Source organism: Miscanthus floridulus, chromosome 8, assembly GCF_019320115.1.
Source record: "Miscanthus floridulus cultivar M001 chromosome 8, ASM1932011v1, whole genome shotgun sequence".
NCBI lineage: Eukaryota > Viridiplantae > Streptophyta > Magnoliopsida > Poales > Poaceae > Miscanthus > Miscanthus floridulus.
Genome location: NC_089587.1, coordinates 63496163 through 63639392, shown reverse-complemented (window position 1 = coordinate 63639392; position 143230 = coordinate 63496163). Strand labels below are relative to the sequence as shown.

General features: G+C 50.1%; 2 protein-coding genes, 2 long non-coding RNA genes and 2 pseudogenes across 4 annotated transcripts; 5 read left to right on the top strand and 1 right to left on the bottom strand.

Moving 5' to 3' along the window:
* Nucleotides 1–26866: 26866 nt before the first annotated feature.
* On the top strand, nucleotides 26867–30455 carry LOC136469220 (uncharacterized). Its single transcript, XM_066467506.1, has 6 exons — nucleotides 26867–26961; nucleotides 27205–27553; nucleotides 27639–28261; nucleotides 28344–29199; nucleotides 29445–29634; nucleotides 29776–30455. Exons 1-6 carry the CDS (start codon nucleotides 26867–26869, stop codon nucleotides 30453–30455), a joined length of 2793 nt encoding a protein of 930 aa, XP_066323603.1.
* Nucleotides 30456–40684: 10229 nt separating this feature from the next.
* LOC136472328 (uncharacterized) lies at nucleotides 40685–42634 on the bottom strand. The gene is made up of 3 exons (XR_010762316.1): nucleotides 42429–42634; nucleotides 42204–42303; nucleotides 40685–40838 (listed from the first exon to the last, which is right to left on the bottom strand). It is a non-coding gene; the product is annotated as an uncharacterized lncRNA (long non-coding RNA).
* Nucleotides 40690–47928, top strand: LOC136472325 ((E)-beta-caryophyllene synthase-like; annotated as a pseudogene).
* A 1795-nt stretch (nucleotides 47929–49723) lies between these two features.
* LOC136472326 ((E)-beta-caryophyllene synthase-like) lies at nucleotides 49724–118817 on the top strand (annotated as a pseudogene).
* LOC136472327 (uncharacterized) lies at nucleotides 77296–87278 on the top strand. Its single transcript, XR_010762315.1, has 3 exons — nucleotides 77296–77434; nucleotides 77655–77789; nucleotides 87180–87278. It is a non-coding gene; the product is annotated as an uncharacterized lncRNA (long non-coding RNA).
* A 2307-nt stretch (nucleotides 118818–121124) lies between the features above and the next one.
* On the top strand, nucleotides 121125–123600 carry LOC136472324 ((E)-beta-caryophyllene synthase-like). The gene is made up of 7 exons (XM_066470048.1): nucleotides 121125–121241; nucleotides 121412–121676; nucleotides 121872–122241; nucleotides 122357–122575; nucleotides 122692–122827; nucleotides 122911–123162; nucleotides 123319–123600. Exons 1-7 carry the CDS (start codon nucleotides 121125–121127, stop codon nucleotides 123598–123600), a joined length of 1641 nt encoding a protein of 546 aa, XP_066326145.1.
* The last annotated feature ends 19630 nt before the right edge of the window (nucleotides 123601–143230 follow it).

Below are 143230 nucleotides of genomic sequence, written 5' to 3'. Positions count from 1 at the left end.
GTAATGTGTGCTCGGCGACCTCCCGTGGTATGCCTGGCATGTCAGAAGGTTTCCATGCGAAGACATCACGATTGGCACATAGAAAGTCCACGAGCTCGCATTCCTATTTGGCCAGGAGCTTGGCCCCGATCCACACCATCTTGATTGGGTTGGTGGGGTCGATCCCCACCGCCTTAGTTTCCTTGAGTGGGTGGAAGGCAGTCGAGGAGGTTGGCTTGTTGTAGTCCAGGACTGCTGGAGTCGATGAATTTCCAAGCTGAGGGAGCTCAACTGAGTTGATGACGGTAGTAACATGCTCGTAATGCTCGTGGTCGCACGTGTAGGCGTGCGAAAAGGTACTACCCACAGTGATGACGTCGTTTGGTCTCGACATCTTCAACTTGAGGTAGATGTAGTTGGGGATCACCATGAACTTGGCGTAGCATGGTCGCCCCAAGATGGTGTGGTAGGACCCTAGGAAGTCCACCACCTCGAAGGTGAGGACCTCTGAGCGGAAGTTGGCTCGATCACCAAACGTGACAGGCAGGTCGATCTACCCGAGCGGGTATGCCTATGTCCCTGGGATCACGCCGTGGAAGGGAGAGCTCACTGGGTGGAGCTCCGACCGGGGGGATGTGCATGGCGTCGAGGGTGTCGACATAGAGGATGTTGAGACCGCTGCCTCCGTCCATCAGCACCTTGGTGAGGCGCTTCTTGCAGATAATGGGGTCGATGACGAGCGGGTAGCGACCCGGTCTGGCGACATGGGAAGGATGATCCCTCTGATCAAAAGTGATCGAAGATTCTGACCAGCTAAGGAAAGAGGGGATGGCCATTTCAGCGACGCATGCCTCTCTATAGCGCACATTGTGCTGGCGCTTGGAGCAGATGGCATCGGATCCCCCAAAGATCATGATGCACTCCTTGGGGTCAGGAAAACCATCAACATCCTTGCCTGTCGCGCCTCCTTTCTTGGTCGCTGCCTCCTTGCCCTTTCCTTCCTTCGGCCCGCCAACCTGCCGTAGAAAGCACTTGAGGAGTTCGTAGTCCTTTGTAGAGGTGCTTGACAAGGTAGGCATGGTTGGTGCATGGGCTCTCCAATATCTTGTCGAAGTGGTTGGGCTAACCCTGTTGGGGCTACTTGCCCGCACAATCGATCACGGCGACCAAAGCGGAGTTGGCCGGTCGGCGCCGATCCTTCTTGTTTCTTTTGCCCCTTTGCATGGAGGGGCCCTCGTCTTGGTCCTCGCGCTTGGCCTTGCCCTTGTCCCAGCCTCCGCTAAAGACCGCTCTGACTCGTTTGGCTGATGTCATCCGCGTCAATGACATCAGGAAGGGAGTTGCATCGTTTTGAGAACCTACGGATGTAATCCCGTAGGGACTTGTCGGGCTCCTACTGGTAGCTCTTGAGGTCATAGGAATTCCCAGGGTGGACATACGTCCCCTGGAAATTTCCGATGAAGATTCTCTTGAGATTCGCCCAGTCACGGTTGCTGTCAGGCTGGAGGAATTCGAGCCATGCTCGAACATGCTCCCCCACGAAGATGGGGAGGTATTGAATGATGAAGTGGTCATCATCCACTCCTCTGGCTTGGCAGGTGAGTCAGAAGTCTTCGAGCCATATATCGGGATTCGTTTCCCTGGTATATTTGGCTATGTTGGTAGGTGGTGAAAAGCGTTGTGGGAATGACGCTTTCTGGATGCGACGGCCAAAGGCCCATGGTCCCAGGCCGTCCGGGCTAGGACTCCGATCGTCTGGTCGGCAACCATGCCTAAGGTGCGTTTCCCTGCTCCCCCCGATGGTTCGGTCGAGGGCCGTGCTGCCTACTCTCACCGTCCCTTGATGGACGTCATCATCACGCCGGGCTTGACGCCGATTGTTGATGATGCTACGAGCATCACGGTTTAGCCCGAGCCGTTCGCGCACAGGTGGTCGGTGTGGAGCGGCATCGGGTCAGGCCGTGGTGCAGCTGTGGCCTCCTATTCCACGCCGGCGACTGTAGTGGTGAGCGGATAGAGCGATTCGACTAGTCCGCCCCCATTCCCCCGGTAGGGAAAGAGGCCGTGGGATGGTGTCGTGACGTGGAGCTCTCCACCTGTTGAACGGCGGCGGTTTCCACCAGTGCCCGGAGGTTTCGATGGATCGCCTGCTCCTAGGGATCGATAGGCTCGGGAAGGCCGCGTAGAAGCATCGCTGCAGCGGCGATGTTCTAGCCAGCCCGGGCGAACTGTGGGGGATCGTTTCCTTCGTCCATGATGTTGCGCTGGACCTGACGGGCATGACCCCAAGTGCCGCTCGTCGTGTTACGCGCGTGTGGCATAGCGTGCTGCGCCGAGCGCGCTAGCACAGGTGGCAGTTGGCTCTGCCGCCTTTGTCACAACTCTTCGCCGTGCTCCTGCGCACAAGCGAGGGCCTCCGCACAAGGGTCCAGAGGGGTGAGAGTTTGTAGGGACTCTGCTACCACTGGCGGCTATCCCGAAGCGTCCACCATAGCGCATTCCTAGGATAGAGGGCGGCTAGGTGCCACGACGTCGCTGATGCTGGAGCTGTCGCATTCAACCTCATCATCCATGAGCTCATGGAAAGAGGTGGGAGCGTAGCCCGCCATCCCCATGAATTCGGATGTGAGAGGGGGAGGCGTCAGCATCTTTCGGAGACCCCGAGCGTACGCGTCCGCGGGGGACGTGAGGCCATAGGGGAACCGGTCGCATGGCGATTGCGGTGGGGACAACAGGGTCCCTCCAAAGAGTCGGTGGAAGATATTCAATAGCATGTATAGAACAATATGTACATTACTCACAGTGGGGTTTGAGCCCAACGTGGGCTCGGAGCGAAACGCAGGTGTCTCGTTGTTGGGTCGCCGGGTGGCCCAGAGCCGACGAAGGGCGCTCCTCCTCCGATGGGCGCCGGGACAAGTGCCTCCTCCCGAAGGCGAAGCACGCCGAGCTGGTCGGTGACGAAGTCCAGGCTTCCAAAGAGGAAGGTCTGGGACGGCTCGAAGATGGGAGGAACCCACATCCCAACAGGTCAGAGCGTGGGAAACTCCAGCGAGCTGAAGCGAATCGTATCGCTTGAGCCCGTTATGACGAAGATGGCGGAAAGGTGGGCCATCCAATGACCAAAAGCGTGAACGTACGGCGTTCTCCCCACGGACGGCGCCAACTGTCGGTGCGAAAAGTGACCAACAAGTAAATATTTGTAGTTTTGCCGTACGTTGTGATCGGGTGTGGCCTAGCACTCAATGACACATGGTTTATACTGGTTCAGGCAACGTGCCCTACGTCCATTTTCAGTCGGTCGGTGACTTTATTCCTGAGCCCAGGTGCTCGAAGTTTGCAGTGGGCTTACAAATGAGTGGGAATGAGAAGGGGGGTGTTAAAGGTCCGGTCAGGCTCCGAACCGAAGGGCCAAGAGTGACGGGAGCTCCAACGTGCGCTAAGTATTGGAACGTATGCGCTGTGTAGCTTTAGAGTTCTAAAGCTATAGAACTGTTTGAGTGCTCAGAATGTCTAAGCTAAGCGGAGAAAGAGTCGGAATGACCCTCCTTTTTGGAGAGAGTGCATCCCCTTTTATAGGTGATTGGACGGCCTTACAAGTTAGGAGAGAGAGAGAGAGAGAGTGTGTGTGTGCTTTCTAATCTTGTTGCCCACGCCGTCGGGTACAAGACAGTTTGTCGGCGCCCACAATACTGTTGACGCCCAGATGCATGTGGTAGGCTCGATCGCGTTCTTCTGGTATGTCAAATGTCGGCGCCTACCATACTGTAGGACAAATATCGACGCCCACAATACTGTTCGTGTTCTGACATGTTGGAAAGGTTGCAAAGCACCCTTCTGGCATGGCCTGGCGGTACTGTCCTGCAGGTGTGCAGGGTACGGTCCTCGGTATTGCAGTTGACTTGAGCGTCTTGCTTTATCTGCTCCGCCTGACTCTTGGATCCTTACCGAACGGGCGTCCCAGGTCGGTCGTTCCCAGTCGGCTCCGACCGCGCCGGTCGGAGAAGAGCCGTAAGCAGAGGTTCGGTGTATTCCCGGTCGGAAAAAGCGGGTCGGAGTCGGAAGCGAGCGTCGTCCCCTCCTTGGCTAGGCCTTCCGGTCGGAGACTGGATCGCTTTTCTGGCCTGTCGTTAGGTATCTGGGCCGGCCCAGGAGTCGCGCGTCGTCGTAATGTTGTCTGCTGGGCCGAGTTTTTGCTGGAAAGCGGGCCTATCGGGGACCCTGGGTTTATGAACCCGACAATAGGAGAAAGAGTGTGTTTTGCATCCGGGGAGCCGGGCTCGGTGTTGGGCAGAGTAAATCAAACATGAGCTGTTGCAGTTGGGCGCAGGGCCACCCAGCGCTCTATATCAAACAGGCCCTAAAAAATTCCAGCATGAAGTGGGGCACCATCCTGGGTTGAGCACCTGGCTATGCCAACCTCTGATCTGCTGCCGCCCGCCATGCCGGTGTCGATCTAGGGTTAGGAGGCACCGCCATCCACCTTCAATGGGAGACTGTGCGAGCGTCCGAGAGGCTTCTCTAATTGCCTGCGTATGTATTTGGAGAGGGGCATTCTCGTCTTTTTACAAGTAGCCCCACGTGATAGTTCACGGTAGAGGATGCCCAAATGGACAGTAGTGTCAGTTAGGTAACAAAAAATGGAAGAGGTGTCAGAAAGGGAAGATTTGAACTTTGAGTGACAAATAGGGACAACAAGAATTTTTTCTAGGGACTTTTTCTCATTTTTTTATTACACTTGCAACAGAGCAACTTGATCCGTTACATACTTATTATATACTGTATAGAATTATCATTTATCTTTATATTTTAGCCATCAGCATGTTGTTGGATCGCATGCAGTACACATATGTAAATGGCTCCACGTCGATTGCCATCGGCAGCCGCAGTGGTCGTCATCCCCGCAGGATGGCCATATTCCTGGTGTGGGTGCAGCAGCACATGGGGACGCGAAGAAAAAGCTTACAGTGGAAACTGATGAGCTTGGAGTCGAATTCGTCTTTGCATTTGCGCTCGCACGCGGCGTCCTCGCATCTCGGACGTTGCTGCCAGCAACTCTCCTCCGTCGTATCACTACCACCTAATAAAAGTCAATTAGTCAGCATAGACGTATACGCGTATATATAGTGTGGTTAATAATTGTACGTATAACCAATCTAATTGAACAATGAACGGAAGAAATTATACTATATATATATATATATATATATATATATATATATATATATATATATATATATATATATATATATATATATATATATATATATATATATATATATATATATATATATATATAGCTTTTCTCTAAATTAAAATAAAGTAGCTTCATTTTATTCGTGTGTACATACATACGTACCTGCTGCCCAGGTGGTTGTCATGAGGTTGCAAGACATTACCACGAGAAGGATAATGCAGATAGCAGTAGATGTCGAGTGCACGGCGGCCCTCATCGTGTCAACAAACATTAGCAAGTCTTCTGTTTCAAGGGTTCATATGCATGGGCAAGAGCTAGCTTGTCCTCGTCTATTTTATTTATATGTAACCAAATTGCTTGCTTAAATGCGACATAAATGCAGGCGTATCTCACAGCCCAGATTCGATATCCTCGATCACTCTCCTACACGCAAAGAGTAAATGTGCTGGTATCCAATTCGATCGTATATGACTCCACATTCTGTATATGGTCGGCTACTTTACTTAATACTATAGGATACCCCCGTTTAGTCCAGGTTCTAGGCTTTAGTCCCGGCTGTTTTTGGCTCCGGACTAAAGACCGGATTAGTTCTGGTTGGAGCAACCCACCGTGACTAAAGTCCTCTGTCCAACGGCTAGAGGCGTAGCTTTTGCAGGAGGGGTAGGAGGGGACCTTTAGTCCCAGCTCGTGGCTCAAACCGGGACTAAAGGTCGCTCTTCAGTACTGGTTGGAGCTACCAGCCGTGACTAAACCTTTAATCCTGGTTGGTGACTCCAACAGGGACTAAAACTCTACCTGTAGTCCTGGTTTATAACACAAACCAGGACTATATGTCCCGGGATATATACTTTCTTTTTCCTCCCCCAGCTCAAACTATTTCAAGCTCTCTGCCTGCTCTCTGTTCTTGCTCGTGGAAGAAGTTCATGCTTGCAGGATTGGTGAAGACTTCATTCTTCCATCCATTCTTCGGTTCTGAAGGTTACCAACTTCATCCTCCCATGTTTCATCACTAGCATGGCTCATTTCGTGGTCTAGAAATAGAGAAATTTGTGGTTTTTTAGATTGGGAATGATGATGGATTTTTTTTATTTTTATACCATTTAAGCTCGAAATCACTTGATAGTTTGAATATGAAGATGAAGGAAGTTTATAGTAGTTCATCAAAACTATTATGCACCTTTCATTGCCTCATTTCATGGTCTAGAAATAGAGAAATTTTTTATTTTCTAGATTGGGAATAATGGTGGATATTTTTTATTTATATACCATTTGAGCTCAAAATCACTTGATAATTTGCATGTGTAGATGAAGGAATCTTATAGTAGCTCATCAAAACTAGTATTCACCTTTCATTGCCTCATTTCATGGTTTAGAAATAGATAAATAAAAGGTTTTTTTAGTATATAGCTCATTTAATTTCATGGTTGGCAAAATGAGAAATTTATAGTAGTTGATGAAAATGAGTATAGAGAGTCGTAGATGGCGACTACTTCCAGGTCCTCGTCATCGCATGGGGTCCCTAGCGACTGAGGTTGGACCTCCCTCTCATTGTGTGCGGCAAGTGTGGGCAGAAGACTGTGAGAGAGTACAGGGTGAAGAAGAAGGGTCCCAACTAAGGGCGCATCTTCTATACGTGTCCGGATCGCGAAGTGAGTAATTTTTTTTATCATGTTTTGTTATGCTTTGTAGCCATTTTTTGTGATGATTTTGATTAAAGTTCTTGATTTGTTGTTGTAATTTCAGTGGGATAGTACTGGATCATGTGACGGTTGGTACTGGGAGGAAGAGTATGTTGAGCACGTCCAAAAATCTCTTGCAAAGGTGACTGAGGCAACTGATGAGAGTGCACCTTTGTATGATGAGGCAGTGAACCAGCAGAAGAATGATCTGTCTGTTTTAGTTGGAATTGGTCGCGAAATTCTTATTCTGCTGAAGTGCATTGTAGGTTTAGTTTGTTTAGTGCTATTTGGAATTGTCTACATTGTATCAAGGCTTTAATAAATTAATGTTCGAGAGTATGTGAAACAGCTGTGTGGTATAGGATATTAATTAATCTTGTTGATTGATGGATATTTTGGATCTTTTAATTAACTACTAATCATGCATGTTGTATAATATGGGTTATTACAAGTTTTTGATGTGATGTACATCATGTAATGTAGATGAACCGGCAATGGATGTACAACATGGATTGCCGCTCCCTAGAGTTCATTAGGGGCATGCGTGAATTCATAAATGTGGCCAAGGCAAACATGCGAATGGTTTCATGTGCTACCCATGTGTTCAATGTAAGAATGAGAATGATTATTCTTGCTCAAGGGTCCTACACGAACACCTATTTACATCGGGTTTCATGCCAAACTATATTTGTTAGACTAAGCATGAAGAAAGAGGTGTTATAATGGAAGAAGATGAAGAAGAAGAAGAAGAAGGGGATGATAACAACATTATTATTCGTGGTTTTGCTAAATACGGTGCCTTTGATGATACTGCAATGGGGGAAGCTGAAGAAGAGGTAGCGACAGAAGATGAGCCCGCTGATGATCTTGGTCAGGCCATCCGTAATGCACAAAGAGAATGCGAAAGTAAAAAGGAGAAGATCAAGTTCGAGCGTATGCTAGAGGATCACAAGAAATTGCTATACCCAACATGCGAAGAGGGGCAAAAATTTTTGGGTACCACACTTGAATTGCTGCAATGGAAGGCAAAGAATGGTGTATCCAACAAGGGATTTGGGGAGTTACTGACTATCGCAAAGAAGATGCTTTCGAAGACAAACGAATTGCCCTCCACTACATATGCAACAAAACAGGTTGTCTGCCCTCTGGGATTAGAAATACAGAAGGTACATGCGTGTCCTAATGACTGCATCCTCTACCGTGGTGAGTACGAGAATTTGGATGCATGCCCGGTATACCATGCATGGCGGTATAAGATCAAGCGAGATGACCCTGATGATGTTGAGGGCGACGGTGAATGTCCCAGGAAGAGAATCTCTGCCAAGGTGATGTGGTATGCTCCTATAATACCATGCTTGACACGTTTGTTCAGAAACAAAGAGCATGCAAAGTTGCTACGATGGCACAAAGAAGACCGTAAGGTAGATGATATATTGAGACACCCTGCTGATGGGTCCTAGTGGAGAGCAATCGATAGAGAATTCTCGAAGTTTGTAGATGATGCAAGAAACTTAAGGTTTGCTTTAAGTACGGATGGCATGAATCTTTTCGGGGAGCAGAGCAGTAGTCATAGCACTTGGCCTGTTACTCTATATATCTACAACCTTCCTCCATGGATGTACATGAAGCGAAAGTTCATTATGATGCCAGTGCTCATCCAAGGCCCAAAGCAACCTAGAAATAATATTGATGTGTACCTGAGGCCATTAGTTGAGGAACTTCTACGTTTGTGGAGCAGCGCAGATGTATGTGTGTGGGATGAGTACAAACAGGAACACTTTGACCTGCGAGCATTGTTGTTCGTAAAATCAATGATTGGCCTGCTCTTAGTAATCTTTTTGGATAGTCAAACAAGGGATATAATGCATGCACGCACTGTTTTCATGATATAGAAGGTATATTTTTGAAAAAATATCGAAAGGTCATGTACATGGGCCATCGTCGATTTCTTCCATTGAATCATGCCCTAAGAAAGAGAGGGAAGCATTTTAAAGGTAAGGCAGAGCGCCAAACAAGATGTATTCAATATGGTCAAGGATGTACAAGTAGTCTTTAGAAATGGACCTGGCAGCCAACCTGTTCTGAATGATGCTAACGGACACACACACACATGTGGAAGAAGAAGTCCATATTTTGGGAGCTACCCTACTAGCAAGTCGTAGAGGTCCACAGCGCGATCGACATGATGCACCTGACGAAGAATCTTTGTGCGAACCTGCTTGGCTTCATGGGTGTGTATGGGAAGTCTAAGGACACACTGGAAGGAAGACAGGACCTATAGTGTATGAAAGAATGAGAGAACCTGCATCTAGAAAAGGTAGATGATGGATGCCAGTGCTTAAGTTTTGCCAGCTACACTCTTAGCAAAGAAGAGAAGGAAAGCATGTTTGAATGCCTAAACATCATCAAGGTCCCATCTAGCTTCTCCTCGAATGTAAAGGAGATAATAAATGTGTGAGAGAAGAAATTTCTAAACTTAAAGTCTCATGACTGCCACGTGCTTATGATGCAATTGCTTCCGATTACATTGAGAGGGATTCTATCTCCAAATGTATGATTAGCCACCGTGAAACTATGTGCATTCCTCAATGCAATTTCTCAGAAGGCAATCAATCTAGCGCATCTAGCAAAGCTATAGAACGACGTGGTCCAATGTCTTGTCAGCTTTGAGTTGGTGTTCCCACCATCCTTCTTTAATATTATGACGCACCTCCTAGTTCACTTTATCAAAGAGATTAGTATTCTCGGTCCTATATTCCTACACAACATGTTCCCCTTTGAGAGGTTCATGGGAGTCCTAAAAATATATGTTCACAACTATGCTCGACCAGAAGGAAGCATCATCAAGGGCTACGGAATAGAGGAGGTCATTGAATTCTGCGTTGATTTTATTCCTGACCTCGACTCGATTGGTGTTCCTGAATCACGGCATGAGGGGAGACTAAGTGGAAAGGACACACTAGGGAAGAAAGCATATATTGTCAAGGAGGATGATTATTTCTGTAAAGCACACTATACAGTTCTGCAAAACTCCTCCTTGATGGATCTGTATATCGAGGTACGCAAGACATTGTACGTGGCGAATTCCCGGGGAGGACTGAAGCCTAGATTACGCGTCGGCACATGAAAACTTTCAGCGGTTGGTTGCAAAAATGATGTCAGGGTGACGAGAGTCTGGATGAGCAATTGTACTTATTGTCTAGGGAACCATCTTGGCATATCCTGACATTCAAAGGGTACGAGATAAATAGCAATGCATTTTACACGATAGCCCAGGATAAAAGGAGCACCAACCAAAACATTGGTGTCCGCATAGATGCCACAGACCCAAATGGGAATAAAGAAACATATTATGGCCGTATAGAGGAGATATGAGAACTAGACTATGGACCTTATTTTAAGGTCCCTTTGTTTCGGTGCCAATGGGTAAAGGTGACCGGAGGTGGGGTAATAGTGGACCATCAGTACAGAATGACAACAGTGGACCTCAACAATCTTGGGTATAGAGACGAACCATTCGTCTTAGGCAAGGATGTGAATCAGGTGTTCTATTGAAGGACATGTCTACCAAGCCGAAGAAAGGGGAAAACAACAACAATGACTCAGACAATGAGCCAAAACACCACATAGTTCTTTCAGGGAAAAGAAACATCGTGGGAATCGAGGACAGGTCTGACATGTTAGAAGATTATGAAAAGAATGACGGAATTCCGCCCTTCATAGTAAACAGTGACCCAAGCACCTTGCTAAATAATGAGGACACTCCATGGTTACAACGTGATCATAGCCAAGGCACATATGTCAAGACGAAGTTCATTGATGTTCCCGCTTGATATGGTGATGTATTAGACCTATTATGTAATAATTGTGACTTCAAATTTTTTGTCATGTTTTCATATTTTCTACGGTTTAAATGAATTTTCTACTTCATGGTGGATTTCCTGTGGAGAATGTGTGATGAAAAACTAAATGATCAGCGTTAATAAGATATGAAAACTAATTTCCTATTGAAAAGCAATAGTTTTTATGATTTTAATTAAGTAGTCATTTTTGCATGGTGGAAATTGTGATTATTATTTACACTATGTTAAATATTTATATGGTAAAACAAAAGAGTTTAGGTTATAAATTTTTCTTGTGTACAATAATGCAAAACCAGGTCCAGGATTTTTTTTGTAATTTTTTGGCTAATATTTTATTTACTAGGCAATTAACAACTCTCTGCATATTTATATAAAAGAAATATATAAAAAGGAAAAACTTTTGGATACTGTCGGGAAGCCAAACTGCATACCACCTTTACTCTCGGGTGGATCAACCAACCGCGACTAAAGATGGGTTGTATTTTCGTGGCCCACCAAAATTCTCTTTACTCCCGGACCGTGGCTGCACCCAGGACTAAAGGTTAGACCTTTAGTCCCGGTTCTAGCCATCACTTGGGACTAAAGGACCTTTAGTCCCGGGCTGAGGCTTCACCCGGGACTAAAGGTCTCTGCTATATATCGCCTCCTCTCTTCTCCCCTCCATCATATCGTCTTCTTCGCCAGAGAGCCACCGCGCCACAGCTGCTCGATCATCATCGCCTCCAGCACTGCCTCCACGTGCGCGCACCTCTATCATCGTCTCCACCGGTGGCCCAGCTCATGCCTCTCTCGTTCGTGCGCGACGCCTAGATCCAGATCCACCACCGTCGTCCTTGCCCTCGCCCAGATCTGATTTGGATCCACTGCTGTCATCGATCCTCGTCCTCGTCATCACCGGCTCAACGTGCTTGCCTCCAGCACCACCTCTCGTCACATGCGCACTTCATCCTCGGCTCCACACGCGTCATCCTCATCACCCCGCCAGCGCCCTTGGTCGTCCTCGCCGCCAGAGCGCACGTCGTCTTCGTTTGCAACATCTTCGATCGAGCACTGGCCTCATCACCCCGTCGGCGCCCTCATGCGCACCTCGGCCCCGCCATGCTCGATCGTGCTCGCCGTCCTCGTCCCTCGTCATGCTCGTCGGAGGAACTCTGCCCCGTTTGTGCATGTGAGCAATTGCAACAGTGTGTGCATATGTGGTGTGTGTATGAGTGTGTGTGTGATGTGTGTGCATATTATTTTTTCGGCATAGAAAAATATAGAAAAAATAGATAGATTTTATTTGTAGACAAAATAGAAAAAATGTAGTAGTTACTTTAATATATATATATAGAAAAAATGTTGAGTGCTATGAATTGTAGAAAAAAATATAGTAGTGTACTACAATATATAGTTGTAGAAATATATTTGAATCTTCCTCACAATTAAAGAGATAGTTTTATTAGTGCTATGAATTTTTTGGTATATAAATCTGAATTTTGATATATTGACATTATTAGTGTGACATGAATTTTGATATATTTTGACATTAACCCGGCTGAGCTCAGCTCCAAACCCTAACCCGGCCGAGCTCCGCTCCAATCCCTAACCCGGTCGAGCTCCGCTCCAAACCCTAACGAAGACGTAAATAATAACCCTAAATTCTATATAGTTATATATATTTGAATTTTATTCTTCATAATTAATGTGACATGAATCCGCTCCAGACCCTAACCAAGGCGCAAACCCTAACTAGATCGAGCTCGGCGTAAATAATAACCCCTGAAGGCTATATATAGTTATTTAAGTTTAAGCCACTGACTCGCTACATTTGCATATGCATGACCAGTGTATGGTTTTCATTTATATATAGTTGTGGTAATTAAGATGGCCGAGCCGTAAGACGACTACGACCAGAATGAGGCCATGATAAACATTATCAATGCCGGCACTCAATATGGCCCCAACAACCAGAACGAGGCAGATCCGGAGTTTGATGACGGCTCTCAATACTTACTGAATTTTGAAGATGAGCAAGAAAATCCTGTGCAAGAAAATGCTAGCAAGGTATATTTGTTAATAATCTTGCATCTCTTATATATATGAAATTAAATATAGTTCCAATAATTCCTATATATATATTACTGAATCTTTGTGTTTCTACGTATGTAGCCCTCTGGATTGACGATGTCGATGAAAAGTAGTAAAAGTGTACGAGGCCCGACAAAACCGTTGGAGGGCCACTACATAGTCACAAAAAGTCGATCCTAATACCGGCGAACCGCTCCAGCCAAAAAACAATGCAAAGAAGTTTGTAAACCACTGTGGGGTTCTTGTTAGGGATAGGGTCCCGATCAGCGTCCGTGAGTGGAAACAGAAGAAGGATGATCCTCTGATCAGTTTTGTCTCTGAGCGAGAGAAGGACCTTCTTTAGGATTCAGTCACTACACATTTCAATCTACTAGCAGGTGAAGATTTAAGAAAACTAGTTAAAAGTCAGGCTCTCAAGAAGATGGCCACACAATTGCAGACCTAGAATAAGAAGTTGTACAATGAATTTGTCAAGAAGAATCTGACTCCAGATTTAAGTCAAAATAGCCCGTACAAAAAGTTGAGGGACAACTGGCCTAAATTTATGAGGTACAAGACCTTAGAAGAGGGTGAGGAATGGGTGAGAAGGAACCAACAGAATGCACGACGGAAGGTATACCATCATAAAACGGGATCAGGTGGCTAAAGGAGTGTCATTCCAAAGTGGGTGAGGATCCATCCATTATCACTCGAATGGCCCGAACGTTCCAAGAATTGATTTTTCGCGCATGGGGATCACTGGACCCATAGACCGAGGAGCCGGTTATTGGTGGGGAAATCAGAAGAGCAGCACAAAAACTTATCGATATTGTAGATCCTTCTGCTGGTGGCACCTTTGTGCCCTACCGACAGAAGGATGAGCTGACATACGCCCTCTAGACTCCTGAACACCCTGGGTGAATGCGAGGCAAATGGTTGATTTTGTGGCGGCATGGCTTCCCTAAGGACGCCGCTGCCTACAGATGCCGACAGCGAAGGAAGGATGAGGAGGCAGAGCGAATTTGCAGGTTAGAGGAGGCGGTGCTTCAATTGCGGGAGCGAGAACTAAACATGGAAGCGAGAATGCAAGAGGAAATCAAACGGTAAGTGGCACTACAGTTGAGTAGCCAGAGGTAGTCATCAACATCAGAACATGCAGTCAACATTAGCCCCCCTCAACTAAGAAGCAGTTGCGCTTCCACTGAGTTCCCAGATCAATATGACACATTGTAGAACTTCCTTGTGGATGACATTACCGTGCCTTTGACGTCATGTGAGCTGCACATTCCCTTGGGGAATACCGGTGCCACAGTCTTGGTGGCGCATGATATTGTTTCTCCTGTGGTCCTTGACAAGACACCAACAATCCATGGGAATCCAATTCCACCTGGCTATTATAGCGTCTCGGTGGATAGAGTTATCAAAGACTATAGGGAAGTGCCTCTTGACTTTTCTAGAGCTAATGGGGAGAAGACCATAGGACAAGGAGAGCATTCATTCATTTTATGGCGCAAGCGCTATATCATTATTCCCGATGCGGCGGCTAGGGTACCGTCGCCTCCTCCTCAACTACCTCATGATAGGTGTGGATGAAAGTGAACAAAATAGTTTTTCAATAATTAATCATTCTCAATTATTGACTTCTCGCGTAATAACCATTTACTCCCAATCATTTTTGTACTCACAGGTTTCCCAACCTGAGTCCACTTCCATCCCATGATGATCATTAGAGTGCTCTAGACGATGATGATGCGTTCCATGGCACGGCTGCATCTCCATCTCCATCTCCTCCAAGATGGTCTCCCCCTTCTCCGCCTCCCGCGCCACAGAGCTAGAAGATGCCCCCGCCCCCGGTGAAGTCCTCGGTGAAGAAGAAAGCCAGCCGTCGTAAAACAAAGCCCCCTCCGGAGAAGCTACCTTACGAGAAGTCTGAAGAGGAATCAAAAGCGACGGCATAAAAAGATTTGGATAACTAGCAAAAAAAGTTTAGAAGAATCAAAAGCAAGGAGGTTGGAACTTCAGAAAAACCCGCCAAAGCCGCACTACATAGCTCAACGAGAACTAAGGAAAAAAATCAATGAGCGTGAGAAAAAGCAGCGTGATGCACGTAAGCCCTCACCATTATCGAACTATGAACGCTATCTCCACAAGTCATATAAGGCGTCACTGAAAGCGAAGAGAGCAGGGAAAGATGTTGCACAACTCAGACAACAATCTAAGCAATCTATTGACCCGCTAGTTGTTGAGGGTGATTTCATAAACGTAAAAGGCGGTCCAATAAATTAGGAGGCACTGGAAGACTTCATGGCCATGACAGGTCTCATAGCTGAACAACTCATGGGGGGAGCATCGATACCAACAGGCGACTATGATATTTACCAGACCTATGTGTATGGCCAGAGTCTTGTCAACCCTAAGTACTACTCATCATTGGGTACGCAGATGTTCTTGTTGAACAAGTGGTACTTAAAAGTGACCGAGAATGACGAAGCAGCATGGCTTGTTGCTAGAGTGAGACCAGAGCATTACTTGGGCTATGACGTTGTACATATTGAGTTCAATGAATTACACCAACTATCAAACCGGGATGCTCTACACAAATCTCTCGTCAGCTGTTGGTGTCTGGAAGTGATTCTTTCTACAATTGAATTGAAGTAACTTGCATGTTAGTTCGTTGTTCATATATAGTTATCCTCACACTATATATATTCTTTTGTACTATATATATGCAGATATAAGATGATGAAACTAAAGAAAAAAGATATGATTGATGTTGGTTTCATTTATTCGAATCGCGTATTCAAGGACAGGGTTACTCCATATGATAGATGGCGACCTCAAGTGGAGAAGCTTCTGTTTAGGTTCTTAGATAAGAACACTAACAAGACACTGATACTCTTCCCATACGACTTCAAGTGAGTGTGAATGTCGTGTGCCAATTTTATTTTGCTTACTCCATGTTGACTTTAGTTAATGAGTTGTGTCTGCGTATAGACAAGTAGCTTTCACTGGATACTACTGGTCATCGATATGACCAGAAGTCGTGTAAAAATCTTTAACTCAGTGACAAGACCTCGGGCAGATTACTAAGAAATCCTCGATATACTCCGGTGGTAATTTCGGTCTCGTACAGACTGTATACTCTCTTATGCCATTTTAATGATATAACTCTATTTATTTATTTTGTTGAGTAGTGCTAGGAAAATATTCGCTGAGAAACACCATTATGGTAATTGGGAAGTGCCTCTGCATATAGTCCAATACCCAGTAAGTACTAGTTAGGTCACCGCATCTTTATTTAGTTCAATTCATTATTAACATGCTTCATTGGTTGATGATGAATCTTTTTCTCGTAAAGTGGTGTCTGCAGCAGGGATCGGAGAACAACTTATGTGGATACTGCAAGTTCCTTATGGAGTACTCAAGGAGAACAAGAGAAGAGATCCTCGAAGTACGTAAAAAATATACATAATTTATTTATTATCATTATGTTGATATATACAATATATATATATATATATATATATATATATATATATATATATTCATAATTTTGCTTTCATTCGAATTGAAGATTGAATGGAGGAAGCAAAAGGTACTGCGATGTGAACAGATCAAAGCAATTCAAGAGGCATTGTTAGAATTTCTTATGGAACAGGTCATAGATCCCAAGGGCGCGTACTACTATGACCCTTAAGAATTCATACCTAGTAGCCAAACGACGGAAGATTAGGGTTGAAAGAAATCCAAGGACCTGAGTACAAGGCTTTTGTGACTTTATTATGTACATATTCCATGCATGTACAACCTCTTGTATACATATAGTTTCATACATTTTAGTGTGTTATTTATGTATAATGCTCGAACGGAACCTTATATGTACGTATATATATGGATGTATATTAGCAGCGTAGAATTCGTATATGAAAAGCTAATCGAAACAAAAAAAATGAATTAAAAAGAAACCATAAAATGAAAAGGGAAAAATGGAAAAAAAAAACTTTAGTACCGATTGGAATCACTCACTGGGACTAAATGTGTCATCCCCGGTGTAATGTCTGGCAGGTCATTTAGTCCCGGCTGGTAATAGCAACCGGGACTAAAGGTTTACTTTCAGTCCCAGTTGTCAGAACCGGGATCGTAATCTCGGTTAGAAAACCGGGACTAAAGGAGGTTTCCCAATCGGAACTGATGCTCAGTCGTGCACTAGTGAGTCATGTGAAACACTCGTTGAGCCGTGTATTGGACCTAGAACTGAAGACAGCTCACTGTTGGTTCCAACATACCAGGCAGTGATGGGCAAGAAGAGATTCCGGATCGTGCATGTGTCCACGCCATTGCCTGCAACACTACCACAGAACCATGGATCGCTACCAGGTCTAAACCCGCCAACACTGCTAGAATCAGATTCGATACACGGCAATCGGTAGTGGTGAGGCTTTCTAATCACTACCTGTTCTAGACCTGACAGTGATAAGATTATATCACTATTGGGTCTTGCCCTTTAACCTGCATTAATAGGATGAACATCCCTGCCGGGTCATATGCCTCCCCCCAGCAGTGACAGGATGAACGTCATTGCTAGGTCGAGCCTGTACCCGTCAGTGATTCGATGAGTATAACTGCCGGGTGATGAGGTATGTACCTAACATTGCGTGTATCGTACTCACTACTGGTTTAACCTGGTAGTGGCCTTTGTTTCTTTTTTTTTTGGTTCATATTCATTATTGGTTAATGTCTAACATTTTTAATGCACCACACACACATATCGTACTGACTACTGGCTTAATGCATCACACACACATACTATTACGTTGATGTATCTTCTATTTCAGGTTCAGTTTGGTTGGGTTCTAGTGTTGAGGGTGGTCATTGTTCCTTTCTTTCTTTTTCTTTTGTTCTTTTGCTTATTTCTTTCAGGTCACTTACCACTGTCTCAGTGGTCTGTAATCTGTGCTAGGGATCTTTCGTAGCTGTGTCGTGTAACTCTCTCCTGTTTAGTGTCGTGTAATTCTCTCCTGTTTAATGAACACTACTACAAAATTAAGCTTCATTGTCGGCTCATCACTGTGAGTTTCTTACAAACCAACAGTGATGTACCTGTCTGTTGGCACATCCCTGCCAGTTTGTGGCTAAAACTGACAATGATAAGACCAACCTACAGTGATATTAGGGTCATCACTTCCGGTTCATATCACTACCGGTTTTAGACAAGACCCGCAGTGGTATTGGGTTGCTGGTTCGTGCCTTGAACCAGCAGTGATAGGCTGCACGAAAAACTTCATAACTTTCTCATAGGATGTCGGATGAAGACGAACTTTATACTAAAGTTGTAGTACTCGATGAGATCTACAACTTTGTAGTTCAATATTTTTTAGTTGAGATCGTTTGGATGTCAAAATATGCATCACAAGATTTTATAGAGTTAATACCAAAGGAGTCCATATGCTTTCAAGTTACAAGTGAGTGTGTAGTGGTCGGGAAGGTTCTCGGATAGAGAAACAACCAAACCAAAAGTTGTAGATATCGTAAAGTTGTGCAACTTTGTAGTTCATAACTTTTTTATTTGAAGTCATTTTGATGCCGAAATATTTGATTCACAAGATTTTATAGAAGTTCATACCAAAGGAATTCATATGCTCTATAGTCATAAGTGAGTATGTAGTGGTAGTTAAGGATCTCAGATGGAGAAGCGACCAAAACCAAAGATGTAGATCTTGAAAAGTTATGCAACTTTATAGTTGACAATGTTATCATTTAAAATCATCTATCCAACAAAAATGACATTTGAATTCTCACATTTGAAATGCAAATTTTTCAAACGACCTCAGATTGAGAAATGACTAAAACAAAAGTTGTAGATCTCGAAAAGTTACGCAACTGTAATTGACAACATTTTCATTTGAAATCAACTATCGAAGAAAAATTATGACAAAATTTCCATACTTTTGAAATTCAAATTCTTCAAACGACCTCGGATGGAGAAATAACCGAAACCAAAGTTGTAGATCTCGAAAAGTTATAAAACTTTATAGTTGACAACGTTTTCATTTGGATTCGTTTAGTGTCCCAAATACTCATTTCAAAATTAGATAAAGATAAAATGGCTAGGACGAATATCTCTAATACAAGTGTCTTTATTAGTGGAGTGGTTAAGGGATGAACGTGTGACCCCTAAGGTCATGGGTTCAAGTGCCAACGGTTGCAAAGCAAGCTTTTTTCACGTGAAAAATGTGCTTGACTTGTTTAGGGTCTCTCCTAGTATAATTTATTTTTTTCAAACTGTTTTTTTGGTTTCCTGGAAACCTCATCAGTGATGAGCCCCCCTCATTGCTGTTGATTTGGTATTCCTGGTTGAAAATCCCGCAGTGTAGTAGTGGAAAAACATGCTTAGGCACGCTCTCGGAAAAAAAATTACCCCATCAATCATTTAATGGAGCTGACCCCGGTGTCGTTCACATGTAGATTGCCATATGTGTTATGTGCGATAGCATTATTCGTCTAAGTGTCCATGCATGTGTTGGATTGCGGCGATCCTAAAACATCACATGCACTGAAACGGTAAAGCTGAAAATTCAAGCACACAGTTTGGTCACCCATCTAATCTCAGACTACAGATGAGTGCATGCATGGACAACCGTACATAAATAATGGTCTCGTGTCTTGCCATGTGTTTCACGTGTATTAATTTGCGACATGCTGACGAGAGAAATTGTTTGTTGATATCATCTCGTACAGTCTTTTTTAAGCTATTGCGGAAGGCTCTCTGTATCCATACAATTTATTAATAGGAATAGAGATTTAGTGAAAAAAGTCTACAACAACTTTTTAATTAGATCTCTAAATGTTGTCATCCTCTATCCGGTATTTTCTTGCTAGAGAGTGAGATTAACTCTCTCGAGTGCACACAAGATATAGAAAAACTTTTGGAGGATGGAAAGATATAAAAAGCGATTTTATATTTAAATGGCTCTCAAAACGATTATTAAGAGAATGAGTTTTAGAAAGGCTCGTAGAGATGCTCTTAAACTCAGTATCTAAATCATTGTTTAGAGAGCCGTTTAAATAAAAATTGCTCTCCATCCTCCAACAAGTTTTCTATGCGCACTACGGAAAGCCAGCCTTACTCTCTGTCTTTGTCTAGTGAGAAATCCGGAATAGATGTCGACAATATTATGAGATCTAATTAAAGAAGTTCTTGGAGTTTTTTTTTCACCAAAATCTCTATTCATAACAACGAGGAAGGACAGAGAAAAACTCTTGGAGTTGCTCTTAACTACGGCATACGCCGGCCATATGACAATTTGCTGATTGGTTCCATCCGAATTGTAGAAGGAAGCTGGATTGTAAAATCCGGGATTGATGCTTGTTGGAACCTAGATTAGGTGGAAATTTGATGCTCTATTGAATGCTTATATGGTCTAAAATGCTTTCAACAGGATGTAGCTAGTGCGGTAGATATGAATGCCAAAGGTGGGTAATTACCATTAGATTCCTATGGGCATTTAATTTGCTCTTTCTGCAGCCCACGAACTAGTAAAAGCTAGCGGGAGGCAGTTGTGGATTGCTACAATATATGCTTCATGGATTCTAAAAGTTGGATCAAAATTTAGAAGAATTTAGAGCTAACTCCATATAGCTGATGTATCCCACTCAGCTGTCTGCAAAACTAGAAAAAAAATCTGCTCCGAGAGCCTCGGCGTGTGTAAAAATACAGAGTAGGAGTACGCTATATATCGTGCTTTTTTGGTGGCCATCCGGATTCAATCCTAGGCAGTGCGCAGCGCCGCTGTCTCCCTCCTGCGTGCAGCACCGTACCAGAGCAGACTAGGGACAGGGACAATGAAAGTGCACGTGAAAGATCAGGCATAGGAAACCGTATGGGAAGCCAACAAATCAGTGCTCGTTTAGTTTCAAAAATTTTCTCAAAAAGTGCTACGGTAGCCATCACATCGAATCTTGCGATACATGCATGGAGTATTAAATATAGACGAAAAAAAACTAATTGCACAGTTTGGTTAGAAATTGCGAGACGAACGTTTTGAGCCTAATTAGTCCATGATTGAACAATAATTGTCAAATAAAAACGAAAGTGCTACAGTAGTCAAATTTCTAAAATTCGCGAACTAAATACAGCCTCAACAATGTGCATGTTGACAATATAAACGCAGAAGGTGTTACCAGTTCAACGAGAGACATACTCCCTCTGACCCATCCTTTTTAACCGGTGTTACCAGTTCACCGGAAGTCAAACGTACTTGACTATGACCAAATATTTACAAGAACATATTAAAATCTATAGCGCATAATTAGTATCATTAGATAGATCATTAAATCTATTTTTATAATAAATAATTTATTCGGAGATATAATTATTGCTAATATTTTCTATAAACCTACGCCCTATTTGTTTGGGCTTGTTTGGCTGATAAGCCATAGCTGAAAGTATTGTTGGCTGATTTAGTATGAGAGAAAAATACTGTTCGTTGGCTGAAAAAGTACGGGACGAACAGAGCGCTAGTTAAACTTAAGAAAGTTTTGATCAGCACAAATATTACATTTCAGAATCTCTCCTCTTGAGCTTCCTCTCCACCACTTTGTTACAGTATGGCCGCCGGTCGGCGCGTTTATTATGGTTGCACGGCACTGCCCATAGTGAAAATGTAAGGACATGAAGGACCGGAAATAGGACCAGAGGGAGAGTGAATGGAAGCCTCAAGTTTCTTTTGAAATATTTGGCCGCTGTCCTAAAATCAAACCCCAAAAGCAAACGCACGCAAAAACAAATTGTTCATGAGCCAACTGGTGGTTGGGTACCTCTGTTGATGAAAAAAAAAAGGTACTGTAGAACAATCGACAACCAACAAAAACGAGCACGCGAAGGAACGGAAGAAATCAGCGACCACTGCACAGGGGCAGACTGTCTGCAGTCCAGTCCCGGACAGTCCGACGTTCAGAACTCCAAAAAACGAATGCGAAAGAAAGGTTCTGCTCCCTGCCGAACTAGAGAGTGCAGACTGTCCGTACCTCAAGGGCAGACTGTCCGCGTCTGGAACGAACAAGCGTACGGACGGAGGGAGCAGTCGCGACTCAGGCGATGGGTCTGCTCACCGCTAAGGGCACGGGCGGCGAGCGGCACACGACGGTGCCAGCTCGGCCTGGGAATGACGGAAGGCAGAGCACGGGTCTGCACGTGCTTGGTGCCTGGGAGCGCTCGCTCACGGATGTGCTCGACCTGAAGTCGCACGCAAGCTGAGAACGGAGGGAGAGACGACGAGCTCCTAGGCGAGCGGCCAGCCACGAGCACCCACGGCAAGTACCGCTCAAGCGAGCTCGCTTGGTGCCTAAGCACCTAGCGCTGGTAGGACTGCCGCTGGGCTACTGGACTGCTGCTCCAGCTTGAAACAGACACGAACACACGAACAGAGAAGAAGCAAGAACGAACAGAAGGGAAAAAAAACGAGCAGTCGGGGCATCAGATCAAGCAGCCTGCCACGGAGACCTACAGCCAGCGCCGCTCAAGAGAGCTCGCAGGGCGCCTAAGCGCTCTGTGCTGGTAGCGCTGCCGCACGGCACAGCAGCCCCCAAGCTGAACCTCACGAGCAACAAGCAGGAACAGAAGTGCTGAGCACTACGAACAGAGAAAAAGGCAAAGCTAAAATCAAAAGAAACTCCATCAAAACTCAATGATTCGCTCTCAAATTTAGCCCAGATGAAATTCGACTAGGAAAGATCCTATTCCCAAAAGATCATCGCCTGAAATTGATTCAAACTCTGGCAAATTGAGATCGAACCCAAGAACGAGAAAGGAGAAAAACTCGAGAACACAGTAAACGCAAACCACAGCTTCAATTGAGGAATCCTGGAGCACAACCGGAGGATTCGAGCCTCCATTCACATCTCGAATCTCAGGTTTGATTACACAAATTTGGAATTTGTGGACCTCTCTCAAGAACACTAAAGGAGGGAAAAACATAGGTGTCGGTGTTTCGGACCGGGGGTCCTCAACCAACTAGTAAATTTGTACTGCGTGTCCCTAATCTCAGATGGTGATGTAAAGAGACATAAGGTTTATACTGGTTCAGGTAATCGGTGCCCTACGTCCAATCTGAGAGATCGATCTTGTATTCCTTGCACCGAGGTGCTCGTAGTAGGGGTTACAAGCAGGGCGAGAGAGGGAGCTAGTCCCAGGTCTCTATAATGAACGGGGCGAGTTGCTCGAGAAGTTGATCTCGAGTGTGGGCGCTACAACTTGTGTTCGTCTACTTCGTGAGTTCGTATGTGCCTGAGTGTGTCTAAGTTATGCGAGTGTCCTCCGTCCCTCTAAAAACAGCCCCGATTCCTCCCTTTTATAGTAGAAGGGGGGATGGGGGTGGTACATGTGCTAGTTACATGGCGTCGTGTGAACAGAGGCGGCCTGTCCGAGCCCTGTAGCCTGTTGCTGTGGCGGGGATGGTCGATGTAGTGGTTTTGTCCTTAAAGTGTTGGAGCAGCGCACCGGTCACATCCGATCCTGTACGACGTGGGGGCTAGCAGTAGCTTGACGTTAGGGCCTAACGAGTGACGTGCCGGTCACAGTGCGTTCTCCGCATGAAGTGCCGAGGCTCAGTCGGTGCTGAGGCTTAGTCGGTGCTGAGGCCGAGCCATCGTGGGAGGGCTCGGCAGGCTCGAATCCCAAGGTTGTCGAGACCCTGAGGCGAGTTGCCGAGGCGTGGAGGGAGCGGCTGACCTTGTACACTGATTCCGAGGCTACAGGGGTCTGAGCTTAATTCCCCATGCTGCGTTGTCCTCGGAGCAGTTAGAGTTAGGCAGCACAGTGCGGTATGGACAATAGTCGTGGGCACAGTGCTGCGCACAGTGGCCGGTAACTCCCGCCTTGTCATGCTTCGGACGGTATGGTATCGATGTGACTTGCATCTCGTCGGCCACTCCTCCCGTACCGAGCCGTCGTCCGGACGACGTCGTGGGAGTGGTTGGTCGACGCGGAGGCGATGGGGTGGTTTGCCGAGCCCGCCTTGAGCGAGGTGGAGCGTCGGTAACTCGTCTGAGGCCTTTTGAGTGGGGTCTCGGGCGAGTCGGAGAATCGATCTCATGTCCGAGGCCTCTTGGGCGAGGCCTCTAATGAGGCGAAGAGTCAGTTATCCATCCGAGGCCTTGGACGTGCCCTGTGCGCGACACGGGGCCTCGGCGGTTAGCGTCGTACTCGGTTTAGGTGGAATAGCGCCGGACGTGTGTTCATAGGGCACGGTAACCCCTGTACCGTCAGTAAGGGATGGTAAAAAGAAGATTTGACTGTTGTCCCATCGCTCCTGTTGCTGTACCCTGCCGGTCGTGGCTGACGTAGCGGGTGCTCGTAGGGGCATTAAATGGATGGGACAGCCTGCCAGAGGGACGGTCGAGGCAGAGGCGACAAGGACATGGGACGAGCCCGGCCTCGGGCGAGTCGGAGCGGGATCGGGACGTCCGAGACCCTGATCGGGGGACTCGGGCGAGGCGGAGATTTGGTCCGAGACCGGATTCGGTCGAGCCGGCCTCGGACGTCACCGTGAACTGTTTTCTTAGTTGGACTAAGAGGGCCTCATGGGGGTTTTATGAGTTTTTTCGGCTTTTGCTTAGGGTACCCCCTTTTTACGGTACCCGACAGTAGCCCCCGAGCCTTTGAGAGAGTGTGTGCTCTCTCAGAGGTTTGAGACTCGGCTTGCGGCGGTTCTTGTCAAGATTCACATTTCGTACTCGAGGCCTCGGTGGGTGCGCGCGAGTGCACCCGCCGGGTGTAGCCCCCGAGGCCCTGGAGGAGTGGATTTGACTCCTCCAGGGGCTTTTCTTACGTCGTGCGAAGGATTTTTACTGCGCTTGTTGAGCCCATGAATGCGAGTTTGGGTCGCTGAGCCTCGGTTTAGTTACAGGAAGAACCCCCGAGCCTCTGCTCGGAGCGAGAGGACGACCAGGAGTTTCCCCGTCTTTTTTGCGTCGCCCTCACGCATCCGTTTTGTTCGGAAGGAGGGGTGGAGGGTGCCATGCTACCCTCGGTGGGCGCGAGCAGTGACACCTCCGGTGAGCTGTTATCGGGTAAGTCTGAGTGGAGGCCCAAACCCCGTTTGTTAGGGGTCGTCTAGCGGTCCATGGATGCACTCCAAGAGTACCAGAGGGTTTCTCTAGTGGGTGCCGGGGCCGTTCGCTAAGCCCCGGTGGCTCGGTGCCTCCCTACGGTGGGATCCCATTCGGAGACTTCCCTGTCGGTCTCGGACACGACTTAGAGCGTCCCGAGCAGTCGCCTGCTCGGGTCTCGGCCAAGCGCGGGCTTGCCCATAGTCGTCCCTGACTCTATTGCCCTAGGGCGGCTGTCGAAACCCTTAGGGTCCCAGCCTTCGAACCCCTGGACCGTAATGGGCTCGATGCCCTTTTATCGCATTTTTTGAGTCTTCAGGTGCGGGCTTGGGTCGCTTGTCTTTGTCTTGGGTGCAGGAGGAGCCCTTGAGCCTCCGCACGGAGCGAGAGGGCGGTCAGGGGTCCCCCTGACTTTTTTGTTCAACCCTAGCACATCCTTTTCGTTCGGACGGAGGGGTTGTTTGCCAAGCCCACTCGTGTGCGAACCTGGGTCGCTAGGTCTCGGCAAACTTGCAGGAAGAGCCCCCTAGCCTCTGCACGGAGCGAGAGGGCCGTCAGGTGCTCTCCTGGCTTTTTTATACGACCCTTGCGTGTGAGGATTGGTTTGCTGAACCCCCCTCGGGTGCGAGCCTGGGTCGCGGGGGCTTAGAATATCTACAGGAAGAGCCCCCTAGCCTCTACGCGGAGCAAGAGGTCCGTCGGGAGTTCCCCTGGCTTTTTTATACGACCCTCGCGCTTCCTTTTCGTTCGGAAGGAGGGGTTTGTTTGCCGAGCCCCCTCGAGTGCGAGCCTAGGTCGCTGGGTCTCGGCAAAGGTTGCAGGGAGAACCCCTTAGCCTCTGCGAGAGGTCCATCAGGGGTTCCCCTGGCTTTTTTATACGACCCTCGCGCTTTCTTTTTGTTCGGAAGGAGGGGTGGAATATGCCAGGCTACCCTCGATGGGCGCGAGCGGTGGCATTTCCGGTGAGCTGTTATCGGGTAATCCGAGTGGAGGCCCGAGCCCCGTTAGTTAAGGGTCGGCTAGCGGTCCATGGACGCACTCCAAGAGTACCAGAGGGTTTCTCTAGTGGGTGCCGGGGCCGTTCACTGGGCCCTGGTGGCTCGGTGCCTCCCTACGGTGGGATCCCATTCGGAGACTTCCCTGCCGGTCTCGGACACGACTTTGGGCGTCCCAAGCGTTTCGCTTGCTTGGGTCTCGGCCCCGTACGGGCTCGTCCGTGGTTGCCCCTGACTCTGTTGCCTTGGGGCGGCTGTCGAAACCCTTAGGGGCCCAGCCTTCGAACCCCTGGACCGTAATGGGCTCGGCGCCCGGTTCCTTCATCTGAAAGGAATAGGGTCGGGGGATATCTCCCCCATCGGTTCAACAACGGTCGGCGCGCCTTTTGAGGCGATTTCCTCGGGGAGGCAGAACGACGCCTGCCGCTGCAGCGGTCGGACGTGACGTGGCATCAGTGGATGGGACGTAACTGTTCCCACGATTAATGAGGAAAAGGTGGACACGCGGGCGGTAAAATCGGATCAGGATTAATCACGCCAGATCTAAGGGAAACTTCCTCGATTTCATCGCCCGTCCGTTTCGCCTTCACCCTGCATAAATACACAACGAGCTTCGCCCATCCCCTCCTTACCTTGCCCGCATTAGCATTGCTGTCTTTGAGCCATCGCCAGAGCAGAGAGCCCCGGGAGGAAGAAGGGAAAGAGGCGAGGCAGAGAAGGAGAAAGAGAGAGAGACTCACCGCCGTAGCCGAGCCCTCCACCGCACTCATGGCCGGCGACACTGTTGTAATCAGGGCGGACCCTTGGGATCCATCCGACGTCACCATGGAGATGCTTTAGTCACTCGTCGATGGCGGGTTCCTTCGTCCGGTGACCGACCCCAACAGGCCGAAGTGGATCGCTCCGTCGGGTGAGCCGGAGCCGAGGCCTGACGACGGTTACATCGTGAGCTTCGTGTCCTTTCACGAGCGCGGCCTCGGAGTCTCGACGGACCGATTCATGCGGGCGCTCCCGCACTACTATGGTGTGGAGCTCCACAATTTCAACCCCAATTCTATCGCGCAGGCGGCAATCTTCGTCGCTGTCTGCGAGGGGTATTTGGGGATTGCCCCCCATTGGGAGTTATGGCTCCATCTCTTCCGGGCGGGACATACCACCAAGCCGACGGGCACGTCGGGCACGAGGAAGGCGGTGAGGGCCGGCGGCTGCACTCTCCAAGTGCGCCAGGACCACCAGCACCTCTATATCCCGGCCCAGCTCGCGTCAACCAACCATCGATGGTACACGAGCTAGTTCTATCTCCGCAACGACGATGGCGGACTTCCCCCCTACACTAGGCGGATTGTGGGGAGCTGCCCGGAGAGGTGGAAGTATGGCGTCCTGAGGGAGGATCAACCCAAGCTGCAGCCGCTCCTGGAGGGGCTGCAGAGGCTACGGGACCGCCACCTTACTACGGCTGTGGTCGTGGCCACCTTCCACAGCCGGAGGGTGCTGCCGCTGATGGCTCAGCGGCGGCGCCTGTTCGAGATGAGGCCGGACGAGCCGATCGCGGGCATCTGGATGTCTGCCTCCGCCCTCTCTGACGAGGAGATTCTTCGCCGGGTGAGGGAGACGGTGGACATGAAGCTGAGGAGCGGTGGTCTGACCACCCTCGCGATGCGTCCGTTGCGGGGGTATCTCTCGTTGGTAAGTCGCGTGTTGCTGCAGCCCTCGAGCCCTCTCTGTTTCTCACCATTCGTCGTTCCCTTATGCGCGTTCGCCGTTCCTACAGGGGATGAGGGACGTGCGGGCCTCCCCGCCGCCCGTTCCCAAGGACGTGAGGCGGCGGGCGATCAACTGGGCGCAAGCCAAGGCACAGAAAAAGCGGAAGGACGCCAAGGCGGCGAAGCGCACGAAGCAGATTCTTGTGCGCGAAAAACTAGATGAGCGTCGTCGGCAGCAAAGGAAGGATGGCCTCTCGTTGGAGGAGTCCCCGTCGCCATCGCTATCGATAGACGCCTTGGACGGAGATGACGAAGGCGAGATGGGGCGGGGTCCCCTGGACCATCTCCCTGACGTTGAGGAGACGGCGCCCGGGGTGTCGGCAAGCGGCCCAGCGCTCCCAGGAGGAGGAGGAGCTACCCCGGGGTCGGCGATTGCCTACCTTGGGGCCGAGGCTGACACGCCCGAGGAGCGGGCATTGGGCAAGGGCGCCGTCAACCCGGAGGGCTCGACGGCAGCGATGGTGCATGTGGCGGTGGAGGCGACGCAACTGCTCTCGCAGAGGACCGAAGGGGCGCCGAGGTCCGTCGGGGACCGGCCGGCGCCGATGGATACAGAGGCTGTGCTTCTGCCGCCGCCACCGCCTTTGCAGACGAGGGTCGCCGTGCCGAAGAGGTTGTTGCCCCGGTCGAGGTAAGCGTACTTTAGGTGGTGCCGCAGCGTTTTCCATTTGTTCCATTGTCTCGTGCTGACCCTGTAAATGTTTTGCCCTTAGCCGAAAGCGACCTGCGGAGGTGCCTTCCTTGGCGCCCCTTAAAGCACTCAAGGCGAACCCCGGCTCCAGCGCCCACTGGGTGGCAGAGGCGCAGGCCGCCCTACAATGTGGCGCGGCGTCGGTGAGGGCTGACCCGAAGGAGCCGGCCACCCGAGGAGGGGCTGCCGAGGCGGCCCCGACACGGACGGGGGAGGGATCGCCTCCGCCCCGCGAGGGCGAGGTCCGTGAGTCGGATGGGGCCGAGGCGCCCTTAGTTGCCGAGGCCACCGAGGTCGAGGCCCCTAGGGTCTCGGAGGCCAAGGCGATGGAGGACGAGGCGCCCAGGACCACCGAGGACGCAACGGCGGCTGTCGGAGCCCCCGCGACCGCCGAGGCCATGATGGCGGAGGCCGGAGCCCCCAGGACCACCGAGGCCATGATGGCGGGGGCCGGAGCCCCTGAGACCACCGAGGCCGTCGTGATCACGGCGAGGCCGTTGGCCCCGGAGGTAGAGACAAAGGCGGCGGTGGCCTCGGTGGCACCCTTGGTTGAGGTCTATCCGGTCTCTTCCGATGAGACTTCGCAGGGGCAGGAGGCGGTCGACGCCGAGGTGGCCGCCGCCGTGGAACAGCTGGTTCCATCCTCGGTCGAGGGGAGCTCGGCCCTCGTGCGGGTGCGACCTGAGCCCCATGGGTGGGATCACCCACGTGTCCGGTGGCAGAGCCGGGATGACCCTGAGGGGGAGCCTCTGTTCGCCCTTGAGGACGCGATCGAGGGCGGGCGGTGGGACACCTTTGAGCAATACCGCCAGCTGGCGGAGCGGTCACTACAGACGGCGCTATCCGTGGTGGTCGATGATCCGCCCAGAGTCGCCCAGGTTCGTACTTTCTTTTCTCATGCGGTGTTGTCTTTTTTTGGGTTTTCCGGTAGTGAATGGCCCTCGTTCTGCTTACCCAGGAGCTCGAGACCCGGTCCCTCGGGAAGTCGGTCTTTCTCCGGCGAGAGAGGGACATCTGGGACCAGCTCCAGCGGCAGAAGGGCCTGCTTGCCGGCACCAACGAGCTTCTGGCGGCGCGGAGCACGGAGGTGGAGGACCTCCGCCTTCGTTGTGCCGATGCAAAGGTTGAGGCAGCCACGGCCCAGGAGCAGGTCGCCCCTCTGGCGGCGTGGGTCAAGGAGTTGGAGGAGGAGCTGACCCACGTGGCCGGCGAGCGGGACGCCTTCAGGTCCCGGGCTGAGGAGGCCACGGCCTCGGGAAAGGTCCTTGCTGGGCAGCTAGGTGCGGAGCAGAGTGTGCACCAGCTGACGAAAGGTGCCTTGGATGAGGCCCTTACGGTGGCTGAGGCCTCTTGGACCGAGGCGGTGGTCTAGAGGGGAAAGGCCAAGGGTAAGTCCTATCCCTTGCTTTATTCTATTTTCTTGTGTTCGCTCCCTAACTCCCTGTATAACGTAGAGCTGGGGAGTGAGGCTTCCAGGGCGGCCGAGGCTGCTCGGGTCGAGGCCCAGCGCCTGCAGGAGAAGGCCGAGGCGTCTTGGGTCGAGGCCCAGCGTTGGAAGGAGAAAGCCGAGGCCTCACAGGCCGAGGCCCAATGCTGGGGGCAGAAGGCCGAGGGTGAGTTCCGTAGATTTTCGCCCTTGATCAAGCTTGTACTCCTTTGTGCTCAACCTTGTTCCGTCGCGTTTGGCACAGAGCTGGAGAAGGAGGTCATCCAGGTAGCCGAGGCCTCCGGCGCAGTGCAGGCGGTGCTTGACACCGAGATCGGAGAGCATGATGCGCTGAAGAGCGCCGTCCGTACTGCCTGCGAGGCCCTAGAAGTCGGGGGGGTCCAGTCAGGAAGTTCTCTCGGGAGCCGCCTGTTTGCTTTGAGCGGCCAAGTGCGCGAGCGGCTCCGAGGGGCGCTGCATACGGGCGTCAAGCGCGCGCTGGCCGTCATAGCCTCGCACTACGTCGGTGTTGACCTCCAAGCCATCAGCGATGGCTACGTCCTGCCCGATGATGACGAGGAGGCCGACGAGGCGGTGATGAAGCTGATGGAGGCGGCGGAGGGTCCCGGCGCGGCGCTAGCTGGGCTGTTCGAAGAGGAGGTGGTCCCTCCTCCGCCGTCCGCCGATGCTAGAGACCCTACGCCTTGATCTGGGCCTAAGAGGCCGTGTAATTAGATTAGGGATTATGTTTCCCTACCATAATGTTGGCGGCCATTGAGGCCTTTTTAAAGTGATCATGTGCCGACACTTTTTTAATCATTTTTCTTTATTGTATTTCCGAGCCTCTGCCCTCTGTCTTGTCTCTAAACGTATCTCTTGCAAAAAACTTCCTCGGAGCCTAAGCTGCCCCTTGGGCAGACAGTGGTGAGGGAGTGCCATAGCCCGGAGGCGTAGGCCATCTCGCGACTCAGCCGGCCTTCTGGCCTCGAGACAGTCTTTCGGTCCTTAGGTTTTTTCACAATCGATTTGTCAGAGCACGCTAGAGAGTTTGGCGTAGGAATTTTTTTGAAAAACGACTAAAAAAACGGTGCGTGGGACTTAAGGGGGGAGTCCCCCCTTCTAGCCCCCGAGGGAGGCTCAGTTCTACAGAGACAGAGCAGAGCCTTCCTCATGGTGTTATCGTAATGCCGAGGCCCGCGATGCGCTCGGCGAGTTTCTCGAAAAAATTAGAACAATTAAAGAACGCTTCTTAATTGTATTCCGAGAAACAATGTATATAATGCTTGGAAATTCTAAGGGTAGAAACAACGTAGATGTTCTATGTTCCAAGCGTTGTTGAGGATTTCGCCCTTCTCGTTGGCCAGCTTGTAGGTCCCGGGCTTGAGCACCTGGGCGACGATGTACGGTCCTTCCCATGGCGGGGTCAGCTTGTGGCGGCCCTTGTTGTTCTGCCTCAGCCTCAACACCAGGTCGCTTACCTTTAGGTCTCGGCTTCGAACGCGTCGGGCCTGAAAGCGCCGTAGGGCTTGCTGGTACTTGGCCGAATGTAGCAGCGCCACATCTCGGGCTTCCTCCAGTTGGTCGAGGGCGTCCTCGCGGGTGGTGTGGTTGCTTCGCTCATTGTAGGCCTGTAGCCTCAGGGAACCATATTCCAAGTCAGTGGGGAGGATAGCCTCGGCTCCATAGACCAAGAAGAAAGGTGTGAACCCCATGGCTCGGCTTGGGGTGTTCCTCAGGCTCCAGATGACCGACAGGAGTTCGGCGAGCCATTTCTTGCCAAACTTATTCAACCAGTTGTAAATTCTCGGCTTGAGGCCTTGTAGGATCATGCCGTTAGCACGTTCTACTTGGCCGTTTGTCCTTGGGTGTCCTACGGCTGACCAGGCCACACAGATGTGGTGGTCGTCGTAGAATGTCAGGAATTTACTACCGGTGAACTATGTCCCATTGTCGGTGATGATGGTGTTCGGAACCCCGAACCTATGGATGATGTCCGTGAAGAACATCACCACTTGCTCAGATTTGATCTGATTGATCGGGCGAGCCTCGATCCATTTGGAGAACTTATCGATTGCCACCAGCAGATGGGTGTAGCCCCCGGGGGCCTTCTGCAGAGGCCCGACCATGTCAAGCCCCCACACGGCAAACGACCATGTAATGGGGATGGTTTGGAGGGCCAGGGCCGGGAGGTGCGTCTGCCACGCGTAGTACTGGCATCCCTCGCAGGAGCGTACTAACTTGGTGGCGTCAGCAACCGCTGTTGGCCAGTAGAACCCTTGGCGAAAGGCGTTTCCAACGAGGGTCCGAGGCACTGCGTGGTGACCGCAGGCTCCCGCGTGCAAGTCCCAGAGTAGGGCTTGACCTGCCTCAGTGGTGATGCATCGTTGGAGGACACCGGATGGGCTTCGCCTGTATAACTCGCCGTCACTGAGAACGTAAGTCTTGGCTCGCCGAGCGAGCTATCGGGCTTTGGTCCTGTCAGCGGGAAGCTGTCCTCGCACGAGGCAATCAAGGAACGGGACTCGCCAGTCCATGTCCTGGTTGGCCTCAGGAGGTTCCGGGTTGATTTCCATGACCTCGGGCTTGGCCGGATGAGTCTCGGCGACGGAGGGGGCCTCAAGCCCTGCGGCGGGCTCGACCAGTGGGCCCTCTTCCGCTGCCGAGGCATGGTCGATGGAAGGATTGTGGAGGTCTCTGGCGAAGACGTTTGGGGGGACCATGGCCCGTGCCGACGCCATCTTTTCCAGTTCGTCCGCGGCCTTGTTGAATTTACGCGCGACGTGGTTGAGTTCGAGACCGTCGAACTTGTCCTCTAGGCGACGTACCAATTTGCAGTACGCCTCCATTTTGGGGTCGAGGCAGTTTGACTCCTTCATGACTTGATCGACGATGAGCTGTGAATCGCCCCGAACGTCGAGACGTCGTGCTCCAAGTTCGATGGTGATTTGCAGGCCGTTGACAAGAGCTTCGTACTCGGCTGCGTTGTTGGAGGCGAGGAAGTGGAGCCGAACCATGTAACGCATGTGTACCCCGAGGGGAGAGATGAAGAGCAGACCCGCGCCTGCCCCGGTCTTCATTAGGGACCCGTCGAAGTACATGGTCCAGCAGTCCGTCTGAATTTGAGCAGGTGGCAGTTGGGTGTCGGTCCATTCAGCCACAAAATCGGCCAAGACCTGAGACTTGATCGCCTTCCGAGGCACGAAAGTCAAGGTTTCCATCATGAGTTTGACGGCCCACTTGGCTATCCTGCCCGAGGCCTCCCGGTTATGGATTATCTCTCCCAAGGGAAAAGACGACACCACGGTTACCGGGTGGGACTCGAAGTAGTGACACAGCTTGCGCCGAGCCAAGACCACGGCGTAGATCAGTTTCTGGATGTGGGGGTAGCGCATTTTGGTCTCGGAGAGCACCTCGCTGATGAAGTAAATAGGTCGTTGGATGGTTAGAGCGTGCCTCTCCTCCTACCTCTCCACTACCACGGCCGCACTGACCACTTGGGTCATCGCGGTGACATAGAGTAAGAGGGCCTCGTCCCTGGCTGGTGGTACCAGGACGGGAGGATGGGTGAGTAGTGCTTTGAGCTTGGCGAGAGCTTCTTCGGCCTCAGGGTCCAAGAAAAGCGTTCCGATTTCCTCAAGAGGCGGTACAGGGGCAAGCCTTTTTCGCCAAGGCGCGAGATGAAGCGGCTCAGAGCTTCAAGACATCCCATAACCCTCTGTACACCCTTGAGGTCTCGGATTGGCCCCATGTTGGTTACTGCCGAGACCTTCTCCGGATTGGCTTCAATGCCACGTTCTGAGACTATGAATCCTAAGAGCATGCCTCGGGGGACCCTGAAGACACACTTCTCAGGATTGAGCTTGATGCCCTTTTCTCTGAGGCACCCAAAGGCTATTTCCAAGTCGCTAACGAGATCACTGGCCTTCCTGGACTTGACCACGATGTTGTCTACATAGGCCTCGATGGTCTACCCGATGTGCTCGCCAAACACATGGGTCATGCACCACTGGTATGTGGCCCCTGCATTTCTGAGGCCAAACGACATTGTCACGTAGCAGTACATGCCAAATGGTGTGATGAAAGAAGTCGCGAGCTGGTCGGACTTTTTCATCTTGATCTGATGGTAACTAGAGTACGCATCGAGGAAGGATAGGGTCTCGCATCCCGCAGTGGAGTCAACGATTTGATCGATTCAAGGTAATGGGAAAGGGACTTTTGGACATGCTTTGTTCAGACCGGAGTAGTCTACACACATTCTCCATTTCCCATTTTTCTTTTTAACTAATACAGGATTAGCTAACCACTCTGGATGGGACACTTCTCTGATGAACCCAGCCACCAAGAGCTTCTGCACCTCCTCGCCGATGGCTCTGCGCTTTTCCTCGTCGAATCTGCGCAGGCGCTGTTTCACCGGCCTGCAGCCTGCTTGGACGTCTAAGGTGTGCTCGGCGACCTCCCTCGGTATGCCCGGCATGTCCGAGGGGCTCCACGCAAATATATCGGCATTCGTGCGAAGAAAGTCGACGAGCACGACTTCCTATTTGATGTCGAGGGTGGCGCTGATCCTCAGCGCCCGGTCGTCGAGGCAGGCGGGGTCGACCGGTATGAGTTTGACGGCCTCTGTGGGCTCGAAAGTTCCAGCGTGACGCTTGGAGTCAGGCACCTCGCTACCGAGTTGGTCGAGGTTGATGATGAGGGTCTCGGCCTCTATGATAGCCTCAGCGTACTCGATGCACTCGACGTCGCAGTCGTATGCATGCTCGTATGTCGACTCGATAGTGATGACGCCGTTGGGGCCCGACATCTTGAGCTTGAGGTACGTGTAGTTGGGGACCGCCATGAACTTGGCATAGCACGGCTGCCCCAGAATGGCGTGGTATGTTCCCTTGAACCCAACCACCTCGAAGGTGAGCACCTCTTTGCGGAAGTTGGAGGGAGTACCGAAGCAGACGGGCAGGTCGATGCGCCCGAGGGGCCACGTACGTCTTCCCGGCACGATGCCGTGGAAAGGCGCGGCATCACCCCGGAGCTGCGACTGGTCGAGCTCCAGGAGCTCCATGGTGTTGGCGTATAGGATGTTGAGGCCGCTGCCCCCATCCATTAGTACCTTGGTGAGCCGGGTGTTACCGATGATGGGGTCGACAACAAGCGGGTATTGGCCGGGGTTTGGGACATAATCGGGATGGTCATCCCGGTCGAAGGTGATCGCCTCCCGAGACCAGTTAAGGTACCGGGGAGTGGCCACCTTTACCGAGAAGACCTCCTGGCGCTCCCTCTTTTGCTGGCGTGCTGAGAGGCACGCTGAAGGCCCGCCGAAGATCATGAAGGCGTTGTGCACCTCGGGGAACCCGTCGTCCTTGTCGTCGTCCCTGTCGTCGGCACCCTTTCTCTTGGCGTCATCGTCAGGGAGCCCGAGCTTGGCGTAGTAGCGTCGGAGCATGGTGCACTCCTCGAGGGCATGCTTCACCGGGAACTGGTGGTATGGGCAAAGTTTCTTAAGCATGTCGTCGAAGAGCCTGGGGCCCCTGGGGCCTCGAGGATTCTTGCATTCTGCGGCCGCGACCAGGCCGGCCTCGAGGACCTCCTGGTTCCCCTGGCGGCCCTTTTTCTTCCTCTTGGGGAGGTGGGGAGCTGAGGTCACGGGGGCCTCGTCCTTCCGCTTCCCCTTGGTGTCGTTGTCGAGGAAGATAGCCCCAACAGCCTCTTCACCTGAGGCGAAGTTGGTGGCGATGTCGAGCAGTACAGCCGCCAAGGTTGGCACGTTCCGGCCCAGCTCTCGGACCAGGTTTCAGCAGGTGGTACCAGAGAGGAAGGCTTGGACAATTTCTGAGTCACCGACGCTTGGCAGCTCGGTGCATTTCTTGGAAAAGCATCGGATGAAGTCTCGGAGAGACTCGTCCGGCGCCTGGCGACAACTCTTGAGGTCCCAGGAGTTCCCAGGGCGCACGTATGTGCCCTGAAAATTCCCGACGAAGACCCTGACCAAGTCGCGCCAGTCGTGGATCTACGAGGGAGGGAGGTGTTCGAGCCAGGCTCACACCGAGTCTGACAGGAACAATGGGAGGTTGCGGATGATGAGCAGGTCATCGTCCGCGCCACCTAGTTGACAAGCTAGGCGATAATCGGCCAGCCAAAGTTCGGGATTGGTCTCGCCGCTGTATTTCATGAGGTTGGCCGGTTGCCGAAACCGGGCCGGGAAGTGGGCGACACGGATAGCTCTGCTAAAGACTCGAGGGCCTGGTGGCTTAGGAGAAGGACTGCGGTCCTCCTCGCTGTCGTAGCGGCCACCTCGGTGCACATGGTAGCCTCAGGCAGGCCCCTCACTGTCATGGCGGCATCGCCTGCCGACTACCTCGTGCTCGTCCTGCGCCTCGCGTCGGTTGTCGAGGCGGTCATGTAGCAAGGGGACCCTGTTGAGTGCCGGCACCCTAGCGGGCTCGGGACGAACCGAGGCCTCCCTATCCTGCCGAGGCGGTGCCAAGGGAAGTTCCGAGGCGCCACCGCGCCGATGAGAGGTGGAACTTTCGGCCTGCTGCACCGCGGCGGTCTCGAGGAGATCCTGGAGCTCACTGCGGACCCGTCGCCCCTCTATGGTAGAGGGCTCGGGCATCGTTCGGACCAGCATTGCCGTAGCCGCGACGTTCTGGCTAGCTCGATTGAAGATTGGGGGCTGCTCACCCCTGTCGTCATCGTTGATGCGGTGGTGAACATCGTGGGCCCTCCGCCGGGCGCCCCCGCCATCACCGCGACCTCGCTGCTCCTGCTCGAGAGTGTCTCAAAGCTGTTGCAGGAGGAGTCGGTCCTGTTCGACCTTGGCCTGAAGCTCACAGAGCTTTTCTAGGTCTGGGCGTCGAAGTTGTGTAGGGGCGGGGTTCTCATTCCTCACTGCAGGCGGGGCAATGCGTGGAGGTGTGGCGTCGCTCGCTCCCCGGCGAGGCGGGAAACGGTTGCCTATCCCTTCGTCCTCATCGGCTGCTCTCGGCATCCCGAGTCCGACGTGGAAGCATTCGCGAGTGGGGTCGTAAGCGCCTTCGTCGTCAGAGTCGGAGTAGCCGAAGCAGTAGTCGCTCGCGGCCAGGAAGCGGCACATGGATTCAGGGTCTCGTAGTCCGGAGAAGTCTGCCCTGGCCCACGCCTCGTCGTCCTCTGAGGAGTCAGCGTGGGTGTGGATCGAAGTCGTGGTGTCGAAGTCGAGGATGAAACGTTGGTGGCATCCTGAGGGCTCGGCGTGAGCAGAGGCATAGGTGGAAGCGTAGGCGGCAACGGCATTTCTCAACCCGAAGGGGTACGGGGATGGTGCCATCGCCAGGCTCTGCCCCGCCGAAGTTGATCCCTCAGGAGGCGGTAGGGCAGACCTGGATGACGGGGCGTCGCCGCATGTCGCTGGCGTTTCGCCCATGTCCAGGCTCAGGCTAGTCAGGTCCCCAACCAGGGACCCTGTGCCAACAACTGGACATGGGTTGTCGGCAGAACGTGGTGCGTCACCGTGAGCTCGTGTGGCGTCGGAGTGGCCTCGCTCGCGTCGTGCCTGGCGGACGCGACGAGAGCGGCCGCCCGGGCGCCGTCTGCGCCCGGGTTGTGAGTGCATGATGTCGACGTCGGTCGGCGGGGCTAGGGGCGTGAGGAGTACCATATCGTACTCACATCCTAGAGACATGAACTCTAGGCTCCCGAACCAGATCACCGTGCCAAGACGCAGTGGTCGTACGGGGTCTGCCATCCGGGACTTGTTGGGATGACGAAGTTGACACACAGAATCCCCTACCTGGCGTGCCAACTGTCGGTGTTTCAGACCGGGGGGTCCTCAACCAACTAGTAAATTTGTACTGCGTGCCCCTAATCCCGGATGGTGATGCAAAGAGACACAAGGTTTATACTGGTTCAGGCAATCGGTGACCTACGTCCAGTCTGAGAGATCGATCTTGTATTCCTTGCACCGAGGTGCTCGTAGTAGGGGGTTACAAGCAGGGCGAGAGAGGGAGCTAGTCCCAGGTCTCTATGATGAACAGGGCGGGCTCGAGAAGTTGATCTCGAGTGTGGGCGCTACAGCTTGTGTTCGTCTACTTCGTGAGTTCGTACGTGCCTGAGTGTGTCTAAGTTATGCGAGTGTCCTCCGTCCCCCTAAAAACAGCCCTGGTTCCTCCCTTTTATAGTAGAAGGGGGATGGGGGTGGTACATGTGCTAGTTACGTGGCGTCGTGTGAACAGAGGCGGCCTGTCCGAGCCCTGTAGCCTGTTGCTGTGGCGGGGATGGTCGATGTAGTGGTTTTGTCCTTGAAGTGTTGGAGCAGCGCACCGGTCACATCCGATCTTGTACGACGTGGGGGCTAGCAGTAGCTTGACGTTAGGGCCTGACGAGTGACGTGCCGGTCACAGTGCATTCTCCGCATGAAGTGCCAAGGCTCAGTCGGTGCCGAGGCTTAGTCGGTGCTGAGGCCGAGCCATCGTGGGAGAGCTCGGTAGGCTCGAATCCCAAGGTTGTCGAGACCCTGGGGCGAGTTGCCGAGGCATGGAGGGAGCGTCTGACCCTGTACACTGATTCCGAGGCTACAGGGGTCTGAGCTTAATTCCCCATGCCGCGTTGTCCTCGGAGCATTTAGAGTTAGGCAGCACAGTGCGGTATGGACAATAGTCGTGGGCACAGTGCTGCGCACAGTGGCCAGTAACTCCCGCCTTGTCATGCTTCGAACGGTATGGTATCGATGTGACTTGCGTCTCGTCGGCCACTCCTCCCGTACCAAGCCGTCGTCCGGACGACGTCATGGGAGTGGTTGGTCGACGCGGAGGCGATGGGGTGGTTTGCCGAGCCCGCCTTGAGCGAGGTGGAGCGTCGGTAACTCGTCCGAGGCCTTTTGAGTGGGGTCTCGGGCGAGTCGGAGAATCGATCTCATGTCCGAGGCCTCTCGGGCGAGGCCTCTAATGAGGCGAAGAGTCAGTTATCCATTCGAGGCCTTGGACGTGCCCTGTTGGCGACACGGGGCCTCGGCAATCAGCGTCGTACTCGATTTAGGTGGAATAGTGCGGAACGTGTGTCCATAGGGCACGGTAACCCCTGTACCGTCAGTAAGAGATGGTAAAAAGAAGATTTGACCGTTGTCCCATCGCTCCTGTTGCTGTACCCTGCCGGTCGTGGCTGACGTAGCGGGTGCTCGTAGGGGCATTAAATGGATGGGACAGCCTGCCAGAGGGACGGTCGAGGCGGAGGCGACGAGGACATGGGACGAGCCCAGCCTCGAGCGAGTCGGAGCGGGATCGGGACGTCCGAGACCCTGACCAGGGGCCTCGGGCGAGGCGGAGATTTGGTCCGAGACCGGATTCGGTCGAGCCGGCCTCGGACGTCACCGTGAACTGTTTTCTTAGTTCGACTAAGGGGGCCTCATGGGGGTTTTATGAGTTTTTTCGGCTTTTGCTTAGGGTACCCCCTTTTTACGGTACTCGACAATAGGGCAAGCAAAAATGAAAATAGGAGAGGTAAGGGAGATGGGAGCTATTACACAATTTCAGTTTCGTCCCTAGATATTTTGAGTCAAATCACTTAACTCGAGGGCGTTATGGTCCAACCCGATGTAATCTTCATTCGACGGCCACCGCGCCCTTCATGAGGTAGCTTCGCCTCGACGCGAACTCCTCGATACCGTCACGTGCCGTCCGTTCCTCTTCGGAACCTCCGTTTTGAGGCCCAAACCCGTGAAATCGGCCACCGATGGTTTTAAGGCCCAAACCACCCGCGAGTAGCGTACTCCATAAGCATCCCCCGCCACTCGACACGTGTCACCGCCGTCCTCGACCGGACGGCCGCCAAGCCCTCCTAAGCCCCGCTCGACTCACACGTCCACCGTCTTGACTTGGTCAACACGGTCACTCCCATATACACTTGTTCTTATCGATGTCCCAGATGTCAGCCATCGCGGCTAGTCATCCGACCTCCTGGTCCATCACCATCAGTCCAAGCTTCACGTCCGTCCTTCACCACTCCTGGTCCGTCGGCACGGCACGTCTCTACTTGACCTTCACCTCGCCGCCGACCACCGTTTCCAAGCTCCACACCTGCACACCACAAGCCAAGAGACATGTCGTACAACCCAACTCACGCCATGGTTAGCTCACAAACTCAACCAAGGTCCTGGATCACGTTGACAATCACTCATCACAAAATGAACTAAAGGGCACATATCAACCTTATGTTCGCAGGACGACACATAGGACAGCTCCCAACTAGAGTAGGGATGCAAGCATGTTGACCCACACAACCCACAAAGTTAAATCTATATGCGGGTTCGTAGACCAACCATTTGCATCCTACCCTAGAGGCGACTACAAAAGAGAATAAATGAAAAGCCTGATTTAGAAAAAAAAATCTATTGGAGTGTCTATATTGGTTAGTTCGGAGAGCCAATTTAGAAAATCCAAATTTCCACATGCTCTTGGAGTTGCTAGAGGTTGAAAAATAAAACAAACTCCTACAATCTAGTTTATGCATCCAAATTTAAAGAACCCTAGGTAAGAATTCTCTCAAAGGTACGTGTTGGATTCTAGTAATGTTTAAATAATTAAATTTAACTTTATAGCAAGAGGAGAACTTCTAAATCTAGATATACATTTATGTCTAGATACACAGTAAAATTAATGCATCTAGAAAATCTAAAACATTTTATAATTTGGAATGGGGTGAGTACCACGTTGAAGTTTGAATCAGTTTTAGTAAAAAAAAATAAAGCCCCGCAAGCTGCACACAGCAGTTATGTATTATGAAAACATTATTTATAATTATAAAGTTGACAATCTCTTTATCAAGATGAGTTATTATATATTATGAAAGCATATTTATGCAGTTCCTCCAGCTCGGGGAGTCTATATAAAGCCAGGCATCTTGGCCATCTTCTCCAAGCTACCAGGCCAGCCAACAGCCATCTTCAGCGACCCAGCAGGCATCGAGAATCGAGATGGCCACCAGCGGCCCCGTTCCTTTGGTCTCGCAGGTGCAGCGCAAGCCACAGACATTCACCCCAAGCCCATGGGGTGACTTCTTCCTCCAGCACATCCCATGCACTCCATCAAAGGTACCAACAAGCCGGCCACCATTGTTCCCTTTCTGCAAAACTTGAGCATGTCATCATAAATTTGCTAGCATCTCCGCATTGCCTGGCCGTGGTAAAAATTAAATGGTGAATCAAAAAATAGTTCTTGTGCACTACATAGTTCCCCTTAACACCAAATTGCCCATTGCAGCTCTTGGCAATGAAGGAGAGGACACAGAGAAAGAAGGAAGAAGTGAGGCAGATTATACTTGAAACCGTTGCCTCCTCCAACCTGGTACGGAAGCTGGAGCTCGTTGACACGCTGCAACGGATCGGGGTGGACTACCACTACAAGGAGGAGATCGATGATTTGCTTCGCTCTGTCTACGACGACAAGGATGGAGGCTCTGACAATCTCTACATCACCTCACTGAGATTCTATTTGCTCAGGAAGCATGGGTACGGAATCTCTTCGGGTATGTAATTAAGATCATCAACTAATTAAAACTAGTATATGCATGTTTCCTTTCATCGATGCTAATGCTAAATGTGTGTTGGGTGAACTAGATGGTGGTGTGAAATTTTGAGCTGTGTTGAATATAATGTTTGATTACGTGTGCAGATGTGTTTGAGAAATTTAGGGATGAGCCAGGGAACATTTCAAGTGATGATGTCAGTTGCTTGCCTATGTTCTATGATGCTGCACATCTGAGAACTCATGGGGAGGAGATACTTGACAACATCATCACTTTCAACAAGAGCCACCTACAATTTCTGACGCAGAAAAACTTGGAGCCAGAGCTTGCCAAGGAGGTGAAGTGCACTTTGGAGACACCTCGGTTCAGGCGGGTCAAGAGAGTGGAGGCGAGGCGCTACATCTCAGTATATGAGAAGAAGGGTATGCGAGATGAAACCATAATTAAGTTGGAGTTCGCAAAGCTAGACTACAATATCTCGCAAGCTATCTACTGTGATGAACTAAAAGAACTTACAATGTAAGGAAACTACACATTTCTATAATTAAGTTGGTAATGATAATTACTTACTGGAACTGCTTGCTTAATTATTAACAAATAATAATGTTGACTTTGCTAAACCCCTAATAATAGACATTTACTCGCTAATGTATAGATGGTGGAAGGATTTCCAATCACATATAGATCAGAGCTTTTACGCGGGACAGAATGGTGGAGCTTCATTTTTGGATGCTCGGAGTAATTTATGAGCCTTATTACTCATATTCATGGATAATGATGACAAAGTTCTTCAAATTCGCACTCTTGTTCGATGACCTTTATGACAACCATAGCACCACAGAGGAGAGCAATATCTTCACCACAGCCATGGAAAGGTTACCTTTATTTGCCTAGATATATGCCTTCTTAAAATTAGACCACAGCAGGTCGGGTGAACAAAATTTCAGCATCACCGGAATTTACCTTTGTTTGAAAAAAAAAACTAATGACGTCAGGTCGGATGAACAAATCACACAACAGCTTCCAGCACACTTGAAGGCACTCTTGGTCAACATATTTAACACTACAAATAAGATCGAGGAGTTAAAACTTCAGGAAAACAGGCATGCTGAATTGGTCAAAAAAATGGTAAACAAACTCTACTCCAAGAGATCACAATAAGGAACCATGATGGGCTTTTTTACTAACTAGATATATGCCCATGCCTTGCACGGGGCAGCGGGCACGTGCGCGAAGTTACAGTGGACGTCTGAACAGCACCGCACACGGACTCCTTCCTTCGCGGCCTCACCACCATCCCGTCTGCGTGCCTCTACGCCCGCGCGTCTGGAGGCAGACGACCGCGTTAGCGTCCCTCCAGGCCCTGCCTGCGGCTGAGCGCCGTGGGGACGAGGACGACGCCATTCGCGGGCAGGCCGACGGCGTCGCGGATGCGCAGATCCCCGGAGAACCACTTGTTAATTTGGTTTGTTCCGTCCATTAGTAGAGATTCTGACTATAAAAATAGGAGGGAGTCATAATGACTGATAATAATAAAATAAAAAATTATAAAATTTGGATTTAGATTTTTTTGGTGTTCGTCTAATGTATAAAAAGAAAAATAGAGATGAGAATTACCTGACAGATGACTCCTGCACTTGATTGACGATGTCGGGACCTTTTGGCCTTTTTGGCGGAAAAAATTCGGCGCCGCATACCTAGAAGATTTCCTCGCATGTCCACATGCGGCTTCAATTGCCTTCCACGCCCGCTGTTTTTTCTGCCTCCACCATGCACGGTTAGATCATGTTGACCGGCAGGGGCGGATCCAGCTCGGGGCTGCGCCCCGAGCTGAGCTGCTGATTCACGTTCAAAACAGTCTGATCTTGCTTCCTATGCCTCCTTTTGTCTAATTAATATCATAGTTTTTTAGGCTAAACACCACATATGTTAAAGGGGCTACATGGACTTGCCCCGGGCTGCAGCTCGGGCAGCCCGGGCCCTGGATCCGCCCCTGTTGACCGGACACGTGGCAACTATTCATAACATGTATACAAGGAGGCACAGTTCATACAGTTTGCACCGATTTTTTTTTTCCGCTATGGGACTCTGCATGCGCTTTTGGACCCCGGTTCGGTCTCGGACGGTTGAGCTAGCGCGCACACGTATGCATGTGGGCATGCACCGTAGCAGTTTGTTGGGCGGGCTTGCACATGCATACGATTGGATTCTGGCTCATGCACCGTTGGGGCGGGCCACGCACATGCACACGATTGCACTCCGGCTCGTGGCTCGGTCTCGGACGACGATTGGACCCCGGTTCGTGGCTCGGTCTCGGACGGGCGAGCGCGCACGCGAATATGACGAAGTGCACGAAACCTCAACTCCTTTTTCATGTGGTAATAATAGATTTTACCATCTGACATTCACTACTACAAAAATGATTTTTAGCAACGGGAGTTTTTTTTTGTAGGAGCGGCTCTACTACCAACCGCCCTTACAGCGGATGAGCTCGGGTCCCATAATTCTAGCTGCCTCTACAAATCTAACAGTAGGGGCGGCTGGTGATACGAGCCGCCCTTATAAATGGGTAGATTTGTAGGGGCGGCTCACTCGCCGACCGCCTCCGGTGTTGTGATTTGTAGATGCGGCTCAATCATCAGCCGCCCCTACAAATGTTGCACGTATAAAAGGCCTCCTCGCGTCACCTGTTCGCTCCCTCCTCGCCTCCACCTGCTCACTCGCACCCACCCCGGCCCGCCTCCACCTGCTCACTCCCTCCTCACCTCCACCTGCTCACTCGCACCCCGCCTCCACCTGCTCACTCCCTCCTCACCTCTGCGACGCCCTCCTCGCCTCCGCCGCCCTCCTCCTCGCCTTCCCCGTGCAGATCCGGCCTCCTCCTCACCTCCCCCGGCCTCCTCCTCGCCTTCCCCGCGCAGATCCCGCCTCCTCCTCACCTCCCCCGCCCTCCTCCTTGCCTCCACTGCGGCGGCGCGAAGCCCCGGCCGAGGCAGCGCACTGGTGCTGGCTGGTGGCCGGCGGCAGATCCAGCCACGACGGGCCTAGATCCGGTCCCCACCCCCACGCAGCGAGCGGAGGCTCGGAGAGGGGCCCGCCCGGAGCGACGGGATGCAGCCGAGGCCAGAGGACACCATGGAGGAGGTGGAGGCCGAGGCGGTGCCCAAGGCGGCGACGGGGCCGGAGCTAGGGTTCTGGCTCGCGGCGCCCCTTTGATTCCGCCTCGATCCTCCCTGATTCCCCGATCTAGGGGTTTTGCGGTTTGTAATGCATCGACGCCCCTTTGATTCCGCCTTTTCAAGCGTTTCTGGGGAATTGTAACTGAGGTTTTGTTTGTTCCCCATTTCTATGTGGTTTTAGGTGGCTACGGTGGTGATGAGGTAGTTGCGGCGGTACATGGTCGCCATGGCGGTGGTGAAAGTGGAGGAGGACGAGGGGAGCGCATGGAACTGGCCCAATCTGGCAGCATCGAGCCCTTTGCCGTCAGCTTCAGACGCAACAAGCTATGGAGCCGGCGCGGGGATGTCGCCGGTGGTGTTCAGCCCAGTGGACTCAGTCTCTGGTCGCAGGTAGTACTCTCCGCCGCTGTGAACCGTTCGAGAATTGAGAGTCTGTTGCTGTGTTCTAGTGGTTGCTTACTTCATCCGGACACTGGTGTGCTTAGTTCATTGGATCATGGATTGGATGTGATTTTCATTTGTCTTGGAAAAGTGGTGTTTCTAATAGTTTGTCAAGTTAGCTGGTGCGGTTCGCCTGGTAGTTTTATTCTCGAGAACATGCCGTTGCCTTTATGTCATTGTGTGGTGTACTGATATTGATTTTCTAGAAAAACTAATTTCTTAAATGCTATATATTATGTTCTGTAAGTTTTACATATTTCTATAGCTGATGATTGCACCCAGTCGTATAGGAAACTAGGAGTGCTATATCTTTTGGCTTCCCTTGCTCTGATGTGGTGATGTTAGTAATGGCTCTCAAGATGACTATGTAGGAATAAATGTTTAAAAAAAAGTACTTTTGAGGTAATTTATTGATATTTAGGCCAAATGTATGGAGTTAAAAATAATGGTTGACCAGGGAGATACACTGACAGTAATTCAATAATTAATAATTTTTGCCCATTTTGAGGTCCACACTTATTTTATAACACGGACTCTGCAACTTTCAACAAACCACTTTTTTCGAAGAGAACATGTTTATTATACTAACCACGAACTCCCCACAAGCAAATGTTCATCGTTTCAACAAATATTAAGTTGTTTTAAAGATTTCCTCATGTTTTAAATCCTGATAAATCATTTAATGATTGTAAGCTACTTGTTGAAAGAAAAGATAAGTTGAAGCTAGTACTTGATTACTTGAATAATGGCTGAGAAACCTAGGTTACTAGAATTGGTTTCTTGGCTGTGCTGTCATAAATGTTGCTTTTTAAAATAGGCAGTCTATCCATTGTAACTTGTCCTTTTTTGTGCTCGATCATAATTAGTTTCTCATTACATGAATGTTTATATCTTATTTTAATGTTACTGACCAAATCCTACATGTCAGGTGAACAAGTGGCCCTGTAAGGAGAGCTAAGGGTGGCTGGACATTAGAAGAGGTACATAATGTTCTCTGAACTCATTTCTACGTCATTTTGAGTTAATTCTGTGTATGTTCAATAGAGTTCCATCTTATGTATCTATATAAAAAAAATACTCAACTTTTCTTATACTTGCATTTTACATTACTTTGTGTCACTATTGCATCTGTTGCCCTATCACGGCAGGCCACTAATTCTGCACTAATGCTTGATTTTCAATCTTGGTTTTCAGCACAAATGCTCAACTCTTTGCTTATAGCCTTTTTTGTGTGTATCGTAGTTCAACTGTGAAATATATATTGTGCATATTGTTCATTTCACTGCTGTTACAGTATATATGTGTGATAGCGGTGCTTATATTTTTGCAGGGCCTTGAGCCCTCCGAGTTCGAGGACTCCGTCGCCTAGGTGAGCTGAGTGCCAATCCCCCTCCTCTCTCCTCCCACTGTTGTGTTTCCTTTCCTTCGGACTGGTGCTCTGTGTGTGGTTGCCCATGTGTCGGGGTTGTGATGTGTTTTCGGCTGGTTTTTTGCTGTACTTCCATGCTTTCTTTGACCTAGAGAACAACAACCAGGAGCTCAAGAGCGACCTCAAGGACCTGTACATCAACAATGCTATGTAAGGTTACCGTTTCTTCCTGCTATCTATTGTCGCCTGTTGAGATGTAGTAGCCTGTGGTTTTTGGTTTGGACATTGGGTGACGATGCTTGTTGTGACTTTGCAGCCAGATGGATGTTGCCGGGAGTAGGAAGGCTGTTGTGATCCACGTCCCGTACCGCCTGCGCAAGGCCTTCAGGAAGATCCACGTCAGTGCTTGCTCTTGAGTGCTTGCTTTGCCTTTTTGTTTTGTTAGCACTTGAGTGCTTGCTTGGCCTTTTTGTGATATAGATATATGTTTTGTTGTCATAATATGAGTCTGTTTGTTACTATTGTGATTCTTGTACTATAGAAGATGTTTAGAAACTTTTGGCTAAACAATCTTGTTTGGGCCACAATATTACAGTCAAGTTTGTCAGGATACTTGATCATGTATTTTACTCGTCACAGGATGATTTGGAGGAGCACGTGTTGGTAATTTGAATTTTTTTTGTGAAAAAATGTACCGTAGGGGCGGCTGGTATTGTAGCCGCCCCTACAAATAGGTATTATAGGGGCAACTGTTACTGTAGCCGTCCCTACAAATCGATTTTGTAGGGGTGGCTACAGTATCAGCCGTCCCTACAAATGGATTTGTAGGGGCGGCTGATAACACCAGCCGTCTCTACAAATCGATTTGTAAGGGCGGTCTGGGAACCGCCCCTACAAATGCATTATTTGTAGAGACGGTATGGTAGGGGCGGCTGGCCGAGCCGCCTCTACAAACCATCGCCAGCTACCCCTAAAAATGCTTTTTGTAGTAGTGATTTACCCATATATAGGTGATTGACACTGCCTACCATGCTGAGGTGAAATGGCGCGATGAACACTTCGTCCCAACCAATGTTGAGGAGCACCTCCAACTTTCTATCCCTAGCGGTGCATGTATGCAGATGACAAACCTTGCACTCATTTCACTAGGAGATGTGACTGCAAGAGAGGATGTTGAGTGGGTTTTCACCTTTCCCAAAATCATCAGAGGTGTTTGTATTGTGGCCCGCGCATCAGCAATGACATCATGTCACATGAGGTTTACCAAACCTCTCCACAACATATAAACTTCTTAAATGTTGCGAAAAGATTTTCCATTTCTTATTAGTTAGAATATGACATATTTCCATTTGTGCATTCAGCCATTCATCATCAGATTATTCTCTAAAGACTCACATTTTTCTTGCTGTCCCTTGAAGCGGGAACAAGCTTCAGACCATGTGGCATCCACGGTTTAAACTTGCATGAAGCAATATGGAGTGATGATAGAGGAAGCCAACGAAAAGCTTAGAGTTAAAATTGAAGAAACATGGATGGACATCGTCGAAGAATGCCTTGAGCAAAAACGTCCCATGGCACTTTTAGAGACAGCGGTCAACGTTGCACGAATTGTGGATTCATGTACAAGCGTGAAGACGCATTCACCCTCTCATTCAGCCTCAAGGACATTATAGCTTCTATGTACATCTACTCTGTGTGAGCTTATTGATCTAGCATTAGTAAGACTTTTCAGTGTACGCGGATTGGCTTAAGGTCTGTCGAGGGTACATTTAATCCCCAAACTATTGTATAAGTAATATGAGTGTTGTACTATATATCATAATACATGTATTTGTGTTCCAAATATACTATTTGTGGTTATTTTTCATGTAGAAACTATACATACATGGTATAGTGAGTCTTGTTGTCTGCTAGGCCTTGAAGTATTTTATCTCTCAATTAAGAAGTTACCACAACATTTCAAATAAGAAGACAATTGTTCTCGATTGAGTTGTCAGATAAAATACACATCTTGTTGTGTGGTGACTCAAATCCTACTTGGACTAGGACTCAAGAGAGGTGTGCTATTTGGACTTCTAGTTCTACTAGAACTTGAGTGTAGAATTCTACTAAGAGTAGGACTCCTACTTGCATGTATGGGGACCTTAGAGGGGACTGTATAAACAAGGGTTAGAGGCCATAAGTTTTTCAAACTCCTCTGAAAATCGATTTTAACCGCCTCTAAAAATTATTTCTGTACTAGTGGCCCCTCAGCAGGCCGGGGCCCTACCGTGGCCGCCTGCCGATGCCGCGCCCCTCCACCCCGCGCCCGGCCGCAAGTTCCGCCTTCTGCTCTCCAGGCGTGTTCATCGAGTTGCTGGTGGCACTGCAAAGTTATGCATGGTAAGTGGTATTTTCTCGGATTCTAGACAACATTTCTATCCAGTACTGTGCTAGGAACCTCAGAATCCATGCATATAAAAAGGGAAGAAAACAGCCTTTAGGTAAGAGACAACAATAAATCAACACTGATAAGAGCCATATCTAGCTTCAGGGTTCTTAGAAGCAGTAGTTTATACCGAAGGACAGTGCCGATCCTGAGTTATTTTGGACCTGGAGCCGAACCAAAACTCAGGGCCCTTTATAAATAAACACGTTAAAAAATACTCTATATGTATATTTAAAATTTTCTTGACACTCAACATGTATTTAAAAGCAATATTCATACAAACAAATTATACATATTAAATTTACTTTAAAAGTTTCCTCTAACATCTTTTGTGCGAAGTCGTTGATGATGGCATCAGTATCAATCTCATCTAATTGATGATCAGTGTAAAGTTTCTAACAGATAAATTTGATTCTCAATTGAGAGATTAAAGAGTCAAGCGGGAGAGGCGAGCTGGGCAGCCGGCCGGCAACGGCGTCCTCCGGCCTGGCGTCTGGCGAACTGCGGTTTGCGGAATCGTTGTCTCGTCGAAGTTCGGAAAAAACGTGTGCGCACGCGTAATCGCCGCCTATTCAAGTCAAAGCTTCGTCCCGTGAACCTGTCCCGTCGCTGGGCATCGTAGATTTGTAGAACTCTTGGACTGGGCTCTAAGCCTACTAGCCTTCTCAAGTGTTGCCATTGCCTTTCTTGATCTTTGGACTATGGGCCGCAGGGCTTCACTTCACTAGTGAAGTCATTTTTTTTTGCTTCAGCTCCACGAACAGCTCCACCAGTGGAGCTGAAGCCATTTTGGTAAACCGTTTGACAAAATGGCTTCCCAGTGAGAGCATGTTTTTAGGGGCCTAGAGGAGGAGTCGGAAGAAGTCACTTTTTTTTAGCTCCATCTCTCCTCAAATCACTGTGAGATCATGTTTTTAGGGGCTTCACTAGTGAAACCATTTCACTTTACCCTGTTTAGCAGAAAACAGCTCCAAACGGTTTCAGGAGCCGATGAAGAAGCCCTGCCAAACGGGGCTAGTAAGTGGTACTGGTACCGATTCAAAAGGACATTTCAACTATTGTCAATATGAAGAAGAAGGCACAGATCAAGAAGGAAGAAGTACGTGAGGCAGATTATTTTACAAACCGTTGTTGCCTCCTCGAACCTGGTACGGAAGATGTGACACGCTGCAACAGATGATGGTGGACTACCACTACAAGAAGCAGATCGACGAGTTGCTTTGCTGTGTCTACGAAGATGACGATGGAGGCTCTGACAATCTCTACATCACCTCGCTGAGGTTCTATTTGCTCAGGAAGCATGGGTACGGAGCGTGGTGTCCCATCGATTTTAATATTCTTGTTTTGAGATAAGGGATTACATGAGTTCTAGTGCAATCCGTTTTAGTCTAGCCGAGTTAGGATACTCAGGCTCTCATCCAAGAGACCTGGGTTCGTGTCCTGGCAACGGAATTTTTTTTCTTTTTGCACTGACAGAAAACGAATGCATTCAGAGACAACGTCACCAGCACTGTAATCGTTCTCCTATGAACACCTTTTCCGCGAATGCGTAAGCAATTCAACGCCTAGATTATTGGATTAAACATCATCTCACCTTCTAAAATTGTGTCACTACTTCAATCAAAGTTAAGCTCTTATTCTCAGCTTCTAAAATTATGTCACTGCAGACTGCTTCAATCAAAGTTGGCTCTTATTTAAACTAGGGGAACATGCTCTACTTACACACGTTCTATATTATTACTTAACACTCATCAAGCACATGCACTACGGTAGCTTCACCGAGTGCCCCAAAAACACTCGGCAAAGGTTTTACCGAGTGTAACACTCGGCATAGACCACACGGCATCTACAGTGTCGGCAAACAGCTATTTGTTGAGTGTTTTTTATCGCGCACTCAACAAATGATTTGTCGAGTGTCAATAAACACTCGGCAAAAATAAACTCTCGGCAAAAAAAAAGTTAACGGCATGGCACGGTGACATCGCTTTTGCCGAGTGCACGACTGAAAAACACTCGGCAAAGTTTCTCAATTTTGCCGAGTGTTAAGCCCAAAACACTCGACAAAGTTTCTAAACTTTGCCGAGTGTCAAGGCCACAACACTCGGCAAAGTTTAGACACTTTGCCGAGTGTCACGCCTAAAATACTCGGCAAACAAGCGCGCAATGGCCAGATTTTATGGTCACTTTGCCGAGTGTCCATTAGAATACACTCGGCAAAACCAAAACACTCGGTGTCGGTGTTTCGGACCAGGGGGCCCCTGACCAACAAGTAAATTTGTACTGCGTGTTCCCGATCCCGGATGGTGATGCAAAGAGACACAAGGTTTATACTGGTTCGGGCAATGGGTGCCCTACGTCCAGTCTGAGAGTTCGATCTTGTATTCCTTGCACCGAAATGCTCGTAGTAGGGGATTACAAGCAGGGCGAGAGAGGGAGCTTGTCCCAGGTCTCCGAGTGGAGCAGCGTGTGCGTTTTTTGCGTGAGTTCGTCTAGTGGGCGTAGGCCTAAATCCTTCGTCCCCCCCCCTCAGAAAACGGCCCTGGTCCCTCCCTTTTATAGTGAAGGGGGGACAAGGGTGATACATGCGCTAGCTACATGGCGTCGTGCGAACGGAGGTGGCATGTGCGAGCCCTGTAGCCTGTTACTGTGGCGGCATGGTCGATGGAGTGATCTCGTCCTTGAAGTACTGGGGCGACGCGCCGGTCACATCCGACCCTGTGCCTCGTGGGAGCTACAATATTATCTTGGGCGTGGCGATCGGCGTGCTGGTCACAGTGTGTTGACTGCGTGAGAAGCCGAGGCCCTGAAGTATATTGCCGAGGCTCGGGGGGAGCAGTTGGTCCTATGCGCTGATTCTGAGGCTACGGTGACCCAGACTTGACTCCCCACACCGCGTTGTTCCTGGGGTGGGGGTTAGGTGGCACAATGCAGGGCGAGCGCTGATCGTGGGCACAGCACCAGAGCACAGTGGCCAGTAACCCCTATCTCGTCCTGTCCTGGACGGTATGGCGCTGATACGACCTCCCATCTCGTCGGCCACTCTGTGGTGTCGAGCTGTCGTCCGGCTGAGATTGCGGGAGTGGTTGGCGCATTAATGGGACGTGACGCTCTGTCGGGGAGCCCGGTCAAGACAGAAGCGAGGGTTTTTGCTGAGCCGGCTTTGAGTGATACGGAGAATCGCTGTCTCATTCGAAGCTTTACGCGCGGGGCCTCTCATGAGGCGGAGATTTGGTTCCTCGTCGTGGCCTCCCGTGCGTGGCCTCGCGCGAGGCGGAGATTTGACAGGCCATCGAGGCCTCCCTTGCGAGGCCTCGCGCGAGGCGGAGAGCCGGTGGGCTCGGACAATGCCGGAGGTCAACCGATGGTTTACCTCTTGGCTTTGTCTTTGATAGGGCTTAAGTGATTCTTTCGGTAAACGTTCGGGGTACCCCGTTTTATGGTACCCGACAGTAGCCCCCGAGCCTCAGGGAGAGTGTGAGCGCTCTTCTTGAGGTTTTGACGTGGCTCGACTTGCGGCAGCTCCTAGCGGAATAGTATTTCGTACTTCGAGGCCTCGGTGGGTGCGCGCGAGCGCACCCGCCGGGTGTAGCCCTCGAGGCCCTAGGGGAGTGGATTCATTCCTCCACGGTCTTTTTCTCACGTCGACCGAGGGATGTTATCGTATTTGCCGAGCCCCCTCGAGTGTGAGCCTAGGTCGCTGGGTCTCGGCAAAGTTGCAGGGAGAGCCCCTTAGCTTCTGCATGGAGCGAGAGGGCCATCAGGGGTTCCCCTGGCTGTTTTATGCGACCCTCGCGCTTCCTTTTCGTTCGGAAGGAGGGGTTTGTTTGCCGAGCCCCCTCGAGTGCGAGCCTAGGTCGCTGGGTCTTGGCAAAGTTGTAGGGAGAGCCCCTTAGCCTCTGCACGGAGCGAGAGGGCCGTCAGGGGTTCCCCTGGCTTTTTTATACGACCCTCGCGCTTCCTTTTCGTTCGGAAGGAGGGGGTGGAATATGCCAGGCTACCCTCGATGGGCGCGAGCGGTGGCACTTCCGGTGAGCTGTTATCGGGTAAGTCTGAGTGGAGGCCCGGGCCCCATTCGCTAGGGGTCGGCTAGCGGTCCAGAGACGCACTCCAAGAGTACCAGAGGGTTTCTCTAGTGGGTGCCGGGGCCGTTCGCTGGGCCCCGGTGGCTCGGTGCCTCCCTACGGTGGGATCCCATTCGGAGACCTCCCTACCGGTCTCGGACATGACTTTGGGCGTCCCAAGCATTTCGCTTGCTTGGGCCTTAGCCCCGTACGGGCTCGCCCATAGTCGTCCCTGACTCTGTTGCCCTAGGGCGGCTGTCGAAACCCTTAGGGGCCCAGCCTTCGAACCCCTGGACCGTAACGGGCTCGATGCCCTTTATCGCGTTTTTTCGAGTCTTCAAGTGCGGGCTTGGGTCGCTTGTCTTTATCTTGGGTGCAGGAGGAGCCCCCGAGCCTCTGCACGGAGCGAGAGGGCGGTTAGGGGTCCCCCTGACTTTTTTGTTCGACCCTCGCACATCCTTTTCGCTCGGACGGAGGGGTTGTTCACCGAGCCCACTCGTGTGCAAACCTAGGTCGCTGGGTCTCGGCAAACTTGCAGGAAGAGCCCCCGAGCCTCTGCATGGAGCAAGAGGGCGTTCAGGTGTTCTCCTGGCTTTTTGTTCGCCCCTCACGCGTGAGGGTTTGTTTGCCGAGCCCCTTCGGGTGCGAGCCTGGGTCGCGGGGTCTTAGCATATCTGCAGGAAGAGCCCCCTAGCATCTGCACGGAGCGAGAGGGCCATCAGGAGTTCCCCTAGCTTTTTGCACGACCCTCGCGCAACCTTTTCGTTTGGAAGGAGGGGTTTGTTTGCCGAGCCCCCTCGAGTGCGAGCCTAGGTCGCTGGGTCTCGGCAAAGTTGCAGGGAGAGCCCCTTAGCCTCTGCACGGAGCGAGAGGGCCGTCAAGGGTTCCCCTGGCTTTTTTATACGACCCTCGCGCTTCCTTTTTGTTCAGAAGGAGGGGTGGAATATGCCAGGCTACCCTCGATGGGCGCGAGCGGTGGCAATTCCGGTGAGCTGTTATCGGGTAAGTCTGAGTGGAGGCCCGAGCCCCGTTTGCTAGGGGTCGGCTAGCGGTCTAGAGATGCACTCCAAGAGTACCAGAGGGTTTCTCTAGTGGGTGCCGGGGCCGTTCGCTGGGCCCCGGTGGCTCGGTGCCTCCCTACGGTGGGATCCCATTCGGAGACCTCCCTGCTGGTCTCGGACACGACTTTGGGCGTCCCAAGCGTTTCGCTTGCTTGGGCCTCGGCCCCGTATGGGCTCACCCGTGGTCGTCCCTGACTCTGTTGCCCTGGGGCAGCTGTCGAAACCCTCGGGGGCCCAGCCTTCGAACCCCTGGACCATAGTGGGCTCAGCGCCCAGTTCCTTCGTCTGAAAGGAATCGGGTGGGGATATTCCCTCCCCTTATCGGTTCGACAACAGCAGGCGCGCCTTTTGAGGTGATTTTCTCGGTGAGGCGGAACGGCGCCTGCCACTGCCGTGGTCGGACGCGACGTCGTGTCAGTGGAGGGAAGATAACTGTTCACGCGATTAATGAGGGAAAGGTGGGTACGTGGGCGGCAGAATCGGATCTAGATTAACTATGCTGGATCTGGGGGAAACTTCCCTAATTTCATCGCCTGCCCGTTTCACCTCTTTCCTACATAAATACGCAACGAGCCTCGCCCCTCCCCTCCTTACCTTGCCTGCACTTGCCCTTGCCGTCCTTGAGCCATTGCTAGAATAGAGAGCGTCGGGGAGAAGGAGGGAGAGAGGCGAGGTAGAGAGAGAGCGAGGGAGGTTCACCGTTGTAGTTGTATTATCCATCGCACCCATGGTCGGCGCCGTTGTCGTTGAGGCGGAGTCTTGGGATTGGTCCGACGTCACCATGGAGACGCTTCAGTCGCTCGTCGACGGCGGACTTCTTCGCCCGGTTACCGACTCCAACAGGCCAGAGTGGATCGCTCCGTCGGGCGAGCCAGAGCCGAGGCCACGTGACGGCTACGTCGTGAGCTTCGTGTCCTTTCACGAGCACGGCCTCGGCTTGCCGGCGGATCGATTCATGCGGGCGCTCCTGCACTACTACGGCGTGGAGCTCCACAACTTCAACCCCAACTCCATCACCCAGGCGGCCATCTTCGTTGCTGTCTGCGAGGGGTACCTGGGGATTGCTCCCCATTGGGAATTGTGGCTCCACCTCTTCCGGGCGGGGCACACCACCAAGCCGACAGGCACGACGGGCGCGAGGAGGGCGGTGAGGGCCGGTGGCTGAACTCTCCAAGTGCGCCAGGATCGGCAACACCTTTACATCCCAGCCCAGCTCGCCTCGACCAATCGCCGCTGGTACACCAGCTGGTTCTACCTCCGCAACGATGATGGCGGGCTTCCCCCCTACACCGGGCGGATCATGGAGAGCTGCCCGAAGAAGTGGAGGTATGGCGTCTTGAAGGAGGATCAGCCCAAGCTACAGCCGCTCCTAGAGGGACTGGAGAGGTTGTGTGGCCGTGGCCTCACGGCGGCTGTGGTCGTGGCGGCCATCCACCGCCGGAGGGTGCTGCCGCTGATGGCTCGGCGGCGGCGCCTGTTTGAGATGAGGCCGAATGAGCCGATCGAGGGCATCCGGATGTCCGCCTTCGCCCTCTCCGACGAGGAGATTCTTCGTCGGGTGAGGGAGACGGTGGATGGGAAGCTAAGGGGCGGTGGTCTGGCCCCTATCGCGATGCGTCCGTCGCGGGGGTTCCTCTCCCTGGTAAGTCACATGCCGCTGCAGCCCCCGAGGCCTCCTCGTTCCTCACCGTTACTGGTTCCCTTACCCTCGTTTGCCATTCCGGCAGGGGATGAGGGACGTGCGAGCCTCCCCGCCGCCCATTCCCAAGGACCCGAAGGAGCCGGTCACCCAAGGAGGGGCTGCCGAGGTGACCCCGACACAGACGTTGGAGGGAGCACTTATGCCCCGTGAGAGCAAGGCTCATGAGTCAGATGGGGCCGAGGTGCCCTCAGTTGCCGAGGTCGAGGCCCCCGGGGTCTACGAGGCTGAGGCGACGAAGGCCGGGGCGCCTAGGACCGCCGAGGCCGTAGCGGCGGGGCCGGAACCCCCGCGACCATCGAGGCCACGATGGCGGAGGCTGGAGCCCCCGGGACCACCGAGGCCGACGTGATCGCGGCGAGGCCGTCGGCCCAGGAAGTGGAGATGAAGGCGGCGGAGGCCTCGGTGGCACCCTTGGTTCAAGGCCCCCCGTCGTTGCGGGAGAGCGCCCGGGAGGCGGAGGTCCGTCCGATCTCCTCCGACGATACTACCCGGGCGCAGGAGGTGGTCAACGCCAAGGTGGCCGATGCCGTGGAACAGCCGGTTCTGACCCCGGGCGAGGGAAGCTCAGCCCTCGTGCGGACACGACCCGAGCCCCATGGGTGGGATCACCCACGTGTCCTGTGGCAGAGCCGGGATGACCCTGAGGGGGAGCCCCTGTTCGCCCTTGAGGACACGGCCAAGGGCGGGCGCTGGGACACCTTCGAGCAATACTGCCAGCTGGCGGAGCAGTCACTGCGGACGGCGCTGTCCGTGGTGGCCGACGACCTGCCCGGAGTTGCCCAGGTTCACGCTTTCTTTTCTCATGCGGTGTCGCCTTTTTTCCGAGTTTTCTTGTAGTGAATGCCCCCTGTTCTGCTTACCCAGGAGCTCGAGACCCGGTCCCTCAGGAAGTCGGTCTTTCTCCGGCGGGAGCGGGACGTCTGGGACCAGCTCCAGCAGCAGAAGGGCCTGCTTGCCAGCGCCAACGAGCTTCTGGCGGCGTGGAGCGCGGAGGTGGAGGACCTCCATCTTCGTTGTACCGATGCGAAGGCCAAGGCAGCCACGGCCTAGGAGCAGGTCACCCCTCTGGCGGCGCGGGTCAAGGAGTTGGAGGAGGAGCTGACCCGTGTGGCCGGTGATCGGGATGCCTTCAGGTTCCGGGCTGAAGAACCACGGCCTCTGCCAAGGCCTTTTCTGGTCAGCTGGGGACGGAGTAGAGTGCGCACCAGCTGATGAAAGGTGCCTTGGATGAGGCCCTCAAGGTGGCCGAGGCTTCCCGGACCGAGGCTGTGGTCTGGAGGGGAAAGGCCGAGGGTGAGTCCTGTTCCCTTTATTTAATTTGTTTTTCTTGTGTTCGGCCCCTAACTCCTTGGTGTGATACAGAGCTGGCGGGAGAGGCTTCCAGGGCGGCCGAGGCTTCCCGAGTCGTGGCCCAACGCCTGAAGGAGAAGGCCAAGGCTTCTCGGGTCGAGGCCCAGCGCTGGAAGGAGAAAGCCGAGGCCTCTCAGATCGAGGCCCGAGGCTGGGAGCAGAAGGCCGAGGGTGAGTCCCGTAGGCTTCCGCCCCCGTTCTGGCTTGTATTCCTTTGCACTCAACCCCATTCTATTGCGTTTGGCGCAGAGCTGGAGAAGGAGGTCACCCAGGCAGCCGAGGCCTCCACCGCAGTGTAGGCGGTGCTTGAAACCGAGATCGGGGAGGACGATGCGCTGAGGAGCACCGTCCGTACCGCCTGCGAGGCCCTGGAAGTCGAGGGGGTCCAGTCAGGAAGCTCTCTCGAGAGCCGCCTAATTCTGTTGAGCGGCCAAGTGCGCGAGCGACTCCGAGGGGCGCTGCATACGGGCGTCAAGCGCGCGCTGGCCGTCATCGCCTCGCACTACATCGGCGTTGACCTCCAAGCCATCAGCGATGGCTACGTCCTACCCGACGATGACAAGGAGGCCGACGAGGCGGTCGCGAAGCTGATGGAGGCGGCGGAGGGACCCGGCACGGCGCTGGCCAAGCTGTTCGAAGAGGAAGTGGTCCCTCCCCTGTCGTCCGCTGATGCTGGAGGCCCTGAGCCTTGACCTGGGCCCAAGAGGCCATGTAAATAGACTAGGGATTAACTTTGTATCGTGACAGTTGCGCCCGTCGATGCATTTTTTAAAGTAATCGTGCGCCTACGCTTTTTTAATCGTTTTTTATTATATTTTCGAGCCTCTGCCCTCTGTGTTGTTTCTGAGCAGATTTCTTGCAAAAAAAAACTTCCTCGGAGTCAAAGCTGCCCCTCGGGCAAAAGGTGGTGAGGGAGTGCCGTAGCCCAGAGGCGTAGGCCGTCTCGCGACTCAACCGGTCCTTCTAGCCTTGAGACAGTCTTTTGGTCCTTGGGTTTTTTCACAATTGACCTGTCAGAGCGCAATAGAGAGATTGGCGTAGAATTTTTTTTGAAAAGCGACTAAAAAACGGTGCGTGGGACTTAGGGGGGAGGCCCCCCTTCTAGCCCCCGAGGGAGGCTCGGTTCTATAGAGGCAGAGCAGAGCCTCCCTTATGGAGTTATCGTAATGCCGAGGCCCGTGATGGGCTCGACGGGTTTCTCAAAAAATTAGAACAACTAAAGAACGCTTCTTAATTGTATTCCGAGAAACGATGTATACAATGCTTAGAAATTCTAAGGGAAAAAACGACGTAGCTGTTCTATGTTCCAAGCGTTGTTGAGGATTTCGCCCTTCTCGTTGGCTAGCTTGTAGGTCCCGGGCTTCAGCACTTGGGCAACGATGTACGGTCCTTCCCATGGCGGGGTCAGCTTGTGGCGGCCCTTGTTGCTCTGCCTCAGCCTCAACACTAGGTCGCCTACCTTCAGGTCTCAGCTTCGAATGCACCGGGCCTAATAGCGCCGTAGGGCTTGCTGGTACTTGGCTGAATGTAGTAGCGCCACATCTCGGGCTTCCTCCAGTTGGTCGAGGGCATCCTCGCGGGTGGTGCGGTTGCTTTGCTCGTTGTAGGCCTATAGCCTCGGGGAACCATATTCCAAGTCAGTGGGGAGGATTGCCTCGGCTCCATAGACTAAGAAGAAAGGTGTGAACCCCGTGGCTCGGTTTGGAGTGTTCCTCAGGCTCCAGATGACCGACGGGAGTTCGGCAAGCCATTTCTTGCCAAACTTCTTCAACCGGTTGTAAATTCTTGGCTTGAGGCCTTGTAGGATCATGCCGTTAGCATGTTCTACTTGGCCGTTTGTCCCTGGGTGTCCTACGGCCGACCAGGCCACGCAGATGTGGTGGTCGTCACAGAATGTCAGGAATTTTTGTTCGGTGAACTGTGTCCCATTGTCGGTGATGATGGTGTTCGGAACCCTGAACCTATGGATGATGTCCGTGAAGAACAGCACCGCTTGCTCGGATTTGATTTGATTGATCGGGCGAGCCTCGATCCATTTGGAGAACTTATCGATTGCCACCAGCAGATGGGTGTAGCCCCCAGGGGAATTCTGTAGAGGCCTGACCATGTCGAGCCCCACACGGCAAACGACCATGTAATGGGGATGGTTTGGAGGGCCTAGGCCGGAAGGTGCGTCTGCCGCACGTAGTACTGGCATCCCTCGCAGGAGCGTACTAACTTGGTAGCGTCGGCAACCGCCGTCGGCCAATAGAACCCTTGGCGGAAGGCATTTCCTACGAGCGTCCGAGGCGCCGCATGGTGCCCGCAGGCCCCCGCGTGCAGGTCCCAAAGTAGGGCCTGGCCTACCTCGGTGGCGATGCATCATTGGAGGACGCCAGATGGACTTTGCCTGTACAACTCGCCATTGCAGAGGGTGTAAGTTTTGGCTTGTCGCGCAAGCCGCCGGGCTTTGGTCCTGTCATTGGGAAGCTCTCCCCGAGTGAGCCAATCGAGGAACGGGACTCGCCAGTCCATGTCCTGGTCAGTCTGGGGAGGCTCCGTGTCGACTTCCATGACCTCAGGCTTGGCCGAAGGAGTCTCGGCGGCAGAGGGGGCGTCAAGCCCTACGGTGGGTTTGGCCGGTGGGCCCTCTTCCGCTGCCAAGGCGTAGTTGATGGAAGGCTTGTGGAGGTCTCTGGCGAAGACGTTCGGGGGGACCGGAGCCCGTGCCGAGGCCATCTTTGCCAGTTCATCCGCGGCCTCGTTGTATTTCCATGCGATGTGGTTGAGTTCGAGACCGTCAAACTTGTCTTTTAGGCGACGCACCGTCCTGTAGTACGCCTCCATTTTGGGGTCGAGGCAGTTTGACTCCTTCATGACTTGATCGACGATGAGTCACGAGTCGCCCCGTACTTCGAGATGCCGTACTCCAAGTTCGATGGCGATCTACAAGCCATTGATGAGAGCTTCGTACTCGGCTGTGTTGTTGGAGGCGGCGAAGTGGAGCCAAACCATGTAGCGCATGTGTACTCCGAGGGGCAAGATGAAGAGTAGACCCACGCCAGCCCCGGTCTTCATCAGGGACCCGTCGAAGTACATGGTCTAGCATTCCATCTAAATTTGAGCAGGTGGCAGTTGGGTGTCGGTCCACTCAGCCACAAAATCGGCCAAGACCTGAGACTTAATCGCTTTCCGAGGCGCAAAAGTCAAGGCTTCCCCCATAAGTTCGACGGCCCACTTGGCTATCCTACCCGAGGCCTCCCGGTTATGGATTATCTCTCCCAAGGGGAAAGACGACACCACGGTTATTGGGTAGGACTCGAAGTAGTGACGCAGCTTGAGCCGAGCCAAGACTACGGTGTAGATCAGCTTCTGGATGTGGGGGTAGCGTGTTTTGGTTTCGGAGAGCACTTCGCTGATGAAGTAAACATGTCGTTGGATGGGTAGAGCGTGCCCCTCTTCCTGCCTCTCCACTACCACGGCCGCGCTGACTACCTGGGTCGTTGCGGCGACGTAGAGTCAGAGGGCCTCGTCCCTGGCTAGCAGTACCAGGATGGGAGGATGGGTGAGCAGTGCTTTGAGCTTGGCGAGGGCTTCTTCAGCCTCAGGGGTCCAAGAAAAGCGTTTGGATTTTCTCAAGAGGCGGTACAGAGGCAAGTCTTTTTCGCCAAGGTGCGAGATGAAGCGGCTCAGGGCCGCAAGGCATCCCATGACCCTCTGCACTCCCTTGAGGTCTCGGTTTGGTCCCATGCTGGTTACGGCCGAGACCTTCTCCAGGTTGGCCTCGATGCCGCGTTCCGAGACTATGAATCCCAAGAGCATGCCTCGGGGGACCCCGAACACACACTTCTCGGGGTTGAGTTTGATGCCCTTCTCTCTAAGGCATTTGAAGGCTATCTCCAGGTCGGCGACGAGATCCTCGGCCTTTCTGGACTTGACCATGATGTCGTCCACATAAGCCTCGATGGTTCGCCCGATGTGCTCACCAAAGACCTAGGTCATGCACCGCTGGTATGTGGCCCCTGCGTTTCTGAGGCCGAAAGGCATTGTCACATAGCAGTACATGCTGAACGGTGTGATAAAAGAAGTCGCGAGCTGGTTGGACTCTTTCATCTTGATCTGATGGTACCCGGAATACACATCAAGGAAAGATAGGGTCTCGCACCCCGAAGTGGAGTCAATGATTTGATCGATTCGAGGTAATGGGAAGGGGACTTTTGGACAGGCTTTATTCAAACCGGTGTAATCTACACACATCCTCCACTTCCCATTTTTCTTCTTGACTAACACAGGGTTAGCTAACCACTCTGGATGGGATACTTCCTTGATGAATCCGACCACCAGAAGTTTTCGCACCTCCTCGCCGATGGTCCTGTGCTTTTCCTCGTCGAATCGGCGCAGGCGCTGCTTCACCGGTCTGGAGCCGGTCCGGATGTCCGAGGCGTGCTCAGCGACCTCCCTTGGTATGCCCGGCATGTCCGAGGGACTCCACGTGAACATGTCGGCATTCGCGCGGAGAAAGTCAACGAGCACGGCTTCCTATTTGATGTCAAGGGTGGCGCTGATCCTCAGCGCCCGGTCGTCGGGGCAGGCGGGGTCGACTGGGACGAGTTTGACGGCCTCCACGGGCTCGAAAGTCTCGGCTCGGCGCTTGGGCTCGGGCAGCTGGCTGCCGAGTCGGTCGAGGTCGACGATGAGGGTCTTGGCCTCCGCGAGGGCCTCGGCGTACTCGATGCACTCGACGTCACAGTCATATGCATGCTCGTACGTGGACTCAATCGTGATGACGCCGTTGGGACCCGGCATCTTGAGCTTGAGGTAGGTGTAGTTGGGGACCGCCATGAACTTGGTGTAGCACGGCCGTCCCAGGACGGCATGGTAGGTTCCCTTGAACCCAACCACCTCGAAGGTGAGGACCTCCTTGCGATAGTTGGAGGGGGTGCCGAAGCAAACGGGAAGGTCGATGCGCCCGAGGGGTCGCGTGCGTTTCCCCGGCACGATGCCGTGGAAAGGTGCGGCGTCACCTCGGAGCCGCGACCGGTCAATCTCTAGGAGCTCCAGGGTGTTGGCGTAGAGGATGTTGAGGCCGCAGCCTCCGTCCATCAACACCTTGGTGAGTCGGGTGTTGCCGATGATCGGGTCGACAACGAGTGGGTACTACCCAGGATTCGGGATATGATCGGGGTGGTCATCTCGATCAAAGGTGATCGCTTCCCGAGACTAGTCGAGGTATCTGGGAGTGGCTACCTTAACCGAGAAGACCTCTCGGCGTTCCCGCTTTCGCTAGCGCACCGTGAGGCACGCCGAGGGTCCGCCAAAGATCATGAAGGCGTTGTGCACCTCGGGGAACCCTTCATCCTTGTCGTCGTCCCGGTCGCCGGCGTCCCTCCTCTTGGCATCGTCGTCGGGGAGCCCGAGCTTGGCGTAGTAACGCCGCAGCATGGTGCATTCCTCGAGGGCATGCTTTACCGGGCCCTGGTGGTATGGGCAGGGTTTCTTAAGCATATCGTCAAAGAGCCCAGGGCCCCTGGGGCCTCGGGGATTTTTGCGCTCTGCGGCTGCGACTAGGCCGGCCTTGAGGACTTCCTGCTTTCCTTGGTGACCCTTCTTTTTCTTGGGGAGGTGGGGAGCCGAGGCCCTAGGAGCCTCGTCCCTCCACTTCCCCTTGGCGTCGTTGTCGGGGAAGATGTCCCCGACGGCCTCTTCACCCGAGGCGAAGTTGGTGGCGATGTCAAGGAGCGTGGCCACCGAGGTTGGCACATTCCGGCCCAACTCTTGGACCAGGTCTCGGCAGGTGGTGCCAGACAGGAAAGCCTAGACAATCTCTGAGTCGCCGACGCTTGGCAACTCGGTGCATTTCTTGGAGAAGCGCCGGATGAAGTCTCGGAGAGACTCGTCCGGTGCCTGGCGACAACCCTTGAGGTCCCTGGAGTTCCCAGGGCGCACATATGTGCCCTGAAAGTTCCTGACGAAGACCCTCACCAAGTCACGCCAGTCGTGGATCTGCGAGGGAGGGAGGTGTTCGAGCCAGGCTCGCGCCGAGTCTGTCAAGAAAACCGGGAGGTTGCGGATGATGAGCAGGTCATCGTCTGTGCCGCCTAGCTGACAAGCCAGGCGGTAATTGGCCAGCCAAAGTTCGGGATTGGTCTCGCCGCTGTACTTCGGAGGTTGGCCGGTTGCCAAAACCAGACCAGGAAATGGGCGACACGGATAGCTCTGCTAAAGACTCGAGGGCCGGGTGGCTCAGGAGAAGGACTGCGGTCCTCCTCGCCGTCGTAGCAGCCACCTCGGTGCACATGGTAGCCTCGGGTGGGCCCCTCACTATCATGGCACCGTCGCCTGCCGACTACCTCGTGCTCGTCCTGCGCCTCACGTCGGTTGCCGAGGCGGTCGTGCAGTAAGGGGACCCTGTTGAGTGCCGGCACCTAAGCAGGCTCGGGACGAACCGAGGCCTCCCGATCCTACCGAGGCGGTGCAGTGGGAAGTTCTGAGGCGCCACCGTGCCACCGAGAGGCGGAACTTTTGGCCTGCTGCACCGCGGCGGTCTCGAGGAGATCCCGGAGCTCGCCGTGGACCCATCGCCCCTCCGTGGTAGAGGGCTCAGGCATTGTTTGGACTAGCATCGCCGCAGCCATGACATTTTGGCTAGCGTGATTGAAGATTGGGGGTTGCTCACCCCCATCGTTGTCGTTGATACGGTGGTGAACATCGCGGGCCCTCCGCCGGGCTCCTCCGCCATCACCGCGACCTCGCTGCTCCTGCTCGAGAGTGTCTCGAAGCTGTTGCAGAAGGAGTCGGTCCTGTTCGACCTTGGCCTGAAGCTCACGGAGCTGCTCCAGGTCCGGGCGTCGAAGTTGTCTGGGAGCCGGGTTCTCGTTCCGTGCTACCGGCGAGACAATGCGCGGAGGTGTGGCGTCGCCCACTCCCCGGTGAGGCGGGGAATGGTTGCCTGTCCCCTCGTCCTCATCGCTTGTTCTCGGCATCCCGAGTCCGACGTGGAAGCACTCGCGAGTGGGGTCGTAAGTGCCTTCGTCATCAGAGTCAGAGTAGCCGAAGCAGTAGTCGCTCGCGGCCAGGAAGCGGCGCATGGATTCGTGGTCACGAAGTCCAGAGAAGTCCACCTCGGCCCACGCCTTGTCCTCCTCCAAGGAGTCAGCGTGGGTGTGGATCGAAGTCGTGGTGTCGAAGTCAAGGGCGAAGCGTTGGTGGCATCCTAAGGGCTCTGCGTGAGTAGAGGCGTAGGCGGAAGCATAGGTGGCGGCGGCATTTCTCAACCCGAAGGGGTACGGGGATGGTGCCATTGCTAGGCTTTGCTCCACCGAAGTCGATCCCTCAGGAGGCGGTAGGGCAGAGCTGGATGACGGGGCGTCGTCGCATGCCGCCGACGTTTCACCCATGTCCAGGCCCAGGCAAGTCAGGTCCCCAACCAGGGACCTTGTGCCAACAGCTGGACATGGGGTGCCGGCAGAACGCGGTGTGTCACCATGAGCTCGTGTGGTGTCGGGGTGGTCTCGCTCGTGTCGTGCCTGGCGAGCGTGACGAGAGCGGCCGCCCGGGCGCCGTCTGCGCCTGGGCTGCAGGTGCATGATGTTGATGTCGGTCGGCGGGGCTCGGGGCGTGAGGAGTACCATATCATACTCACATCCTAGAGACATGAACTCTAGGCTCCCAAACTAGATCACCGTGCCGAGACGCAGTGGTCGTATGGGGTCTGCCATCCGGAACTTGTTGGGATGATGAAGTTGACACGCAGAAGACCCCTACCTGGCGTGCCAACTGTCGGTGTTTCGGACCGGGGGGGGCCCTGACCAACAAGTAAATTTGTACTGCGTGTTCCCAATCCCGGATTTTGATGCAAAGAGACACAAGGTTTATACTGGTTTGGGCAATGGGTGCCCTACATCCAGTCTGAGAGTTCGATCTTGTATTCCTTGCACCGAAATGCTCGTAGTAGGAGATTACAAGCAGGGCGAGAGAGGGAGCTTGTCCCAGGTCTCCGAGTGGAGCGGCGTGTGCGTTTTTTGCGTGAGTTCGTCTAGTGGGCGTAGGCCTAAATCCTTCGTCCCCCCCCCCTCAGAAACAGCCCTGGTCCCTCCCTTTTATAGTGAAAGGGGCGGGACAAGGGTGATACATGCGCTAGCTACATGGCGTCGTGCGAACGGAGGTGGCATGTGCAAGCCCTGTAGCCTGTTACTGTGGTGGCGTGGTCGATGGAGTGGCCTCGTCCTTGAAGTACTGGGGCGACACGCCGGTCACATCCGACCCTGTGCGTCGTGGGAGCTACAGTATTATCTTGGGCGTGGCGATCGGCATGCTGGTCATAGTGTGTTGACTGCGTGAGAAGCCGTGGCTTAGTTGGTGCCAAGGCCGAGCCGTCGTGGGAGGCTCAGCGGGTGCGAATCCTGAGGTTGCCGAGACCCTGAAGTATATTGCCGAGGCTCGGGGGGAGCAGTTGGTCCTATGCGCTGATTCCGAGGCTACGGTGACCCGGACTTGACTCCCCACACCGCGTTGTTCCTGGGGCGGGGGTTAGGTGGCACAGTGCAGGGCGAGCGCTGATTGTGGGCACAGCACCAGAGCACAGTGGCCAATAACCCCTATCCTGTTCTGTCCTGGACGGTATGGCGTTGATACGACCTTCCGTCTCGTCGGCCACTCTGCGGTCTCGAGCCGTCGTCCGGCTGAGATTGCGGGAGTGGTTGGCGCATTAATGGGACGTGACGCTCTGTCGGGGAGCCCAGTCGAGGCAGAAGCGAGGGTTTTTGCCGAGCCGGCTTTGAGTGATACGGAGAATCGCTGTATCGTTCGAAGCTTTACGCGCGGGGCCTCTCACGAGGCGAAGATTTGGTTCCTCGTCGTGGCCTCCCGTGCGTGGCCTCGCGCGAGGCGGAGATTTGATAGGCCGTCGAGGCCTCCCTCGCGAGGCCTCGTGCGAGGCGGAGAGCCGGTGGGCTCGGACAATGCTGGAGGTCAACCGATGGTTTAACTCTTGGCTTTGTCTTTGATAGGGCTTAAGTGATTCTTTCGGTAAACGTTCGGGGTACCCCGTTTTATGGTGCCCGACACTCGGCAAAGAAGGTTCCCAGAATAACAGAAAATGGCCTCTTCGCCGGGTGTTTTGGCTTGACACTCGGCAACTCCTCTCTTTGCCGAGTGTTACACTCGGCAAAGCGACCAATACCCCCTTTTTACTAATCTGTAACGTATAACGGACCCCTCTCGATTCACAATAAACCATCACAATTCACAATAAACAATCATCACATGCATAATTATATGTCACAGGCATAATAAACCATCATCACAATTCACAATAAACTATCATCATAATTCACAATAAACCATCATCACAGGCATAATAAACCATCATCACAAGTCACAACTAAGTCACAATAAGCCACAAATGCAAATGCAATCACTGCGGAGGCCCTTGGAACCCCAGCGACAAATACGGGTCTTGAGGCTGATTATTTGATGCTGCCGATTGATTCTGTACAAAAGAGAAGAGATTGCATGTGTGAGCTGTAGATATAAAAAACTCACTGCAATCAGAAAGTATAAGTAGTGCCTTGGAAAAATACTTGCACGTAAGTATATATAGTACTAACTGCATAGGAAGCTAATAAGGAAGCTTCTAGTCTATTTGATTAAATTTTTGGAGAATTTATATTATATATGATATATATGAGCTAGGCTAGGCAGCACAGGCTGTTGCATGCGTACGTATGTATGATATATATGATGTGTAAGCGGTGATGACACGACGCCACTTGCATTTGTGTGTTGTGCTGCTGCCAGAAAATAACTATATATATTATTAAACTAATAAAGTGGGAGTACGTACAGAACTTAACAAACGCAAGAAAACACAGTACCATATCTAATTGATGATGATGAGAACGAAAGTAGTACTACATGCTTAAGCAACAACAACAAAGCCTGATCTGATGAGAAACACAGTCTGCATGCATCGCATTGGCCATTAACGACGACGTCTTAGACTAATGCACGCTCCTCCTAATCTCTCTCTCTCTCTCTCTCTCTCTCTCTCTGAGGTCAGCACAGAGAAATTAGAGAGGGAGTTAGAGAGAGGGAGGGACTTATAGAGAGAGACAGAGAGTCAGAGAGAGGAAGCTGCGGCATCTCCTGCACACAAGCAAAGACTTGCTTTTGGCTGGCCGCGGCACCACATCCACCTATGCAGTAGTAGCTTCCTTGCTCAGCAGCCATGCATGCTTCTATCCTATCATGTGTGTATACAGGCACTTCTACCACTAGTACTATGCTTTTGCTGCCATGCACGCCACCTCGGTACCCTAGCTTATCTCGCTAATAAATCTCTATAAAACCCCCCTGCCATCTAAAGTTCTCACATCTAAAGTTCTCTAAGTCATTTTGTGTTAACATCTAAAGTTCTCTAAGTCAAAGTATTCAATCTGCAGTATAAGGTGTCAAGTGACTCACAGTAGTTGTGGGTGACTGAGGTGGAGGGAATAGCATCGGTGGCGGTGGCAAAGCTCGACCCATACTCGATGTAAAATTCTACATGTACTGGAACATTTGGTCCATCCTCAACCGATTTTCTTCCTCTATCCTATGCATCGTCAGCCGTTGTTCTTTCTCCATGTTCTGCCGCTCGGCCGCCACCCTCTGCTGAATCATCTCCTCCATCCTCGCCTCCATCTCCCACCGTTGCTTCATTTCTGCTTTCACCCGGGCCTATAATATTTCATCCCAATGTTACAATGCAAAGCTAAAGTACGTAACAATCAACGAACGATAAATAAAATAGAAATATCCTCAAGAGCCTCCATCTGGAACTGTGTAGTGGTTGGACATGGGCGTATCGCCGGGCTCGAGCTCATGCTCCTTGCTCGGATCTGGGAGAGAGTGGGAGTAGAGGCCGTGTCGATTGTACTGTCTCCAATCCAGTACCGGCCATGCTTCTTGCCTCCTCCCACCCTCATCATGATTTCTCCATCAAGATCCTGAGTGCTCGGATCGAACTCTAACCCATGAACCACCCTTGCCATCGTTGTGTACTAAGTGACACGGCTGTGGATGCTGGGATCATTGTACGCCTCGAGCAGGTCCTCCGGGTTGAAGTCGATGTTTGTCGTCGCCTTGCCCTTTTTGGACAGAACCCATGCCTTGAATTGGGAGCAAGGCTGGCCATCATGTGACGATGACTGCGGCAAAAATGCAAAATGATTAGAAATTATGTAGAATTGAGCGTTAGAATAAAGAAATGAAATCGCGTACCCATTTTTTCCTATCTCAACTCGGCACTCATAGACGCATCAGTTTGGCCCTACAAGTCAAGCAGGGTGGTTTGTTATATTATTCGCATGTACGAGCAACTTCTAATGTCAAACTAAGTACGAGCTAAATTGGACTGTACCTTCTATTTGAACCAAGAAATAAAATCAGGCATTCCATTTCCCGCACCCTCTCTAAGAAGGGTCTTAGTTTCCTGCGGGGTAGGTTCCCTTGATTCACGCTAGAATTGACGATGAAATTCCCTGTACCAACGAGAAACATGGGAGTTGGACACAGAATAGTGACTACTTGAGAACAAGTTTGTTGAGAACTTACAGCATGTATGGCTCCACTTCGGATAGGTTGGTCAACACATACAGCATGATAGTGCGCCACTCTTCATGTTTCAAGGTCTTGTGAGTCGCACCACTTGCACTTCTGAGTTGCCCTCGGAAAATGCTAAGGCTCAATTCATCTACGCCGACATTATAACGAGGGGGTGGACTATGCATGCTAGGAAGGTTGTCAGCATAGTATTTTGTTGTGAAGTTTGACACCTCCTCCAGAATGTATGCCTCTGCAATGGATGCTTTAATTTTGCATTTATTTTTACATTTAGTTCGAAGAACCTTTTGACATCTCTCAATTGAATAGCACCAATGGCCCTGCACAGGCCCCCCCATTTGTGCTTCATATGGGAGGTGCAGAATCATATGCTGCATCGGATTGAAGAAGCCGGGTGGAAAAATCTTCTCCAACTTACAGATCAACATAGGCGCCATTCTTTCCATTTCTGCAACCACGGTACGAGATAACTCCTTGGCACAAAGCTGGCGGAAAAAATTGCTCAACTCCGCTAGCACCTGCTAGACATGCTCAGGGACATAGCCTCGAACCATCACCGGAAGTAGGCGCTCAAGCCATATGTGGTAATCATGACTCTTGAGCCCGTTGATTCGCATAGTAGCTAAGTTCACTACCCTCTTCAGATTCGCTGCATACCCATCAGGGAACATTAATATTTGGAACCATTCTAGTACCTCCCTCCTTTGCGCCCTCGTCAGGACGAAATCAGCCTTAGGCTTTCTCCACGACTTGCCGACTCTAGGAGGCGCCATGTCCATCTTTGATCTGTCTCATAACCTCGCTTGATCCACTCTAGCCTTAACGTTATCCTTTGTCTTATCATGAATGTCCATGATTGTACCAAAAATTGCCTCGGCGATATTCTTTTTAGTGAGCATTACATCAATGTTATGTGGAAGAAGAAGATCATCAAAATAGGGGAGGTTCCACAAGCATGACTTCTGAGTCCAGGCATGTTGCTTGCCATATCCCACAAAACCACCTTCTTGTTTATTGACCTCAAGAGCGTCTAACTGAGCACGAACCGCGGCTCCTATCATCATCTGCGGTGCAGGGTCTTTAACTACGACATCTTTCGTAAAGTTCTTGATGTCTAGTCTGAATGGATGGTCAGGAGGGAGGAATTGTCGATGTTTGTCGAACGAAGAATACTTGCCACCCGTCATCAACCAAATGAACTTCAGAGAAGCCTTGCATACTGGGCATGGGAACCTCCTGTGAACACACCAGCGGTAGAAAATCCCATATGCCGGCAAGTCATGAAAGGAGTACCGGTACCAAACATGCATTTTGAAGTTTGTCTTTGTAGCTCGGTCGTATGTCCATACCCCTTCCTCCCAAGCATGGACCAAATCATCAATCAGAGGCTCCATGTACACACTCATATTATTCCCCGGGTGATCTGGAATTATCAACGATAAGAATATGTTCTGTCGTTGAAAGAGGATGCCAGGGGGGAGATTGAGGGGGATAACGAACATGGGCCAATAGGTGTACGGGGCAGCCGCCATTCCATAAGGATTGAACCCATCTGTTGCCAGCGCAACACGTACATTACGAGCCTCTAGAGCTTTCTCATGATGAATCACATCAAACCTTGTCCAGGCTTCACCATCGGATGGGTGTACCATGTTCTCATGATTGTATCGACGTCCGTTTTTGTGCCATGTCATCTGTTTTGCGGATTCCTCAGTCATGTAAAGCCGTTGGATCCTCGGTATGAAAGGAAGGCACCGTAGGATCTTCACGGGGATTGCGAGCTGCCTCTTCTAACCATCACCAGAGTCTACCTCTAGGAACCTAGATGATTTGCACTTCACACAGTACTTTTCTTCCGCATACTCTTTCCTAAATAAGATGCATCCCTTTGGACAAGCATGTATCTGCTCGTATGGCATCTTAAGTGTACGAAGGAGTTTCTATGCCTCATACATGCTCTTTGGCAAGATGTGACCATCCGGGAGCAGGCTACCAACAACTGTAAGCATAACATCGAAGGCGTCTCGACTCAAGCTAAACTGGGACTTCACGGCCATTAGGCGTGCAATGGCATCCAGTTGAGAAACCTTGGAATGCCCGTGAAGGGGTTGCTGTGCCGTAGACAACATGTCGTAATATGCCTTTGCGGTAGCTTCTGGCTCCTCCTCCCTATGTCCTTCATCGAAGTGTGCTTCATGATAGTCATTTAACATGTCTCCTACCCCCGCATCCCCATCATATTCCTCGATGCGTTGTCTCACGACCTCGTCTCTCCTATGATCGGTTTCACCATGGTAGATCCACCTGGTATAGTCTGCCATAAATCCATTCTTGCAAAGATGTTTACCCATGACCACCTTGGTCTGCCGACGCATGTTTGCACATTTGTTGCAGGGACACCAAGTGACACTAGATCCCTTAACCCTTGCAAATGCCCGTTCCAACAAAGCATCTGTCTTGTCAATCCATTCATCGGTCAATGAAGTCTGACTAGAGCGGCCCGTGTACATCCACTCACGGTCATCTTTCCTCTAGCATATCAGCTAGTAATATAAAAAATCATGTTGCATCTACACGTTCCTATACTATCTAATAGGTGAAGATAGGTCCTAATCCTACCCGAGGATGTGTAGATGGGGTTAGTTTCCATGCTCTACTCCTATCCGAGACAGAATTTTGGCAGCATCTCCCCGCTGTTCTCCAAATACACGTTCTGGAACGGAGATTGTGTATCCGGAGAACAACAGGGAGATGCTGCCGAAACTCTATCACGGATCGGAGTAGAGCGTGGAAACTAACCACATCTACATATCCTCGGGTTGTCCAAAAAATATGGACAATTCGAAATAGATATGGTTATAGATATGCAAAGATCTGCATATTTCCAACCGTATCTCTTTCGAACGGGAGACGCCTAGCTAGGTTACGTGATATACGAACATGATATAGAAAGAAGGGTCTTTTATGCCTCACCTTGCTGTCCTACAAAGTGATGAGTCGAGGATGTTGTAATAGCCTCTCCTACAATAAAAGGAACATAATAGTGTCAAATCTAAATTTTGACAGCACCTCCCCTGCACGGGGAGGTTTCCAAAACCTGCAACAAATAAAACGTCACGATGGCCGACAACCACATACACATCTTATACCTTGCAAAACAACGGTAAGTTATGGGGCGTCGGGAGGGCAAGGCGGAACCAGGCGGCAGGGCGGGGTAGGGAGCGGCGGCAAAAACCTGCAAGTTGAAGATAATAGAGAGCCAAATGCATCGGGTCAGTTTTTTATGTTGTAGCTGCAGCTGTGGCTGGAAACAAATAACTAATATCGATTGTAGCTACTATATATCAAACAGTTGTAGCGAACAGGGTGAAGGTTTTAGCACTGATTTTTAACTGTGGGACTATCAAACTTATACCATTGAAAAAATAAACTTGCAAGCTTACAAAAACACCGAGACACAATGCACTGGTGCTCTGGTTCTATTCCACAAGCAGGAAAATAAATGAGCAACCGACGATTAGACAGGACATCCAACACAACACACATCTGATGAACTCCAGATTAGACTGACAGTTTGCTACACACACACAAAAACACGCTTACAAACACACAGAGACACAGACAATACATAGACAAATCTGTCAAATTCAACATTAACAAATCAGACACCCAATAACGGGGCGCTAATTAGGAAAGGGTAAAAATCTTACTAGCGCTACTGCGGTATTACCAAATTATCGTGATGGAACTCATCAATAGGCTTTCTAAGTCCTAGATCAGTGGATCGACAACTATTTCATTCATATTAAGCTCAATGTGTGTTCTTTTTGGTTCAGCACGGCTCTCTAGTTTCAACAGTTGTCTTGGAAGCATCATTCTTAATAAGAAACTTATCCATCCTAGTTTGTAAAGTTACAAAATAAATCATTATCTAAGACTACATCTAAATATGGTGTCAACGGGCAGGGTCAATACTCCTATATCACAATTCAATAATTCAGAGACTGTGTCATCTAGTCACCTTGCAAATTTGCAGTTGCAGGCGTGCAGGTTGCAGCCGAGCTCAGCTGCGTGCAGGCGGGCGGGGAGCAGCCTTGGTGCCACCCTGGTCGCTGTAGAGGTACGGGTGCCCCTTGCGGCCATGCCCATTGGCCCCTGCCCAGGCGGCACCGCCACCGAGAAGGCCAGGCGGCCAGCTGCCTCCAGGGGGAAGGCCGTAGGCCGGGACCGATAGGGAGAAGCAGGAGGCAGACGGGTAGGAGCAGGGAACCGCCATGCCATGCGCAGGAGAGGCGACATGCGAGCACGACTGCGTGGAGCCGCGAGCCACCGGCGGCGCCGGGATTGGGGCGACACGCCGCTGTCACCGCACGCGCGAGAAACTGAGAGTCGCGAGCGGCGAGACGGAGGGGCAGGGGCTGGGGCTGGCATCGCCGGACACCTCACTCGAGAACAACAAAAAAATCTCGCCCCAAAAATCACCGCGCACAACGGAAAACTCGCTCATCCCTACACCACAGCACACCCATGCGAAGATTAGAACCAAAACCCCACCGATCTCTAAACCTATGACATCCTCGAGCTAGAAGATAACACCAATCGAGCTAATCGATAACACATCCGGAAAGAGGATCCCATACATGGAGCAACAGATGAGCAACGTAGGTACAAAGATGAACGACCACGCACCAGAGGATGTCCGCGTGGCTGCTCAGAGACCTCCAATAGCGTTTGTAAGGAGGACAACCTGGCGGCGGACGCTGGGAGGCAGGGGCGCCGGGTGGCAGGGCCGCCGTGCGGCGGCGGGAGGGGCGTCGCGCCGGGGGCCGGGAGGGGCCGGCGCGCCGGGATGGCTCGTGCCGGGGGCGGCGGCACGGGAAGGCGGGGGCCCGGTGGCGGGGGGGGGGGGGGGGGCGGCCCGCGGCGGAGGGTGGTCTGGCGGCACGGGGTGGGGGGTGGCGGTCCGGCAGCGCGGCATGGTGTGCGTGCGTCTGCGGGTGAGTGTGTGAGTGTATGTGAGTAAGTGTGCAACCGGATAGGGTAAAAACCAAAGGGCTTTGCCGAGTGCCCGCGATTTGGCACTCGGCAAAGTAAAGGTATGCCGAGTGCCAGATTTAGGACACTCGGCATTGTTTTTTTTTCAATTTTCAACCGGTACGGTACTGGTAAGTGAGGCCGGCTTGGGTATGTTGCCGAGTGTCCACTATATGACACTCAGCAACTATATTGTTTGTCGAGTGTCGTACAGTTAACACTCAGCAAAATAAATTGATATTTCATGCCACCTATCCTCCTTCTTCGTAACGTGTTTTACTAAATTTGTTACGATGTAATTTGAAAATACCTTGTCAAATTCACTCAACGATGCATATTAGATTTTTCTATGAATATTATTCCATTATTTCATGCAGTTATAGCTCCAATTCAGTTTATATCAATTAAAATTCTATAATTGCAATTAATAAATTAAAATTATCAAATGGATCCGAAAAATTACCAAAATTTGACGTGAACCAATCTATGTTGTCTATTGCCTATACAAAAAGTTTTGAAGTCAAACCCCAATTTGACCGTCACTTTGACTCCAAATCTATCCGGATCCTTCTCGATGCTACGAGTCTTCATCGGTGATGCTTCAGTTTGTATGCGTCGTACGTGACAAATTGTGCGAAACCTTCTCAATTTTTTACCACAGCCTCCACGTATGATATCATGAGATTTTGATAAATCTCGTGATTTTCATACTTCGTTTACTTTTTTTAGGATTTAAAAACCATTCGACCACACATTCGTGGTCGTGTTTCCTGAACAAAATGTTCGAAATTTCTTTTCATTTGGTGGGTAAGGCCTCAAAATGGATTCAATAACATGAATATTATTTTTCCACTCATTTTATTCCATTATTTGAATCACTTGCGATTCAAATTTGACTTATACCAAAAAAATTCCTCTAAATGCAATAAATTAATTAAATATACCAAATAGATTGAGAAATATACCAAATTTTAACATGTAGTACCACATTTTGTATGTGGAGAGTAGAAAAAGTTTGGAGGGCAGGAGAGAAAAAAAATTATTATTTTGCCGAGTGCCAATAAAAAACACTCGGTAAACCTTGCCTTTGCCGAGTGTCTCTAACGGACACTCGGCAAAGTTCTAACAGCAGGGCGGCACACCCAACGGCCGTCACATGGCCGCCGCACGCCCAGTGCACGTGCTTGTACTTTGCCGAGTGTCCGTGTTTGCCGAGTGTTTCATTGTAGTTTGCCGAGTGTTTTTTATTAGGTACTCGGCAAAGTTGGGTTTTGCGAGTGCTATCTGTTTGCCGAGTGTTTAATTCAAAACACTCGGTAAATAGGATATTTGCCGAGTGTCCGATGAAATGCACTCGGTAAACACTCAAACACTCGACACTTATACTGTTTCCAGCAGTGACGTTGATACTTCTGCTAGACTGGTAGCCTTGTCTAAAAGGCTTCTGAAAGTCGGTTTTTGGTTTCCGCGACACCAAAAACACAGCAATGGACTTCTGCGTCTTAGTGGAGCATCATGGACCTTGCCAGGTTGGTATCAGCTACCCTGTCAAAATCAGAAACAAGGATTACTGATTAGAACAAGCAAAACGATTTTCGATTAACATAGAATAGATGGCGATCCTCTGATATGGCATAGGGATCGATCAACATTTAGCAATAAGGGTGTGTCCAACGACAATCCAAATCGCTAGCAAGGAGCATGCACTACTGGAAACCCATCCTTTGCCGAGGGCTTCTGGGTTTGTCGAGGGCTAGATCTTGGACACTCGGCAAAGGCTCTATTTGCCGAGGACCAGCCCCAGGAGCCCTCAGCAAAGATAGGCCATCGGCAAAGAGGCCTTTGCCGAGGGCCTGGCCCTCGGCAAAGAAACGGCCCTCGGCAAAATAAATCTTTGCCCCTCGGCAAATATGGCCGGATGGGTCACGGCGGCCACTAGCGTCAGTCTTTGCCGAGTGCCCGTCGTCAGGCACTCGACAAATATTTTTTTTTAAATTTTCTTTGCCGAGTGCCATTGGTCAAGCCCTCGGCAAAGATCCCCTTTGCCGAGGGCAAGGGTAGGCCCTCGGCAAATATTTTTTATTTTTTTTAAATTTTCTTTGCCGAGGGCCATTGGCCAGGCCCTCGGCAAAGATCCCCTTTGCCGAGGGCCAGGCTAGGCCCTCCGCAAAGATTTTTTTTTGGTTTTTTGAACCCAGTTTTTTTGTGGTGCTATAATACATTATTTAAAACTCAATTTTAAAATTTGGGCCAATTTTGACTTTTTTTGATATATTTCCCTAATTTATTTCTTTTCGTTGATTTTTTTTAAATATTTCAAATTTGAACTGTAGGTGGATGGAATAATGCAATTTAGTGATTCAAAAAATGTTATTCATGGTATTTGGTGTATGTTGAGTCCCTATCCATGAACTCGCATCAAATTTCGGGCATCTTCTTCACGTAACATGACGAGGAACTTGTCGGAAAAGTGTTTTTAAATTATATAAAATCCATACGAAGTTCGAAAATCACGAAACTTGTCGAGGTGTCATGTTATCGCATGTGTAGGCTGTGGTAAAAAAATGAGAATGTTTCGAGCAAGTTGTGATGTCGGATGCCTAAAACCCAGACACATGTGATAACATGACACCTCGACAAGTTTCGTGATTTTCGGACTTCGTATGGATTTTATATAATTTAAAAACACTTTTCCGACAAGTTCCTCGTCATGTTACGTGAAGAAGATGCCCGAAATTTGATGCGAGTTCGTGGATAGGGACTCAACATACACCAAATACCATGAATAACATTTTTCGAATCACTAAATTCCATTATTCCATCCAACTACAGTTCAAATTTGAAATATTCGAAAAAAATCAACGAAAAGAAATAAATTAGGGAAATATATCAAAAAAGTCAAAATTGGCCCAAATTTTAAAATTGAGTTTTCAATAATGTATTATAGCACCACAAAAAAACTAGGTTCAAAAAACCAAAAAAAAAATCTTTGCCGAGGGCCTAGCCTGGCCCTCGGCAAAGGGGATCTTTGCCGAGGGCCTCGCCAATGGCCCTCGGCAAAGAAAATTAAAAAAAATAAAAAATCTTTGCCGAGGGCCCTGGATCTGGGCCCTCGGCAAAGGGCCCAACCCTAAATCGGCTAGCGGCTTGGCCCAAAATCCCCGCCCACATTTCATACGCCGCTGCTGTGAGCCGCCGCCGCCCCGCGCGCCTGGCCGCCCCACGTGGCCCGCCGCCGCTGCGCGCACCACCGCCGCGCCCCCGGCCGCCCCGCGTGGCCCACCGCAGCGCGCCCCGCCGCCCCACCACCGCGCCGCCCCTGCGCGCCGCTCCAGCGTCGCCCCACCGACGCCGCCCCACCGCCCCAGAGCCACCCTGGGGGCGCGCCCTGCCTCCCCTCCCCATCTCGGTCGAGCAAGGGGAGCTCGGCTGCCCCGGTCGGCCCTCCGGCGGCCCCCCGCGCCGGCCTTCCCCCCCCCCCCCCCCCCCCCCCCCGCGCCGGCCTTCCCACCGCCCCGGCCGGCCCTCCGGCGGCCCCCCGTGCCGGCCTCCCCGCGCTGGCCTTCCCGCCGCCCTGGCCGGCCCTCCGGCGGCCCCCTGCACCGTCCTTCCCACCCCCACGCTGGCCTCCCCGCCCCGACACCAGCCCCCAGGCCACCCCCGTCGCCGGCTGCTGTTGGAAGGGAGGAGGCAGAGGGTGAAGTAGGAGGAAGAAGAGAATGAGAAGAGGAGAAGGAGGAAGGGGAAGAGAAGGAGAAGAAGAGGAGAAGGAGGAAGGGGAAGAGAGGGAGAAGAAGAGGAAAAGGAGAGAAGAAGGAGAAGAAGGGGAAGAAGGAGAGGAGGAGGAGGAGAAAGAGAAGAAGGGAAGAGGAGAAGCGGAGAAGAGAGAAGGGAAGAGGGGGAGAGGAGTACTCCGACGCCGCTCGACCTCGCCGGAGAAGAAAGTGACCCCCGCACCGCGACGCCCGACTCCACCGCAACCCTAGGTAAAACTCTTGTTGTCGGCCTTCGTGCCGTATGTGGTTGTGTGGGCCTTCGTGCCATAAATTGATATGAGGGCCTTCGTGCCGTTGTGGTTGTCGGCCTTCGTGCCGTTGTGAATGTTGGCCATCCTGTCATTTTTTTGCAGGTTTTGGAAACCTCCCCGTGCAGGGGAGGTGCTGCCAAAATTTTGAACAAACAATAACCTATTGCCTTTTTATGCAGGAGAAGAGCACGTCGGAGGGGACCCGGAGGACCCCGATCGTCTTCGTCGGCGTCGCGGTTCTGCCTGCACTGCGTTGCCTCGCCACTGCGTCAACTCGCCACTGCCCCGCTAGCCTGACTTCACTGACACCCTAGGTATAAATAACCTCTTTTTCCGCATGTCTGTCATAGCCCGCGCGTAACCTAGTTAGGCGTCTCCCGTCCGAAAGAGATACGGTCGTAGGTATGTGGATCTTTGCAAATCTACGACCGTATCTGTTTTGGATTGTCCACGTTTTTTGGACAGCCCACGGATGCGTAGATGGGTTAGTTTCCATGGTCCGCTCCGGTCCGAGACGGAGTTTCGGCATCACCTCCCTGTTGTTCTCCGGATACACACTCTCCCTTGCAGGACGTGTATCGGGAGAACAGCGGGGAGGTGCTGCTGAAATTCTGTCTCCGAGAGGAGCGGAGCCTGGAAACTGACCTCATCTACGCATCCGCGGGTGGGATTAGGACCTATCCTCACCTATTAGACATTAGGAACACCATGTAGATGCAATTGATGGTCACAATACTCTATGATGTAAATGTTAAATGATGGAGGACCGTCAGTGGATGTACACTGGCTGAAGAAGCGGGAGTGACTACGACTATGAATGGGTGAAGGGGACAGATCGTTTCTTGAAACATGCATTTGGCCCAGGAGCAGGAGGACATTCTCTAGTTTGGTGTCCCTGCAGCAAATGTGACAACAGGAGAAAGGTAGACGAGAAGACCATGGGTAGACATCTTGTGTTCAATGGTTATACGCCTAGCTACCAGCAGTGGATCTACCATGGTGAAGCAGATCGTATAAGAGCGGAGGTGGTGAGAGCACACCTCGAGACTTTTGATGATGATGCTGGGGTAGCAGACATGCTAGATGATGCCCACCAAGCTCACTTCGCTGAACGACGTGAGAAGGAGGAGATGGAGGAATCCGCAAAGGACTTCTACAAAATGTTGCACTCGGCACAGAAACTGCTTCACAAGCGTACAATGATTTCTCAGCTGGATGCGGTTGGACGCTGTCGATGTTTTACCACCGGCAACCCGTCACGGGGTACCCGGGACGGTGATTTGTTCGGAGGGGTATCGGTGTTTGCTGGAACTCGGTAGTAAACGCAGGGAGACAACGATTTATACTGGTTCGGTACACCGGAAAATCACGGCACCCTACGTCCAGTGTGGGGTGGATAGTATATTGCACCCTGCGCTATTTGTTGTGGTTGTGAGTTCTGTTGGTTATGTCTGTCGCTGCCGATCTAGGGACCCCTGCCCTCCTTTATATAGTCTAGGAGAGGCGGGAGTCCTAGTCGGTTACAAAGTAGAGATCCTAGTAGGATTATGTGTAACTAGTTCTAGTAGGATTACATGTAGGGAATCCTAGTTGGACTAGGTCTTCTTCTCTCTTCTCCATGGGAAACCCCATGGGTCCCGTATCAACAAGCCCCCGAGCATCTCATGGATGAGCTTCGGAAGCCTTCTTGTTCTTCTTGGTCTTCGTTGAGTTGTTGTAAATCCGTTCGAGGTTCTTCTTGAAGTGAAACCTTGAGATGGTCTTCTTTGTCTTTTCTTCAGCTGATGTGCACTTTTGGATAAAACTGCACTCAGTGAGTGTAGCCCCCGAGCCTCTTGCTTGTTGGGACAAGAAGCCAGAGGGTCCCTTTAGTCTTCTTGGTTGCTCCGAGTTCTTTTTCGGTGGGTGCAATTTTTCGTAAAAATTGCACTCACTGAGTGTAGCCCCCGAGCCTCTTGCTTTTGCTTGCAAAAGTTGGAGGGTCCAGATTCTTGTCTTCAAAAAATTTTTGGGGTTATATATCCCGCAGCCCCCGAGCCTTCTCCGAGTACTTTTCTTTAGAATAGAAATCGGATGAAGGGTCTTGATGTGTTGTCTTTGTTGTAGTCTTGAGTACTTGTATTCTTGGTCTTTCATCCTTGAATTCGAGCCCCCGAGCGTAGTTGAAGCGAATGCCGAGCCCCCGAGCTTAGTGTTTGACTAAGCCGTGATGCTCTTCCGAGTTGTTTTTATTCATCCAGGTCATTTCTAGACTTCTCTGGTTCTTGATGTACCTCTTCCAGGTTGTTTGCACTTCGTCTAGGTTCTTTCTGAACTTGTATGTACCTTATCCGGGTTGTTTTCTGATTTGACTAAGTCGTGATGCTCTTCCGAGTTGTTCTTATTCATCCAGGTCGTTTTCTAGACTTCTCTGGTTCTTGATGTACCTCTTCCAGGTTGTTTGCACTTCGTCCAGGTTCTTTCTGAACTTGTATGTACCTTATCCGGGTTATTTTCTGATCAATCCGGGTTCTTCCTGAATTTGTCTTGGTACTTGCAGCACCTCTTCGGGGTTGTTTTATGATCGATCCGGGTTCTTTCTGGATTTGTCTTGGTACTTGCCGTACCTTGTCGGGGTTCTTTTTTGATCAATCCGGGTTCTTTCTGAGCTTGTCTTGGTTCTTGCCGTACCTCATCGACGTTCTTTTTTGATCAAACCAGGTTGTTTCTAGACTTCTCTGAGTAAAATAGCTCTCAAGAGCGTGTTTTTCTTGATCTCATGGTATAGATGTAGCTCCCTTGGTTCGTGGCCGCGTTGTTGATCGCCGCAGCCGAGTTGCTGGGTATTTCGGACGAGTAGTTGGATACCACGTCCGAGCAGTTGGCTGTAGACACGTCGAGCATCCGGAATTCGTCACCGACTAGTTTGTTGGTTCTGAGTAGTAGTCGAGGTAGTCATTGAGCATCGTGGCGGAGTCGGTGGGTTGTTGTAGTGGTAGCCGGAATCCGTCGTCGTTGTGGAGTACTCGGAGAGTGTTGCGCTATTACCGGGTTGTCGTAGTGGCCTGCTTGCTTCCAGTCGGATGGCTTGCTTGTTGGCCAGCTAGAACAGCTTGTCGACAGGAATGTACGTATCATGTACGAGCCTTGATATGTATGTGCGTGCACATACATAAATAGTGCACAAACGCCTTGGCCTTGCCTGCTTCTTTGGTCGTTCGTCTTGCTTCATGGTCAGTCCTCCGTATCCGAGTTGATCTTGATTTTGTACCGTTCATGCTGAGGTCTTCGTATCCGAGTTCATCTTAACTTTTTGCGTTCGTGCAGACTCGGTGTACTTTTGTCTAGCCTGCAGCTTTGGGTTTTCTTGTGTGCCTTCCTCTTTTTGGCTTGGCTTCCGTATCCGAGTTGTTATGTAGATCGCGTGTTCTTCTTGCTTAAATCGTATCCGAGTACTCAGACTCCTCGGCCGAGTAGTCAGTCTTGGCTTGCTTGTTATCTGTCTTGATGCACGGTTGGACATCTCGTGTGTTCAAAGTAGTCGGACATTCGAACGGACAGGTTGCTATCTTTGGTCTCGGACGACTTGCTGCTCGTGGCTTGGTTCTGATTTGGCTTTGATATTTCGGAGTTGTAGATGTGATGACAGCCTATATATGACTTGACGTGTGCTTGCACCTTGTTGGATCGTTCGTGTCCCATCATGATTTATGTGTCCAGTAAATTGATGGCTTCCTCATTTGCATGCATGCAGATCCGTATGTGCATGTGTATTCAGTGTATATATGCATATATCTTAATCTTTTGCTCGCTATTGCTTCCTGGACGTCATATGTGCATGTCGTGGTTGTACTCTGCCCTGTAAACAACTCTGTGCGTTATCCTGACGAAATCCCTCGATTTGTCGAGTACTTTTCTTTTCTTCCTCTTTTGTGATCCGTCGAGTGCTTTGTCTGCGCTATGACTTGTTAGATGTAGATCTTTGTGTTGACAACCTTTCGCCTGCGCTATGTAAAACGACTCGGCATAGAATGTTGCCTTGACAAACTTCGGCATCCGAGTGCTTTCTTGAGTGGCGCTTGTGCTTTTCTGAGGAAAAAGTATTCCTATCTGGATGTAGCCCCCGAGCCTCTTGCTTTTCGGAACGAAGAGCTGGAGGGTCTTTTTAAGCTTAATTTCGGTCGACTAGTTTTAGGTGTTAGCTTTTAGCTACCCTCATCGGCGGGTTTAAGCGTCTTTTCAGCTATTTTGCTCTCGGCCGGGATGCTCAGGCATGTTTTCAGCCATTTTGCTTTTTGTTTCGGGTGTTAGCTTTTAGCTACCCTCATCGGCGGGCTCAAGCGTCTTTTCAGCTATTTTGCTCTCGGCCGGGATGCTCAGGCATGTTTTCAGCCATTTTGCTTTTTGTTTCGGGTGTTAGCTTTTAGCTACCCTCATCGGCGGGCTCAAGCGTCTTTTCAGCTATTTTGCTCTCGGCCGGGATGCTCAGGCATGTTTTTAGCCATTTTGCTTTTTGTTTCGGGTGTTAGCTTTCAGCTACCCTCATCGGCGGGCTCAAGCGTCTTTTCAGCTATTTTGCTCTCAGCCGGGATGCTCAGGCATGTTTTCAGCCATTTTGCTTTTTGTTTCGGGTGTTGGCTTTTAGCTACCCTCATCGGCGGGCTCAAGCGTCTTTTCAGCTATTTTGCTCTCGGCCGGGATGCTCAGGCATGTTTTCAGCCATTTTGCTTTTTGTTTCGGGTGTTAGCTTTTAGCTACCCTCATCGGCGGGCTCAAGCGTCTTTTCAGCTATTTTGCTCTCGGCCGGGATGCTCAGGCATGTTTTCAGCCATTTTGCTTTTTGTTTCAGGTGTTAGCTTTTAGCTACCCTCATGGGTCGACAACTTGCTTGATGTAGTCGAACAGCATGATGAAGTCGTCGGACAGCTCGTCCGAGTTGTTTGCTGATGAGTTTAACCAGACGAGTGACTGTCATGTCGAGTACTCGAAACAACTCAGAACGTGTTGCCGGGTTCCCAGAATTTGGTTGCTTGCTCGTGACTTGTCGGCTTGCTGTAGGTGGTCTTCTCTTTATTGACCGTGTAGCTTGTATTTCTTGACCTTCTCTCGTATGAGCATGTCGTATGTATAAATCAATGCACAAACACCTTTGGCTTTGCTTGCTTGCTTCCTTTGTTAGCTTCTTGCATGTCCGTGATGTATTCGTATACGAAGTTGTAGCAGTACAATTTGTTTCTGGATCAGAGTCATCGGACGGATCGCTCGCTTCAGGCTTGGACTACTTCCGCGCTTGATGTAGTCGAGTTCTTTTGGTACGACGTCGTAACCTGATATTCCTCTGTTCTACACTGATTCGGTACTTGTCTTGGATAGAATTGGCTCTGGACTTGTACGAACTTCTGTTGCTTGTTCGAGTAGGAGTAGGACTTGTTTCTGGGTTGGACTTGAATCCGCGTGAAGATGAGTTGTATATGTGCATGTCGTATGGATGGTGACGTGTGATGTAATTCCTTTGGTAGAATACTTGCTTGTCGTGTGGTGCTTTCTTGCTTGCATGCTTCCTTCCTTCTCTTGCTCGTGGCTTCAAAGCAATTTGAAACGTATACGTATACGCAGTTGTATACGGTCTTGGACTCTTGGTGGTCGTATCCGAGTGCGGCTCAAAAACTATTTCCATAATTGACGCTTGCTAATCCCTTTTGGTTTGTACGGTGACTTGGTTGACTTTTGTAGGAAATCCTTGTTTCTGCGTGTTGCAAGCTTGCTGTTCGTAGCCTTACAGTGCTTGCGTTCCTTGACAGGTTCCCGTGCGGGTGCCACATCTATCTGTGGTCGTTGAGGCCGAGAACCCTACATCTAGTGTTGATCGGAGTAGGACCGGTCGACTTTCTTCTTCGAACGATGGTGATGATGAGTGTGAACATGGCGAGTTGTTGACAAGATCGACTAGAGCTGCGGCGAGTTGTCGATGGGAGCCGACGAAAGTCGCGGCATGTCTTGATCTTAAGGTCCACCGAGCTCTCGAACGCAAAGCGCCGAGAACCCCTACCTGGCGCGCCAGCTGTCGATGTTTTACCACCGGCAACCCGTCACGGGGTACCCGGGACGGTGATTTGTTCAGAGGGGTATCGGTGTTTGCTGGAACTCGGTAGTAAACGCAGGGAGACAACGATTTATACTGGTTCGGTACACCAGAAAATCACGGTGCCCTACGTCCAGTGTGGGGTGGATAGTATATTGCGCCCTGCGCTATTTGTTGTGGTTGTGAGTTCTGTTGGTTATGTCTGTCGCTGCCGATCTAGGGACCCCTGCCCTCCTTTATATAGTCTAGGAGAGGCGGGAGTCCTAGTCGGTTACAAAGTAGAGATCCTAGTAGGATTATGTGTAACTAGTTCTAGTAAGATTACATGTAGGGAATCCTAGTTGGACTAGGTCTTCTTCTCTCTTCTCCGTGGGAAACCCCATGGGTCCCGTATCGACAGACGCGTAATGGGGTTGAAGGCCGAGTTAAACCTGAGTCGAGAAGGCTTCGATAAGATGTTGGCCGTGTTTGGCACCATGCTACCGGAGAAGCACACTTTGCCGACGAACTTGTACGAGGCAGAGAAACTCCTTCGTATGCTTAAGATGCCATATGACAAGATACATGTTTGTCCGAAGGGGTGCATCCTATTTAGGAAAGAACACAAGGACGCAAATTACTATCCGAAGTGTAAATCCTCTAGGTACCTAGAGGTAGACTCTGGTGATGGTCAGAAAAAGCAGCTTCTGATCCCGGCGAGAGTGCTATGGCACCTTCCTTTCCTGCCGAGGATCCAACAACTATTCATGATCGAGGAATCCGTGAAACAGATGACATGGCACAAAGATGGCAAATGGTACAATCCTGGGAAGATGGTACATCCGTCTGATGCTGAAGCATGGACGTACTTCAATGACAAACATCATGACAAAGCAGCTGAGGCCCATAATGTACATGTCACGCTGGCAACAGATGGGTTCAATCCTTATGGAATGATGGCTGCCCCATACACATGCTGGCCCGTTTTTGTTATCCCCCTCAATCTCCCTCCCGGCATCTCCTTTCAACGGCATAACGTATTCTTGTCGTTGATAATTCCTGGACACCCGGGGAGTAATATGGGTGTGTTCATGGAGCCTGTGATTGATGAATTGATCCATCCTTGGGAGAAGGGGGTATGGACATATGACTGAGCTACAAAGACAAGCTTCAAAATGCACGTTTGGTACCACTACTCCCTGCATGACTTCCTAGCATATGGGTTATTTGCCGCCTGGTGTGTTCACGGGAAGTTCCCATGCCCAATATGCAAGGAAGTTGTGAGGTTCATTTGGTTGAAGAAGGGTGGCAAGTATTCGTCGTTCGACCAGCATTGTCGGTTCCTCCCTCTAGACCATGAATTCAGAGAAGACATCAAGAGCTTTACGAAAGGTGTCAAAGTGATAGACCCTAAACCGCACTTGAGGACTGGTGCCGAGGTTCGTACTCAGATAAATGCTCTCGTGCCCAATGAAGAAGGTGGTTTTGTGGGATATGGTGAGGAACATATGTGGACTCATAAGTCCGGCTTGACGAGGCTCCCCTATTTCGATGACCTTCTTCTGCCACATAATATTGATGTAATGCACACTGAAAAGAATATCGCCGAGGCACTTTGGGGAACTCTCATGGACACTAACAAGTCTAAGGACAACGTTAAGGCTAGAGTGGACCTAGCGATGTTGTGCGATAGACCGAATCAAGCGATGCAGCCTCCTAGTGGCCAAAACAAGAACTGGAAAAGGCCTAAGGTCAATTTCATCTTGCAAATCGATCAAAGGAGGGAAGTACTAAAATGAATCCAAACGTTAATGTTCCCAGATGGATATGCAGCGAATCTTAGCAGGGGAGTGAACTTAGGCACTCTGTGAGCCAACGAGGTGAAGAGTCATGACTACCACATATGGATTGAGCGGCTTCTTCTGGCGATGGTCCGAGGCTATGTCCCTGAGCATGTTTGGCTAGTGCTGACAGAGTTGAGCTTTTTCTTCCGCCAGCTTTGTGCCAAGGAGATATCTCGGACCGTCGCTCAGGACTTGGAAAAGCGGCACCTGTGTTGCTCTGTAAGCTGGAGAAGATCTTGCCACCCGGCTTCTTCTTGCCGATGCAGCATCTGATTGTGCACCTCCCGTCCGAGGCACGTTTGGGGGGGCCCGTGTAGGCCCGTTGGTGCTATCCAATTGAGAGATGTCTAAAGACTCTTCGCAAAAAATGTACAAATAAAGCCAGAATTGAGGCTTCCATTGCAGAGGCATGCCTTCGGGAGGAGGTGGCAAACTTCACAACGCAATACTACAAGCCGAACCTTCTTAGCAATCATAATCCACTCCCTCGTTACAATGCTGGCGAAAATGAATCGACCCTCAGCCTTTTCCAAGGCCAACTCGGCAGTGCAAGTGGATCAACCCCGAAGCTATTGGGAAATGAAGAGTGGCGCAGTATCATGCTATATGTGTTGAATAACCTTACCGAGGTGCAGCCGTACATCAAGTAAGTTCACAATGAACTTGTTTCAATACGCCGTCACTATTCTACATCCAACCCCATTGATTCTCGTTCGGACAGGGAATTTGTTCGTGAATTCTGGCATCAATCAAGGGATCCTACCTCGCATGAACAAGACACCCTTGTTTCGTGGGGTGCAGGAGCGGGAAGGCCTGATTTCATTTCTTGGTTCAAACAAAAGGTAATGTCCAATTTAGCTCGTACGTTCGATCGTCCAAGGTGATCGTACGTTTGATTAATATAATGATCTATCATGCTTCACCTTGTAGGCCTAGACCGGTTCATCCATGAGTGACGAGTTGAAATAGGTTGCAAACGGTTGTGACGTTAGGGTGAAGTCATTTACCGGCTATGACGTGAATGGATATCGCTTCCACACAACAAGTTACGAGCAGATTCAGCCCAAACGAAAAACCACAAATAGCGGAGTTTGTACACCCGGCACTGATGGCCTCGACTATCATGGTATAGTTGAGGAAATCTATGAACTCTCATTTCATGGAGACAAACCTCTTAAACCTATCATGTTCAAATGCCACTGGTTTAATCCTCGATCAACGAGACGAACCCCTCATCTTGGGCTAGTCGAGATTCGAGAAGATTCCATCTATCCTGGAAAAGATGTCTACATTGTGGCTCAACAGGCCGTGCAGGTGTATTATACTCGATACGCCAACAAAGACAAAGAGGATCTTAAGGGTTGGGCTATTGAGCACCAGGTATCTCCACATGGTAAACTACCTGCCCCAAACGATGATGATTACAACTTCAATGCAAACACATATGATGGACAGTTCTATCAAGAAGATGGGCTACCAGGCACGTTTGAGATAGTCTTACCCGAAGCAATCAAAATGGAAGTAGACAACGAAATGGTTGGTGGCAAGGTAGATGGAGATGTGGTGGTAAATGCCAAGGACATAGCAATGCTTGAGCGATTACTTCTAGGCAATGACTACGATGACAACATAGAACCTTTGGATAGTGTTGCCCATTTGGACAATTTTGACAGTGATGATGAGACCTATGATCCCAATCATGAAGATTATTCCTAATACATGAAATACTATGTTTTTTTTAATTTGTGTTTTGTTTATATATTTTGAATCTATTTCTAATATATGTACTAATTAGTCTTGTTCATTCTTTGTGATTACAGGTGATTGAACAAAGATGGCGAGCAGACGTCCACGCCGTGACACGCCCTCGGTTTACGGGAGAGACCGCCCTCTCCTTCGAGGTGAGGGGTCATCGTCCGGGGCAGTGTCCGTAGGAGGTGACGAGAGGAGGACCAGGGGCAGTAGCCGCAGGAGGCAGCGGTCTCCTCCCTCGCCACGTGATGAGGTGCTGGAGGAGGAGCACGTGACGGCCATGGCCACGTCCTCGTCGGAGGATGAGAGGGGTCAGCAGATGGGCAAGGGAGGCGAGGCACTCGAGGGCGAGGGGGGCGAGGGGCTCGAGGGCGAGGGAGGGGGTACCGCTACCCGGACTCCCTACGAGCGAGGTCCCGCGAGCCTCCCTCTGGTTCCACTTCCTCACAACCGCCCAGTGATTCGGCCTATGGCAAAGAGGTAAGTAACTATAGATGTTATCACAACTACTTCATAAGATATGTTGGAAATCATAAGAGAAACTGATAAATTTTCTTAATCACTTGTGCAGGGCCTAGTTGGTTTTGTCAGGTACTCCAGCACGCACCCCCGCAAGCATCCTTGGTGTTTTGTGTAGGAAATGGTACCCCGGCATTGTGCAACTGTCCGAAGAGCCGGTGGTGTGGGAGCCGGCCTCCAACTGGGATAGGTACACGCTGGTCACGGATGACACTTACCGCAACAAGCAGGAGCGGGTATTGGTGGAGTTTTGGGTAAGTTTCTCTCGCACAACATTGCTTAATACATCTCATTCATTGGTTAAATGTTTTATTGAAATAATGAATGGATACATCGGTTTTGTATGCAGAAATTTTTCAAGGCCGAAGAAGGACTTGAGGCCCAGGCGGATCGGGTGGCTGCCGCAGCTTGTAGGAAGTACATCACCGAGATGCACCACCATGGGCGCGTCCAAACCCACATAGACTACTACAGGTCGGTACTTAAGCAGTCCCTCCCCAAGCCTCAAGCAAGACTGATTACGCTGACCCGGGACCAGTACCTTGAGGTAGGCGAATAACATTCATAATGATTCGTTTTGATATTAAGTAGGTTCAATTTCATCTTCTTATATGTCAAATACTCGATGACTTGTAGGTGATTCCCTGGTGGTGCCGATCGTATCTGTGCAGTTTTTAGCTCCTCCACCTCCTACTCCTGCAGCTACTCCTGTAAGTATGAAAGTTCACTTTTCGCTTGTGCTTTGCATGTATGTCGGCCTTTGTGCCGTTGTGGATGTCGGTGTTCATGCCGTTGTGGATGTCGGCGTTCGTGCCGTTGTGGATGTCGGCGTTCGTGCCGTTGTTTCTTGCAGGTTTTGGAAACCTCCCCGTGTAGGGGAGGTGCTGCCAAAATTTTCAATTGAGTCTAATCTTTTTGTATTCCTAGATTACTAGATGCAATCTCTAAGTTCCAAAACTGTTTTCACGGATTACTCACACATGCAATCTCTGCTCCTTTGTGCAGCCTCCGTCCACGGGTTCCAATCATCCCAGTAGTGCATTACCGGTTAATCCCGCCTTTCCTTCACCACCGTCTCATAGGCTACCTTGATGAGGACTAGTGCTAGGTGATGTGGTTGGACTTTATTGTAATATTTGTGGTTTATGGTTCTGACTTGTGCTTGGATTTCATGAACTTGTCGTAATAAACATGTGAATGATGATGAACATGTGACTTGTCGTTGTAATATATTGTGATTTGTGGTTCACAATTATGGTTGTGATATATTGTGAGAAAATGGGTTCTGTGTGATATATATATATATATATGTGATGGTTGATATATATATATATATATTTATATATATGAAATGCTTGTGTCGATGGAATGCAAAAAACAAAAAAAATTTAAATTTCTGCCTCTTTGCCGAGGGCAATGACCAAGGCCCTCGGCAAAGAAGGGTCCTTTGCTGAGGACCGTCCCATTGCCCTCGGCAAAGATTAATTGGAAAAATTTTGGAACATTTCTTTGCCGAGGGCCATGGTTGGAGGCCCTCGGCAAAGACTTTTAAAAAAAAATTCTTTGTCGAGGGCCTACGGGGAAGCCCTCGGCAAAGATTTTTCAAAAAAAAAGAATAATTCTTTGCCGAGGGACGTCCCATTGCCCTCGGCAAAGATTTTTTGGAAAAATTCTGCAACATTTCTTTGCCGAGGGCCATGGTTGGAGGCCCGAAGGCAAAGATTTTTCAAAAAAAAGAATAATTCTTTGCCGAGGGCCCCCAGAGACGGCCCTCGGCAAAGACTCCGTCCCAGGCGCTGGCGTCGTGACGGCTGCTTTTCTTTGCCGAGTGTCGGTCCAGCCCTTGGCAAAGGCTTTGCCGAGTGCCCGATAAAGGGCCCTCGGCAAAGACCCTCTTCGCCAACTCAAAATTCCCCGAGAGCTCTTTGCCGAGGGCCGCCCTCGGCAAAGCCTTTGCCGAGGGTTAATGGGCCTTTGCCGAGGGCCTCAGGCCCTCGGCAAACAGGCCATCTCCAGTAGTGATGTTATATTCAAAACTGATGAAAGATAATGATGATTCGGTAGTTCATATATAACTAAGGAGATCATAAGCCATAGTGACCATCTTCGGATCAAAGTGTAACCATAGAGGACTCTCTATAGATGATTCGGTAGTATTTGGTGGATACACGATCTCGAACGCCGGCTACCGCCGTGTCCGCCACCATCGTCACCCTCAAGCACGGTCTGATCCAGTGATCATGTTCGAGTTCTCTTCCTCTCGCTCAATGGTACATGACCTGGACTGCCTTCCGTTCTGGGCCGCACAGGGTCCCTCTCTACTTAGCCCACTCTGGCCCAGCTAGTCTAACATTCGCCTTCTTCTATCTTGGAGGCCCAGCACGCCTTCCCACCTGAATGTTCCCATGTTCAGTTTCTTCAGTCATTGGCTCCCCTTCTTCAGCAACAGCGTCTTCAGTATTTTCTGGTGCCATCTCCACAGTTCGGTCTTCAGTGGTGACACAAAGTCACAATGGCAATAAAATTCAAGATGTTGACTATTCATAGAAATTTGGTTTAAGTAACAACTCAACACAATAGCATAGTAATAGGGTGCACATACCATCTATATAATGGGCTCGCTCTCCTGGACTTAGAACATGCACCTCATGTTTTTGATCAGTAGGTTGTTCCTCTTCCTCATCTTCTGACTCACTAAGCCATCTGCCCCATCCATAATAGGAGGGTCACCTTGGGCCAGTCCTTCTAGCTGCATTAAGTGGCAATACAGCTTCACGAGCAGGTGGTTCAATGAACATAGGATCTTCCACTTCCTCATATGCTGACTTAGTCTCTGCTGGTACCTACAAATGTACAAAACTTATTGAATTGAGCCCACTGGCAATTTCACAACATGAATATGCATCATCAATGTTGAGACTGGCGGTCTCAGACAGTGGGGAATTGGTAGGGGCCTCCGCCCGATGAGTGCGGTAATCGGGCAGAGGCTTTGGATGGGTTGGCATGGTGAGTGGGCGTGTAAGGGAGTGACATGCAATGCAGTGGTTTCATTAATACATTCACCAACCTATGGTACTGTTACAAGTGTTCCCTATTTATAGGGCTCAACTACCACTTTTACAGAGTTTACAATAGTACCCTTCAACTACTACAGTACATTCTCGGAATATCCCACTACTCGCCTTTCTTCTCGGGGGTAATCTTGTCTTGCCGCCCTCAGGTACTGGGCCTGCGCGATCAGCCGGCCCATCAGGCCTCAGGATCCGGTGATGGGCCTTTGGGCCTCCGCCGTCGGTCTCCGCCCCATCAGGCCTCAGGATTCGGTGAAGGGCCTTTAGGCCTCCGCCATCGGTCTCTGCCCCTGGGACGCCGAGGCCGCAGACCCCCGACGCCTAGTATTGCTGTCCTCCTGCTTGGGTCTCTGCCCCTACGAGCGGAGGCCGAACCGGCGCGCCCGCGCCGTCCACGAGCGCCTTCCTCTGGTTACCTGCACACACACACGTAGGTAACGTTGGCACTTGATTAGCCTTGCAGCGGGGTGGCCTCCGCGCCCTTCGCCCGAAGACGCCTACGAGCTAACCAGGCGAAGGCTGTGCCAAGGTCACCGGTGGTGTCCTGTAAGCAGTCTGAGAAACCGTCATCTTTCTGGGTCTGGAGGCGTGGTAGCTGGGCCTTTACTGAGGGAGTTGGTCGGAGATGTCTCTGCGAATTGTTGGTCGCGTAGGTCTCCGCCACTCTCGGAGGTTGTGTTACAACAGTTCCCCCCTTTTGAGACCACGGTCCGCCCGAGCGTGTCGTGAGCTCAAAAATGCCCTAAGCAAGGACGTCCGCGGGGGCGGAGACTGCGCTTAGTCATGTCTCCGACCGATCCCCACAGGTTCCCCCCTGGCCTACTCTGGCGTGGCCGCTGGTCTTGTCATAGTAGCCGTTAGGCTGCAAAACTAGCCGTTGTCCTACGCTGTGGCCGTTTACGCTGTATTGCTTTCCGTTGTATACCTTGCGACTTCTTCGGAGATGACCGTTGGGCGGCAGGCGAATTCTTCGGAGATGACCATTGTACGGTAGGAGCTGAACCGCCCGCCCGTGGCCTATATAAAGGCGGGGTTGGTGGCGGGGTCCCCCCCCTCCCCCCCCCCCCCGCATTGCTCATTCGCCTTCCTTGCCTCTGAGAAATCGGTCTCTGTTCTCTTCGCTTTCACCTGAGCTGCCTTCGCGCGTTTCGTCTTTCCGCTTGCGTCTTCTGCCTAGGCTGCCGCCACGGTGGCTTTCTTTTTTGCCTCCGCCCATACTCGCCGGCCCGCATTCTTTGGACCCTATCGCCACCTTCTCGGCATTAGGGCCACCGGCTGGAGTGCGCGCTTTGAGGAGTGCATGCTTGCCTCCGCCTCCATGTTGGAATTTGAAAAGCTAGTGGAGGAGGATTTGGGGAGTGTCTCCGCGTCCATCGGAGACTTGATCGCTGCAGAATCCAGAGACATGGCGATAAAGTCATGGGATTTCGGCCCCTCCTCCATTACTGAAGAGGCGGTCGCGGAGATGTTGAAGGAATCGTATTTTCCTTCTTCGAGGGTAAAAATCCCTCCACCTGGCCAGACTATTCTGGAATCGGAGGAGGGATATGCGGTGGTGTTTTGGGACTTCTTCACCTGCGGCCTCCGCCTTCCTTACATCCCCTTCCTCCACCGGGTGTTGGAGACCTTCAATGTCTAGCTCCATCATCTGACTCCTACTGCCTTCCTCACGCTCAGCAAATTCTCCTGGGCGTGTGTTTCTTATGGCGCCGAGCCAGATGTGGACACCTTCTGCGCTTACTACGAGCTGCAGAAGCAGCCGAAGAAGAAGAAGGAGATGCGGGAGGGCAAGGAGGTGGAGGTGATCTACCAGTATGGTAGTTGCACCTTCATGTCAAAGAGGAACCAAGGCGTAGACCGCCTGGAGATTTCTTTTTGCTAGAAAGGCAAATGGGATCATGGCTGGCTTGGGGAGTGGTTTTACGTGAAGACCTATGGGGTCCGTAGCACCACCGAGGATGGTGCGGAGGTCACAGAGTATCCGTTGTCCTCAAGAATGGAGGTGATGGCGCCGCATACGCGCGTGGAACCGCCGGAGGAGGTGTCACCGGCAAGGGAGGCTTGTGATCGGGCCTTTGCGTTGGCGTGCCGCTACTCCGGGGGCCGCGATCTGGTGGAGGAGATTATGGCCTCCAACTATTGGCCCCTGAAAAGAGACAATTCATCCTTTTGGCTTGAAACGGTGGCGGTTCCCGTTTTTGGGCCGGAGGCCGGGATCCCGTTCCCCCGCTTCGGCCAGTCTTTGGGGGAGGGGTGACGGAGGACAGTTTTGTCTCCGAGGTTGAGGAAGCCGCCGTCGGGTTGGTCGGCAGAATTTCCGAGTGTGAGTACACATCCCGGAGAGCCATGGCAGGCACCATGCCGCGGCTCAATCGAGTTTTTGAGGAACTCAGGATCGTGTACTGGGAGCGCGAGGTTCCCGCGGAGGTCCTGGCTTCGATTGACAAGAAGAAGAAGGCCTCCGCAAAGAATGTTACGGCAGAGGCCGAGTCCAAGAAGAGGAAGGGCGCCTCTGTTGCTCGGGCGCCTGTGAAAAAGAAGAAGAGCGTTGCTTTGGTGATCGCGGCGGCCGCGTCTTCGGCCGGTAGTGCTGGCGTTGCCTCCACCGGTAGTGAAGACGTTCAGAGCTCCTTCGTCCCGTCAGTGGACGTGTGGGTCGCGAGCGGCGAGGATCGCGGCTCTCCTGGAGCTCCGGTGTGCCCTGTGAGCGGTGCTGTGAGCAGTGCTGGGCGTCCGAAGGCCAGCGCTGCTCTGGCGTGCTCCTTGCACGGTGCTACGAGTGTCGCCGAACTGTCGGAGGCTAGCGCCGCTGATCCTATGCCTGACATTTTTGGCGGGCTGTATTCAAGTTCTGAAGAGGGCGCAGAGGTTGCCTTGCAGCACGCTCCTTCGTCTCTCGCCGTTGTTGCGCCTTCCTCCGCGCCAGCGGCCGACGTCGGGCAGCTGGAGGCCGTGCTTGCTAAGCAGGTCCCAGTGGCTCAGTCTTCTTCGAGCCCTCCGCCCGCCAGGCCGCTGGCTGAGGAGAGTCGGCCCTTTGGGCCTTCGCCGCATGATATGGTGGAGACTTCTGCCCAAGGGGCTCGGCAGGTGGCCTAGCCTAGGTTTTTTATGAGTAAGTTTGTTTGGCGCACATTTTTGTGTTTACTATCTTTGCCCGGTTTGTTTGTTTATGTATTCTACCAAGTACTAATACCATGTACTTGTTTCTTTGTAGGTGATGTCATGGTTGGACTCCTCACCCCGGAGGAGCAAACGGCCACTGCTAGTGTCAGGTTTGGTCCGAGGCATCCGGGCCGATGGCGCCGGGTCCGAGTGAGTATAGAGTATTTTTATCTTACTCGTCTTTTGGCCTGTTGTTATTGTCTATTTCTGATCGGCCCTCTGACCTAAGTTGTTGTTGTTGTTGTTTTCTTTTTTTGCTATGCAGGCTCCTTCGACACTTCTATCTTAGGTTGGGAAGAGTGCTATCTTGGGGTTCTTGGAGACGTCGGAGGTGGTCTCTGGCAGTTGGTGTATGTATTGTGAGATTTGCTTTTCTCACCTTATGATCTTGTGTTTGTTTGTTCATGTTTGAACAGATCGCTTCAAACAGCGTCTGAGGGACATGGATTTCTTCCAACTTCTTTGTGTTCATCTAGAACACCAGAGCTTGGTGCGTCTCCATGTATGTTCGCCTTTAGACTTGTTTTTGTTTTTATTGCTGATCGCCTTGGTCTTCTTCTTTCTAATCGCAGGGGCATCACACGGCCGTTGTTATGGAAGAGCGCTGCACTCGCAAGGTCTCCGACCGAGATACTGCGATTGAAGTGCTCAAGGCGGAGAACGAGTGCCTGGAAGGTGAAAAAGGGGGTTTGGCCAACTCCCTTGCGGCTCTCCGCCTTTCTCTGGCGGAGAAGGAACAAGAAAAGGAGGCTTTGAGGGCCGATCTCGCCAAGGCCCGGGATGCGGAAGCTTTGTCTACCGAGTAGGCCCGTAGGGCGAACGAGTTGGCCGAGGGTCTCCGGCAAGAGCTGGCCTCTGAGAAGGAATCTGTAGCTGCGGTGGGGGAGCAGCTATCTTTGACAACGAGGCGTTTGGACTCGGTGAAGGGGGTCCTTGCTTCAACCGTTGGCCATTACCGGGCCATCATCGCCGAGTTTGGAGGCGAAACCTCCGCTCCTCCAGAGGAAGATAGCGTCTACGCCCTCGCCTCTTGGCTAAAGCGTCACCTTGTGAAGCTCCCTGGTCTGATCAATGGCTGCACGGACTATGGGGCGTTGGCGGGAGTAGCGAATTACGCCAAGCTTTTGGTGCGCGGTGGGTGTTCGCATACCGAAAGTATTCCAGAGGGAGCGATGTCAGGTCCGGAGGAGCTTGGTGAGACTTCTCTTGGTTTGCGAAAAACCTTGAGAAATTTCATTTTGTACTTTTGGGCTCCATTTGGGAGACATGCTGCCCGGAAACTGGCGGAGGAAAAGAGGGCGAAGGTATTTCTAGTCTTTGTAGCTGCTATTTTTGTCTCCTTGCTTTTTTTGAAGCTACGAAGGCTTTCGTTGCCTGTGCCCCTGATATTCTAGCCTGTGCTATAGGATGCGCAGAAGAGTCTTGCGGGCAGGCCTCCGTTAGTTCTGCGCTCGGCGACCACGGGCGGTGCCTCCGCCACCGCTGGCGCTCCGGTGGGCGCTATGATCGGCGGTGGTGATGGTCAGAGGCCGCAGGCGCTGTCCTCGCCCACAGTTGGTGCGGGCTCCATTCTAGGGACTTCTGCTGCGGCCGATGCACCGGAGGTCTAGGCTCTTTGTAGGACTTAGTTGTTTTGACTTGTATATTGTAGTCCAGTTGGACTCTTGTAAATAAAGTTTCTTTTGTTCTGAATGATTTTGTGGAAAATTTTAACCTTGCGCAGGTTCCGAGTCGGGAGCCTACGCAAGATGTTGCGCCTTTGACTCTCTACAACGACGGTATTTATGTGAGCGGAGAGCTTTGGGAGTATTGGCGTTCGGCCTTTCCCCACATCGTTGCGCGCGGCGTGTTTGAGTCAGTTAAGTTTGACATAGACAACGAGCGCGCTGGGTTTACTCGCGCGCTTGCTTGGCGCGGACCTTCGCCACAATAGTTTGGATTTTATTGTAAGTTTGTGTCCTGTAAGAATGCTACTTGACGTTTTATGGAATACAAAACAGGTTCACTTTCTTGATTGTTTGTGCGGGGGCTTATGTCTATTGTGCTAGTTTACATATCTCGTCTAGTCCTGAGCTTGCACACCGTGGGCCTTTGCTTGGGCGAACGTGCGCGATACAGAGGTGGTGGCCAGGACCTCCGCCCCATGTTCTCTCCTTCTCTGTGCTTGCTTGATGGCCAGGGTAGAAGTGTTGGCAGTTTTTTGGCTGGCGAAGGCATACTTGAAGTCCGCCTGCGAGGCTTGCTGGATCGGTGTGTGATCCGATAGGAGGTTTGGCGCAGCTTGTGCAGATGGCGGAGACTTTTGGTATTTCTTTAGCTGGGTGTTTTAGCTATCTGGTGGTATGGGCCTCCGACGCTGCACACCCGTGGGACATGTTTCATTTGTGGAGATGGCAGGTTAGGTCTCCGGCATCAGGGGGATGTTACGAGATTTCGTGTGATATCCCCCTTCTTCCGTAGGCCTACGCTGTTCATCACCGTGCCGTAGTTCCTGTCTCTTTTCCCACTGTCTCCGATCGTCTACTGGTGCCTCCAACTTTATGAGTTTTCGTACAATATCTACGGCCGACTTAGATATCTAAGGAGACCCCTGCCTCCATGGCCTTTGCTGTGACTTGTGCTTGTGCTCTACCTTCTTCCCCCCTTGTGCCTTATGCTAACTGAGGTTTTAAGGGTGTGGGGGGAACCCATTTTATAGCGGGGTGGTGGCTTTTGGTTGTTAAATTTTTGGTACGTTGTTTGTTGGAACGTATCTTGGCTTTAATGGCCTATATCTTGCTTGAATTATTCGTGTCTTTTGAGATCTTTTGAGGTAAATAGACCTAGTGCCTAAGTAACAGGGTTTTGTCAGACCTTTTCCTTGTTTTGCTATTTTCGATGGTGGAGACCTTCTTCGTGGTTCTAGCGCCATAATGGTGTTGCCCCTGATGCTTGGGGCAGTTTTTTGTTAAGGTCAGAGGCCTGTTTGGCCGAGGTTGTTTTTGCCTTAATGCCTGAATTTGTTCAGGTCTTCGTCAAGGTCGGAGGCCTGTTTGGCCTAGGGGGTTTCTGCCTTGATGCCTGAATTTGGACAGGTCTTTGTCAAGGTCGGAGGCCTGTTTGGCCAAGGTTGTTTTTGCCTTAATGCCTGAATTTGTTCAGGTCTTCGTCAAGGTCGGAGGCCTGTTTGGCCTAGGTTGTTTTTGCCTTGATGCCTGAATTTGTTCAGGTCTTCGTCAAGGTCGGAGGCATGTTTGGCCTAGGTTGTTTTTGCCTTGATGCCTGAATTTGGATAGGTCTTTGTCAAGGTCGGAGGCCTATTTGGCCAAGGTTGTTTTTGCCTTGATGCCTGAATTTGTTCAGGTCTTCATCAAGGTCGGAGGCCTATTTGGCCATAGAGGTCGTTTCAAATTGCCAATGCCTGTGGCCGGCGCTTTGAAAGGACCTGTGCTTATTTTTGTTCACTGAATATTGCGGCGCCAGAGCTGGCCGCTTTCGGTTTTGAACTTTTCAAGAGTTCTTTTGGGGAATTACCTCTTTATACTTCTAGAGGATTTTTACATTGAGCCTGCCTCGTTAAAAACCTCACCTCCGCTTGGAGTTCCCCTATGAGGAAAAGAGTACAGGCTCTTTTACATTTTTTGGGTTGAAGAAAAAAGAACTGAAAGGTAAATGAACAGAGGGGCCTCCGCTTATTATTTGCGGAGGTTGCCCTTTGGTACATTGCCTAGATGTAGTATCTGCGGAGGCTGTCAATATTCTAGGTGTGGGTTGTCATGACACCTTCGCTGTCGGTCAAGTGGAAAGAGCTCGGGCGGCCTGCTGCCGTTGCTGTGTATGGGCCTTCCTATTTCGACTGTAGTTTTCCAACAAGTTGTGCGTTGGGTTTTCTTCTGAGTACGAGGTCTCCGTATTTTATGTCTTTCCTTACCACCTGAGAGTCTCTCCACTTCTTGGTTTGGGACTGATATTTTGCAATATTTTCGACTGCTTCCAGTCTTATGGCTTCTATTGTTTCTTTTGCATATTCTTCATCTTGCAACATTAGCTGTCTCGTTGTGCGGAGGCTTTCGTGCTTGATTTCTTCTGGCATCATGGCCCCTTCTCCATAAAGCAGTTTGAATGGTGTGAATCCTATTGTTCTTGAGATAGATGTATTGTGTGACCAAATTACTCTGGGTAATTCATCTACCCATTTTCCTTTGCGTAGGCCCAGCAATGTTTTTGATATTGCTGAAAACACTATTCTGTTTGCTCTTTCCACAGCACCATTGGACTCTGGGTGGTATACTGAGGCGAAGGCTAGTTTTGTCCCAATGCTATTGCAGAATTCTTTGAAGTTCTCTGAATCGAATTGTTTTCCATTGTCTACTGTCAGAATCCTCGGTACACCAAATCTGCAAATGATGTTTTGCCAGAAGAATTTTCTGACAGTTTCTGAGGTTATCTTCGCCAGCGGCTTTGCTTCTATCCATCTTGTAAAATATTCTACTGCCACTACTGTGAATATGTTTCCTCCTTGGGATGGTGGTAATGGGCCGACCAGGTCCATACCCCATCTTTGTAGCGGCCATGTCGGAGGTATAAGCTGGGTCTCCGACGATGGTTTTGACTGCCCGGGAGAGAATGTTTGGCATGCTTTGCATGTTCTGACTGTCTGCTCTGTGTCTTGTATGTGTGTTGGCCAATAAAAGCCTTGCCTTATTGCCTTTGCTGATAATGCTCTAGAGCCAATGTGCGACCCGCAAATTCCTGAGTGTATTTCTTGAAGCAACTCTATGCCTTCGCTCTGCGATATGCATTTGAGGAGAGGCTGGACTACTCCTTTCTTGTACAGTACACCATCTATGATTGTGTAATTTCTTGCCCTGGCCTGTATTCTTGCTGCTTTTGCTTCATCTTCTTCGGTGGTTTTGCCTCCTAAGAATTATGTTATCGCTTTTCTCTAATCTTCATTTTGCAGGTGTAGTATGGGCTTAGGTGCCTTAGATGTCTCTGTAGTTGCCGGAGACTTCAAGATCTGGTAAAACGTGTTTGGTGGCAGTGGCAGGTTGTTTGCCGCAGCTTTTGCCAGTTCATCTACCTCTGCATTTTCTGATCTTAGGATGTGCTTCAGGGTGAAGCTCTCGAATCTCCGCTCCAAATTTCTGACAATGGATAGGTATTTGATGAGTTCTGGCTCTCTTGCTGTGTATTCTTTCTCTACTTGGCCAGTAACCACTTGAGAATCTATTTTGACTGTCAGTGTTTTTGCCCCTAGGGCCTTTGCTTTACTGAGCGCTAGGATCAGGCCTTCATATTCTACTATGTTGTTTGTTGATTTGAACTCTAGCCTTGCTGCGTATTTCAGTCTGACGCCGGAGGGTGCCATTAGGACGGCGGAGGCTCCTGCTCCGGCTTGGCCCCAGGCTCCATCCGTGAATGCTATCCAGCCTTGAGTGGTTGGTTGTACCTTGGGCTCTGTCAGAGGTGTCCAATCTGCTACAAAATCGGCTAGTGCTTGTGATTTGATTACTGTTCTGGGGACATACAAGATACCAAACTATGATAGCTCTGTAGCCCATTTGCCTATTCTGCCGGAGGCTTCTTTGTTTCTGAGCAAGTCTTGCAGTGGCAGCGATGTTGGAACTGAGATTTCGTGGGCTTGGAAATAATGCTTTAGTTTTCTTGATGCCATCAGCACTGCGTAGGCAACTTTTTCTACCTTAGTGTAGTTTAGCTTGGCTCCGGATAGTGCTTCTGAGATAAAATAAATTGGCTTTTGAGTTTTGCCTGATTGTTTTTCCAGCTCATGAACTAAGATTGCACTGACTGCATGGTCAGAGGCCACCACATATAGCAATAGGTGGCTGTCCGATTCTGGGACGGAGACCACCAGTGAGTTTGCCAGATACTCTTTCAAGTTATGAAATGCCTCCGACTGCTTGGACCCCCACTCAAAGTTGTTTCCGCCCCTCAGGGCTTGGAAGAAGGGGAGACTACGTTCTGCTGATTTTGAGATGAATCTATTGAGCGCTGCTATTCTTCCCGTCAGCTTTTGCACTTCTTTCTTGTTTTTGGGTTCTGCCATTGTCATTATTGCTCTGGTTTTGTTTGGGTTCGCTTTGATGCCTTCGCTGCTTATGATGTATCCGAGCATCTTCCCTTTTATAACTCCAAATATACATTTTTCTGGGTTGAGGCGGAGGCCAGCTGTCCTGAGGCTGGTGAAGGTCTCCTGTAAGTCGAAGACATGATCATCCTTGTTCTTGCTCATGACCACTATGTCGTCGACGTAGGCTATGATGTTTCTATCTAGTTGTGAGCCCAAAACTTCCTTTGTCATTCTGGCAAAGGTTGCTCCGGCATTTTTGAGGCCCTCCGGCATTCTGGTGTAGCAATATGTCCCGAATGGAGTGCTGAAACTTGTCTTGTCTTCGTCTTCTTTTTTCATCTAGATTTGGTGATACCCAGAGAAACAGTCGAGGAGAGAAAACCTCTGGCATCTGGCTGCCTTGTCGACGGAGGCATCTATTCTTAGCAATGGGAAAGTGTCTTTTTTGCAAGCTTTGTTCAGATCTGTGAAATATATGCACATTCTCATTTTGCCATTCTTCTTTGGTACCAGTACTATGTTTGCAAGCCATTCTGAATACTTGACTTCCCTGATGACTTTTGCATCTAGCAATCTTTGCACCTCCGCCTTTGCTGCCAGGATTCTGTCCTCCGACATTTTTCTCTGTTTCTGCTTTCTTGGCCTCATGTTTTCATTGATATCCAGTTCATGATGTATGATGTCCCTGTTGACTCCCTGTAGGTCGGAGGCTGACCAGGCGAAGATGTCTTTGTTTTTTACTAGAGTTTCCATGAGCTCTTCCTCCTCTGCTTTGCTCAATTCTGAGCTGATTGTTACTTTTCTATCTGGTAACTCCTTTTCTAGAGGGGTTACCTTTGTCTCCTCTTGACCTGTCATATCTATTTTTCCTCTGGGCATATCTGGAGGCTCTAGTTCTTTGTCTGCCGACTCGACTGCATTGATGTTTCTTTGGGCTCTGTAGATTGCTTTTTCTATGTTTCTTGCTTCTTTCTGGCTGCCTCGGACTGTGATAATACCATGGAGTGCTGGTATTTTCATGCACAGGTAGGCCATATGCAGGGCTGCGTTGAATTTGGTTGTGAATCCTCTGCCCAAAATGGCATTGTATGGGTAATACAAATCGACGATGTCGAAGGTTATGTACTCGGTTCTAGCATTTCCTTGGGTTCCAAAGGACACTGGGAGTGAGATTTTTCCAAATGCTTGTATCTGCTTGCCTCCGAATCTTATCAAAGGGGATTCGGAGGGCTGTAGTTGATTTCTGCTGAGCTTCATTTGGTCGAAGGTGTTTGCGAAGATGATATCTACTGAACTGCCAGTGTCAATCAGTACTCTGCTTATCTCCCATGCTGCTATGTTGGTCTTGATTACCATTGCGTCTGTGTGAGGGTAGCTTTCTAGCTAGAGATCTTCTTCTGTGAAGGTGATTGGGACTCTAGACCAATCTGTGTATTTTGCTGGGCCTTGGACTGCTACGTTGTTTACCAGGCGGAGGTGATCCTTTTTCTGCTTTTTCGTTTGAAACTCCATTGATGATCCTCCGACGATTGGTAGTATCATGCCTATTGTTGGTAGCGGTCCATGGGGGTTGACTTGGTTTTCTGGGTTTGGCTCATTTTTTGGTGTTGGTGGTTGGTTGTGAGGTGGCGGCAGAGGCAGTTGCTGCATGTGCTGCTGTTGCGGCGGAGGCTCGAACCTGATTTGGTTTTGTGGCGGTGGGTTTGTTTCGAGGTAGGTTATGTGGGGAGGTTTTGGGTTTATATAGGTCAGGCTTGCCTCCGACCTGTAGTTACCTGCCGGAGGCTGCTGCGAAGGCACTGACCACCATGCTGGTAGGAAGTTTGGGTAATAGGCAGAGGCCAGTGTGGAGGGATGTATTTGGTTTGCGTTTAGCGCTGGGTACATTGGGCAGTACTGCTGGTGGCCAGTTGTGTATGTGGTGTTGACCTCTCTTGCGCTCTGCTGTGTCGAAGGTTGGGCAGTCTGCTTGTTCTTCATCCTTTCCTGTGTTTCTTTTGTCTCCGGACAGTCTTTGGTGCTGTGCCCTGCGCTTTCGCCGTGAAAAATGCAATATGGCCTGCGTTGTTTCTGGTTGTGGTTTTTGTTCTAGTTTTTGCCTTGGTAACCTTGCCGACCTTGGTTCCTGGTCTGGGTCTCCGGCCGTGCTGGCGCTGTCGATTGCCCTTGCTTAGGATAAGGTTGACCCTCGATGCTGAGCACTTGCCCCTGGCCTGTTTTCTGATTTGATGCATTCTGGTTCGTATAGGTCTTCTGGGAGTTTTTGCTGCTGTTTTGCTATCTGTTTTGACCCTGCTCCTCCAGCCTTTTCTGGAGGTCATTGTCTGATCTGCAGTATTTCTCAAACTCGTCATACAATTGATGTATGGAAGTTGGTTTCTTTCTTGCTAGGTGTGCTGCGAATGGCCCAATTCGGAGGCCTTTGATCGCTGCTTCAATGGCGATCTCGTCTGGGACGTCTGGTGCCTTCGCCTTTAGTTGCACGAATTTCCAGAAGTAGTCATGTAGTGTCTCTCCCTTCATTTGCTTGCACTGGAATAGATCTGTGGAAGTTAGCGACTGTGTTGTTAGCCCCTTGAAATTTGCCAATATCTTGTCCCGGAGGTTTTCCCAAGAATAGATTGTGCTTGGTTTGAGCATAGAATATCAAGCCAACGCGTCGCCTTCGGCTGCAATGACAAATGACTTTGCCAAGACGGCGTCGTCTCCGCCGGCGGAGGCTACTGCTGCCTCGTAACTCATAATGAACTGATGGGGGTCTGTCTTTCCGTTGAACTTTGGTAGTGTGATTGGCTTGTACGCCGTTGGCCATGGCGACTGTTGTATGCCTTCAGAGAGTGGGGACTTGGGATTGATAGGCCTCCGCATCACCTGAGATGGCATCGTGGGCGCGCTGATCGCTGGCGGAGGCCCTTGTGGTATGGTTGCAGTTGGTGTTGCTGCGGAGGCTGGGATTGCGGAGGTTGACGCTGGTACTGCATGCTGCATACTTAGCATCTCAGCATGTAGGACTGCCAACTGCCGCCTTATTTCTGCTGCTTGTGCTGACGCTTGAATAGCTTGCTGATTAGCTGCGAATGCTGCTGCCATTCTATCCCTCTCTTGTTGCGCTCTTTGCAACTGTGCTTGCAGCTGTTGCAGTTCTTGCTCGGGTGTTGTGGCTGAGTTTGGTTGGGCCTCCGGATCTTGAATCTCTGGATCTTGGGGTTCCGGTGGTTGACCCTGGGCATCTGCTCTGGTGTCATCCTCCGCTGGCGAGGTTGCATAGGTGCTACGGGTGGTGTGCCTAGGCCTTCCTCCCTAACCCGTGGTCGTTGCTGCTCTGGTGGTGGTTTTTCTTTTCCCTGCCATCGTCGGTTTGCCTTGGCCAAACCACGGTGGGCGCCAATGTTGAGACTGGCGGTCTCAGACAGTGGGGAATTGGTAGGGGCCTCCGCCCGATGAGTGCGGTAATCGGGCGGAGGCTTTGGATGGGTTGGCACGGTGAGTGGGCGTGTAAGGGAGTGACATGCAATGCAGTGGTTTCATTAATACATTCACCAACCTGTGGTACTGTTACAAGTGTTCCCTATTTATAGGGCTCAACTACCACTTTTACAGAGTTTACAATAGTACCCTTCAACTGCTACAGTACATTCTCGGAATATCCCACTACTCGCCTTTCTTCTCGGGGGTAATCTTGTCTTGCCGCCCTCAGGTACTGGGCCTGCGCGATCAGCCGGCCCATCAGGCCTCAGGATCCGGCGATGGGCCTTTGGGCCTCCACCGTCGGTCTCCGCCCCATCAGGCCTCAGGATTCGGCGAAGGGCCTTTAGGCCTCCGCCATCGGTCTCCGCCCCTGGGACGCTGAGGCCGCAGACCCCCGACACCCAGTATTGCCGTCCTCCTGCTTGGGTCTCTGCCCCTGCGAGCGGAGGCCGAACCGGCGCGCCCGCGCCGTCCACGAGCGCCTTCCTCTGGTTACCTGCACACACACGTAGGTAACGTTGGCACTTGATTAGCCTTGCAGCGGGGCGGCGTCCGCCCCCTCCGCCCGAAGACGCCTACGAGCTAACTGGGCGGAGGCTGCACCAGGGTCACTGGCGGCGTCCTGCAAGCAGTCTGAGAAATCGTCATCTTTCTGGGTCTGGAGGCGTGGTAGCTGGGCCTTTGCTGAGGGAGTTGGTCGGAGACGTCTCTGCGAACTGCTAGTCGCGTAGGTCTCTGCCACTCTCGGAGGCCGTGTTACAACAATCAAATAGATAACATAAATCATAATCATAATATCATATATTATGACTCAGAGTTTCTGCTTAGAGAAAAATGTCGTATTATGGCATGACAGTTTGTTTACCATTCTTTTTTAGTTTTCTCCATTCCACTAGTGTTGAAATTTATATCATCGTATTTGAGAATTCCACAACATGCATAAGCATTTGTGGATTGGATGACAACAGAAATCATAATAATAAATTAATGAATAATGACCCAAAGGACTTTAGTTAGAGGAAACAACTTTCAGTTTGCTGCATTGTGTCAGTATCAACTTTGGCATCATCATTGTAGCGTAAGGGACTTAATGGCCCTGAAAACATAGTAATACCGAAAGTCATAGTGATATCCAAGATAGATTATTGTACAAACACAAAATGATCATTATATTTACTTTAGCATAATATAAAACTTTTCATTTACACTGGTTCACGTTGCATACTTAGGCATTCAAATGTTCATGGACACAGGACACATACAGAGGTAAGATTGTTGGCTTCAAACAAAAATTAATACCAACTCAAAGTTATTTGGTGGTGAAATCAGTTCTTTCAGAACTACCCACCAACCATATTGACACAATGATGATTTAGCGCACTTGAAAAGAGATAAAGAACATAATAGTTTGTCAAACAAAATGTGGCACAATCACAGTTAGATATAAAACATCAGAGAAGAAGCCTTGTAGTGGAGAATAGGTGAAGCAGGAAGCTTGCAGCACTTAGGAGTGTGTGCAAGATGTTAGTATATTTTACTTAATGGCTCAGTTTCTTTTGTCATTTAAGCCACAGTACGACATCTTTTTTTTCCCGGATTAAGCTACCAACCCTTTAAGTCTGCACATATGCAATGGTTGTATGAACAACTTCTTTTTAACATGGAAATACATAGGTGTCATTAGAGGTGTTATGGTGGCGGCTAGGGTTGAGTGGGAGAGAGGGGGCCGGCCGAGCAAGAGAGAAGGATTTTCCTTCTAATTCCTGCATGCTTATTCTCATAGTAGCTAATGGTATAAATAGCCGTTAGGCAGCCCAATCACCCCTTAATTCTCTCTCAATCACTCTTGCTAAGCTTCTAAATTTGCACCTGCTAATGGTGCGCCTAGGATTGTCCTCAGTTTGGTGCCAACCTAGCCACTTTCCTGATTTTACTGTGCTTGCCTTCTATATTCTACGGGTAAATCTCTTGCCCCACATGACAACATACACCTATAACACTACACCCCTCCTGGACAAGCAGCTTGTCCTCGAGCTGCGACCTAACCAGCTCATAACAATAACTCGACTCGACACAAACCTAACACTTAAAAATAAGCCTTTTACATCTCAGCCTATTTTATTATTCTCGACCTGAAATCGATTTGGACTCTTTATTTTGCGGCCTCCTCAAAGGAAGGTAGACACTGTCTGAATGCAGTAATTGCACATGCATAACCACCTGGATCCCATGGAGTAGTCCGCACATGGGCTTACGTCTTGAAGAAACAAGAACACAACAGCCCACGCAGCTTGGCCACCACATCCAGCCCAAACCATGAGCCACGTCCCAGACATGCATCTTGACGAGGAAAATGGAGCTCCGCCTGTCTGCGCCTCGGCATGCGTATCACCCATAAAGCAACAATGTGGTCGTGCCGCAACAGCGACCAGAAGAGGCGACCCCATGGTAGTCGATGGCGAAATGCGGCGGCGCTACGCGGTGCGCCTGCCCGTGACCCATGCCTTCTCCCCGCCTGATACCTGCTGGTCCGTGCCACACAGGGAAGAGAGGAGGGCTTCCAATGGAGAATGGAGAATGGCGAGGAGGGGTGCACCTCCCCAGCCGCCTCCACCGCAGACTCAGAGTTCACTGCCCATGTGGGAAACAGCATGCCCGCCGCCCGCGGGGGGAAACGCATGCCCCAGATCCCCGATGCGGCAGACGAGAACAAGGTCCTCCACGCAACGATGCACAACTTGGAGGAGCTGTGAAAGGGTCTAGGGCTGAATTAGCTACAGATCGTGCATCTCCCGCACCCGCCGACACGCTACGAGGCAGCGAGAAACAGCCTGTAGTCGCACCGCCTCCGACACCTGGCGGGCACTCTTCTTACTCAATTGCTCCTGGACAATCTCCTTCATCATCGATTCTGACATGGAGACAATGAACGTCCCATAGCCCAACCGGCCGCAGGGGAACACCGGCAGCATGGTGGTGGTGGTCGCCACGGTGGTCGGGATTTCAGGGCCTAGGTGTTGGGCGAGGTCGGACAGCGCCTTGGCGATGGGATCCGATGGCGGCGGTGGTGGCACCTTTGGCAGCTTGTTATGGCGGTGGCTCAGGTTGAGAGGGAGAGAGGGGGCCGGCCGGGCGGCCTTGCCCACGGCCGAGCAAGAGGGAAGGATTTTCCTTCTAATTATTCCTGCTTGCCTTTTTTGCTCTATGAGTGAATCTCTTGCCCCACATTACAGCATAAGCCTCTAACACCACCCCTGCTGGACAAGCAACTCATCCTCGAGCTACAACCAAACCATCTCATAACCATAACTTGACTCGACACGTACCTAACAACTAAAAAAAGCATTTTACATCTTGGTTCATTTTATTATTCTCGGCCTGAAATAGATATGGACTCTTTATTTTCGCGGCCTCCTCAATGGAAGGTGGACACCGTCTGAACGCAATAATTGCACATGTATAATTAACCACCTGGATCCCATGGAGCAGTCCGCACGATGGACTGAAGTCTTGAAGAAACAAGAGCACAGCAGCCCATGCAGCTTGGCCACCACATCCAGCCGAGCCACGAGCCCACACCCAGCCCCATCCAAACGGATGAGCTAGGCATAGCAATTGCATGCAGCCACGCATCTTGCTGAGGAAAATGGAGCTCTGCCTATCTGCGTCGTCAGCATGCACATCACCTAGAAGGCAGCAAGATGGTCATGCCACCGACAACAACCAGCGAAGGCGCCCCGCGGCAGTCGATGGCGGAATGCAGCGGCGCTTCGCGGTGCACGCCTGTCGTGACCCTATGCATGCCTTCTCCTCGCTAGATGCCTGCTGGTCAGCGCCGCATAGGGAAGAGAGGAGGGCTTCTGATGGAGAATGACGAGGAGGGGTGCGCCAGCATGCCGCAAGGGAACATCGGTGGCATGGTGGAGGTGGTGGTTGCCGGCGGTCGGGATTCAAGGGCTCTAGGCGCGCCCAGAGAGACGCCATCTGCTGGGCGAGGTCAGCCAATGCCTTGGCGTTGGGATCCAGTGGCAGCGTCGGTGGCACCTTCGGCTACTTGTCGCCCTCATCGAAACCTGGCATCTCCAACACATGCTATGGTGGCAGCTCGGGTTGAGAGGGAGAGAGGGGGGCGTCCGAAGGCCTTGCCCACGGCCGAGCAAGAGGGAAGATTTTTTTCTTCTAATTCCAGCTTGTCTCTAATCCCTATATGAGTCAGATAAATAGCATCCCTAGCTTACCACTCCCTATAATTCCTCTCTTCTTTCCTATCATTCTTCCAACCTTTCGAACTAACCCAATCAGCTAACTAACGCAAGGCTGAACAATTTGCTGCGCCTCTAATTCAGCATGGCTGCTAGCCACTAGGTAGGCCCATGACATACGCCTCTAACATGAGGTCTTGAAAAAAAATATTATCATAAGTCCCCCACTTAACCCTGGTTAGGTGGGACACAGGCTGGTACTAACGAAGTGATAAGAGCGGGTACAATCGGACATCGGGGCATGAATGCTAACGGACAAAAGATGTGTCTCCATTCCAGGACGATTCAGACATCCAAATCTCCTCTCATTCAGATTGCTAAATATGGTCTATAATTCACAATTGAAACTAGGTGGCCCTGGCAGCACTTAGGTAAAACTGAGAAACCATGGATGGCGATGTGTCTTTGAGTAGACATGTTGGGCAAACGATGAATAGGTCTTTCGATAAGGAGAGACCAGGTGTTTTTTGTTTTGAGTGAAATGCACCAGCGGCCCTCAAACTTTGAAGGGTGTGTCATTTAGGTCTATGAACTTTAAAAATGCATTTCTGGGTACCTAAACTTATTACTGGTGCACCGCAGGTCTATACCAGCCACATGGACGTTTGTTACTGATGTGGCATGCCAACATGACATGTTTTTTATATTTAACCACGTTCCTTCCCTCTTCTCACTGATGGATCCTTGTCTCCCTTTTCTCTCACGCTGACCCAGCACGTTGGACGCCGCGGCTGCCCTCACCTCATTGTTGCTAGTCTGCATGTCGCCATTCTACCCCACCACTAGCCAACACTGCCATCATCCATATAGCGTGGAAGCTTGTCACCGCCATCATGGAGCTAGGCGCGTGGAGAAAAGCATGGACGGGTCAATGGTCAAAGAAGGGTGCTGCTCCATCCCCTTGTGCAAAAGGATGCAGTCACACATACAACATGCATGTGTGTCAGCATGTGGGGTGGACTAACCAAGGTCGCCGGCCATTAGATAGTAAAAGATGCAACAACTACTGTCACAGTAATTACTCCTATGTGCGTGTATCATAAAGCAGCAGCTAGCTTCCCTATATATGCACCAACTGCAGTAGCATGCTGTGCTCTACAGCAGCGAGGCGAGGGGAGCCTCGGCATCCACATGCTGCAGTCGCAATGAGAGAAGAGGGATGCAAGGAGAAGAAATGATCTATTCGTCAGAGAAGAGCAAAGAGGAGTGCTTAAATGAAGAAAAATATGCCACGTTAGTATCGAGGTAAGGGGAGCCTCGGTGTCCACGGGCTGCAGTCGCCATGAGAGAAGAGTGAAGCAAGAAGAAGAAAGGATCTATTCGTAAGATAAGAGGAAAGACGAGTGCTTAAATGAAGAAAAATATGCCATGCTAGTATCGAGGTGAGGGGAGCCTCGGCGTCCATGGACTGTGGTCGCCATGAGAGAAGAGCGAAGCAAGGAGAAAAAAGGATCTATTCATGAGAGAAGATGAAAGATGAGCGCTTATACGTATAAAAATATGCCACCCTAGTATGCCACATTAGCTAGAAACGCCCACGTGGCTGTCATAGACATGTGGTGCACCACTAACAAGTTTAGGGACCTAAAAATATATTTTTAAAGTTCGCAGACTTAAAGTGGCAATGCCCTTACATGTTTGAGTGCCGCTCATGCATTTAACTCTTTTGTTTTTCAAAGTATGAGGAGTAATAATAAGCGATCCATATTGAGCATGTTGTTCTGAAATGAGAAAGTGAGAATTTGAGAGAGGCAACAAAAAGAAATGAGGAATCACCCAACCTGAGGAGGCTCATCCTCCACTTGCTGGCCATCCTTCTGTTGGTGATACTCCAGCAGCAGCTGCTGGTCCTGCTTCTGCTTCTCCTCTTCCTCGATCTCAAAGATCCTGTTTTGCACAAGCTCGTAGGAGCCTTCCTCCAGTACGCGCCACACATCAGGGCCAGGGACCCCGTACACCTACAGCCGTATCAGAGAAAAAACCACAATCGAGTGCATTCATTCATTCACACTCGAATTCAAGCGCCGATCGCCGCAAACACAAGAGAACGCCTTGTAACCGGCTGTTCACGGCACCAAAAAAGGCGGATTTCGAACCCCCAATCGATCAGGAAACCCAAACACTAAAATGCCGCCATAGACCGTGCTGCTTGCAGGGGGAAAAAAAGAAGAGACCTAATCGAAAATCACCTTGAGGAGATCAGAGACGATGGACCTAATGTCGCGTGCAGCGTAGCCCATGGCGGCGAAGTGGTCGATGGCCGCGTCGATCCGGCGGTTGCCCTTCCTGGGCCGCCGTGCCGGCATTGCTCTCCTTCCCTAGCTTCTTTTAGGGTTGTATACGAACGGTCGTCGGCTGGTTTTGGTTGCGGTTTGGGGCTTCGGGCGATGCGGCAGTGCTACTCCTACAGACTACAGCCGCCTCGGAATGGCACGTGACTCTCGCTGCCTCGTCAGCTCGGCTCAAAATCCCATCACCGCAGTCCACATCACGTCAAAGCGGGGTGAGACGCTCCCTGTCAGGTGTATGGACCGGCCTGGCTACTGGCTACTGGCTACCCCTTCCTTTATCACGAAACGTCAAAGCGGGATTGCTTGTTAGATTGGAAATGATGATCTAGTTTTTTCAGGGTTCTAGAAAGAATGATAAAATTTTGAGAGGGGGTGTAAATAATGACATGACCGAACTGGAATTTTGGGTTGGAATGAATTCTCGGGAGAAGTATTCGGACTGCCTGCTAATCTCGATTCCTCCTCTGCAGCTCGCTCTTCACCACAGTCCCTAGACATGGAATTCGATGGCCGCTGCCACAAGGTCCAGGAGCCCAAGTTCGACTGCCTGCTCTTCGGTAAGCCGCTCTGCTCTGCTTCCTGCAAAAATGTCGCCGCCCCGTTGCTGTCTTATTTTTGTTTCGTTCTGTTGTTGCCTTGTTCCTCTGCCCCTTCACGGAATGCAAAGGTTTTCTGACCTGTTTGTTCTTGCCTGCAGACCTCGACGACACCTGTACCCGCTGAGCTGCGGGATTGCAGGCCATGTCAAGAAGAACATTGAAGGTGAGATTCCTCTTCTCCTGCTGTTACTGGCTGCTGCTTGTTTTTTTACTGTCTGAACTTTCAGTGAACTGAATGCCTGCATCTTTTCACTTTTTTCATCATTCATTTCAGATTACATGGTTGAGAAGCTGGGTATTGATGAGAGCAAGATCGAGAACCTGGGCAATCTTCAGGTTATCAGGTACCTAAGATTGTCAACTACAAGTAGTATCTGTTTCCTTACATCGATATATGGTGATGCTAAATGTGTGTTGGGTAAACTAGTATCATGTATAGTGTGAAATTTTGAGCTGTGTTAACATATGCGTGAATGAATGTTCAATTACATGAGCAGATGTGCTTGAGAAATTTAGGGATGAGCAAGGGAACATTTCAAGTGATGATATCAGCAGCTTGCTGATGTTGTACGATTCTGCGCATCTGAGAACTCATGGGGAAGAGATATACTTGACAACAACATCACTTTCAACAAGAGCCACCTCCAGTCTCTGCTGCTTGAAAATTTGGAGCCAGAGCTACGAAAGGAGGTCCAGTGCACTTTGGAAACACCTCGGTTCAGGCGGGTCAAGACCGTGGAGACAAGGCGCTACATCTCAATATATGAGAAGAAGGCTACACGAGATGCAACTGTAAGGATCACAAGGTACCTCTGTAAAGTAGATAAGGGGTAAGCTTCTTACTTAGATCGGAAAACTGTTGATGTACCTCGTCCTAGGTCATCATTCGGTCCATGGCACCGCAGCGGCTTGGATGCCGGTGTCACGGCAGCTCGGCGCAGTGGAGTCCAGCGTAGTGGTGGCGAGGTCCAGTGGCGACGGCGGAGTCGGTGGGGCTTCTCGTCGCTGGCAGCACTCTTCTTTAGATCAGATTAGGTTTTCTGTTGGTGAGTCACGGCGGCTCCGGTCAACCTTTTAGTTAGAGCCGTGAACCACACCTATCTTTATAGTGCTGTGCGACAGGGGCCCACCAACCGTATTAGGGTTGGGCGCCCTCGATCAGGACGTAGATCCAAGGGCGGCCTATTGATGGAGATCAACTAACATTCTCCCCCTTGATCTCACTACCATCTTTTAATTTCATATCATTTACTTTTGTTCATTCCATTACAGATTAGCGCATAGAGCATGTTTCATCGTCACGGACAATTGTCGATAGATTTAACAGCTACAACACACCACTCTGTTCTGAAATAGATACTTAACTTTGGGTCTTCTTTTGTCCAGGAATTTTAGGCTTTCCTTTAAACCCATGCTAGCTACATGTTCTCTGAACACTTTGGGTGGTAAGCCTTTTGTAAGCGGATCCGCGAGCATCTTTTTAGTACTTATATGCTCAAGACTTATGACATGATCCTGGACTTTATCTTTCACAACATAATACTTTATATCAATGTGTTTGGCAGCACCACTTGACTTATTGTTGTGAACATACTGTACTGCCGGATTATGATCGCAGTATAACTTAAGTGGTCTATAGATGTCGTCAACTACCTTTAAACCGGGTATGAACTTATTTAGCCAGTTCATCTGCCCCGTTGCCTCATAACACGCTACAAACTCGGCATACATTGTGGACGATGTAGTGACGGTTTGCTTTGACCTTTTCCATGAAATAGCTCCCCTTGCGAGAGTGAATACACGTCCAGACGTGGATTTTCTATCATCTCCCGCATAATCAGAATCTGAATATCCCACTATATGGAGTGAATCAGATCTTCTATACGTCATCATGAGGCCTTTCGTTCCTTGCAAATAACGCAAGACTTTCTTTACTAATTTCCAGTATTCTGTTCCAGGATTGCTCTGGAATCCACCAAGTAACCCGGTAACAAATGCCAAGTCAGGGCGCGTATATACTTGAGCATATTGCAAGCTTCCGACAACTAAAGCAGATGGAACCATTTTCAATTTGATCGATCTCATACTGGTTCCTGGGGCATTGAAAATCCCCATATCTGTCGCCCTTGACTATAGGAGCAGGTGAGGGACTACATTTGTGCATACTGAATTTCTTTAAGATCCTTTCCATATATGTCTTTTGTGACAGTCCTAATACCCCTTTACTTCTATCTCGGTGAATCTCGATCCCTAGAACGAACGAAGCTTCACCAAGATCTTTCATATCAAATTTTAAGGACGAAAACTTATTTGTCTCCAGTAGTAGACTGACATCACTACTAGCAAGTAAGATATCATCCACATACAGGATAAGGAAGATAAACTTCTCATACTCAAACTTTGCATAGACACAATTGTCCTCTACATTCTCTTTAAACCCAAAATATCTTATTGTCTGATCAAACTTCAAGTACCACTGTCTTGAAGCTTGTTTTAATCCATAAATAGATTTCTTTAGGCGGCATCCCATTCGTTATTTTCCTTCCATGACAAAACCTTTCGGTTGTGCCATGTAAACATTTTCCTCCAAGTCCCCATTGAGAAATGCCATCTTTACATCCATCTGATGTAATTCTAAATCGTAATGTCACACTAATGCCATTATGATTCTGAAGGAATCTTTACATGAGACTGGAGAAAAGGTCTCATTGTAATCAATCCCTTCTTTTTGCGTAAAGCCTTTTGCCACAAGTCTCACTTTATATCTCTCTATATTCCCTTGAGAGTTAAGTTTTGTTTTGTAGACTCATTTACAGCCTACTGTTTTGGCTCCTTTAGAAATTATATTCAAGTCCCAAACTTTATTGGCATTCATAGACTTCATTTCATCTTCCATGGCCTCAAGCCACTTTGATGAATGATCACTTCTCATGGCTTATTCAAAAGAGGTGGGATCATCCTCTATTTGAAATTCCTCAGTATTGTATACTTCATAGTCAGCAGAAATAGTTGATTTTCTAACTCTTTGAGACCTTCTAGGGGCCTCCACATTTGGCACATCTTCTGTTTGAGGCTGTTGTTACTCCCCCTCATGTGTGTCAATAGGTTCTATAGGATCCTGAAGAACAGGATCCTCATCGTCATTCATTGTTGCCACAGACGGAATAACAACAGGTGCTGGCACCACAGTATCTTGCACTGTCGGTGCAGCGACAGCAGGTAATGAGAAAATTGGGTCATGAATCATCGGAGTGGGCGCATACACCCGCTTCTCTTCAAGGTCAATTTCTCGAGCTACCATGCTCCTCCTCATCATTTCATCCTCTAGGAAGACAACGTGTCTCGTTTCCACAAACTTTATATGTCTATCTGGACAGTAGAAACGAAAACCTTTTGACTTTTCTGGGTAGCCAATGAAAAGGTAACTTACAATTTTGGGATCTAGCTTCCTAATGTTTGGGTTAAATACTTTAGCCTCAGTAGGACTCCCCCACATAAGTAAGTGGTTTAGTAAGGGTACTCTTCTTGTTCACAACTCATACGGTGTTTTGGGCACTGACTTACTTGGTACTCTATTGAGAATATGAATGGTGGTTTTTAATGCCTCCATCCACAGGCTCAACGGTAAGGTGGAGTAACTTATCATACTGCGCACCATATCCATCGGGGTACGATTGCGACTTTTAGCTACTCTATTCTGCTGAGGTTCGCCCGGTATAGAATACTAGGCTACTTTGTCATTCTCCTGTAAGAACCTTGCAAAAGGTTCAGGAACTTTGTCATATGGGGTATGCCGACCGTAGTACTCCCCCCACGGTCAGACCTGACTATCTTAATCTTTAAATTGTATTGGTTTTTAACTTCTGCCTTAAATATCTTAAATTTATCCAATGCTTCTGTTCTTTCTTTGATTAGATAAATGTAGCCATAATGGGAGTAATCATCTGTGAATGTTATGAACGAATCATAACTATCCACACTTTTTATAGGAAACGGACCACAGATGTCTGTGTGAATAATCTATAAAATTCCTGCTCTTCATTTGGCATCTTTCTTAATTTTCTTTATATACTTTTCTTTTATGCATTCTCTGCATTGTTCTAAATCTAAGAGCTCTAATGGAGGAACAATATTATTCTTAACTAGTCTTTCTATTCTCCCCCTCGAAATATGGTCTCATCGACAGTGCCATAATTTCGACGACGCATTGTGAGCTCTCTTATCCACCATTTCAGAGTAACTCTCTGTCACCAGCTGCTTTTATCAGCTGGATAGCATATGTTTTTGAAGAGCCAGTGAACTGACTCTTTATTCTATCGAGGTACTCGGTGACCGTGTCACACTCTAGGATTGAGCCCACAATTGCAGGCTCAATTGTGTTCTTTATCACAGCCAAACATTTCTTGTTGGCAGTGACCCACTACCTATGCTCAAGGTCATATGACATCTTTTGGGATTCAAAATCTCTCTCTTTAGTTGCCCAAGCGACATCAGCCTCGTTTGTCTCCCTCACCGGTGCCACAGGCTCAGTGGGACACGGTGAGGTGACTACCTAGTCCACCTCAGCCACGATGAAGGCCAGGTCAGTCTTTTTCTAACAAAAAAACAACAATTGCATGCCTTAATTCCAACGTTGTTCAAAATTAAAACATACAACTGTTCTTATACACTAATTCTACATCACCGTTGGACAGAAATAGAATTAATGCATAAAATCATTAAAATTTACAACTGTTCTTATACATTAATTTTACATCATCGTTGGACAGAAATAGAATTAATGCACAAAATCATTATGATATTGTTATTAACAATGTTGGTCAGAAAATAACAACATTATAATTATGTCAAAATCTCTTTTTCTCTAATTAAATATCACGTTGGTTCAAAATAACTGGAGAATAAATAATTTCTTTAGCAGCGGAAAAACTCTCTTTTCTCCAATTAAATATCACGTTGGTTCAAAATAAATGGAGAATAAATAATTTCTTTAGCAACGGAAAATGTATACTCAATTTTTTGAATTTTACTCAAAGGGAAAAATTACTTTTTCTATTTTCTTTGAGCTATTTTTCATTATCCAGAAATAAGCAATTACTGGAAAATAAAAAAAGAAAAAACTGATCTTGGGCCGGAACTGGCATAGTGGCCCGGCCCAGCTCTGGCCTTTCACTCGCGCGCGCGTGCGCAACGCTGACCCAGGCCGCAACCTGGGCCTGGGCCGGCAAAGCAGCCCGGCGCGCTCGCCCGCCTGGGCCGAGATAGGCCCAGTTGATCTGCGCCGTTGGATCCGATCCGACGGACGTTCACGCGTCTCGCCCGATCAAAACCCGCGCCGTAGCTCATCCCCAAAACCCTAATCTCATTTCCGTCTCCTACCTCTCTCTCTTCGCTCTCTCTGTCTCCACTCTCCTCTTCTCTCACGCCGCGCAGCGCACCGAGCGAGCGAAGTGGTGGAGCGGCAGCCATGGCGCCGTCGCCGGCCCCCTCGCCGGCGTGCGCGCTCCCCAGCGGGCGAGCGCACCGCCGTCGAGCGGCTTGGCCACGGCGCCCCCTTGGTCGAGCCCGGCGAGTAGCGTCCCCGGCTCGGCCTTCTTCTCCCCGCGCGCCGGCAAGCCGTACTACGGCGGTGTCAGCAGCGGTCGAGGTAGGCCTCCCCTTCCCCTTCTTCCCCTTATGATTTGGGTCTTGTTGGTTCTTCTCGGATTCAACCGATTTTGGGGATCTAGGGTTAGGGTTTCTTTAGGTAAGCCGCCTTGCTAGCTCTTCCCCTTTCCCCTTCTTTTCTTTGGATCTTTTCCTCTGTTCTTCTTGGATTTCATCCGAATGGGGATCTAGGGTTAGGGTTTCGGGTTAGAGTTAGAGATTCAATCTGTTCTTCCTCTTCCCGAATTGATTGTGGGTTTAGGGTTTGGTTTCGAGTAGACTTGAAGCCGAGCCCTCCTTCTCATCTTTCTTTCACCCAGTTAGGGTTAGGGTTAGGAAAACCCTCTTTCTTCTCAGATCCGAACTGGATCTGATCGGTTCTCTACTTTCTTGTCTGTTTCTTCTTGGTTCTTTGCCGATTTAGGATTAGGGTTAGGATTAAGGTTTCATTAGGGTTAGGATTAACCCGATTCATTTTTCTTTCGGCTTGGGTTCGGTTGAACCCTCTGATCTTTTCTTGCTGCACGCCGGCGAAGACGATGGTGCGGCCGCTTTCCCCGTGCGGTGGCGGTGGTGACCAACAGTCAGTGACGCCCGCCACCCTCCTGTTCTCTTTTCTCTTTTCTTTTACCCGGTTAGGGATAGGGTTTCAATCCAAAACAGATCGAACCCTTGTTCTTCGATTTCTTTTCTATTCACTACCCATACTAGATCTACACACGGGCGAACCTCTCTCTGATACCATTGTAAGGATCACATAGTACCTCTGTAAAGTAGATCAAGGGGTAAGCTTCTTACTTAGATCGGAAAACTGTTGATGTACCTCGCCCTAGGTCATCATTCGGTCCATGGCGCCGCAGCGGCTTGGACGCCGGTGTCGCGGCAGCTCGGCGCAGTGGAGTCCAGCGTAGTGGTGGCGAGGTCTAGTGGCGACGGCGGAGTCGGTGGGGCTTCCCGTCACTGGCAGCACTCTTCTTTAGATCGGATTAGGTTTTCTGTTGGTGGGTCACGGCGGCTCCGGTCAACCTCGTAGTTAGAGCCGTGAACCCCACCTATCTTTATAGTGTTGTGCGACAGGGGCCCACCAACCGTATTAGGGTTGGGCGCCCCCCGATCAGGACGCAGATCCAAAGGCCCAATAGGCCATTGGACCTATTGGTGGAGATCAACTAACAGCGACCATACTGGAGTTTGCAAACTAGACTACAACATCTTGCACACTATCTACTGTGATGAGTTGAAAGAACTTACAGTGTAAGGAAACCACACATTGGTATATATACTTAATTCATGTAACAATGTAGTTCGTAGTGTCAATTTACTATATACTAAGTTGGTAGTAATAATTTACTTAATGGAGTTGCTTACTTATTAATTCACCAATAATGTGCAGTGTTCTAAACTGCTAATAATACACATTTACTTGATAATGTATAGATGGTGGAAGGAGTTCAAAACAAGAATAGATCTAAGCTTCGCAAGGGACAGAATGGTGGAGCTACACTTTTGGATGCTCGGAGTGATTTTTGAGCCTTATTACTCATATTCACGGATAATGATGACAAAGATTTTTGTATTCGCGACCTCGTTCGATGACCTTTATGACAACTGTAGCACCACAGAGGAGAGTGATATCTTCACTACGGCCATGGAAAGGTTTGCCTACCTAGATATTCTATTATACATTTTTTAAGATAGATCACTTGTAGCTAAGATTAACAAAATTTATATATACATCACTAAACTTTACCTTTGCTTGAAAACAAATGACAGGTGGGATGAAGAAATAAAAGAACAGATTCCAGCATACTTATGCACTCTTCATCAACGTACCAAACACTACAAATCAGATCGTGAAGGAGTTAAAACTTAAGAAAAACAAGAATGCTGAATTTGTCAAAAAAAACTGGTATAAGCTGCTCCAAAAGATCACATTAAGGAAACATGACGAGTTTTCTCAATTAATTTTATCATCCTTATATTTATCTATTTAGGTGATTGACGCTGCTAGATTCTACCATGCTGAGGTTAAATGGCGTGATGACAAATCTTGGCTTCATTTCACCGGGAGATGTGACTACAAGGGAGGATGTTGAGTGGGCTCTCACCTTGCCGAAAATCATTAGAGGTGCCTGTATTGTGGGGCGCGTCGGCAATGACATCGTGTCGCATGAGGTTTAGAGAATCTCTCAAACTATACATATAAAGTTCTTGTAAAAGATAGTTGCAAACCAGTTTCATCAGCAGTGTAATATTATATTTATTTACGCATTTAGACATTTTAAATCTTTTATTTTCTACTGATTGTCCCTACTTCTCGCTGTCCCTTGAAGCGTGAACAAGCTTCGCAGCATGTGGTATCCACGGTGCAAACTTGCATGAACCAATATGAGGCGACAGTAGAGGAAGCCAACAAAAAGCTTAAAGTCATAATCGAAGAAGCATGGATGGACATTGTTGAAGAATGCCTCGAGCACAAACGTCCAATGGCACTTCTAGAGATAGCGGTCAACGTTGCTTGAACAATGGATTTCATGTACAAGCTTGAAGACGCATTCACCCTCTCATTTAGCATCAAGGACGTTATAGCTTCAATATATGTCAACTCCGTGTGAGTTTATTGATCCAACATTAGTAAGCAAGACTTGTTGGCGTTTGTGGGTGGGCTTATGGTCTGCCAAGGGTACTTTTTACTCATGTAACAACAGGACTTTTAAAACCAGACATTATATGTCATATGTTTAGTGGCTGGCTAAGAGGTGTCAACAAGGATGTGAAGCTTCTACTTCTGCTAGGAACAGATGTGACTTGTTGGTCTCTTTGGCTTAGCTGGAATGATATTAAGAAAAAAATGTTTCTCCTATGCAGGTTATCTACTTGGTTACCCACTAGTTACATACTTGGGGCTATTTTGCAGAAGCCGGATTTGCAGGATATAGTTGTAGCGGTATCGCAATAGTTGACGCAGGTGGCAAAGAAATTTTTTTTTCTTCTAGGCATGAGTGGTTCTAGTTTAAGAATTGATAGTCACTAGAATGTGCCAGATTTTAGCTCTTTTATTAGTTGTGTGCAACATGTTAGACAGAGGTCGAAAATTGCTCTTATCGTCTCAATGTATTGCTTTTGAGATTTTAATAAAAGCTTGCTTTATAAAAAAAAGTGACACGCCATTACAAGTCCGTACATTGTTAACAATAACAAAAATGGCATCGATATTACTGTAACATTTGAAACGCAATAATCAAATCGAAAGCACATCGACAATGATTGAATACCATCAAAACCATACTAAAAAAACGATAAACACGTCAATCTACAGCTCATAGTTGGATGCATGTTACATAGCAATAACAGTGCCAGTAGAAAGCAGAATACCAGATCTACTACTTCACAGATATAGGGTCCTTTGACAACGAAAGGAACAATAAACCTAACATATGGCTACAGTGTAAATGTACTCCCTCTGTCCCTACGTATATGTCGTTTTCGTTTTCCGAGAAACAACTTTGACTAAATATATAAAAAAAAATTAGTATTTATGGTACATAATTAATATCATTATATAGATATTTGAATCTAGTTTTTAATAAATTTATTTATACATACAAATACTGCACGTATTTTCTAAAATTTGAGTTAAACTTTTAGCACAGAAACCAACTACGACAATTAATTTGGGACGGATGGAGTACAGCATTGCTAACGAAACTATGCCAAAGAGAAGCAGTGCCAACAAGCAACAGACCATGACCGGCTACCAGCGTTGGATCCGATGACGTACTGCCCTGATGGGTGACGCAGGATGTGAGTGGCAGCGAACACGTCACCTGACAAAAGTCATGTGAAACACTCTTGAGACGTGGATCGGAGCCAAGAACCTACTCCCTCTGTCTCAAAATAATTAAGTGCCGTTCTTGCTTTCCAAGAAGTCAAGTGTTTTTAACTTTAGCCAGACATATACATGAAAATATTAACATTTATAGTAGATAATTAGTATCATTAGCAGATCTTTGAATCTAGTTTATAATAAACTTGTTTAAAGATACAAATGTTGCTAATACTTTCTACAAATCTGGTCAAACATAAGAAAGTTTGATCGGCACGATACCATAGCGATACTTATTTTGGGACGGACGGAGTACCACGTAGGAATACCATAGCGATACAAAAATGTGTTAACAATACTAGCTACCCGGCTGCCCAACCACCAGCGGCTCATGGGATCGATAAATAAAAGAACTAGAACATATTGCGCACGTTGTTACGGAGATTGCGAAATAATAATAATAAAATTAAGTAGAGATGACATGGATAACTTGCATTAAGAGGTTAAAAGTTAGTGGCATGACATGTCTATTAGTAAAAGATGATGTGGATAGTTAGTGGAACATGATGTGGATGTCTTGTATGTTGATATAGAACTTGAGATGACGTGGATAGCTTGCATTAAGAGGTTGGAAGTTAGTGGTATGGCATGGATATTAGTGGAAGATGATGTGGATGTCTTGCATGTTGAGATAGAACTTGAGATGACGTGGACAACTTGCATTAAGAGGTTGGAAGTTAAGTGGTATGACATGGCTATTAGTGTAAGATGATGTGGATGACTTGCATGTTGAGAAAGAACCTGATATGAGATGTGGATAGCTTGCATTAAGAGGTTGGAAGTTAGTGACATAATATGACTATTAGTGGAAGATGATGTTGATATCTTGCATGTTAAGATAGAACATGTAGTGGAGATTAGCTTTATAAAGATATAAATATACAAGGCTCACGTAGATAGATTACTGATGATGTGTGCATTCGCGAGCCTATATATTAGACAGGGGATCTAGGCCGTCTTCTCCAAGCAGCTCCAAACCAGCGAGGTGGTAGCAGCCATCCTCTTCGACCCGGCCGTCCAATCCAGAGCCATCGTGATGACCACCAGCAGCCCCGTCCCACTGGTCTCGCAGATGCAGCGCAAGCAACTGACATACACCCCAAGCCCATGGGGTGACTTCTTCCTCGAGCACATCCCATGCACTCCATCACAGGTACAAACAAGCCGGTCGCCATTGTTCCCTTTCTGCAAAACTTGAACATGTCATCATTTTGCTAGCATTTCTGCATTGATGCAATAAAAAAATGGAGAAATCGTCAAAAAAGGGTTCTTGTGAACTAGACTTTTCTGATCCCCCGTTAATAATCAAATTGTCCTTTGCAGTTCTTGTCAATGAAGGAGAGGGCACAGAGCAAGAAGGAACAAGTGAGGCAGATTGTATTAGAAACCGTTGCCACCTCCAACCTGATACAGAAGATGGAGCTCGTCGACACGATGCAACGGATCGGGCTGGACTACCACTACAAGAAGGAGATCAATGATTTGCTTTGCTCTGTCTACGATGACAAAGATGGAGGCTCTGACAACCTCTACATCACCTCGCTGAGGTTCTATTTGCTCAGGAAGCATGGGTACGGAGTCTCTTCAGGTATGTAAGATCGTCAACTAAGAACTAACCAGTATATGTTTCCTTTCATAGAGTTTTTTAGAAAATGGAAAAATTTCAGCCTCTTTGACTACATACAGCTAAATCTTGCAATGTTGTCAGGTTATTTTGCTGACTTCCTTTCATTTGAGCTGTGTTGACATATGCATGAATGAATGTTCAATTATGTGTGTGCAGATGTGTTTGAGAAATTCAGGGATGAGCAAGGGAACATTTCAAGTGATGATGTCAGCTGCTTGCTGATGTTGTATGATGCTGCGCATCTGAGAACTCGTGGGGAGGATATACTTGACAACATCATCACTTTCAACAAGAGCCACCTCCAATCTCTACTGCTGCTGGAAAATTTGGGGCCAGAGCAACAAGACGAGGTCCAGTGCACTTTGGAAACACCTCGGTTCAGGCGGGTCAAGAGAGTGGAGACAAGGCGCTACATCTCAGTATATGAGAAGAAGGCTACACGGGATGCGACCATACTGGAGTTTGCAAAACTAGACTACAACATCTTGCAAGCTATCTACTGTGATGAGTTGAAAGAACTTACAGTGTACGTAAGGAAACCACACACATTGGTATTAGTAAATTGGCGGTAATAATTTACTTGATGGAGTTGCTTACTTATTTCGCCAGCTAATAATACACATTTACTTGACAATGTATAGATGGTGGAAGGATTTCCAATCACGAATAGATCTGTGCTTTACAAGGGACAGAATGGTGGAGCTGCATTTTTGGATGCTCGGAGTGCTTTTTGAGCCTTATCAATCATATCCACGGCAAATGATGACAAAGTTTTACATAATCATGACCTTAATTGATGACCTTTATGACAACTACGGCACCACAGAGGAGAGCGATATCTTCACTGCGGCCATGGAAAGGTTTGCCTAGCTACTAGATATTATATGTTCTTAAAGTTAGATTACATGTAACTAAGATGAACAAAACTTATATATGCGTCACCGAAGTTTACCTTGCTTGAAAAAACTAATGACAGGTGGGATGAAGAAATCACAGAACAGCTTCCAACATACATAAAGGCACTCTTCATCAACATACGTAACACTACAAATAAGATCGAGGAGGAGTTAAGACATAAGAAAAACAAGCATGCTGAATTGTTCAAGAAACTGGTAAGCTGCTCCTAAAGATCACATTAAGGAAACATGATGAGTTTTCTCAATTAATTTTAACATCCTTATATTTAACTATTTAGGTGATTGACATGGCTAAAAACTACCATGCTGAGGTGAAATGGCGAGATGAACATTTCATTCCAACCAATGTTGAAGAGCACCTCCAAATTTCCTTGCCTAGCAGTGGTTGTATGCATATGACAAATCTTGGGTTTATTTCATTGGGAGATGTGACTACTAAGGAGGATGTTGAGTGGGCTCTCACCTTTCCAAAAATCATTAGAGGTGTCTGTATCGTGGGACGTGTCGGCAATGACATCGTGTCGCATGAGGTTTAGAAAATCTCTCCAACTATACATACAAAATTCTTGTAAATGATAGTTGCAAAACATTTATCAGTAGTGTAAAGGTTATATATATTTAGTGTAATTAGACATTTGCCTTTTTTATATATTTTCTAACTATCCCTACTCGTTTGTCCCTTGAAGCGTGAACAAGCTAAGGAGCATGTGGTATCCACAGTGCAAACTTACATGAACCAATATGAGGTGACAGTAGAGGAAGCCAACAAAATGCTTAAAGTTATAATTGAAGAAGCATGGATGGACATTGTTGAAGAATGCATCGAGCACAAACGTCCTATGGCACTTTTAGAGGTAGCAGTCAATGTTGCCCGAACAATGGATTTCATGTACAAGAGTGAAGACGCATTCACCCTTTCATTTAGCCTCAAGAACACTATAGCTTCAATATATGTCAACTCCGTGTGAGCTTATTGATCCAGCATTAGTAACCAATACTTTTTTTAGCGTACGTGGGTGTGCTTAAGGTCTGCCGCCAAGGGTACCTTTTAACCCCAGACTATTGCTAGTATAAATAATACAATTCGCACAACATCTTGGACTCTATTTTTGGCTTTCGTCAGCTTTTAGCTTTTCCAATTAGATGAAAATAGAGTGACGTTTACAGTTGTTTTAAGGGAAATAAAAGAGAGGAGGTATATTTCATAGTTGTTTTAACCTAACAGCTTATAGCTTGTTTACGTCACATAGCTCACAATAGCCTTTCCACAGCTTACAACTGAATCAACACTATATAAAAAAGTCACATATCCACCAGCGACACTACAGACGCCGCACAAAAGCGCGTCTGTGATATGAATTTACAGACGCGCTTTCCCGACGCACGTCTGTAGTAAGTCGCCGGCGGGTCGCCGGTCCAACAAGGTCAACACGCGTCTCTAATAAGAGCTTACTACAGACGCTCGTTGGTAAAACACGTCTGTGATAGTGCTACAGACGCGCTTTTATAACATGCGCCTGTAACTCTATCACATATTACAGACGCCTATTATTTTATAGACGCATGTTGTGAACACGCGTCTGGAGCAATTGCCCTATTACAGACGCTTATATCTTTCGTACGCGTGTTGGAAACACATGTCTCTAGTGTTTGTACTTGGAGCAGACGCTTCCTATTCTATACGCATCTGTAATTAGTGGCTGTCGACGAAATATGGTCGGCAGTCTACCTAGGGGTATGTCCAAGGTAGTAGATTATCGGCAGACAGGTGCGCAAGCCCCAAACAAGACGGTGACGCAAGACAGACATGAGGTTTTATCCAGGTTCGGCCGCCAAGAAGGCGTAATACCTACGTCCTGCGTCTGATTTGTATTGCTGTATGTCAATGAGAGATGTTTTTTAGAGGGGTCCCCTGCCCGCCTTATATAGTCCGGGGGGCAGGGTTACAGATCTGGAAACTAATCCTAGTCAGTTACAATTGCCATATGTGGCCGGATAAGGATTCCTATTCTAACCGACCAGGATCCTGCTTGGTCGCCAAATCCGTCTTGATTCCTTGTGCGGGACTCCGATCAGGTTAACCGGGCCGCACGTCATCTTTCGGGTGGACCAAAACCATCGATCCGGGCCAGCCCAAGCTTAGCCGTAAGGGTATAGGGGTCAATACCCCCACAGCTAGTCCCCGAGCATCATGTATTATGCTGCGACACACCATTTTAACCTTCTCCGATAAGTGAGGCTTGAATCCTTGACACCTCCGACCACCATCATCACTGGAGAAGTAGGTTGTCCGAAGAATGTATGGTGCTCTTAAGAAAAAAGAAATAGATTTCCGTCCTGAGAAGTGTGCCCACTTGTATTTCTGAAAAGAAATGTAAGTGATCTTGAAGCATAGCGTCCTTGATCATCAGAGGCGTAGGGGTCGAAAAACTAACACATTCACCGCAAGGTGAAGTGTGCCCACTTAGTCCCCGAGCCTGGTAGTAGGTGACGTAGGCACGTGGTGCCAGGGTCTAAAAAGAATTCCCAGTTAAGTTGAGAATCCAACCGTCGTATAGGCGATACAAGATGCACCGGCAGGTGCATCGTACCGATGTAGTCCCCGAGCTTGCTGGAAGGCGAGGTATGAGCCTTGTAGCAAGGTCTAAACAAATGTCTCTTAACTGTATGTGAGTATAAATCACATGTAGCCAAGGAGAACCATTATTCAAGCAGTAGTCGGGGCAGTCCCCGAGCATGTTAATAATCCTTACAATCATTGAAAACACAGGGGTCGATTCAAACACACTCACCGCAAGGTGAAGTGTGCCCACTTAGTCCCCGAGCTTGCTGGAAGGCGAGGTATGAGCCTTGTAGCAAGGTCTAAAGAAATGTCTCTCAACTGTATGTGAGTACAAATCACATGTAGCCGAGGAGAGCAGAACTCCAAGAAGTGGTCGGGAGAGTCCCCGAGCACAGCTGTGGTCATAGCAACTCCTGAGTATGGTAATGGTCGGAGCAGTCCCCGGGCACGGCCGTGGTCGGAGCAGTTACCGTGGTCGGAGTTGTCCCCGAGCGAGAGAATGGTCTGGTCAGTCCCCGAGCACAAAAAGTGGTCTGGGCAGTGCCCGAGCACAAAAGTGGTCTGGGCAGTGCCCGAGCACAAAAAGTGGTCTGGGCAGTACCCGAGCACAGTAGTGGCCAGGGCAAATCCACGGTCACGTGCGCTGCTTGTACTATTATTTGGTGTATTTTTATCTATTTTCTGCCAAGTCCAGTCTGACACGTCTGGTCAAAAAAGCAAATAGGTATAGTACGTCATTCTATCTTCTTATTTTTTTCTGCCAAACAGTCGGTTGACACCTGTATTAAGGTGTGTCAGTGTGGGCCCTCTTACACCATCAACGAAGAGGCGCGTACACTGTTAACGAAGAAACGCGTTTATTGGCGCAGATCTCGAGGTGGTGTGAACAACCGCCCACCGCGCGTGCGCACGTCTCCCAAGAAACTCAGGCGGACGAAACGACGGTACTCTTTGTTATTTATAATATAGATCTGGCAAGTTACTGTCACCGTTCCCCATCGTCATTCGCCGCCGCCACCTTCATCTTCCTCTTGCCAAACCCTATTCCTTCAGTAAACATCGCCAAATCCCCTTGCCACCGCATCCACCCCCCTAGAAAGGACAGAGTAATGGCGAGGAGAGACGCCCAGAAGAAAGGCGGAATCATGGTGAAGGAGTGGTGGAAGTCTCGGAGCAACGAGCAAACCATCGAAGACCTCGTCGCCATGGGGGTGCTCCACAACAAGGCCCTCGCTGGATGGCGCGCGCCGGAAGGAGAAAGCTTCCCCGATCCACAACCAGGTGAGATCGTGGTTTTCGAAGATTTCTTCAAACGGGGTTTTGGGATTCCAGTGCACCCTTTCCTTCAGGGTCTCTGCTTGTACTACGAGATTGGGATTTGCAATCTGCATCCCAACTCGATTCTTCTCGTCACTACCTTCATCCATCTCTGCGAGGCGTATGGTGGCTTCCAGCCCCATTTCGACCTCTTTCGCCACCTGTTCTGTCTTCGGAAAAAAGGGAGCGGTGGCTCCAAGATCGCCGGAGGTGTCTACCTGAACCTGCGTGACGGCATGAAGGCCCAATACCTGCACTGTCCCTGGAACACCTCATTGGACGAGTGGTACAAGAAGTGGTTCTACATCCGTGAAGAGCCGAACACCATCACTCTGTGCGACGTGGGGCTAATTCCAGAGAAGAAAAATAGCTGGTCGGAGAAGCCCGAGAACTTGGAATAGATCGCCGAACTGCTCGGGATGATCCTGTGGGGGAGGCTTGATGGCCCGAGCGTGGTCGGCAACTTCATTAGCCGACGAATTCAGCCATCCCAGAAAAGGATTCATCCTGGCTTCGAGTACCAAGGGGGCGCGGATCCGACAAGAACCAGGAAAGAGCCACTCGACAAGACGGAGATCAAGGCCAGGATTGGAGAGTTGTTCAATCTGGCCGATCCCAATTATGTTGCACTGAACGCCATCGAGCACGCCTTCAAGCTGGCTCGACCTCCCCCAAAGGTAAACGACGCCTCCTTTTAACTGTAGAGTCATGTTGTATCAAGAAAATAACTGTTTTTTTTTGTCTCAGTGTAATGGCCGTGACCGGGCAGAAGTGTTCGTGTCGCCTCCCCCCCGGTGTAGAATGGCCGCAAGCTACCGGCCCAGCAGCCCAGACCAGCGCCAGGACCGACGACGTTCACTGGGCGGTACTCGAGACCGTAGAAGACGCCTCGACCAGAGCCGCTGGCAAGCGTCCGGCTGCCAGCAAACGACGTCAAGCCATCTTCCCCCTGTCGGACGACGAAGCAGAGGATGCGGACATCTTCCGGCTCGTCCCCCGAAAGAGGAGAAGGCAAGTGGGACCGATAGAGCAGTGTGGGTCCTCTGACCCAGCAGTGGTCACAGCACCGACCACTGCAACACAAAGGACAGATGAAGGGAACATGCCACATCATACTCCGACGCCCGTACCGGAGGTTGAACAAGTCCCGGTGGAAACTGCCGAGCAAGCGGAGCAGGGGCGGTCGAGGAGACGTTCCTTCGCCACATCCTTCCGCAAGTCAAAACTGTAAGTATCTATATTTTTGATGTAAGCTTTGCATTTTGCATTGGATGCTATTATCTTCTGAATTTGTCTCTGAATGCATTAGATCGGCGTCCACCGAAAGCCCCGACTAGCTAGCTGGGTGCGGAACGTCCTTACCTACAACGGCGGGACAAACTGCTCAGCAACCAGCCGTGGAGGAGCCCATGGCAGGGACTCCGCATGGGCCTCAGCAGGCGGACGACCAGACGCCAATCCCCGAGCAGCTGGTCAAGAAGACAACCGAGCAGAATACAAGTGCTCCAAGCACGAACCCTGCTGAGGCGGATACCACGACGCCAAGGGAGCTGGATCTAGCCGAGGAGCAGCAGCCAGAAGTTGCCCAAAACATGGTTGCCGACGCGACGGCTCGTGGGAAAGCCTTGGTAGTCGTGGAGCCTGCAAACTCCAGACCAGTGCCGCCTCCCGAACAGGAGGCTGAAGAGGAAGAAGTGGAAGAAGTCCTGGGCCGTCCCCAAGATAGGCGACAACATGTATATGTGTCGCGCTATCGGAACGACGAATGGGTCATGCACGAGGAAATCCCAGAGGTCGAAGAGACCTTAAGAGTCGAACGGGCGGCCAAGCGTCTGGTGACGGAAGTCCAGGTATATTTGGCTTGAGTCCTTGACCCTGTTGTGTGGTCGAACTGTCTGACGTAGCTTGTCCGTATGCAGGACTTGATGAAAATTGCAAGATACCGAAAAAGGTGCTTCGACCAGATAGAGGGAATCACGACGACCAATAAGGAGCTGACGGCTGAAGTGGAACGCCTACGGTGCCAACTTGAAGCCGCCGACCAGGAGAGGACGGATCGAGAAGCACAGAACCAAAACCTGGTCGGCCAGCTCAAAAACAAAGAGCGGGAGAAAACAAGTAAGTTTTTACCGTATCATAGCAAGTGCGGGACTTGTGTTATTGTGTTCTTGGCAGTAATAGCTGTAACGCAGGTTTAGAAGCTGAAGTGACCCGCCTCCAGGGGGAGAATAGCCATGTGCTTGCAGAATGCGGTCGCCTGAAAGAGGACAACGAGAAACTGGCACGCAGCCAGTCGGAACTCCAAGACCACACTACCAGAATGAAGGACGACCTGAAAAGTAAGCACTCCAGACCACCTTTCTCATTCTATTACCCACCTTGCCTTGTCATGTGATCATGTTTGATGTCTTGTACTGTTTTCAGTTTTGAAAGTCAATGCCAAGAGGCACCTAGAGGCCGTGATCAAGGAGCGTGACGACTGGAAAACACAATGCCTCAAGGCCACCGAGGAGCGGGACACGTGGAACAGGCGGTGCCAAGAAATGGCAACTGGCATTGTGCCCGTCCTCGACCTTATCGCCCCGGCGCTCACAGAGGAAGAGCTAAGGACGCCCCAGCTCGGACTGGTCGAGAGATGCAAGCAAGCATGGGGATGGTTCCAAGAATTCGTGAAGGAGGCGGGTGAGTACACGGGTGCCCATGTGCTAAGCATGGTTCGTGCTCACTACCCCCTGATCGATCTCAAACGCTTGGAGGCTGGGTACCCGAAGGAGATAGACCCAGACAAGGCCGAAGAGCTTCGGACAGCCCAGCTAGACTTGTCGTCGAAGATAATTGGCGATATTAACCTATGCGGAGGTGGGACAGCACCTGTGCAGGGTATGCCATCGACAAGCCAGCTGGAAATGCCATCAGCTGCAAGCCAACCAACGAAGCCTGTGGTCTCGACCAGCCAGGCACCGGCGGGGCCATCCCCTTCAGCTTGACTAGCTCAAGAGTCCCTGAGACTCGAGTAGGATATCAAAGGCAGCGAGCAGTAAATGCCATGCGGCCCGACCAGCCAATGTAATAGGTTTAGAGCTATAGAAGGAGGACATAGTTGTGTTATTGTAAACTTGAGCCTCTTTAGGCAAGCTTGTAATAACGTAACTATATATCATTATAAGCTTGTTTGTTTTATACAAAACACACTTAAGCTTGAAATTTTTTGTTGGTGTAACTAAGTGAAAATGTGTTAACGTTCTGTTTAGTTGTACCGTTTTGCTCGACACGTCATCCTGAAAAGTTTGTGCGGCCCTAGTCTGGCATGTGGTCGGAGTGTGAGGTACTTTGACCTGTGCACACGTGGACGTAGACAAGTCAAACCAGAGGGGACCTGCCGATCACCCGCAACGTAGAGAGCGGATCCCGTGCACGTGTTGGGAGGAACCGGGGACAGGGCCTGCTCCGAAAACCGTAGAAGGAGTGGTGGTCGGCTTGTACTGGCTTAAGTTAGAATAACCATAAAATTCGGAGTGACACATTAGAGTGGTCGGAGAAATCATAGTTGCTTTAGTAAAGTAAATCGAAAATACAAGTAGAGTACATATCTCAGTAGTTAAGCATAGAAACGTCTAAGCTTGTCGATGTGCCATGAGTTTGGTACGTCCGTGCCGTCCAGATGAGCTAACCTGTAAGACGTTGGTCGTGTGACTTCCTTGATCATGAAGGGTCCCTCCCATGGGGTTGCGAGTTTGTGGACACCAGCCTGGTTCGTCTTCCACTTCAGGACTAAGTCCCCGACCACGAAGAAACGCTCTTTAACGTTCCTGTTGTAGTACCTGCGCAAAACAGCAAGGTATTTGGCCGTACGCACACAAGAATCGAGCCTTTTCTCCTCTGCGCTGTTGACTTCTAGCTCCCGTACTTCATTGACCTTGCCCTCGTCGTAGTTCTCTACCCGTGCTGATCTGAAAGCTATATCTGGTGGGAGGACTGCCTCAGCGCCGTAAACCATAAAGTATGGTGAGACGCCGGTGTTACGACTGGGCTAAGTCCGGAGGCCCTAGACCACGGCTGGTAACTCCTTAAGCCATCTTCCAGGAGCTTTATCGTTTTCTCTGTACATCCGCTTCTTCAATGCGTCCAAGATCATACCATTTGCCCGCTCGACTTGTCCGTTAGCTCTAGGGTGCGCCACCGAGACGTATTTTACAACTATGCTCCTTTCATCGCAGAAGTCCCAAAAAGCGTTCCCGGTGAACTGAGTACCCAGATCAGTAATGATGCTGTTGGGTACGCCGAAACGGTGGATGACCTGGTCGAGGAACGTGACAGCCTTCTCTGAGGATGCCTGTACCAGAGGCATGTATTCTATCCACTTAGAAAATTTGTCAATTAGCACGAAGACGCATGTAAATTTTCCAGGAGCCGGTTTGAAAGGCCCGATCATGTCCAGTCCCCAGCACGCGAAGGGCCAAGAGGCTGGAATCGTCTGAATCTCATGTGCTGGTACATGGGTTCTCTTGGCGAAGAACTGACAACCCTCACAGCGGCGAACTAACTTCTCTGCGTCGGCTACTGCTGACGGCCAATAGAACCCTGCTCGGAAAGCCTTACCGACCAGTGTTCTTGAGGCCGCGTGGTTGCCGCAGGAGCCAGAGTGGATTTGGTCCAGGAGATGCTCACCTTCCTCCTGGGTTAGACACTTCATCAAGATTTCCTCCTTTGCATTTTTGCGCCATAACTTGCCATCGACGAGCAGATACTGCTTACTGCGACGCATCAGTCGCTCGTTTTCTGTTCGATCAGTATAACCGCTGCCGTCTGTTAAGTACTGGATGAAAGGTGTCCTCCAGTCTGGCTTATGAGTGGTCGGAAGCGGCTCGGTTGTGCTTGTTGCCAGAACCGTAGCCACTAGCTGCTGGTCTGGAGCTTTGTCGACCGTAGAATCTTCATTTTCGATGGAAGGCGTGAGCAGGTCTTGGATGAATACGCCATGTGGGATTTTGGCTCGGGATGATCCTAACTTTGACAACGCATCCGCTGCCTGGTTCTTGTCCCGGACCACATGTATGTACTCGATGCCATAGAACCTACCTTCCAGGTTTCTTATTGATTTGCAGTATGCGTCCATCTTTTCGCTGGTCGTGTCCCAATCCTTGTTGAGTTGGTTGATGACCAGAGCCGAGTCTCCGTAGACATAGAGACGTTTAACACCAAGCTCAATCGCAATGCGTAAACCATGCAGGCATGCTTCGTACTCGGCGGCGTTATTAGATGCTGGGAAATAAATCCTGAGGACGTACCGGAGCTGCTCCTTGGATGGTGACACGAAGAGAACTCCTGCTCCCGCACTGTCGATGTTGAGAGAACCGTCGAAGTACATCGTCCAATATTCGTTGGATCCCGGAGAGGCAGGCGTACTTAAGTCTGTCCACTCGACGATGAAATCTACGAGTGCCTGAGACTTGATTGTAGTACGGCTTGCAAATTCCAAGGAAAAGGGGCATAGCTCCATTGCCCATTTGACGATGCGTCCGTTCGCATCCTTATTACGAATGATGTCCCCCAAAGGATACTCGGTCATGACCACCACACGATATCCGTCGAAGTAATGTCTCAACTTTCGGGATGTTATCAGTATGGCGTAGAGCAGTTTCTGAATCTGTGGGTACCTGGTCTTGAATTCGTTGAGTACCTCACTAATGAAATAAATTGGCCGCTGTACCTTGTAGGCGTGGCCCGGCTCATCGCGCTCGACCACCATTGCAGTGCAAACCACCCGAGCGGTTGCCGCAATGTAAAGTAGGAGAGTTTCGTCTTCTCTGGGAGCAGTAAGTACCGGGGGTGATGTGAGGTATTCTTTTAGCTGCGTGAAAGCAGCGTCTGCTTCCTCCGACCACTCAAACTTCTCGGATGCTTTGAGCAGTTTGAAGAACGGTAGCCCTTTTTCTCCTAACCTTGATATGAAACGGCTTAGAGCAGCCATGCATCCGGTAAGCTTCTGGACATCTTTCACCTTTTTTGGGGGCTTCATGTCTAAGACCGCTCTGACCTTCTCTGGGTTAGGGCGTATGCCGTTGTGACTGACGACGTTGCCGAGCAGTATGCCAGAAGGAACGCCAAAGACGCACTTCTTTGGGTTTAATTTCCATTGGAACGTATTAAGGGCTGCGAAGGTGCGTTCCAGATTGTCAACAAGGGTACGTGCTTCCTTGGTTTTGACGACTACATCGTCCACGTAAGCCTCGACGAGGCCGTCTTTTATCTCGTCGTTGAGGCAGGCCTGTATAGCGCGCTGGTAGGTAGCTCCAGCGTTTTTGAGCCCAAACGACATAGTCGTGTAGCAGTAGGCGCCGAAAGGCGTGATGAAAGATGTCTTAATCTGGTCATCCTTTTTGAGAGCGATCTGGTGATAACCAGAGTAGCAATCGAGAAAGGAGAGCAGCTCGCAACCGGCGGTTGAATCTACGACCTCGTCTATGCGAGGTAAGCCGAAGGGGTCCTTAGGGCAGTGTTTGTTGAGATCAGTGTAATCAACGCACATTCTCCATTCATTATTCTTTTTGTGTACAAGAACCGGGTTGGCTAACCATTCCGGATGATACACTTCTTTGATAAATCCGGCTGCCAAAAGCCGTGTAACTTCTACCCTAATCGCCTCCTTCTTGTCACGAGCGAACCGTCGTAGCTTCTGCTTGATTGGTTTGGCCTTGCTGTTGACATTTAAGGAGTGCTCAATCAAGTTCCGAGGTACACCGAGCATATCGGAAGGTTTCCATGCAAACACCTCCACGTTGCTCCTCAAGAACCTGACGAGCGCGTCTTCCTATTTGGGATCCAGGTTGGCCCCGATGAGGGCCGTTTTGCTGGGATCGCCATCGACCAGCTGGATCGTCTTGTGCTCCTTGGACCTGATGTTCTTGTGCGGAGACTCGAGTTCTGGGATCTCCAGGTGGTCGGCCGAGGTCTTCTTAGCATCAAGCATGGTCTCGGCCATGCGAATAGAGAGGTCGTGGGCCTCTGCTATTTTGAAGCTATCGTCCTCGCAGGTATAAGCTGCATATACGTTGCCCCTGAGGGTTAAAACTCCTTTCTCGGTAGGCATCTTGAGCACCAGATACCTGTAATGAGGTATGGCCATGAGCTTGGTGAGTGACGGTCGACCAAGAATAGCATGGTAGGTGCCATCGAAGTCAGCGACCACGAAGTTGACGTAATCGGTGCGGAAGTGGTCCGGGGTCCCGAATTGTACGGGTAGCGTGATCTGCCCGAGAGGTGTAGAGCTCTGTCCGGGGAGAACGCCCCAGAACTGTGCTTCGTACGGCTTCAGGTCCGCCTTGGATATTTTCAGGGCGGGCAGGCTGTTTTTGAATAGTATATCAATGGAGCTGCCGCCGTCGATCAGTACCCTGTCGAACTGAACCTTGTTGATACAAGGATCGAGGACCAGGGGAAAACGCCCTGGCTCAGGTATGGCGGCCCATTGGTCCTTCCTGCTAAAGTAGATTTCACGGTGAGACCACGGAGGAAGCCGCGGATCGGTAAGAAGGTTGTCGTTCTTTGCCACGTTCAAGCAAGCGCGGGCGAGCAGCTTGCGTTCTCGTTTGGTCTCAATGGACACCTTGCCGCCGATGATGGTGTGCACGCGATCAGTCGGCTTGACATATTTATGATGAGGGTCTGCATCGTCGTCGTCGTTGTCCTCGTTGCGCTGTTCCCTCACGTCATTAGGCTTGTCAGACATATCCGGAGCCTGTTGACGCGTGTAGATAGTCTTGAGGACGCGACAATTCTCCATGGTATGGTTCGACTTGGGATGGAGCTGGCAGGGGCCCTTCAATGCTTTGGCGTAGTCGTCCTCGTAGTTACGACGTCCGCCGCCCTTTTTCACAGTATTGACCTCGCCGTCGTCTTCCCGAGCACGCTTGCTCCTGTAATCGTCACGGCGGTTGCGCCGCTGATTATGTTGGTCACGGTGGTCGCGGGAGTCGTTGCGCTGGTTGCGGCGGTCAAAATTGTCGTTCCGACCACGGTTGCCGCGGTAATCGTCGCGGCGTGGAGGGTGGTCGGAGCGTGGAACCCTTGCTGCTTCTTCGACGATTATCTTTTTAGCGTCGTCAGCGTCCGCGTATTTCTTAGTGGTGGCCAAGAGCGCTGTGACTGACTCAGGTCTTTTCCGGAGGAGCTTGTCTCTTAGGGCGTCGTGGAAGCGGAGGCCGGTGACGAAAGCCTCGATTGCTTCGTTGTCGGAGATTGATGGGACCTTGATGCGCATCTCCGAGAAATGCCGAATGTATTCGCGCAGTGGTTCGTCTTTCCGATCTCGGATCCGTTGCAGATCGTACTTGTTGCCGGGTTGTTCACAAGTAGCGATGAAATTGTCGATGAAGGCCTGCTTGAGCTCCTGCCAAGAGTCAAAATAGTTCGCCGGCAAGCTGACTAGCCATTGGTGACCTGCATGACCAACGGCGACTGGGAAGTAGTTAGACATAACGTGCTCGTCAGCCATGGCTGATCGGCACGCGGTTTCGTAGAGCATGACCCATAATTCAGGGTTTTCCTTGCCGTCGTACTTCTGAAGTTTCTCGAGCTTGAAATTCTTGGGCCATATGACTTGGCGAAGGTGTGGAGTGAACTGCTTCAGACCCGGCGAGCCGTGGGCGGTGTCATACTCCATACGGCGATAGCTTTCATGGGATGCACGATCGTTGGCTCTCTGGTTGATGCGAGCACGCAGATCACGTCCACCGAGGTAATGGCGAAGATCGTTATTGCCATCGCGGCGATCTCGATTGCCATCTGGACTAGCCCTGCGACCGTGGTTATCACGGCGATTGTCGCGGTTATCTCGGCGGTTGTCACCTCGAACGTCGTGATGGTTATCCTCTCGGCGACGGTTTTCGTCCCGACCACCATCATGACCACCGTTTCCGCCTTGACGGTTGTCCGACGGGTCGTTGTTGCGCGAGCCACGTCGGTTGAGCGGCTGTGAGCGACTTGAGTATTGGCGGCTGTGGCTTGATTCCACTGAAACGGATGGGGCCCGGGCTTGATTCATCTCTGCGGTCTGAGCCATAGCAGCCGTCAGATAAGCTTGTATGTCATCACGGACTGCTTGGGTTTCAGGAGTGTTGGGCAGCCGCTGCATTGTCGCCATGGCAACGGCTACGTTGGTGCTTGGGGTCTTGAAGACTTATTTGTCCCCCACCCTGTCGAAAGCATTGTTGAGGTCGCGCGGTTGGATCCTTATGCGCCGTGCCTCCTGGTCTGCTTCAGCTTCGATTTGCCGGCGATTAAACCGGTCAATGTTGCGTGCTTCGCGTGCAGTCTTTTCTTGTTCTGTTTCGCCAACTGCTGGCGGCTCGTCATTGCTGACAACATGGATCAAATCCCCTCGTCTTGGCGGGAAAGACGGAAATTGGGGGAAACCCGGGGCGTGGTCTGGTAGATCCAGATCGTATTTGACGCCTTCATCTTCGTGACGCTGAAGCTCGGTGTGGACAGATGCGTTGGATGCGATGCCGGATGAGGAGCTGGAGTCACCCTCTCGGACTGTGTGGACAGATCCTTCTTGATAATCTTCAATCCGGACCATGTTGACGATGTTGCATGGCTTCGGACGAGATCGGTGTATAGGACATAGATCCGAGCGGCGTCGTAGGTTGTACGCGTAGCTGGAGGCGGCATTTCGCAGGCCGTAGGGCTGGACCTGGTGGTTCTCCGTCAGGACTTCGTACTCACAGAGTCAGAGGCCCGTCGCGAAGGCTGGCTGGCGACGAGCGGAGCGCCCCTCAAGAGTAGATACGACCACAAGATCTGTTCCAAGCCGTGCAGGACGACTGGCCCGAGCTGGTCGGATAGATCTGTTGTGGGGAGCTATTACCTGCTCGTTACGTTGGCTTTGAATCGTACTTACCAGAGCTAGGGTTTCAGCGAGTTTGATGCCAACCCGATCGATGGAGTCGAGCAGGTCGGTGTCGTCGATCTACTTCCCTCTGTAGCGGGGAAGCGGATGACGGGTTGTCAGCGTGGCTGTAGGCGTGGTCGGAGCCAGATGTACCGTGGTCGGAGCCAGATCCATCGTGGTCGGAGCCGTGTTCGTCGTGGTCAGAGCCGTGTTCACCGTGGTCGGAGCCGTGTTCACCGTGGTCGGAGCCGCGTTCACCGTGGTCGGAGCCGTAGCCGATGCAGGTGAAGTAGTCGTCGGCGCGGGTTGAATACACGCCTCGGTCATGGTGATGGAGACGTCAGGGCCGGTGGTCCAAGTGATCTGGCCGATGGTGAACGTGAGGCCGTTGGGCGTAGCCATGGAGCCGGAGATGATGACCATCTTGTTTGCTTGGAGAGCAGTACGCACACCCCCTACCTGGCGCGCCACTGTCGATGAAATATGGTCGGCAGTCTACCTAGGGGTATGCCCAAGGTAGTAGATTATCGGCAGACAGGTGCGCAAGCCCCAAACAAGACGGTGATGCAAGACAGACACGAGGTTTTATCCAGGTTCGGCCGCCAAGAAGGCGTAATACCTACGTCCTGCGTCTGATTTGTATTGCTGTATGTCAATAAGAGATGTTTTTTAGAGGGGTCCCCTGCCCGCCTTATATAGTCCGGGGGGCAGGGTTACAGATCTGGAAACTAATCCTAGTCAGTTACAATTGCCATATGTGGCCGGATAAGGATTCCTATTCTAACCGACCAGGATCCTGCTTGGTCGCCAAATCCGTCTTAATTCCTTGTGCGGGACTCCGATCAGGTTAACCGGGCCGCACGTCATCTTTCGAGTGGACCAAAACCATCGATCCGGGCCAGCCCAAGCTTAGCCGTAAGGGTATAGGGGTTAATACCCCCACAGTGGCAGACGTGTGTTCTGAGGGTGCTTCTCTGTAGTACTTGGCTTGCGGACTTAGCCATTGGCACATGCTAACGGACGGGCAGAGCGCTCAAGCGGGCGGTGGCGGGGGCCGCCTACAGCTCGGAGGTGGGCTGCGGCCGTGGTCATGCGCAGCGTAGGCCTGCGGCTCTGAGGCGCGCGGAGCTCGTTGATGGGCGGCGGGCTGGGGCGCGCGCCGCGCAGGCGGGCGGCGGACGGAGGTGCACGTCGCACAAGCAGCCGGCTGCCGGAGGGGCACGAGGCATAGGTGGGCGGCGGTCGGAGGGGCGCGATGCGCAGGCGAGCGACGGCCGGAGTGGCGTGCTGCACATGCTAGTGGTGGCTGGCGTGCTAAGCTCTCCTCCCTTGTCCCCGGCGTGCTTTGCTCTCCAGCCTCCTTGTCCCTGGCGTGCTCTACTCTGCTTTGCTCTTCGCCATCTTGATCTTTAGTGGATCGTCGGTGTGCTCAGCTCTCCTCCTTGGTCCCAGCGTGCTCAGCTGAGCTCGATCTACGTCCATCACAAATCGGTTCCATGAGCAGGTAGGTGACCGGCGAGCTAATTCAGCTAAATAGCTAGTATCGTAATTCTTGTGTGACTATGAAACTCAGCTACCGGCACACGCAGCATCTCTACCACCGGTCGCGCTAGCCAATCTCCCCCGCCGGCAGTGTTAGACATTCAGAGGTGAGTTAAATTTGTGAACTTGCATTACATTGTGAACTATGATGAGCTTGCGTTTGTGAAATTTGTGAACTTACATTGTAAACTCGTAGCGAAACAAGTAGATTGACTTATATTCTTCCATTTTAATCTTCTTTTCTAGACTATGGAGGATCGAGGCCACTAGATGTATCTTCTAAACCGTACTTGTGGAGACTACTTAGATGGATTGAAATCTTTCCTAGCTGTTGCAGAGGTGGATATGGTGAATCGATAGAAGTCATCTATGTGGTGCCCATGTGTTGACTGTGAGAATGAGAAGCAATACGTGAATTCGTTGTCAATCCATGCCCACCTAATCATTCGAGGATTCATGCATGACTACATATGTTGGAACAAACATGGAGAAGAAGATGTCAATTGCCGAGACCAAGAGCAGGCTGCTGGTCAGCACGATGGTGCGTCTACACTATTGTTCTTGTCACGGGCGCATCTTAATCTTGTCACATACGCGTCTTGGCAACACGCATCTCCAGTAAGGGCTTACTACAGACGCGTGTTGACACCCACTAGTCTCTAGTAAGGGCTTATCACAGTCGCGTTTTTGTAACACGCGTCTATAGTATATGCTTATTACAAACGCGCTTTTTGCACCTCTCTAATAAGACCTTATTACAGACGCGTGCCTGCACGTCTGTGATTTGCTTTTTTTACATAGTGCAAACAGACCCTTAAGATTAATTAAAATAAGGTTAGGCTAAATCTAGTCAAATCCAACATGATAGCTAGCTAATTATGTGCCTTGTGACTCCACAACGCGATGATGTATGTATGTCTCGTTGCAACAGTGTGGATATATTTGTTGATCATATGGCCAACTTAAGAGAAACTTGAAAAAAAAAAGTTATGCTGACACGTTATTCGGCGAAGAGTGAGGTTATGGACGCGGATCGAGCAAGCTGAGGTGAGTGCCTGTCCGTGGTAAGAAGTAATAACATCGCGTCGCATCCAGGGAGCCGATCGAGCTCACGCCCATGGGCCTGGAGTTTCTTTTTTCTTTAACAAAAAAAATGATATTTTAAGTGTAATGTTCGTAACATTATGTTTTGTAGCCAAAATCTGCTATCCGACGTGGCCTGCCGCGTCTGGTCTCGCCCGTCCGCCTGCCTGCCTACAATAGGTCAGAGCTCCCCCCCCCCCTCCCCCCCCTTCACCGAGTGCACCCTAGGGCAGAGCTCCCCACCAGCGTCGAGCCCGCCCGTCACCTACGCCACCCACCAGATATCTCCAATTTCTAGGGATTGATGTATCCCAGGATCTAAAGGAATATTGCTCTTTAGAGACCAATTTCTAGGGATTGATATGTCCCCGGATCTAATTAACTAGCTCCAGTTTAAATTTGCCCCACAACTCGCACTTAGTTGTCGTTTGGTTCATTGATAGAAGCGGCAAAGGGAATGCAATCCGCTGTCCCTGCTACGTGTTACATGGGAACGAATCGCACGATCTGTTTGGTTTGCTTTAGAAGGGTTTCCATTTACGGTTGGAGAAGCAGGCCTGCGCATTCAGTCTGCAGTTGCCATGGATGAACGGGGTCTCACCACTCGCTCGCCCTTCCCATGCCTAGTGCTCGCACCCTCGGCCTGGTAGTGTTGGCTGTGGTTCTTGCACCCTTCCACGGCCGGTCGTTGTCGCCATGGCCCCTCCTCCTATGCATCTTCCTCCATGTTAGCCTGCTGCTCGCACAACGTGAAAAACGGTTTGTTGCAACGGGATAAATTTTTTTGTAGGGGCGGTTGGTGATGGAGCCGCCCCTACAGTGGCGTGGTAGGGACCCACGAGATTAGACGCCCCTACAAATGGAACAGCAGGGGCGGCTGGTGATACGAGCCGCTCCTACAAATGGGTCAGATTTGTAGGGCTGGCTCACACACTAGCCACCCCCGGTGTTGCTATTTGTAGGGGCGGCTGGTGATTGAGCCGCCCCTACAAATCACCAGCCGCCCCTATAAATGACCCACATATAAAAAAACTGCAGCACATTCTGCCTCCTTGGGTCACTCACTCCAACCCGTGAAAGAAAGGTGGGGAGGCCTTGGGCACCTCCCAAAAATTGATCTACTAAGGGGGGAAGGTTTTAGTCTCAAATCCTTTGGTGGAGAGGTTATAGAAGGTAAGAAAATGTTATTCCACACATTTTTTGAAGTTTTAATGGTTGGTTAGTGAGTAATTAGAGTTTTGCTTTTCTCTCTCTTCTATGGTGCTTGAGCTACTTATGAAGCAAATTAGACCCAAGTTTTGAATGTACTTGGGTAAATTAAGTAGGGGAACAAGATCATACCCTTATTTGGTCCATGTTTCTTGATTTTAGAGAACAATTAGTTAGTTTTATGGATGTTTCATGTGCATGTAGATCTAGATTAGGGTTTGGTTTTTGAGAAAATTCTCTATTTGACACCGGAAAAATGACTCGTTCCTTTCTTAGCCCTGAAATTTTCTCCGTTCCTTATTTGACACTCACTTCAACTTTCATCCCTAATATGACACCGCAGTCTATTCCGTTAGCTAACAACGTTAAGTGCCTATTGAAAAGACCCTTTTACCCCTCCTCATCACCGCTGCCGTTCAGGAGCGCGCATGACTGGGCGTTCAGGAGCGCTTGCATGCTGGGCGCATGCCGACTGGGCATTTTTCCTTTTTTTCATGCACGCTGGGCGCATGCATGACTGTCGTTCAGCTTCCTTATTTTTTTCATCATTTTTGTACAGCATATTTTTCAGGTTGCCGTTTATCATCATTTTTTTCAATATTTGTACAACATTTTTTATAACATGTCTACAGCATTTTTTCAACAGATACACAAGCATTTTTTTAACAAACCTACAGCATACAGTTCACCACTACCTGAAACTGGATGTTTGCTGAGTGCAAGAATATTTACCGAGTGCATTCTATCGAGCACTCGGCAAAGAAGCTCTTTGCCGAGTGCTGTAAAAAACACTCGGCAAAATAATTGCACTCGGTAAAAGAGGCAAAAAATACTCGGCAAAGTTTGACACTCGGCAAATAAGAAAAAAACACTTGGCAAAAGCTAGGCACTCGGCAAAGAACCGCCACGTGGACATCCGTTAGTCCGCGTGCCATCCGTTAGTACGTTTACCGAGTGTTTCCACTAACGGACACTCGGCAAACGTACTAACGGATGGCACACGGACTAACGGATGTCCACGTGGCGGTTCTTCGCCGAGTGCCTAGCTTTTGATGAGTGTTTTTTTTCTTATTTGCCGAGTGTCAAACTTTGCTGAGTGTTTTTTTTGCCTCTTTTACCGAGTGTTTTTTTACAGCACTCGGCAAAGTGCTTCTTTGCCGAGTGCCCGATAGAATGCACTCGGTAAATATTCTTGCACTCAGCAAACATCTAGTTTCAGGTAGTGGTGAACTGTATGCTGTAGGTTTGTTAAAAAAATGCTTGTGTATCTGTTGAAAAAATGTTGTAGACATGTTATAAAAAATGTTGTACAAATATTGAAAAATGATGATAAACGGCAGCCTGAAAAATATGCTGTACAAAAATGATGAAAAAATAAGGAAGCTGAACGGCAGTCATGCATGAGCCCAGCGTGCATAAAAAAAAGGAAAAATGCCCAGTCGGCATGCGCCCAGCGTGCAAGCGCTCTTGAACGCCCAGTCATGCGCGCTCCTGAACGGCAGCAGTGATGAGGAGGGGCAAAAGGGTCATTTCAATAGGCGCTTAACGTTGTTAGCTAAGGGAATGGACTGCGGTGTCATATTAGGGATGAAAGTTGAAGTGAATGTCAAATAAGGAACAAAGAAAATTTCAGAGCTAAGAAAAGAACGAGTCATTTTCCCGGTGTGAAATAGGGAATTGTCCCTTGGTTTTTTTATTAATTTTGTTTTTGTAAATTTATGTTTGATGAAATTGGACTAGGGTTTGCACGAAAAATATTGGGTAAAATATAATTGTTGCTAATTGTTGTCTTTGAAATTGTTTATTGTAATCAACAAATATGTATTTTAATTATTTATGGATAAATAGGCCATTAATTAATTTTCCACTACCATGAGGTGTTTGTATGCTTCATGTAATTATATTTGATTTATATTCATATATATCTGAAGTATATACAATTATTCTCAAGTAATAATTAATTGATTCATTTATATATATATGAATAAGTAGTCCTTTAATGTTTGTTTTGTTGTTGTTGTAAAAGATGGAGTACAGGAACTCTTGGATGTATGGTTTGTTAAGGTTCAAGGCAGGTTTCCGTGAAGAGGTGGATAAATTTATTGAAGCCGCAAAGAAGCATGCAACGACGTTGACAGAGAATAAGGATACGATTATTTGTTCCTGTAAAGATTGTAAGAACTGTATGGCATGGACAGATGTGACTATTATCAGATCACATTTGATTATGCGATGATTTGTTGAGCACTACACAGTGTGGATTCATCATGGTGAAACAGTTATTGTTAATGACGAGGATGAGGAGAAATACGACAACGAAACCCTAGAATCTCTGTTCCAATATTCAGCAGAGCTTGATGCACGAATGGATCCTGAGTTTGGCAATGAACAAGGTGGTGATGCTGGTGGTTGGGATGGTAACAACAAAGGTGGTGCCAATAATGATGGTGGAGCACGTGTCAGGGATGAAGATGATTTGGAGGACATGATTCGAGCCCTTGGACCAGAGATTTTACTAAAGAGCCCGAAAGGTCTAGAAAATTTGGAAAGGGTGACAAAAGCATTGAAGGAGACTGTGTATGGTGTTGAAAAGGGTTGTCCAACACATTGGACAGTGCTACGTTTTTTGCTTGAGCTACTCATCCTGAAGGCTAAGTACGCCTGGTCAGACTGTAGTTTCAATGATCTATTGCGTCTCCTGTCATGGGTGCTGCCACAACCAAACTCAGTTCCCACCAACACATACCAAGCGAAGAAGGTCATAAGTCCATTGACAATGGGGGTTGAAAAAATCCATGCATGCCCCAACCACTGTATACTTTTTCATGGTGAAACATTCAAGTCACTGGATAAATGTACCCGATGTGGGGCCAGCCGGTACATGAACAATGACCTTTACGGTGGGGACAAAACCTCCATGGGGAAAAAGAGGAATAAGAAGGATACAAAAAAGGTGGTACAAGAATCTCAGCCCCCAGAGGACACTCCATTA

What these genes read in the sequence shown, in the direction of transcription:
- LOC136469220 (XM_066467506.1), top strand. Translation starts at nt 26,867, where the DNA reads ATGCGGGCGCTCCCGCACTACTATGGTGTGGAGCTCCACAATTTCAAC. An exon ending in TGCGGGGGTATCTCTCGTTG is followed by an intron (nt 27,554 to 27,638) that starts GTAAGTCGCGTG and finishes CCGTTCCTACAG; the next exon opens with GGGATGAGGGACGTGCGGGC. An exon ending in AGGTTGTTGCCCCGGTCGAG is followed by an intron (nt 28,262 to 28,343) that starts GTAAGCGTACTT and finishes TTTTGCCCTTAG; the next exon opens with CCGAAAGCGACCTGCGGAGG.
- LOC136472324 (XM_066470048.1), top strand. Translation starts at nt 121,125, where the DNA reads ATGACCACCAGCAGCCCCGTCCCACTGGTCTCGCAGATGCAGCGCAAG. An exon ending in TCCCATGCACTCCATCACAG is followed by an intron (nt 121,242 to 121,411) that starts GTACAAACAAGC and finishes TGTCCTTTGCAG; the next exon opens with TTCTTGTCAATGAAGGAGAG. An exon ending in GAGTTGAAAGAACTTACAGT is followed by an intron (nt 122,242 to 122,356) that starts GTACGTAAGGAA and finishes GACAATGTATAG; the next exon opens with ATGGTGGAAGGATTTCCAAT.